At 34.8% G+C, this 120,253-nt stretch overlaps 1 protein-coding gene across 1 annotated transcript; it reads right to left on the reverse strand.

The window, feature by feature from the left end:
* Positions 1-40,761: 40,761 nt before the first annotated feature.
* Positions 40,762-119,525, reverse strand: pit (probable ATP-dependent RNA helicase pitchoune). Its single transcript, XM_076501630.1, has 14 exons — positions 119,165-119,525; positions 113,783-113,866; positions 107,961-108,071; positions 95,214-95,306; positions 94,501-94,575; positions 91,052-91,205; positions 89,992-90,292; positions 87,807-87,921; positions 84,643-84,782; positions 84,190-84,351; positions 83,251-83,403; positions 73,741-73,911; positions 47,640-47,817; positions 40,762-41,036 (listed from the first exon to the last, which is right to left on the reverse strand). The coding sequence occupies exons 1-14, from the start codon at positions 119,367-119,369 to the stop codon at positions 40,888-40,890; spliced, it is 2,091 nt and encodes a 696-aa protein (XP_076357745.1). The 5' UTR covers positions 119,370-119,525; the 3' UTR covers positions 40,762-40,887.
* Between the last annotated feature and the right edge of the window lie 728 nt (positions 119,526-120,253).

The following is a 120,253-nucleotide window of genomic DNA, read 5'->3' on the forward strand; positions in this document are numbered from 1 at the left end:
GACTTAACCTTAATAAATGTGTGGTACTTCCACCCGAGAAAGTGGCGTAGCTACAGGTGGGGGGTGGGTCTGGGCGCAACACGGCTCGCCCACTCAGCACCCACACCCACTCAGTAAGAGTCTAAATACGTAATAGTAGAGCCATGTAATTTTTCTCCAAGGTTTTTAACACTTCCTGCCTGTCCAGCGTAAGTTGCCTAACATGGTCAGACGGTTAGGGTGCTCGATTCGTAACCTGATGGTCGCGAGTTCGAATCCCTGTTACACCAAACATGCTCGCCTTTTCAGTCGTGGAAGCGTTATAACGTTACAGTCAATTCCACTATTTGTTGGTAAAAGAGTAATCCAAGAGTGGGCGGCAGATGGTGATAACTAACTGCTTTCCCTCTATTCTTGCGCTATTAAATGAGAGACGGCTAATGCAGAAATCCTAGTGTAGCCTTGCGCAAACAAACCATCTAACTCCAGGCTCACCTAAAACTTCGTACCCGGCTATGCCATTGGTTCGGTCCAAAGTTAGCTCGAACCAATGGCGTGTGTATGTTTATGTGTTTTTCTTTTCGCAAAGTCACATAGGGCTATTAGCTGTGTCCACTAAGGGGAATCGAACTCATGTTACTTTGCTATAAGATAGACACACACACGCCATTGGTTCGAGCTAACTTTGCCCTTAAAAAAATGTGGTATTATTATTCCAGCTTCATTTTATACTACGTAATATGCAGTTTCTTAAGATGGAGTTAGGTCGATCGTGGCCCAGTGGTCAGCGTGCCGGACTGCGGAGCCTCGTTTACTTACCATATAGAAAAGGTCGTGAACAAGATTTTGACCCTGTGTGTGCGATGTTCTTCTACCGGTTAATTTTCACTAACTGGTGAAAGAAAAACTGACAGTGGAAGGTGTTGACTACTTTCCTGCCCTGTATGGCCAGGTGGGTTTAAGGCTTGCGACTCGTAATCTGAGGGTCGCGGGTTCGCATTCCCGTCGCACCAAACATGCTCGCCTTTTCAGTCGTGGGGGCGTTATAAAGTGACGGTCAATCCCACTATTCGTTGGTAAAAGAGAAGCCCAAGATTTGGCAGTGGGTGGTGATGACTAGCTGCCTTCCCTCTAGTCTTACACTGCAAAATTAGGGACGGGTAGCGCAGATAGCCCTCAAGTAGCTTTGCGCGAAATCCAAAAAAACAAACTTGACTACACTCCTTCCATAAGTTCAAAAGTATGAGAGGTTAGCGCAGATAGCCTTCGAGTATCTTTGCGCGAGAAACCGAAACAAGCAAATAAGTGTTATTCTTCATAACAATATCGTATGTGGCATTTTTCACTTTTATGTATTTAATTTTGAATTTATAACTTATGTTTCTTTATTTGTAGTTATCTCAGTGTTTTTAAGAGCTTGCGAGTTTCATATGTGCTTAATTTGAAACTTTGAGCTATTGTCAGTTGTGTATATATATATATATATGTCAAAGATTTCTTTTCATGTTCATCAGAGATGAAATTTTAAAAAAAGAATCTTTAATGTAACTTTGGGCCTAACGCATTCTTTGATTGGCCATACCTTCTGCTATGCACTACAGTTTCGTCTGTTTAAGGCTTGGGTCATCAAACCAAAGAAATAGGCAGGCTTCTTATGATGGTGTAGTATATATAATATCTAAAAAGAAAACATTGCTATTGCCTCAGCCTGTTTACGGTCTAACAACATGTATATAAATTTTCATCGGTTCTGTCTACATTGCAAACAAAATATGAGAATGTTTATTTTAGGAAATTTAACTAAAATCCTGCGAAATAGCGTAAAACTTTTATTTATAGAAACTACTATCCTTAAATGTTGTTTATACAAGTCTGATTTCATCTTATTTTGTGTGTAACAGTTACCGTCTTTAAAATATCATTGAAGAGACAACAAAGGACATATGTGAGAAGTATTCACACGTGACCAAAACCACTTTGAAAACGTGATTTCTTCATACGTACACATTGTTCATCTAACTGCGCATTACGCAGATTGCGCCATTGTTATTCACACGCGTATATGACGTATTTAAACATTAAATGTTTAAGTACAAATTTTCCAAACATGGTTTTGTTATGCGAAGTGACTTTATGTAGCTTCAAACACAATACATTAAACGATTCTAATAATAAGATGGCGCTTATACTTGAAGCATGGTTTTTGGTGGATGCATAATTCGACACTTACGCCTGTTATATTTAGTGTTATTGTCTAAACCACTGGCTCGTGCTGGGAGAAGAAAAAGGATCAACTCATCACCTATAAGGTGTTTTTGATCTGTATATATCGAGATATAATGTGCTATTAGATGCGATACTGATCAATCAAAGCCACACCCTTTCGTGTGAAAAGTCCAGTATTTAAACTGTAAAGGTAATTAAAATAAAACATCTTTATTAAATACTGCAGATAAAAGTAAAAATTTCCTGAATAGTCGCACAAATAAATCAGAGATGTAAGTTATTTTACTAAACTTATACGCATAATGGGAGAAATATATTTCTTATAATCTATTCAGTCAGTTATTTATTTTGTTTTCAGCAGAGGTTTATCTTTAAAATACTGCCAACCAACTAAGGTGGGTTGCTAAATATTATCAATCCAAATCCTATCTCTCCGGCTTCCCGCTAGTACAGCGGTAAGTCTACGAACTTACAACGCTAAAATCAGGGGTTCAATTCCCCTCGGTGGGCTCAGCAGATAGCCCGATGTGGCTTTGCTATAAGAAAAACACACATACACCTATCTCTCTTGGTCATAATGCACATGCGTTTGCTCTAAACGAAACTTAAATATTCAGGACTACAAAAGAGTAATATAGACCTACAACTATTTTAATGACATGAGATATCTTTCCTTGTATTTCTTCACGTAGATAGGTCAAGTTGACAAACTAGTTCGTTTTCGTCCTGTTGTATTTAATATAAAAAACAACAAAATATAATTAAAGATGAGAAGAACAGAAAATGGCACATACTGGTGTCAGATGGGAAGTAATGTAACAGCACAGCGATATTAATGTATCTCTATTATAAAAAACAACAAATTATAGGCTATGGTGTTCGTTTGCTTGTTTTTGAATTTCGCGCAAGGCTACCTGTCCCTAATTTAGCAGTGTAAGACTAGAGGGAAGGCAGCTAGTTATCACCACCCACTGCCAACTGTTGAGCTACTCTTTCACTAACGAATAGTGGGAGTGACTGCAATGTTATAACACCACCCCTCCAGCTGAAAGGGTGAACACGTTTGGTGTGACGGGGATTCGAACCCGCAACTCTCAGAGTAGGAGTCGAGCGCCATAACCACCCGGCCAGGCAATAGTAAATATCTAAACACCAAATATTCAATTTTTCAGTTGGTATAGTAGATAATGCTAACAAAAATTAAGTTTTATGTAATTTTTTTCTTCCCTGAATAATTTATTATGACGACTGATCGTGTGTCTTTAACCAACTAAAATTAACAAGATGAGGAATTAATACTTTTGAATGTTAAACACTTTTATTATTAATCATTTATAAAAAAAAAAAAAGTTTAGTTACAGAGTAAATGTAATAATTGTTTGATTAATTAATAGTTGGATTCTGAACATTTCATACAAGTTAGTGCACGTTCAGACTTCTAAAATATTTTAAATTGCTAACCACCTACCTCTCCTTGTTTGGTGATTTACAACTAAGAATGACGCAACGCTACCTGGACAGCGCAGCAGTACCTGGACTGTTCACGCATTGACAAATGTTATGCGACAGGTCTCCACAACTGGAGGAAGGGGTCCTGTGCTTTGGCCAGTGCTAAACTAAACACCTCTAGCGTATAAATGAATAAATAAGAAATCAATTCCGCCTGCTTGTATTTCTAGTTTGAATCACCACAAATAAAAGTAAGCTTATCTAATATCCCTTTTTCGGAAACGAGAATTTTTTTTGTTTCTTTTAAATTTCACGCAAAGCTACACGAGGGCTATCTGCGCTGGAGAGAAACGAGATTAATTCACCGAAAGGAGAGATTTCCAACACGCATATTTCATTCAGATTATGCATTTTGTTTGATCTTTATAAAAAGAGGCCCGGCATGGCCAAGCGTGTTAAGGCGTGCGACTCGTAATCTGAGGGTCGCGGGTTCGCATCCCTGTCGCGCCAAACATGCTCGCCCTTTCAGCCGTGGGGGCGTTATAATGTGAAGGTCAATCCCACTATTCGTTGGTAAAAGAGTAGCCCTAGAGTTGGCGGTGAGTGGTGAAGACTAGCTGCCTTCCCTCTAGTCTTACACTGCTGAATTAGGGACGGCTAGCACAGATAGCCCTCAAGTAGCTTTGTGCGTAATTTCAAAACAAACCAAACTTTATAAAAAGTCTAGAAATATTATAAGACACAAGAGAAATATTAAATTCTTTTTTGAGAAGATCATACAGTATTACTTGAATTATCGATGAGGTTCGTACTGTATTTTTGAAAACCATAAATAATTATTTGTGCACCAAACTGTTTGTAGATCCATGCCATGTATTGTTTGTCACAAGGTCACAGATATAAACTATCACTATTATAATTAATCCCACCAATTACTACCGGGATCCCCTATAATGACGTAACTTCAAACGTAGTATTCGCTTTTATAAGTATTATTAATTAGTAGTAACTGTAAATAAAAAGTTTGGTGTAAACCATGTTATAATTATCCCTTGAAGTTAGCTTTTGTGCAGCACTCTGGAGTTTCTTGGAAAAGGTTACATACAGGGTGAAACAGAATTACCATTTGAGTTTGTTTGAAACCAAGCACAAACCAACACAATGGGCAACCTGTGTTTTGCCTACCACCAGTAGTGAAATTCGGATTCTAGTGCTGTAAGTCCGTAGACATACTATTCTGCCACTGATATTTACAACTCTATAGTAATAGATTAACAATACATATTGCAGTTGGAACTTCATTGTATTTAGAACATTCCAATAAAAATTAAGTATTTTGTTTGTTTTGGAATTTCGCACAAAGCTACTCGAGGGCTATCTGTGCTAGCCGTCCCTAATTTAGCAGTGTAAGACTAGAGGGAAGGCAGCTAGTCATCACCACCCACCGCCAACTCTAGGGCTACTCTTTTACCAACGAATAGTGGGATTGACCGTCACATTATAACGCACCCACGGCTGGGAGGGCGAGCATGTTAGGCGCGACTCGGGCGCGAACCCGCGACCCTCAGATTACGAAGCGCACGCCTTAACGCGCTAGGCCATGCTGGGCCCAAAAATTAAGTAAATAATAAAATTTCAAAAAGGAAGTAAATATCAGAATGGCTAACATCAATCTTTCAAACACGTTTATTTCTTTTTTCGAAAAGTTTTATTTTATTTTACCCTTGTAAAGAAATAACTATTTAAAGTATTCACAATTTTACTGTGTTATCTTTTTGTATTGGCTACATAAAAACGATCCTCTTTAACCAGTTTTGATGTCACAAACTACCTTAACGCTGCGAACGTTTTCGTAAACTAACGGAACCTAGTGTAAGAAAGTGGATTGACTGATTGATTTGAACTGAGCACAAAGCTATACAATGGACTATCAGTGCTCTGCCCACCACGGATATTGAAACCCGGTTTTTAGCGGTATGAGTCCACAGACATACCGCTGTGCCACTGAGAGGCATTATAATGTACATGTAATATTTACAGAGGTATTTTTTTATTATATTTTTGATGTGTGTTTTCTTATAGCAAAGCCACACCAGGCTATCTGGTGTGTCCACCGAGGGGAATCGAATCCATGATTTTAGCGTTATAAATCCGTAGATTTACCGCTGTCCCAGTGAGGTGTAATAAATAAGTGTTCCATACATTATAATACTTCAGGACACAGAGAGAACAAACTGGTAATACTTCTGAACTTTGAACTTAGCCGATTATTTTAGCATGTCTGAGAGCTTGATTAATAATCCTACATGTTTATATATGACGTTCCACCTTAAGATCCGGTGTTTCAACGTGGTAATTCTTATGCATGCTATAACGTCAAACATTTCCAACACATGTTCAAAAATGTTAGCTGCACTTTAACAGTTCCTGAGATTACCTAACGCTGGTGAATGTCAGAGTTGGTGACCCTTCTTTTCAGGTGTTTGTACTAAAACGAAGGTATTATTTATGAAATCGTGACGAGAGTTACTGTTTCAAGTTAAGGAATTGTTAAAACTTTTTATAGATGAATATTACCCAATTATTGGAAAACATTTACAAAACTTCGCGAGAATGCTAAGGAGTGATTGGTAGACAGAAGCTTGTAATATATTAGAAACTATCGTGTTAGTTTTATTTCTCCGAAATTTAAAACTACAAGTACATTATGTCACACTTTTCTCAACATTTAAAACACACTTTATAAATTTGAGACCACTTACTAAACTTAACCAGTTTCTTCAGAATAAAGCACACATGCTCGGTATAGCCACGTGGCTAAGGCACTTGACTCCTAAGCCAAGGGGCGCGGGTTTGAATCCCCGTCACACCAAACATGCTCGCTCTTTCAGCTGTGGAGGCGTTATAATGTGACACTCAATCTCACTATTCGTTGGTAAAGGAGTAGGCCATGAGTTGGCGGTGGGTGGTGATAACTAGCTGTCTTCCCTCTAGTCTTACACTACTAAATTAGGAATAGTTAGCACAGATAGCCCTCGTGTAGCTTTGCGCGAAATTTAAAACAAACGAAACCAATAAAATAGACAAAGGTCAACAAATTATCTTGCTCAAAGTTTTCCCTTGTATTCTTAAACCTTAAGTATAATATAAAAACTACTTACTGAACGTATTGAGGCCCCTTAAAATAAAATACACAAGGTCTAATAAATTATCTTGTTCAATGTTTTCCCCGTATTCTCAGATTTCAAGTACAATATCACAACTACTTACTGAACTTATTCAGGTCCTATAGAATAAAAACACATCTAAGAAATTCTCACATCATCTTTGCACGTTGGTCACATTTAGGTGCAATATATAAGATGCTATTATTCATAAAACCTCTATGACTAAGAAAGACTTTTCAATGACACTGAATACGTTGCATATTACCCATGTAACGTTGACACACGTGTGGTTAATTTATCTTCACATCAGGTTAATGATTGTTGTACTGTTTGAATGAATTTAAAGAAATATTCAAAATAAATAACCTCTGGTATTATGACTAGACATTCTCCTGTGTTTAAAATACAATAAAATGTATTCCTTTAGATTGCAGAAAAGCATATTATTCTTCAAAATTTTCTAAACGCAGGTGGTAAGATGGGGTCATCTTTAATTATTTCTGTAATTATACTTCGGCATTGGACACCTAAAGATATCTAAGTTTTACCTGTAGGTAGGCAACACTGTTATGTATAAATATATGGTCATTTCCTTTCATTTAAGGTTTAAGCGTGATAATATAGCATTATTTTAACTTACAGCTTCTCTTTAAAATTGTATGAACTTCATTTAATATTCTGCAGTGACGTCTAATTAATCGTCTACTCTAAAAATGTTTTTTGAACGAAGTTTACAGTTTGCTGCCAGCAATATATACTGTTCGTGAAGACGGATCCCATGCATACCTTATGCGTATTTTATTCGCAAGTTTGAATACGTTGTATTAAAACGATTTTTGAAAACGCACATCAGGAAGTCATGTGACAAAAATAAACGATATAAAGTCGCGGAATGTATCAGAACCACATTTTGACACCGTTTGGCGTTAGATAGGAAATGTGATGTCACCAAAATTGGTCGTTCCAAGACAAGCATATAACAGCCCTTTCCGACTCCAAATACTCATACACGCAGATTACAAAGATGCATTGAGATCAGGGATTTAGAACTCCTAATATGGGACTACCCCTTGTAATACATGGCAGTAAATACAAAGATATATGGATTAACTTGGGACACCAAGACTATCCAAAAATAGACCCGCTACAAGTCAGACCACAGTTATGGTAGGCAAAGTACAGCAGAATTTATCGAACACGAAGATAACTGACAAAGCCCATCCATGTGTTCCAGTTAACAGTACTCAACATAATCGAGAAAGATCTTCGTTTGAAAAAGCAACACATTCGTTCAACTTTCGCAAACCTTAGCAACTGAAGAATGAAATGGATATTTATGTTGTTGCAGCATCTATGGATTTCTGTGCAATCGGACTGTTGATAAGGGCATTTGGAAACCATCTTCCTTGTACCCGGGTATATTATGTAAAGTATGTAAAGAGCACTTATATGCTTTTGACACGACATCCTTATGACGAGGCCTTTTGCGATGAAAGCTGTGTTGCAGGCTGTTGCAAAGCTGCACGACCGTTATGACACAGCATGACTGTGCGTGGTTAGATGGATTGTACAAAAACGTGTTGAAGATCCAAAATCGTTTTAATACAAATAAATAGATATTTCAGTCACAAGAATAAAAACTTTTACGTTTTTAAACATTCTTAAGGAACTAAAGTACAAGCTATAGTTAAGAATACTTTATCATTTATCTTTAAATATTTGCGTGAAAAAGATCCCATTATACTTTTTTAGTCTAAAACAAGACAATAAAAAACGGTTTAATTTTTGACCTGGATAAAGTTTTAAAGAGATCAATGTCATATTTGATCATTTGGAATACTTATTTTCAGATAATTTGAAATTTTAAGTAATTCACGTGGAGTTGATCTATGTTGAAACTCGATAACTGAGACAACTAGTCATTATAAACTCTGAAACATTTTAGAAATGCTGAAACATTATCTTGCCAGGCAACTCCTTCTATAAGTTTTGAGCCTGCAATGATTAAAAGATCAGTGTTAGAAACTTTGTTGTTAAGCTATCTGTACTGTTCTCATTGCTGGTATGAAACCCGGGTTTTAGTGTTTTAAGTCCTGAAGCCTACTGGCGAGAAATTATACAATCTAAAAGTGTTTTATGAATGTTTCTTTCACCACGTGTATAATAGAATATTGCTTTGAAAAATTGCGAAGGGTTGGTAACTTTGGTTTGTTTTGAATTTCGCGCAAAGCTACACGAAGGCTATCTGCGTTCCTAATTTAGCAGTGTAAGACTAGAGGAACGGTAGCTAGTCATCACCAACTCTTGGGCTTCTCTTCTACCAACGAATATGGGATTGACCGTTACATTATAACGCCCCCCACGGCTGAAAGAGCGAACATGTTTGGTGTAACGAGGATTCGAACCTGCGACCCTCCGATTACAGGTCGAGTGCCTTAACCACCTGGCCATGCGGTTGGTAACTATAAAAGAGTATACAAAATAATATTAATAGCATAATTAGTAAAAGTTAACTTACTCGATTATTGGATTATACCCAGTCCTAGGTTATTTCATGCGATTGTGATAAAAACTGTTATGTGCGTGGACTTAATACTCCAAGCACATACACTGCTGGCCAAAATCTTAACACTCCTACGAAAAGTGGGGCCTAATAGGCCCCAGAGCAACTTGAAAGGTTATTAATATTAGGCTAATAAATTTGTATTTAAATGAAATTGCCATTTCATTTGATTTCATTTCATTAAATAAAAATATTTAATATTTCATTAAATAAAATGGCAATTTCATTTAAATACAAAATTATTAGCCCTATATATTAATAACCTTTCAAGTTGCTCTGGGGCCTATTAGGCCCCACTTTTCGTAGGAGTGTTAAGGCCAATGTACATAAAGAAAAAATATGCATTTTGCGTTGTTAGACTCAACCACTTATTTGAGTAGTGCTTCGAAAGATGAAAATAAGAAAAGGGAAAATAAAAATTAAAACTTTTTTAGCATTTAATAGGGAAATTGTGAACACTATGAAATTAGCCTAAATACTAGTTGGTCAAAAATTTAAGACCATACTGAAACGAACGTTAATCGGTAAACACGTAACGAAATTTAGTCATTTGTGTTCAAGCATTAGCGTTGTCAACATCTCCCACTGACATCTCTTGCGTTACATTGGATAAAAACATGGCAAAGGCTAAAAAAGTTGACAGAGTTTGAAAGTGGCAGAATTGTCGAGCTGTAAAAGCAAGGTCTCTATCAACGTGCCATCGCTGGTGAGATTGGCCGTAGTAAAACTGGTGTTGCAAATTTCTTAAAAGACCCTGAGGGATACGGAACGAGAATTACAAGTGGTCGGCCCAAGAAAATTTACCCGGCGTTGAGCAGGAGGATTCGACGGATTGTCCGGCAATAAACCAGCCGATCGTCGAACCAGATTAAGGCCCTTATGAACACAAAATGCAGCTCAAGAACAATAAGACAGCATATACGAGAGAAAAGCTTTAAAAACCATAAACGTCTTCAAAGGCCACGCCTCCTTCCACACAACGAAACAGCTCGGTTAAACTTTGTTGAGAAGCACCAAACATGGGACGTAGAAAAGTGGAAGAAGGTTTTCTTCTCTGATGAGAAAAAATTTAACCTGGATGGTCCAGATGGCTTCCAACGTTACTGGCACGATAAGGATATCCCACCGGAGACATTTTCTACACGACACAGTGGAGGAGGTTTCATCATGATCTGGGGTGCTTTCTTCTTCCATGGAACAATGGAGCTTCAGGTTATACAAGGGCGTCAAACAACAGCTAGCTTAATTGGCATGTTGAAGAGAGCATCCTTATTGACTGAAGGCCCTCCTTGTGTGGAAATGACTGGATCTTTCAGCAAAACAACGCAGCAATCCACAATGTCCGCGGGACAAAGGACTTTTTTCATGGCAAATAGCGTGATTCTTTTGGATCATCCAGCGTGTTCGCCTGAACGGAACCACACTGAAAATGTTTGGGGGTGGATGGCAAGGAAAGTCTATAGAAATGGACGTCAATTCCAAGCAGTGCATGATCTTCGTGAAGCCATCTTCACAACTTGAAATAACATTCCAGCCAGCCTTCTGCAAACGCTTATATCGACCATGCCAAAGCGAATGTTTGAAGTTATTCGCAATGACGGCCGTGCAACTCACTACTGAGACCTCTTGTTGGGCATTTCCTACCGTGTTTAGGACTTCTTTTTGGTATGGTCTTAAACGTTTGACCAGCTAGTATTTAGGCTAATTTCATAGTGCTCACATTTTCCCTATTAAATGCTAAAAAGAGTTTTTATTTTTTATTTTCCCTTTTCTTATTTTCATCTTTCGAAGCTCTACTCAAATAAGTGGTTGAGTCTAACAACGCAAAATGTATATTTTGTCTCTATGTACATTGGCCTTAAGATTTTGGCCAGCAGTGTACTTTCACAATACAAATGTTTGTGTGTGTGGAATATAGGAGTAACCTGTAAACGTGTTTGTAAACCTCCTCTCATTCTGGGAACCACCCTTCTCTCTTCCCACATTCCCGCCATATCTGGCAGGGGACCAGTCCGCCTGTGCATGAACATTCTTTTCTTCATCATGGCCACCCCACACCACACATGAGGGCGCTTGCACTCAGTCTGGATGCCGGAACTTCACACGCCCTAGCAGAGCCTTACGGTCCTACTGTCGAACACCCGAAAATTTATCTAAATCTATCATCACGTCTGATTTGCGATTTTAGGCACTTCTATCTCGTAACAAACAACTGTTAAACATCACTAAATTATATTGTAATGATCTTTTTTTTCTGCCGGTTTACTTAGAATTCCATCGAAACCAATCCCCGTCCTACCTGCCAGATCAGTGGTAAAGATATCTTTGATCGTAAAAAGAAAGACAGACTAGCGTTCAGAAACGAATGACTGAATGGGTTTTTTTCTATTTCTAATCTACACTGGAATCAGGAGGAATAAGCTAAACATTTGGCATGCTTACTTTAACGTAAATATCACTTGTACTATACATATAAATCCCATATTAGGGCACTTTATAACTACACTATACACGTAATATACGAAACCTATATCTCTATATATCTCACTTTTTACAGTAATTTGTTCTGTAATTTTATTGCGATACTCTAATATGATACTTATGTCGTGTTACATCTTTTGCACGTCAACCATTGTACTAATAAACTGAATGTATATCTTCAACTAAATTAAAGTAAACACGTAAACACGTGAAGCAAGTACATTTAAAAATGAATCAGTTTAGTATGATGTATAGTAGTAGTAATAATGATAAATTTTATTTTCTGTGCTAATATAAGTACACATTCAATAAGAAATGAATGCATAGTTAAACATAGTTTAAAGTTAGGAAATCATGCATCTATACTATAATATAAAATAATTAATCGATTACTGTATTCCTCCAGTTAAAATTTTAAAATTGAGAAATGTTGAATAAATATCATTTTAATATGAAAAAACGGTCAGCCAATTACACTGTAACATTCAAAATTTTAAACCAGTAATATTGAGACACGAAACCAGTAAGTCAACTGCGAGTGTTTTTATTGGTCTAGAATTGCACGTATGTTAGAAACGTAAATGTATATTGTATATTTTTGTCTGTGATAGCAGAAGATAGTAGGTTTAAAAGGTACTTGCCTTGTGCAAAGGCATCTACTCAAAATTGAAACACGTTTCATTTGACGTCACACATGACGTAAGATACCGGTAAATTGGCTTGCAAAGTTTTTAAATGAACTAAGGATGTGGCTGTAAAAGAAATGAGTCGATGAAAGTCCATTTATGGTTTATAGATGTTCAAAACGTCCACTTATTAAACTAACATACACACACGTATATATGAAGAGAGAGAATGAGTAGCGGTAAATTAAAAGATATCGAATTAGTACAAATGTCTTAGTACAAACGTCTATTAGTTCAAATGCCTAGCACAGATAAACAATGTACTGTAATTACAATAAGTTGTATCATGTTTTGTAATTTTTTCCTCAAAATCTTAGAGTATGCTAGACATAAGTATCATTTTAAAACATGAATTGTTCACACTCGAGCTTATTGCTAATGTATTATCCAAACATTTTTATGTATATGAATCAGCAACGGCAGGATTTCTCAAGCATATAAGCTGCTTTCTTAGAAAAGGTATAGACCTAACCAGCTTCCTATGCATATATTTATACATACACATATACATATATACAATGGGAGTCATTTACGAGTTTTAAATTAAATCTTTGAAGCTACCCATGTGAAACCAAAGCCCCACCTTCCATGGGTGTTACCGACTTAAGCGCTTATATAATTTCCTTTACAGTTTACTTTGTGGGCAAACAAACCCACAATGTATGAATAACTACAGACAAGAAAGAACTCGAGGGCAGTGTTGTTGCTTCAAGGCGGTTCGAAAAGAAAAAAAAAAACACACACCAAGTGAAGGCAACTGCTAATCACAAGATAACTATAAAAATTAAACAGTTTATTTAAGGTTAAAAGTGACTGCATTTTCATACTTATTTAGAGTTATTTTGAAACATAAGGACTATCTTACTCCTTTCTCAACACAAATTAAGAATACACATGCGCAAAAGATAGGTATTGAATCTGTTCTGTCTAAACTTTTTTTCTTTTTAGAACGATTTATCATATCGACTTTTGTACTGGTTTTGTTATTTTCCAATATACATATTTTCTGGTAGGCACCTAATATTTCAGTAGGTTATTCCAATCAGAAAGCCACCGTAGACGATACATGTGTTAAACGACTAGACCAGGCCAAACCACCCCTCGTTAAGAGCTGCTAGTCAGGTTTTTTTTTGTTTTTTATTATTTTGATAATATTAATGAACACGCAGTTGATATATGCCATATTCGCTAACTCCCTATATGGTTCTCTTACGTTTGTTTTAACCGCAGACTTGGTGAAAGACCTAGACTGGAAAAGTTATAAATAAATTTCATCGTTTTGATGATTATTTTTACAAGTAATATTTTTGTATATTTTTCTCGTTTATTTAAACAGCATAAAAATAATTGTTTATGTGTTTATAGACAGATAATATAAATATGAACTGCATAAAATACAACGAAATCATGTGCGCATTATTATTAGATAAACACAATTTTTAGTTTCTTTTGTGCGTAGTAGAGTACAAAACAAAAGACACAAGACACTGTTGCTGTTTAAATGTCGAAGAAAGGCGAAGTCTTTGAAACCAATAGGCCTAACATAACATTTGTTATGAAAATAACATAACTATATACTTTGTTAAACACGCTTGAATTTATCCATTTCGGACTTCGAAAGTTTCGGACATATGCATAAGAAATTCACTGAAAGTAAATAAATAAATACACATATGTACACACTGTGTAGTTCCCGGGTGACTTAGCGGCAAGTATGAAGTCTTTCAAACAAATACACTCAGCCATGCAAGATATTCTGGTGTATCTGCGGTTTGCGTCCTTTTACCGCCACTAATTTTAAAGCACTGCGCTATGCACTCAGGGGTGCATTGTAATAGTATGTTGAAATCCCACTGGTTTCACAATTATCATTGTTAAATACCTCGCAAAGATACTCAAGGGTCATTTGCCTCAAACTCTTCTAATTTTAAAATGAAATTGTAAAGCGAGGAAGTTATTAAAAACCACCCACTCTCAACTCGTGGGCTCCTCTGATCGGATAGTTGGACCTGACCGTCACTCTAATAACGCACCCACAGCCTCAAAGTGCAGAGCGCGATATATTTATTTTTTCAGTAAGGGAGTACGAATAACGTAGCCTCGAATCCACAATTCGGTACGTTAACCATTGAATTGGTGGCGGATGGTGTTGTCTAGCTGCTCTTTCTGTAAAACCGGGACAGCTAGTACGGATAGTCCTCGAGTAGCCTTGCGGGAAATTACAGAATACAACTCAAAACTTCACGTTAATTTTAACCTAGGCCCAAATTTAGCTCTGTTTTAAAAGGGCCCGGCATGGCCGAGCGCATTAAGGCATGCGCTCGTAATCTGAGGGTCGCGGGTTCGCATCCGAGTCGCGCTAAACATGCTCGCCCTCCCAGCCGTGGGGGCGTTATAATGTGACGGTCAATCCCACTTTTCGTTGGTAAAAGAGTAGCCCAAAAGTTGGCGGTGGATGGTGATGACTAGCTGCCTTCCCTCTAGTCTTACACTGCAAAATTAGGGACGGCTAGCACAGATAGTCCTCGAGTAGCTTTGTGCGAAAATTCAAAACAAACAAACAAACAAACAAAACTGTTTTAAAAGGGCTTTGTATGTAAAAGTAGGATTATGTGTCTGTATATATATATGTATATACGACTGCTAAGTAGAACTGTATGGTGAACAAGGATTAATAGTACGATCATAAATGAGTGAAGTCAGTGAAAATACACGAGTTAATATTGCCTCATAAACTGGACATGGCACGAAAAGGGGAACGGTAATTAAAGCTACAAATAATGGACAAAATGTAACATACTTTGAGTAAGATAACAGCGCAATAAAGGTTTATTACCTAAGATTCAGTAATTGTATAAACAAAACAACAATTCCTGAGAGGAGAGAAGAGATAACGACGACCCTGACCTTCCCTAATGCAGTTTAATTTTTAAAAGAACCTTCATAAAATCGAAAAATATAAGCGAATAAAAATTCTAGCTGTCAATTCTTGGATGCAAAATTTAATAATTTTATAAATTATTTAATCTCTGGTAATGAAAGGTTTGTGTGTGTGTTTTTTATAGCAAAGTCTCATCGGGCCATCTGCTGTGCTCACCGAGGGGAATTGAACCCTGATTTTAGCGTTATAAGTCCGTAGACTTACAGCTGTCCCAGAGGGGGACCTTCAGGTAAAGAACTATTAAAATTATGAGGAACTTATACGGTCATGTAAAAACTTCGTACGAGTAAAAACCTTAGATTAATGTCAAAGTTCAATGTTATTTAATTATTTGGTTTATTTGTTTTATAGTTGAGCACAAAGCTACACTATGGGCTTTTGGTGCTCTGCCCCTAACGGGTATCGAAACTCGGTTTCTAGCATTGTAAGTCCGTAGACATAACGCTGTGCCATTGTGATGGGGGGGTGAGGTTGAAACCAGCACGTAAACCATTAAAATATGATATTATTTTAAATTCTATTGTGTTAAATTGGAAAGGAAAACCCTGGTATCACGTTTGTTAAATGGCGAAATATAGTGTCACAAGCCAAATATTATATTTCAGTTAAAAATTGAAATAACAATAGAGTAAAAACTAAATAGAAAATTAAAAAAGGAAAACAAATCGTAAACAATAATACAGATTAATCATTTTAAATATATATTACCTCCTTTTTTAATAGTAGTTATTCATTTTCTGTTGATCACCAGATGGATTCCTTCTTGAAATATTAAATTTACTGTAACATAGTGGGATGATAGTTATATAGTTATCCCAGTAAGTCAGCTATATGTCGACAGATTTGATTTGTTATAATTCCAGGTTAGATTTCCTACGGTGGACAGAGAATATAAGACCATTGTGTAGCTTTTCGATACAAATATAATAGGACATTGATGTCAAAGTAATAAAGAAATAAAAAAAAAACATACATATAATGAGGAGAACAGATTAACAAGACAACAAGGTGTAAGAAAACAAAAAAAGGTGCTGAAGGTGTGGAGAAACGTCCTTTTAAATTATCCTTATTTCCTGCTAACCACCCACTTTTACTAAGGACAAATATTCCTCAAACTTACCTCCTTAGAACAAATTCGAATTAAAATTAAAAGTAATCTTGTAGGTTTAAACCCGACTAGGGCTTGGACTTCCAACACCACATTCTAGTACACTGACGAATTCCCTTCCACCTGTGTTGACTTTACTCTTAAGCTATTTAAAAAGAAGATAAAGGATTGTTGTAACGATTTCTGTTGTTGGGCAGGATATTTAGGAAGTTTCGGTAGAATAGCAGAATGCAATATTCAATCCACTTCAAGGTAACAAAGTATTTAATTTCTTTGTCTACCAGTCCTGACAGTTAATAAGTTCCAAAGACTTACGTAATTAACAACAGGCATAACTTTACAAACAAACATCTAAACAGAAATTATATTTACCTCCTAATTTCTTGTCTCTTGTACTTCGTCGCAAACACAAACCCAAAACTTACGACACTGAACTAATTAATTGATTAAATAATTAAGTGGCAGGTAGCAAGCAACAGCCATACAGACTAAATCATGCACTGTTTACTTGTTAACTATAGCCTAACTTGTGGAGAAAATTTCAAAGAAAGGCTATGTGTTTATCAAGAAACTTGAAATCTTTCCCTGGTCAAACAACACAAAACTTGCAGCACTCAAGTAACTAAGTGATATCAATAAGCACACTCACTAAATTATTGTTAAATTGCATTGTTTACTCGTTACCCCTCGCCTAATTCTCTTTATGTCTGGTTGGAACTCTTTCTAAAACTTTGGAGAACATTCCAGTGACGGGCCGCCTGTTCATAGAGATATTTTAAATCTCCCTCTGGTCAAGAAACACGACAAAAATCTGAACTGAAATATGGCCTTAAAAATTCACCCATACAAATATTTTGTGTAAGGAGTTATCTGTGTCCAGCTTCTTACGAAAAAAAGAATAGCACAGTTTCAACTAGAAGAAACATGCAGCTTGATGAGAATTTTCATTACCAATAGGTATACTTTATCGCACTGGTTGAGTAACAATAACAAGCAGTCAAGTCCACATAAGAACAGAAGATTCGAGTATTTGATGGACGAGACTAGTATCCAAATGTTTTTGTGTGGCAAGAAAGAAGGCAGGGAACAGTCAAATTCACATGCAAAAAATTGTATATTGACAACTGCTTGCAACTGAAAAATAAAAATAATGAAAAACTAAATTAATCTAAAATGATCTAACTAGACAATTTAAGAACTCAATTAATTGCAATCTACTGTACAAACGCAAAGAGATGAACACTAATAAATAACATACTGACTGGCAGCAAATAAGGAAGACTAGAGGCAAACTATAAAACTGAATTTCCTTCATTAGAACCTCTCTGAAGAATGTAGTCCCAGTTTTGAAGAAACCAGTTTCTCTAAGGTTTAACCAGTCAACAATCAGAAACCTGGAACGTGGATTATCACATATGGTAAGTGCACATTTGAGGTTTAGCCATTCAATAATCAGGAACCAGGAAATTAGACTATCACATAAGATAGGTGCACATCTAAGGTTTAGCTAGTCAACAATAATGAATGTGATACATGGATTATCACATATGATAGGTGCACATCTGAGGTTTAGCCGGTCAACAGTAAGGAAATCCAGAACGTGTATTATCACATGTTATAGCTGTAATGGTAGCTTCACACTCAAGTAATAGTAACCACTGTATACAACTGCTCTATGCAGCAGACAAAATAATTGCGATTGGAGGCTGCTTTAAACTCTGCTTCTCAGCAAGAAATAGAGGAATAGAAACTTCAGAAATTTAGCACATCCCTAAATCTACTAAATATATATTATAAGTGGAACAATATATGATAAGTTTAGGTGTATATGTTTTAAAATATCAGAATCATGCAGAAACCTTATGTAAGTGTGTCTATATGCCGAAATAACACAAGATGTCCGTAGATTTATCTTAGAATTTATGCGCAAAGCTACACAAAATATGTCGTGCACAACAGTACTTAAATGTAAACTGATAGAGGTCGTTCTAGTCATCAGCACATATCCTTGCGTTACTCGTGCTTGACTGAATAGTAGAATTTGGTCTTCACTCTTATAAACTAAAGAGCAGAGCGCTTTTTTTACGGCAGTGAGCCTCGAACCATGAACCTTCAGGTTCACAGGCCGAGCACGTTAACTTCTAGGTTATGTACGAGTCCGAAAGGTCTGAAAATGAAAGTTTAATGTTCATCCACTAGCAAAGAAGTGAAACATTTGAGTTAAATATCGAAATAAGCGCAAAATATTTCTAGTAAGGAACGCATTAATAAATTATTTCACTTGTTTCATATAGAATCCTTTTGATAACATGCTTTGGGAAGTAATTATCATATACAAAAGATGTTAGTATTTAGCATAATTTGATAAACTTAGATCTCCCACCAAGGATGGTACAGCGGTAAGTGAGAAGGCTTATAACACTAAAAAAACGATTTTCAATACCCATGGAGGGCACAGCACAGATAGTCATATATGAGCTTTGTGCTTAACTACAGAAAAATAAATAAATTCAGACTACTGAGAAATGAATACTTTTATCCCAACTGGTTTAAGTTTATTTCACCGTGAGATGGTAAATTGAGACCTGAAAAATTATTAGCTTTTCTTCGTTTATTGTTATACTTAAGTGGTGAAGTAACTTTAAAACTTTGAAATATGTATGTAGTGAACAAAATTAAATTGAGATTCTGAAAATTTTCTCACTTCACGTGCAGTAAATATATATGATCTGGATAAAGAGTATGAATACTTCTTTTAGATCGATAGCATCATCTGTTTATTTTTGGTTTTTGTTCCAGATTTTACAATTACGTAAAATTGGATTCATGAAAATGTAGATAGAGATGTATCAAGTTTGCACCCATTGAAATATCATTTTTTTTTTTCAAATTAAAGATTTCAAAAGCTCTAGAAGGTTGTGTATAGTGAGTAAAATATATTTCATGGCAATACTTACTAAAGTACTTTAATTAAAATCTTTGAATTACTAACCCTGATGAATATATTACGTCACTGGTCTTAGTATATAAAAATTAACTCAAAGGTGTGTATTGTCACGTTAGTACCAAAGAATCAAACGTTTGAATTACTAACCCTAATGAATATATTACTTCACTGGTCTAGTATATAAAAATTAACTTAAAAGTATTATATTGTTATGTTAGTACCAAAGAATCCAATGTTTGAATTACTAACCCTAATGAATATATTACTTCACTGGTCTTAGTACATAAAAATTAACTCAAAAGTATTATATTGTTATGTTAGTACCAAGGAATCAAGTGTTTGAATTACTAACCCTAATGAATATTTTTTCTTCACTGGTCTAGCATATAAAAATTAACTCAAAAGTGTGTATTGTCACGTTAGTACCAAAGAATAATTTGATTTTCATGTAATTCAAGTTGTTCATATACTTATATATACTTATATGTATATACTTATATACACCCTTGTGCAAATTAATTGAAACAAATGGTCATTTTACAATATTTTCAGCATGGCAGCTGGTGTAGGCTCGCTGGACCCGCTGATTTCGTTTAATAGTCATTTTTTTTTTCACACAGACGGCGTAACTAGCTGTGTTTTGCAGTACGGTCGATCTATTTTTGGGATATATGACGAAATTTTGAGGAATATTACGTCATTCAAAATTGCGTTAGAAGGGCAAGGAGACCAGTCAAAAAACAACTTTTTACAACTCAATGAAGAAAAAAAGGTATCAATGGGGTCTGAAATACAAGAACTGGATGTAAGAACAATGGAGAAAGGTGTTATTCAGTGATGAGACTCATTTCTTCGTACAGGGTCAAAGAAGTCTGCATGTTCGCAGATCTCCAGGTGAGAAATTTTGAGAATCTCACATCAATTAGTTCGTAAAACATCCCTTGAAGAAGATGTTTCGGGGCTTTTTCAGCTACTATGGCGTCGGAGGCTTACATATCGTAGAAGATATGACGCGAGGACCACAGTACATCGAAGTTTTGCAGAGAAGAGTCGTTCCAGAATTGAAACAGAGATTTTCAGATGGATCTGACATTTTTCAGCAAGATCTGGCTCCGTGCCACACATCGAAACTTGTGAAAAAATTTTGTGACTACAACGAGAATAAAGGTGCTGGACTGGCCTGGAAATTCTGCGGACTTAAATCCTATTGAAAATCTTTGGACGATTTGTAAAGAAAGACGTATGTCTGTATGTATGTTTTTTTTAGACCAAAGCCACATCAGGCTATCTGCTGAGCCCACCAAGGGGAATCGAACCCCTGAGTTAAGCGTTGTAAATCCGGAGACATACCGCTGTACTAGCGGGGGGCGTAAAGAAAGACTTCGGGGAAAATAATGTATTACGAAAGATAAGCTAATTGAGGCCATAATGGAGGTGTGGTACCGCGATCCAAAAATTAGTAAAGATTGCAGTCAACTCGTGGACTCGATGCCAAAGCGGATTAATGATCTTCTGAAAAATAAAGGCGATCATATCATGTATTAATTTGTGAGTAATTTTAGATTCTCAGAAACAGAACACAAAAAACTGAAAAAAAATCGTAATTTTCTGTCTTGTTTCAATTAATTTGCACAAGGATGTATATTATTACCCACAAAATATTTTGATCCACGATTTTCTTCAGTAAAAATGGTATATGTTGTTATGTAGAATTTGTAATAAACGGTAATTAAAGGAGAGATTTCAGAACATTGCGTAAAGCTACCCAGAGGCTGTTCTGTCAATAATCATAAGTCAGTAAATTCACAGTTTGGGCACGTTAGCTACTAGACCAAACCTGGCCCTCGTTCGCAGAGTTTCGAAATTATATAGATATATGTGATACGTCGGATTATATAGTAATATTATTTATTGCAAGCTGAGAAAAGGAAATCTGCGAAGGATAAGCAGACACAATAATCATGTTGAGATGAAATAAAGTGAAAGAAAACATAAATAATATTTAAGAAGAGAAAGAGATAATAGGAATAACTTAGATAAATTAAAAAGATGGAGCCCCCCGCTAGTACAGCGGTATGTCTCCGGATTTACAACGCTACAATCAGCGGTTCGATTCCCCTTGGTGGGCTGAGCAGATAGCCCTTTGTGGCTTTGCTAAAAAGAAATCACAAACAGAGAAAGATGGAGAAACAAGTTGGTGAAAAAAGTTGAAATAAAACAAGAAATTTGCGTTTAAATCCAAGAATAAACTGACGCCAAGTGAAACGTCTTATGTACATTCACCCTTGATTTTAAACTATAAATAATTTCCTTCCGTTTTTTATTTCGCCCACTCTGGGCCTCATCCTTCTTAAATAATTATTTCATTTTTTTATCACAGATTCAATTTCCCACGTGCAATTTTGTAATATTTTTAAAACAATACAATAGGCTGAAACATTTTCCACGTTTTAAACTTGACCATTTCGATTTCAAAGTCAAGTTGTGTAAAATAGCATTTCGATAATATATTCTTCTTTGTTTCGTGAGTTATGATCCATAAGGCTTTTCGTTCAGTACCAAAACTCATTATTTGAACTAGATGATTACAAACAAAAGATTCTCGGAAATACTATTAATATTATAATACTTTAAAAGTTACGGTTGAAACGCTGAGAACTTGCGAAACATAAAAAATCAATAGGCCTAAAATTCGTGAAAATACAACAACAAACAAAAAACAAGTAAACTTCAGACGATATTTTCATATTCATCTTATTTTTATTGTGAAAAACAAAATGTAATTGCCAAAACGAAAATACTGTGGCCGGGAAAAGGCTATTTGCCAGATTAAGCGTTCAGGAATCTGCTTTCAGGGTACAAAGAATTGTTCAGCTTCTTCATTATCAGAATTGACCACCAGATGTCATTACTCTGATAATGGAATTCTTACACTATTATTGATCTCATCAAGACTAGCAATCTGCTGATATGATCCCACCTTGGTGATCTCACCACTGAGCAGTGGCCAGATGGCCAAGTTATAGAACACAAACCATAATGTGTAAAAGCAGCTTAAGTCCAATAAAGCTCTTTCCAAGACGAACATGACACCTCAGAACTAGGCCAGTCCCTGAACCTATGTGAAAGAGACATAGCCGTGCATACCAGAAACCCTGAGACTAATGAAACAATAAAGATGAAAAAAAAAAAAAACAGGAAAAGAAGAGAGATAAGTTCTGCTCTTTAGGTGACAAACATAATTCTGATCATGGTATCAAAATTTTCCCATGTAAGTTATCTGTGGTATTACTGGTCAGCAAAAGGACACACAGTTGCAGTAATCAAGCGAGTGGAGGATTTATGTAACAGGTAAGATGCAGAGAGAGAAATAAACAGACCATAATTTGAAGAGTACTGTAGCATGAAAAGCTGTTGAAAATAAAGTACATTGTAAAAGGTTAAAAACGGACTTATGAGTTTTGACGTTACTTTAACAACACAATACTGCTATTAATACTGGAATGTACACTGCGATGTTTTGATTTATTGGTGGACTGAACATGAATCAGAATAATCACATTAAAATAAAATACTTCAATAACCGACCAGATCTCAAAATAACATAAACATTTTCATTATTTTAGTTGCTCACTATTAACATCAACGAACAAACTTTGTACATCACAAGAAGGAATTTACGAAAGGCTGTGATCTCAGGATAATGCTATGTTATGACATCATTCTGCCCGTGTAAGAGTGGATAAGGCTTGGCTTGTAGCAACATTATTTACAGCTGTGAAAGCTGCTTTTATAAGACCCCAGGATAAGTTAAGTGTTACATTATTGTAAGTTCCATTTATTTTTATTTTTACTGTTGCTACATTTTGTGTGCCTGTAACGTAGAGCGTTTTAACTCTAACTCGTTCTCTGTCTTCTAGTGACAATTTTAACCAGTTAAAATCAGTAGACAACTTGACTCTAGGCCCTGACTGAATCTTCCTCTACGAACGAACGTTCAAGCTGATAAATGTGTACGAACAAAATACTAGTGCAGCTACAATGTAGAAACATTTTTTGTAACTCTCTGTAAAGAACAATTAATTAGTTTTGGCCAAACAACCATCCACAGAATAATTCTCAATTCTACTTTTTTATTTATTTATTTTTTTTACTTTCTGAACAGTAACTTATATCATTCTTTATCAAAGAAAGTAAAAATAGCAATCAGTGAGGGATGAGACATATAAAGAATTCCACACTGTCGATGAGGCATAGAATCTGAAGACGTTGATTGTAGTTTATTTAATATTTCAAACATATTATAATGAAAGCCGAAATAGTTATCAGAAATGGATATACACCTAAGCATACCTGTGCACACATAAGTTGCGACTTATTAACATAACAATCAAATTTAACATCTAAAGGAAAGGCTGCCTAACATAATCTTGGATGATATTTCAAGATAATTTTGGACAACTAGACTAAAAACAAAAAGGATTACACATTAAAGAAACAAACACAGATGCGTGAAATTCGGATACAAACTGCAGCGTGGGAAATCTAGAATGTACCCCAGTAAGACAGGTATCTGAAAGGATAAGGCCTATAGAACGGGAAAATATTTTTTTTTCTCTTAATTAATTATAAAAACAAGAAAAGAGGATTAAAAACAAAACAGGACACAATAAATAATTCATTACCCTCTAAAGCCAGTGAACAGTCCAGCCTACATAGCAATCGTATTATTCATACACCAGTAATACTAATACGTGTAAATCATTAACTACTACTATTTTAAAGCCAGTGAACAGTCCAGCCTACATAATAATCGTATTATTCACACACCAGTAATAGTAATACGTGTAAATCATTAACTACTACTATTTTAAATGGAATTTGCTCTCCAAATTCCCAAAACTCTTGCCTCTATGTAATCAATATAAAGTCCCAGAAGTGTTCAATTTCAACAGAAGCTCCACTGTTATTCTCACTTTGTAACTAATGTCTCTACTAGTCACAAAGTAAGAAGAATTAAAGATAAAAAGTTTGTTTCTTTAATTTCAGCACAAAGTCACTTAATAGGCTACTTAATAGGATTTTAGCGTTTTAAGTCCTTAAACTTACTGCTGACCTACTGAGGATAATATAAGAAATAATGCTGGACTGATTGTTTACAGGCTATGTAATATCATGGATACTAGTTCCAAGACTGAAACTTAATATCCGTATATCTATATTTCGATTGTTTTCAAGCCTATAGATCGCTTGAGGACGATTATTAGTTATTATTTTTAAGCCACTAATTACTGTTTGACTACAGGTAAATTATGGTAAGCGCTAAATGTGTTGGAGGAAGGCAAGATTCAAACTTTTATCTTCTTTTATTAGTAGCTTGTACGTTTTTCAGGCGGCCCGCCATAGTCAAGTGGTTAAGGTACTCAACTCGTAATCGCAGGATGGCGTGTTCGAATCCGGGTCACACCCAACAAGCTCGCCCTTACAGCCGTGAGAGCTTAAAAATATTACGATCAATCGCACTATTCGTAGCCCAAGAGTTGGCGGTGGGTGGTGTCTTACAGTGCTAAATTACGGACGACTAGCGCACATAGCCCTTCTGAAGCTTTGATCGAAATTCATAAACAATCCAACCATAGCAGTCAGTCACAGACACATAGTCACATTTACAAATTACCCTATAAATAAATATCTGAATATTTTTCATTTGTACATTGGTGTTCTGGGTTTTCGTTGCTCTCTGAGATTAACTTATTTTCTATATAACGTCTCCTAAGACTGCACTTTTGTGGCAACTTTTGACCAGCTGTTGGATATCAGTGTACCTCAATACCATACTTTCTCTTTAAGTTATTTTTGTGTGATTTAACTTTATCACTTGGCAACTCTGGGCACCAAGCTTAAAAACAAATATATAAAACAAAACAACAGTCATCTCACATCAGGTTATACGTAAATATTTACTTAACTCTTGAAAGATAGTATCTAGATATTGGCGTTAAATTTCTGTTGGAACATTGATTTAAAATTATAAAACGTATTTGAATAACTCAAAAGGTGCGAATACCCCTCTATTCATTTATGATTCAAATGTGAAAGACATATATATAAAGATATCTATATCATATATAAAAAAAAAAGATAAAAGTTAAAGTCGATCAATAGTAGAATTTGTTATTGAACAAATGAAGTAACATAGATTTCAAAAGTAATTTTTTTTTAAAGACATGTCCGAATTCTATTTTCTTTTTAGAAAAAAATATTTTTTGGTATCATAATTTCAAATTTTGTCATGTAATGGCTTCGTTATCCAACTGATTCTTCACAAATTAGTGTTAATGAAAATTTAACTTGGCTCTATCGTACACTCTCTCTTTGAAGAACAAATCGCTGCATATTACACATTCTAGCATACATAAATGTAAAAGATTACGTACAAAATTCCAGGAGTTTGCGTAAGTTATGGTTCTCCTTCTCTCTCAGGTTACTTAAAATGGCAAAGGAGGAAATACCAGAAAATGTTTCAAGCGATTTTTTTTTTAAATTTCGCACAAAGCTACTCGAGGGTTATCTGCGCTAGCTGTCCCTAATTTAGCAGTGTAAGACCAGAGGGAAGGCAGCTAGTCATCATCACCCACCGCCAACTCTTGGGCAACTCTTTAACCAACGAATAGTGGGATTGACACATTATAATGCCCCACGACTGAAAGAGCGAGCATGTTTAGTATGACGGAGATTCGAAACTCGCGACCCTCAGATTGCGAGTTGAGGTTTAGAGCAAAATGTTTTACAGGTAGCAAAAGTTTGTGGTAGCAACATATTTTTGTACGGGGATGATCATAAAATATTATGTGCAGTAATCGATGAAATGTCGTATAGGCTACTATAACTCGTGTAAACCATTAGCAACTTAATGCAACACTTATAGGTTTACGGCCATTTATCAGTGAGTATGGGTGCGTATCCGGTCCGACCTGGCCAGGTGGTTAAAGGCGCTTGATTCGTAATCTGAGGGTCAAGAGTTCGAATCCCCGTCACACAAACATTTTCGTTTTTTTTAGCTGTGGGGACGTTATAATGTGACGGTCAATCTCACTCTTCGTTGGTAAATGAGTAGCCCAAGAGTTGGCGGTGGGCAGTGATGACTAGCTGCCTTTCCTCTAGTCTTACACTGCTAAATTAGGGACGACTAGCGCAGATAGTAGTCGTGTAGCTTTGCGCGAAATTCAAAAACAAACCATGTGTATCCGTTTGTCTATTTACTTCTGTGACATCGCGAATAATAAAAGCAGCCCCTACAACACAATATTTAAGATACTATCAATAGCAAGTATATGAATCACTGTTTTACTCAAACAAACGTTCGTCAATCGTAATACCGCTAGAGGAATTTCCCTCAAACATCTGTCACGTCATTTTAAAAACTGAAGGTCTTATATAAAGACATTTGTCAGATTAACGTACAATGAGTTTTAATAGAGAAACCTCCTCCCCCCAGTGGCACAGCGGTATGTCTGCGGACTAATACTCATAGAAACAGGTTTTCGATACTCTTGGTGGGCAGAGCATAGACAGCCCATTGTGTAGCTTTGTTCTTAGCTCCAATCAATTTAATAGAGAATGAAGAAACCTCCTGAAGTCTTTGTGAGAATACAGTGAAATTTATTGAACTTACTGATCAGTATAACAAATGGCGCAAGCGTTTTATTTAAATCTAACATTAACAGAAAACCATTGGAATTGAAATACTTTCAACGATATATTTATTGAGAATCAGCAATTGCATTGTGAAACAACAGTGTCACAGTGACAAGTATACGCTCAGAGAAATATGGCTAAGGTGCAGCGCAGGAATGATAGAATTTGTCCTAGCAGAAGGTGTTTGTGTAGGATGAGACTTGCATATTGATAGTAATAGGGCGTCTTTCTGAGTTGTCTTTATATGTGAAATTATGACAGACATGGCCTTTCAAACTTAAAATGACAATAACCTTCTGAGATCTGCTGGAGGAAGGTAATCGTTCCTAGTACAAATAGAATAAAATGATAATAAAAATGACCTTCTGAGGTCTGTAGGGGCAAGTAATCGTTCCTAGTACAAACATAATCAAATAACCACTAACCTTCTGAGGTCAGTTGTAGGAAGGCAGTTTTTCCTAGCAAAACAAAATAAAATGACCATCAACCTTCAGAGGTCAGCTGTGGGAAGGCAGTCTTTCCTAGTAAAACAAAGTAAAATGACCATCAACCTTCAGAGGTCAGCTGTAGAAAGTTAGTCGTTTTTGAAAAGAAAAAATAAAATGACCATAAAGTTGAAATTTGTAGAAAGTTATTTTGAAAATAAAGTAAAATAGAAATGACAATAAAGTTGAAAAGAAATAATTTTGATTGATAAATACAACTTAGTAAGAGAGATAATTTGAGTGAGATTTTTTGTTCACCACTAATAGTTTCGTTTTGAGTTTACTTACTGGTTAATTATTATTTTATTGGAAGTTACAGGTTTTGGCAAACTGACCATATAGTGTGTTTGTTTATAGTTAAGCATAAAGCTAAACAATGGTCTGTCTGTGCTCTGCCCACCACGGGTATCGAAAACCCTGTTTTAGCGGTGTTCCACTAGGAGGCTACATAATGTGTGCTTGATTGGTTTGCTTTTAATTTCAAGCAAAGCTTCTCGAGGGCTATTTGCACCAGCCGTACCTAATTTAGCAGTGTAAGACTAGAGAGAAGGCAGCTAGTCATCATCACCCACCGCCAACTCTTTTACCAATGAACAGTGGGATTGACCCTAACATTATAACGACCACACGGCTGAAAGGGCGAACATGTTTGGTGTGATAGGGATTGGAACTCGCGACCATCAAATTACGAGTCGAGTGCCTTAACCACCTGGCCATACCGGGCAGGTGTATTTGAAACAAAATAAATAACTAAACATTTAGTACACTGTGCAGTTGCGTAGCAGCAAAACGTGCCACCCCCGCGTAAAGAGTAAATGGATCCCCTATATTTAATCTCCTTGTTGGCAATTCTTAAGCTTGCAGGCCCTTTGGGCCCCTCCTTTTGGCTCGAATCCCTGCAACTGTGGGGGCATACTTACACTATAGTATTTTGCATTTTGTATTAGCAAGCTTACGACTGCTAAGCTACAACTATCTTCGGGCACAAGTGAGTGAATTTTTGCTTCACAGTACTTAATAATCTTGTAATAGGAACGTTGTTCCTTGAAAACTGCTATGAAATATCCTCTAGATATAAATCTTCTGGTGGCAGAATTGAACTGTGGCATGGCCGAGAGTTCACCGTGAATCTACATTGGTGCGTTGGCGGTGGCGCCACCACTCATATTTGCTTCGATGTGTCACGCAAATCTTTCGAAAAAGTGCGAATACCCCTCTATTTATTTATGATTCAAATGTGAAAGACATATATATATAAGATATCTATATCATATATAAAAAGAAAAAATATAAAAGTTAAAGTCGATCAATAGTAGAATTTGTTATTGAACAAATAAAGTAACATAGATTTCAAAAGTAAAGTTTTTTTTTTAAAGACATGTCCGAATTCTATTTTCTTTTTAGAAAAAAATATTTTTTGGTATCATAATTTCAAATTTTGTCGTGTCGGGGCTTCGTTATCCAACTGATTCTTCACGAATTAGTGTTAATGAAAATTTAACTTGGCTGTGTCGTACACTCTCTCTTTGAAGAACAAATCGCTGCATATTACACATTCTAGCATACATAAATGTAAAAAATTACGTACAAAATTCCAGGAGTTTGCGTAAGTTATGGTTCTCCTTCTCTCTCTCTCAGGTTACTTAAAATGGCAAAGGAGGAAATATCAGAAAATGTTTCGAACTAGTTGTTGTTGTTTTTTTTAATTTCGCGCAAAGCTACTTGAGGGTTATCTGCGCTAGCCATCCTTAATTTAGCAGTGCAAGACCAGAGGGAAGGCAGCTTGTCATCACCACCCACCGCCAACTTTTGGGCAACTCTTTAACCAACGAATAGTGGGATTGACACATTATAACGCCCCATGACTGAAAGAGCAAGCATGTTTGGTGCGACGGAGATTCGAACCCGCGACCCTCAGTTTACGAGTCGAACGCCTTAATTCACCTGGCCATGCCGGGCCTTAAATCACTATGGAGAGCCACACCCCGGGACAGCGGTAAATCTTCGGTTTTACAACGCTAAAATGAGGGGTTCGATTCCCCTCGGTGAACACAGCAGATAGCTCGATGTGGCTTTGCTATAAAAAAATTATACGCACCCTTTGGAAAACGGAAGGCAATCAGTCCTCAACGCCTGCTGCCTGAATTATCAAATTTTAATCAAATGAGGTGATGTTGATGTTACTCTAAAAATGTACCCACAGTTGATAGTGAGACGCGTCTCGAACTCCAGGCCCTCAATCTGATAATAACTAATAACTTTATCACTCTTGGGACGTTTGTTCTTTGTTTGTTGTTTTTAGCTTGATGTATTAGTTTTGCCTTGTCCGATTTCATCAACCATGCTTCGTCTGGCAACTGATAAGTTTAGAAGGTTGCGAAATAAACAGAGCGATGGTCATTGTTGGTGAAAATAGTCAACAGTATTTCTGTGAAAAGAAAATGCTGAAAGTTAAAACAAGCAAAATTAAATTTATACCCCCCTACACGAATTATTTGTAATATAAGTGTTTGTTGATAAACTTTGATTCGAGCAACACGCTTTTACTAATTTGTTATACTCTACTGGCGCCCCCTAGTTTATGTTTAATATAAATATGCTTATTTAATGATAAGAGAGGACTGTGAACACTCACTAGCCATAAAAAGGAGTTCATCGTCTCTTCATATTTGTTTTCTTCTTCTCGAGTTACCATTATTAACTTATACAATTTTAGGAATTTATGTAATCACTGGCGTTTTACGTCAACTGTGACGTCAAATGAGAGTTCTTTCAACTTTGAATAGATGGCTAGTTCAAAACAAGTGCTTGAAAAAACGTCGGACATAAGACATCAGTAATACATATCTACACTTCTGCCACAGATAAAGAATATCTTGTCGATAATCTGTATTTAATTATTAATAACTTCATAACATCCGAGAGACTAAGCCCTTTTTTTTAAAGTTTTATATTTATATACCTGTCAATGTCCTCTGGTGAATTAGAAGTAAGTTCGGACTCTAAACAATAAAATCGGAGGTCGATTCTCTGCGGTGGCCAGAGCGTAGATAGCCAACTGGATAGCTTTGGGATGAAACATCCCAGGAGTCTGTCAGAGCACCCCTTTTCGTCACTTCAAAATTGCCTATCCATTTGTTCCTTTACTTCTATATATTACCTTTGCACGAGCTTATATTGGTTATTTAGAAAATGTTCATGTTCTGTTAGGTTTCTAGACCAATTACTTAACTGTCTCACAAAAGAAACCTTTATAATAACATTAGTTATTTATACTCTCTAGCTGCAGTCTCTTGTTGAAAGATATTGAAAGACCTCGTCCGCGCATGGTCAAAGATCTCTAGGATACAGGTATAAAATGTTGTTATGAACCAGTGACCGGCGGGAAGGAGCCTGGCACGGCCAGGTGGTTAGGGCGCTCTGCCCGTAATTTGAGGGTCTCTGGTTCGAATCCCCGTCGCACCAAACATGCTCGCTATTTCAGCTGTTGGGGTGTTATAATGTGACGATCAATCTTACAATTTGTTGGTAAATGAGTAGCCCAAGAGTTAGCAGTAGGTGGTAACGACTAGTTGCCTTCCCTCTAGTCTTACACTGCTAAATTAGGGACGGCTAGCGCAGATAGCTTTGCACGAAATTAAAAAACAAACAAACCGGCCAAAAACAACCAATCAACAGTAGCTGCCTCCGCGAAAACTTTGTCCAGCTTCTAAAATCGAATAATATAATTGATTATCGCTTTTAAAATACACTTGCAGCTTATTAAAGTGCGGAGCGTGTTCAACGATATCCAAGCCTCAAATCTTTGATTTCCCCACGCAGCCCAAGACATTAGTCACACCTAGTTGAAATAGTAGTTGCAGTTTATCACATTTTTTATCGAGTGGATTTTACAAATTTAGCAGGAAGACATACAGCAGGATACTAGTTATTTTTGTTCTATACGCATTAAAGATGGCTTCCAGTCGTTTTGGGTGCAGCCACTGTATCGACATTGTAGAATCCTAGAAGCAAAAACAGTTAGCGAGTTGAAAAATCTTCAGATTAAGCGCCAGAAGTTTACGTTTCAGTATTTTCCTATTATCGAGGAATATTTTGGTATATATTTTAGAATTTCTTGACATGTTTACATCTGTTACTGCTTTTAACGAGTGATGGGTTTTATTAGTTCAGGCTTACTTAGTCAGAACATTAAATATATTTATAAACAATATAAATAAACGCTGGTTTGTTTGTATTTGAATTTCGCGCATAGCTATACGAGGGCTCTCTGTGCTAGCCGTCCCTAATTTAACAGTGTAAGATTAGAGGAAAGACAGCTAGTCATCACCACCCACCGCCAACTCTTGGGCTACTCTTTTACCAGCGAATAGTGGGATTGACCGACACATTATAACACTCTACATGGCTGAAATGGCGAGCATGCATGGTGTGACGAAGATTCGAATCCGCGACTCTCGGATTACAAGTCGAGTGCTTTAACCACCTGGCCAGGCCGGGCCTATAAACGTTGGAAGATTCTCATTAAACATTGTTTTGTTTGTCGTTTTTTTAATTTCGCACAAAGCCACACAATGGCTTGCAGTTTAAGACCAGAGAGAATGCAGCCTGTCATCACCACCAACCGCCAACTCTTTTATCAACGAATAATGGAATTGACCGTTACATTATAACGCGCCCACAGCTGAAAGGATAAGCATGTTTGGTACGAAAGATAATTGAACCCGCGACCCTCAGATTACGAGTCGAGCACCCTAACCATCTGGCTATGCCTGGCCTGTCAATAAACATAATCCGGATATTTAGTTTTTCTAAATTTGTCGTATTTTTGCCTAAACTTTACTGTTTAATACAGTAATTATTTTACGATAAATACATCACAATTCAAATACATATACTGTTCAGGAGAGAGAGAGAACAATATGTCATCCTTTAGTCAGATGAGGATTTCTGGATCTGAAGTACGTGCGTATTTTGTTTGTTTTATAGCCTCTCATCTGATATAAGGATCTAAAAGTTAAAAAAAATCACCGTTTCTCGAGTGACTACATGTTTAAGATGGAATTCTATTTGAGTTCGAAATGAAATAATCTGTATATAGGTTGCTATTAAGAACTGAACTAAGAATTCTACTGTTAACAAATGGAAGAAATATATAATATATTACAACCTCATGGAATCGGTGCCAATTTCTGTAGAAAGTCATTTTATTTCGTGAACTATCTTCTTATTTTTATCAGTTAATTTTGTATACCATGTGTTTAAAGCCCTAACAAATTAGATTAAAAGTTCGTTTCTCTTTGAATCAGTAGTTTGTTTTTTTCAAGTAAAATTTATTGTGTTTATTTATTATTGTATCATTAAAAGTATCAATTGTTTTTAATTTGAAACTCGACTATCCACGACTGCGCAGAAAAAAAAAAAAAAAGTCCGGAGGTGGCACTTCCAAGACACTTCGTGATGCGCACAGGTGCACGAGACAAGTTCGACCGCACACTGGTTTCACAGGCGAGTTGTATGTGCAGCACGTCTTGTAGGGCCTCACCGTACGTCTCAATGACTTGTGAATCTTCTCCTCGAAATTCCTACAGTCATGCCGCAAGCCATTAACATTCCGGGCACCGACCGCCGTCAAACTTTCTCTACCTTGGACTGCTATGTCAAGCGCTGAATCACAGATATAGACTAAACTCTTAACAAATCGGACCAGCGAGAAGAAAAAAATAAATAAAAACGAAACCAAAACCGTTAAAAATTAGGTGTTTTTTTTTCTTATAGCAAAGCCACAAAGAGCTATCTGCTCAGCCCACCGAGGGGAATCGAACCCCTGATTTTAGCGTTGTAAATCCGGAGACATACCGCTGCACTAGCGGGGGGCTAAAAATTAGGACAAGAACATTTCAGCGTTTTATTTTCGAGTTTGTTAAGTGGTTAAAGTTAAAATCTCGACCCATTAGGTTAATCCTTTCAGAAAACTAAAAAATCAGCTATCAGTACAATATTTTATTAAATACATACTATATATGAGAGAAGAAAAAGACATCACAACAGAAACCTTGCACCGAGACATGTTATGAATCTTTAAAACATAATCACTACAATTTCCAGAGAGGAGCAGGTAGAGTTGCCTCCCGGAAATGCAAGCGTTTGCAGTTGATTATTTGCTGTTTCTTTGCTATCCAAGACTTGGATTCCATTGTTATATGATAGTCATAATTTATATATTCTCTAGTGAGACCAGTTTAAGGTCATAGTCGTATGTTTCTCATCAGTTCTTCCGCAAACTTTTAATAACCATATAATATTATTTCACTGTCATAACTGCTTCTTACACCTATTTTTAGAGATTTTATTCGCTGGGTGTTGATCCCTTTCAGACGCACCTTCCCTTTATTCTGCAGCTAACTGTAGTGGATTCTGAAAACGACCAACACTTACGTTTAACCAAAGTCAGATGGTCAGGGCGCTCGACTCATCATCTGAGGGTCGCGGGTTCGAATCCCCGTCACACCAAACATGCCCTTTCAGGCGTAAAGGAGTTATAATATTGCAGTCAATCCCACTATTTGTTGGTAAAATAGAGCACAAGAGTTGGCGGTGGGTGGTGATGACTACCTGCACTCCCTCTATCTTACACTGCTAAATTAGAGACGGCTAGTCCAGATAGCCCTCGTATAGCTTTGCGCGAAATTAAAAAAACAACAACAAAGAAGATGTATCTCATACAAGTTTGTAGTAGTCTCGTGCACGCTGCTATATATAATTATTACTTCCCTCCGTAAAAATATAACCACACTAAAAGCTGCATTTTAACTGAGAAAATTAGTTCCATAGCAACATGGTTACACACCGAGGGTTAACATTTCTAAATGATAAACTTTTTATTAAGTAAACTTCACAGTGGATTTGAGGATTATAAGAGAACGTTTATTCACAATACACAGAAGTATATCAATAATATTTTTTTGGATATTTATTACTAATAATAATAAGCTATTTTTTCTCTTTCCACCTGATCACGTAATATATTCTAACGATCATAAATTTTCATGTATGCTTCGAATTATTACTGGCTGGACTAGGCGTTATTCAAAAGTCGGAATCCTAAATGCTTTGCAATCAATAAAGTCCCAAATCAAACATATTTTAAAAGTAATAGTAATATCTATCTTTACTTCTTCTTATTGAATGAACTGTGACCCCAACTTTTATTTTCTATATGTTGAAACCATGCAATTTACATTTTAACAGTTAAATCAGAAAATGTTGCGAGGAATAAACAACTGCTGTTCTTACCTCCTGTGGTATAACGCTAAGTTTGTTTATGTGTGTGTGTGATATAACGAGTATTTGTTCTTTCTCAATAAAAATAAAAGGTTCTTTTTGTGTACAACATGTTTGTATTTTATATGTGTCAAGTGTATTTGATCTTTTGTTGATAAAATTCTATGACAAAATACTCGAATAAATACCATGTAACTTTTTAGTATAAAATGTTTTCGGTCTTTTGTAGTATTACGATTTTTTTACTTACATCCTACATTTTTAGTGTAACATGTATTTATTACGTTTACAAAAACGTGGTAATTATATTAAAAAATCGTTGTATGAAGGATACCTATTTTCGCTTAGCATATAACGTCTTATTTCATTCATAGTATTAAACAGTTTTCGTGGAACAAAGTGTTTTGCGTTAGCAGTCCCAATGAGAGTTTGTTTGTTTTTTCGAATTTCGCGTAAAAACACACGAGGGCTATCTGCACTAGCCGTCCTTAATTTAGCAGTGTAAAACTGGAGGGAAGGCAGCTAGTCATCACCATCTACCAGCAACTCTTGGGCTAATCTTTTACCAACGAATAGTGGGATTGACACATTATAACGCCCCACGACTGAAAGGGCGGTCATGTTTGGTGTGACGGTGATTAGAATCTGTGACCCTCATATTACGAGTCGAGCGCCCGAGGTACTTGGTCATCCCTAATATAGAAGTGATAGATAAGAAGAAAGGCAGGTAGTCAACATCACCCACCGCCAACTCTTGGGCGTTCCCCTTTACCAACGAAAAGCGAGATTCAGCGATATATTATAAGACCTCAATAGCTGAAACGGTGACTGAATTCGACTCCATGATCCACATAATAACACTATTGTTATCCTGTGCTATAAAAATGTATTTTGTCGTGATATATATCGAGTCTTTCCTTATACATGGCATAAAGTTCATGTTTTTTCGTACACTAATTTTTTTTTTTCTTTTTGCGAAATGCGTTTTGATATTAAGTATACATTTTATTATACACGTGTATATCCTTAAAGTTAGCTACGAATAAGGTTATCCGCCAACTCTTGGAATAATCGGAATATATTCAAATATTATCTAAGTTATAAATGGAAAGGAACTTATTGAGTTCATATTTATTATGTTAAAACATAATATCTTAGCATCACACTTAACTTTTTAATCGGTACTGGAAGAATCGCAACCCCTATCCAAAAACCACAAGTTTCTGATAGCTGTGGTCTAACTACAGAAAATAAACTAAATATTTTATCTGCAATTTTATCTCCCCTTTTTATTTCCACACCCTCCCACTTCTCAGAAAATGCCTTCGAGGAGTTTCTCATGTTGTAAGTACATTGTATTGACAGAGAAGGTTGCGAGTTCTATTATCGCGTAGATTGTCAGATGGGTGCGTTCCTTGAGAGTTCTCTCATTTTCAAGCTTTCGGCGGAACATTTATGGTGTTTCGGGGGTTGGTAGGTACTTCCAACACAAAGATAAATACCAACAACAACAACAAGGCTCATCCCTATCATCAGCACTCGACAACCACGACATGGAACTCTTCGAAGGTAACGCCCTCAAAATAGCCGATCTATGATCAAGAATTAGGCTTAGATATTGATAGGTTCTAAATGTGGCCACACACTACATACGAATATCAGAATTCACGAACCACTTGAACAGACAACATCCTGGCGACGTAATTCACAATGAATATATAAGAAAACAAATTTTCATTCCTATATATATGATGGCGACCAAAACATAGCTCGTATAGTATAGGTACTTTCAGGTGAACCACATATATAACGAGTATATACTGAGATTCCCTCAACAGTGTAGCCTAACAAGTTTTCTGAATGAACCAGATGTGTAATAACGACGATTCCAAGGTTGTGTTTGTTTGTTTTTGAATTTTGCGCAAAGATAAAGAAAGGCAACCTGCGCTAGCCGCCCCTAATTTAGCAGTGTACGACTAGAGGGAAAGCAGCTAGCTAATCATCACCACCCATCGACAACTCTTTTACCAACGAATAGTGGGACTGTTCGTCACATTATAACGCCCCCACGACTGAAAGGGCGAGCATGTTCGGTGTCGGGATTCGAGCGCACGACTCGCAGATTGCGAGTCGAACACCCTAATAACCAAGCCATGCTGGGCCTCAAAATGTACAGAGGATATGTCAACAGTACAAAGTCAAAATAATCTATCTGGAACAGTCCATCATACCAAATAAGAATACAATAATACTAAAATAATGGTATATGAAACATCTGATAACACAGTCAAACTAGTAAGGAAGTCGGCAAAAAACGGATATCCATCTTAAAACATTGAAATAAGTTAGTCCTAGTGGTGGAGACCGCAGTCGAATCTCAACCGTCACAGAAATACTCCTCCTCAAAACATTGCTAAAGACAACTGCACATTAACGACCGAAAAGTAAGATGTTTAATAAAAATCAATAACTACTCAATAATTAGACTTACGTGATCATCTAGATTACAAACAATAACAGTGATTAATATCCGATCGTTACAAACTTATCGTAATAACTTGATTGTTATACATGGCATAAAATAAGTGTTTCTTCTATCATATACATAGCACGCCTCTTATAGGGTATTTACTTCCTCATGGTATAAAGTGCTTTGCGTGATATCTTATGTATATGTCATTCTAAACGTGAAAATGATTACTTTTTCTGAAATCTAATTTGTTTGTCGATATCAATTGTATTTATGCTCCCGAGTATTGGACAACTGGTAACAACAACAACAAAAAGTTAATAACTACACTTTTCTTATAGGTTACTAGCCCTGACAACAAAGAATAACATCGTACAAGCATAAACGTAAACGAAATCCAGATTACATAAGATCTAATATTCATAACTTGGCATTTTAATGTTTACAACAGACAGTGAAAAACTGGATATCTCGATGACCAAATTAGGATGATTCAGTCTCTTTAAAGTGAGGAAAACTGTGCATGGCCCACATTCTCTGTCGTCATATGCGCACGCCCTTCTGCGCGTGGTGGCGCGCGATTTTTAGTGAATTTAACATCATCCAAACGAAAGCACTGCATACTTTTTTTATTATTATTATTATCAGTAGGTGAAAGTAATTACCATTTAGTACTTAAATTTAACGTCCCCTCCCTTTTAAAGTGGATTCAAAATCCAAAAATTTAAACCGAGATAGACGTCATGGGTTCTTTGTAGCCATACTAAACAATCGTAATTTTTATTTGGAAATTCTTAAAAAAATAGAAACTTCCTGGTTTACACTGTCAGTAATTATGAACTGTGCAAAATACTGGAGACAAAAATTATAATTCAACAAGGACTGTTGAGAGCGATTACAAAAACGTAGAGCTGATAGTATCTTATGCCACTACACTTGTGTATACAACTATAAATTTCTTGTTTGGCGTTACGTAGGTAGTGTGATACCACCGAAGGCTGATCGTCTTTGGGAAAATTATGTAACAACTTTTTTAACGCAAAATTTTCATACACTCAGATCATGAATATGTATTCAAATTGGAAATTCAGAATTTCCAAGATTGAGATATACTCCGCTTGTAATGGAATTAGAAAGCAAAGGAATATGAATCAACTTTGGGTACCATGACTATTCAAGTCGCAAGCAAAGTGCAGCATCTTGTAGCAGGTGAAAATAGACGAACACAAAGGTCAGTGGCAAAAACCGTCCACGTTCCCCAGGCAGGAGTGCGCAACATAATCATGGATAATCAGGTTGAAAAAGCGACACAAGTTGCACTTGCAACATATTTGTTCAACCGTCACTTACTCGAAGAAGCTACAAAATTAAACCTGTATTCAGGTTGTTTCAGAGGAACTATAGAAACAGCAGACAGTGTAGGTTTGATAACTTTAATGGACTGCAACTACCTATTGTAAAAGAAGTCCGGCTTTTATACTGAAGAAAGTCTCAGTACAGAAGCCAAAACGTTATATCCTTTTCTTTCATTAGGTAGTTGAAGTCCATAAAAGTTCTCAAACCTGCGGTACTCATTCTATTACATACGAAATAAAGCGATCAAGTCGCCCATGGACATATGTATGTGATTAGATTGTTAAAATGGGCACTGAAAAAACCATCGTCCTCGTTCATTAAATGGATTGTGGAAAGCATGCAGAGAAGAAGAGAGTGATTTAGACATAACAGTTCGATGACAGAGCCTTTTATGATGGAAACTATTTTGCTGGAATATTGTCAAGATGTTTAATGGTCAGATAGGGCATAAACGAACGTGACGATATGGACTATAATAACGTGATGAGGCTTCAAAATAATTTTGATGTAATGTACTCAGTATATGTATATAGCTTGACAGAATTTAAATATAGTTATTCCGGAAACTGTTTAAGGCGCTTGCTACCTGTACAACAGACTTTTGTCACAAACCAGGCTTGAAATGTTTGTTATTAAGCACAAAGCTACACAAAAAACTGTGTTCTGCCCACCACGGGTATCGAAACCAGGTTTCTGTAAGTCCGAAGACATACTACTGTGCCACAGGAGGGCCAGGTCGAAATGTAATTGATGTTTTTTTAACCCGAATGGCCTAAATTTTCAGGCCAAAAACATCACGGTTCAAACATAATTAGAATTGTTCATCAGTCAGCAGCACCAACCGCCTACTTTTAATGGAACAACAGGTGGCCTGCTAGTTTTATAAAGCACCCATAACTGAGCTTTCCAAGCCTATCTTGGGTTCGAACCTTGGAACTTTTGATCCGAAGTCTATCACGAAAATCATATTCAAAATAAATTATTACAGCCATAACATGAAAACAAAACAAAAACAGGGATACATGCTATCAGTTCGAACAATTTGAGAATTTTTAGGTTAACCTAAGGTCGAAACGTTTTTGTCTACTTTATTTTAATAAAAGTTTTTAATATCCATACCATCCGTCTTGAGATACATTTTTACTTCAAGTGAATTTCTCATCATAATGTATCCGTTAAAAAACAACAACAAATGTACCCAGTAATGAGAACAATATGAATTGCAACAATGAAGTACTTCCACACACTTAAAGACTAGCGTGTTATGTAATGGACCGTTAAAATAAGAAGTGACGTCATATGATTATGAAACTTTTAACACATCTTTCAGGTGTGGTAACTAGTCTACATCATTCGACAGGCTTAGAAAACAGGTAAATTTGTTTGTTTACATTTTTTGCTCAAAGTTACAGAAGGTTATTTCTTTTGCGCATAGTCATCGTCTCTAGTTTCGAAATGATAGATTAGACAGAAAGCAGATAGGAATAGTTTGTTTGTTTTTTGAATTTCGTGCAAAGCCACAAGAGGGCTATCTGCACTAGCCGTCCCTAATTTAGTAGTGTAAGACTAAAGGGAAGGCAGCTAATCATCACCACCAACCGCCAACTCTTGGGCTATTCTTTTATCAACGAATAGTGGGATTGACCGTCACATTATAACGCCCCCATGGCTGAAAGGGCGAGCATGTTTGGTGAGACGGGGATTACGAGTCGAGTGCCTTAATCACCTGGCCATGCTGGGCCATACTACGCATTAGTGTCCTTCATCTTTAAACTGCATTTACCGTGGGGTATAAAGGAGGATTATTACTTCATGTAATTTCTATTTTATAAATTTTCTTGTCAGTTTCGGTGGTGTGATAACAAACTTCACTTCTGATTTCCATGTAAATTACTTTTAACTTAAAAAGACTACAAATACATTCAAAATGACTACAGCAATTTATTTTAAAGAAAACAGGATGGAACGTAAATAACAAATTTATTAACGTTGTTCCAGCTGATCTTGAAAATGGATACATTCCCTCAACACTTGCTCATGGGGTGCGTCACCTTGTGAATTGTCTCTTGTCTTTCTTAATAGGAACGGGTTTGTAAAAAATGGTCTTTTCTGCTTTCCTGTTCATGTTCTGGTAATTTCCATATCCTCCCCCTCTTCCTCGTTTGCGGGGCCGTGAGTTTTTAACGTTGCCAATTTCTGAGAACGAGAGTTATGGCCAATAACCCATGTAAATTTCACAGACATGCTAAAAATAAACAAAGCTCGACTGAAATGCAAGTCTATAACAACAAGTTAAAACAATTAACTATCTTAAACAATAGAAATGGCACAGCTGTAAATAAGTAATGGCACTGGAGAAGTAAAAAGGCACAATTTTACTTTAATATTGAGTCTTGCTCGTTTTTGTTAAGTACAAAATTCACACAATGGGTTTTATGTGTGCTGATCGTATCGCGGGTATCGAAATTCGATTTTCAGCGTCAAAATCCATATGATCAATGAGCCACCGAGACTCAATAATGAGAATGTTACAAACGTAAGAACAACAAACAACCATGAGCTACGCTATATGATAATGAGAATGTTACAAGCGTAAGAACAACAAACAACCATGAGCTATGTTATATGATAATGAGAATGTTACAAACGTAAGAACAATAAACAACCATGAGCTACGTTATATGATAATGAGAATGTTACAAGCGTAAGAACAACAAACAACCATGAGCTACGTTATATGATAATGAGAATGTTACAAACGTAAGAACAACAAACAACCATGAGCTACGTTATATGATAATGAGAATGTTACAAACGTAAGAACAACAAACAACCATGAGCTACGCTATATGATAATGAGAATGTTACAAACGTAAGAACAACAACCAACCATGAGCTACGTTATATGATAATGAGAATGTTACAAACGTAAGAACAACAACCAACCATGAGCTACGTTATATGATAATGAGAATGTTACAAACGTAAGAACAACAACCAACCATGAGCTACGTTATATGATAATGAGAATGTTACAAACGTAAGAACAACCATGAGCTACGTTATATGATAATGAGAATGTTACAAACGTAAGAACAACAAACAACCATGAGCTACGTTATATGATAATGAGAATGTTACAAACGTAAGAACAACAACCAACCATGAGCTACGTTATATGATAATGAGAATGTTACAAGCGTAAGAACAACAAATAACCATGAGCTACGTTATATGATAATGAGAATGTTACAAACGTAAGATCAACAAACAACCATGAGCTACGTTATATGATAATGAGAATGTTACAAACGTAAGATCAACAAACAACCATGAGCTACGTTATATGATAAAGAGAATGTTACAAACGTAAGAACAACAAACAACCATGAGCTACGCTATATGCACAATATCAGTTGAAAAGTCGTAATACGAATTTATCGGTGTCAATGCAAGATCCTTGGTTTTAACAATGAAACATACGACGCACAAACTACGCTGTCCCTGAAAAAATGTGAAAGCTACAAGTGTAGGTGTAACAATGTTGTGATTGCTACTGGAATCACGGATTAAAACTACGAGTCGAACAAAAAAATGGACAAATTGCGACTTCAGTAATGGGAAAGCCATGAATAACGGCTAATTTCTAACTTAAAATTATATCTACTTCCAACAGATACACTTAGTTCTTGTAGTTAGATATAAGATGGAAAAAACAAGATATGCAGAAAAAAACAAAACAAACTAACTCTGATGTTGCAACGTTTGGGGCTTCATCGTGTTTAACAATTCTAATTCTTGTTTTCCATAATTCGTATTTTTCTTGACAAATTTTCCTCACAGTTAAGCCTTGTCCAACAACAACTTATGAGACTTGTATACAAGTCAAAGCATTAAAGATGGATTATAACCAAGGTAATAAAAATATTTATTGGACCTGTTAAGATGTATTTGTTTATTTACCGAATTTCGCACAAATTCATTCGAGAATTATCTGCGAAAGCAGGCCCTTGTTTTAAAGTAAAAGATTAAAGAGAAGGTAACTAGCCGACATCGAACAGCGCCAACTGTTAGTTAGTAATTAAAATAATACAACTTATTTATGCAGAAAGCGGCCTGGCATGGCCAAGCGCGTAAGGCGTGCGACTCGTAATCCGAGGGTCGCGGGTTCGCGCCCGCGTCGCGCTAAACATGCTCGCCCTCCCAGCCGTACGGGTGTATAATGTGACGGTCAATCCCACTATTCGTTGGTAAAAGAGTAGCCCAAGAGTTGGCGGTGGGTGGTGATGACTAGCTGCCTTCCCTCTAGTCTTATACTGCTAAATTATGGACGGCTAGCACAGATAGCCCTCGAGTAGCTTTGTGCAAAATTCCAAAACAAACAAACAATTATGCAGAAAGAACTTCCAATGCTACAAAGTTCGATATATTAGAACTGTGATTTTAGGTAAGCCTGTGATGTTTTTCTTTTCTCCAATCAATTAATATAAATAAACAGCCTTTTTTTTTTAATAAACCCCACCCATGGCTGAAAGAGTGAGCATGTAAAGCGACGGGTTTCGATCCCGTGACCTTCACACAGCAAATCGACGCTCTAACTTCTAGGCCGTGTCAAGTCAAATAAGAATTAAAGCGATAAAAACCATTTTACTGTTCAATACACTTCACAGAGTGACTTAATTGCCTACAAAATGCCGAAAGAAACCATCGGGACTTTCAAGATCCATTACATTTAATTATAAAAACACAAAACCTATTGTACCTTTTAACACGTAGTGCAATTCTGTCTGGTTCCTGTTCGTCTATAACGAATTCGAACGATTTGAAGCTGAACTTCTTGTTTGAACACTTTTACACTGTAGAAACACAAGTGAAGAGTTATACTAGCCATTTTCACTGTCACATAGTTTGTATTATATTTTGGATGAGTGAGTCATGTGCATTTATTTGATTATTTTGAACATAATACCCACTCAAAACATCTATATCGTCAAATAAATGTACCTATATTGAATCTGTCATCTGTTCGCTATTACTAAAATACCAATCACCTAATATAATAAAACACCTCTACGTTCAAAAGGGTGTAACATGCATTCGTTTGCTTTGAATTTCGCGTAAAACTATACGAGTGCTATCTGCTCTAGCAGTCCTTAATTTAGCAGTGAAATACTAGACGGAAAGATATTCATCATCACCCACCGCCAACTCTTTTACTAACCTATAGTAGGACTGGCCGTCACATTATAAAACTCCTACTGCTGAAAGGGCGAGTATGTTTCATGGGAAGGGGATTGGAACAGGCAATCCGCAGATTGCATGTCGAATGCCCTTAACCACACACACACGTTTCAATAACAAATTGCTTAAAAATATAAACAGTTTGAAAATAGGACGTGTAGAAATTGTGTATACTGATTTTATTATTTTCTTTTTTTTACGATTATATATCTGATCTAAAGATTGCTTCTGATAAACTAGTATTTCTTCGCCTATTCCCTATTCGAAAAATAATTATACACCTTTATTTTCTCATAAACATGAGTTGTGTACATAAAGTCATCAAACACAAGTTAAATTCTGTTGATGTTTCGAAAAAAAAAAGTGCCTATTTTACCCGAGCGACCATTTCAAAGAACTTGGCACACAGCGGAGGAGGAAAACATAGTTCCAGAAGTTTCGACACCCTTGTACCACTGAGAACTAGTATAAAACAAGTGGTAAAAGTAGCTAGCCTTGGTAGGAATGTAGATATCCAGGATTCTATATTCTTGTCATGTGGTACATATGACCAATGAAGCTTGTAAGGTCATGACAAATTCGAGGTCGCAGATTACAGCGCCCTCTCTCAGTACAATTAGCATACTAGGTGCGGAATTACAATCACGGCTCGTTTCCTCAACTGGTTTCCTAATGAAGTGGATGCTGTCAGTAATGTGCTATCTGTTAATATACCACAACAACATTGTCTAGTACATCGGAAACAGCTACCATTCTGAAATCTTCTTGATTAATTGGATACAAAAAATCATTACTCGTATATTTCTTGTACACCAATCCGAGCAAATCGCTATGCCTACATTTTCCAAATATGTGATTATATTCAATCAACACTAATTTTATACATTCGTATAAAACCTTCACTATAAATGTGAAAAATATGACAACTCGTGTTTCTCTTGATTTTCACACGACCTAACCACATATTTCTTGGTGTACACGACTTACCCAAAACATACACCATGAGTACAAACAACCTGAGGCTTCCACAACTGGCAAGTAAATTTGGTGTTTGGTATATTTACATATTTAAACAAACTTAATACTCAGCTGTACATTTTTTTTCATCCTGTTTATACAACTTACTTTACAATAAACAGAAATTTGTTGTCGCTCGGTCATGATTTTCACTTCTTCCAGATGCCAGCTTCCCAGTTATTTCACTTTTCACCATCGTCTGTGCCTAATTGGATAACTGAGTCATCCGAGAATCAAAGAACTGCATCAGGTAATGATACTTTTGACCCGCTAATTATTTTGAGGAAATATAATCGTATGCAAGAATAAGCGTCAGGGATAACAATTTCAGCTCGTGGGATACGAGCAATAAGACCCCTCCCTTCACCACCTCTAGTTTCGATTTTTCGAAATCGACCAAAGAATTTCATTAACACTTTTATCGACAAGCATGACTGACCACGAACCATGTGGTCGCTGAAGTCGCGAATGCAGAACTGGTTCTTAGAATCATAAGTGTAATTAACCGTAGGATGTTATCATATTTCACAAAATGATGAAATTCCTCGGCCATTACTATCTGGGTAAAATGATGTTTACTTAAGTTATGGTGTATTTCAAATGTACGTCAAATTCACACGTGCATTTCTGCACTGAGATACACGTAAAGGACCGAGGACCTATACACTTCTATCTTACAACTACTTTAACCTGGCCCATTGACTCAACAGCACCACGTCACCATAGCAACGACCCAATGGGCTCAGGTCGATGTACTGGAACAAGGAAGCACGGATGATGAACGGGGGATAGACGAACTTTTAAAGACTGGAAAACACTCAGAAGTTGTGAGGATGAAATAAAATATATCACTTGACGACACCTTCACTTGATGATGTGAACTCCATATTTAGAAAGCGGTTAATTTTAAACTGCACGTTTTGGAAAGAATTAATAACCAAAACTTGGGTTTTAAGACGTTCTTGTATTTACAACTTAGATACAGGTACATCGTTTTGTTCTCTGAGAAAGGAGTCGGTTCGTTAAAACATCTCAGGTATACACCCAATCTTACGACGTCCATCCAGTTCGCTAGATGATATTATTTTAGGCTGACAGCAGGTGCCGGGAAGACGGACGGTTGAGAAATTGACATTTTACTTAGTTGAAACGCCGAGGGAAGTACAAAACACGCAATGATATCTCAAAGACAGAACATTCACTTCCCTTCTGACATACCAACGTACTACAGATACCATAACACCAAACCGTGTGGGCAATGTGTGCTTAACTGATACCCGTTATTAAAAACAACAAATAAAAACGCATGGGATTCGGTGTCTGTTTGTGGCACTTTGGATGTACTAAACAACGTTTCTTCTTCATGACCTCTTCCTTTAGGTTCAACGATCTTTGGTCAATCACAAACCAACTAAATAAACAAATAGCCAAAATGTCACTGTTCAGTTCAAGTTGCTTTTATATCTATGTGTAATGTAGCACTAAGCTTATTTAATAAAACTATAACATTTGTAGGGATACAGGGTGATGTGTAATGTAGCACTGAGCTTATTTAATAAGATTAACATTTGTAGAAATACAGGGTGATGTGTAATGTAGCACAGATTATTCATAACGAATAAATAGGTTTTAACACTTCATTACTGAACAAGAAAGAAGTGTATATGTGATACATATATACCGAGATAAAAACAGTGATTATACAATAACAATTCTTATTGTGAAAAAACAAACAAAACAGACACTAACGTTAAGTATCCTTTTATCACGCAATTTTTCAGTAAAAGATTAAACAAAACGTAATATTTTGCGCAATGGAAACATTTCGAGTTCTAATTGATAATAAACGACATGGAAGGTAGTCTGAACCACTCACCAAAATGGCAAACTACGGTTTTTGTGATCAAACGAAGTATGCAAATACGTCTAAGAACTGTTTGCGGCTTATAATCATGTATAATAATATTTACAGGATATGACGTAAAAAGTTGACTTAGTAACAAGTACTGAAACTTTTAATCAAGTGACGTCATCGTGTTCCGCATTCCCCGATTCCGGTTTCTTACACCCCCATGTTTACCATGAGATTTAGCTAAAATCACAATTTGAAATCTTCGGAACTCATGGGAGAAACACGGACCACACAAAAGTTAGCCCACGTTTTAAACCCATTAAACTGTAGACAGGAATAAGATATATATATATAATTACATAGTATAATATTTGCATAAAACAAACCAGATAACAATACCTTCAGAGTAACAAGTGTGCCTTTTTTTAAGGTCTAAATTAAAAGTAAAATAGGAAAAAAAAAGAATCTTACACTACTTAATCAAATAACAGCTAGATTACTAATATAGAGTACTAATGTCTTTTATACGGTTGATAATAAAAATTGTTAAACAACAATAAAAACAAAAGACATTCTGAAACGAGTTAAACTACCTCTACCGGTAAAATAATACTAGTATGTATAGAAATCATAATAAGAGGTATTGAAACTAATAGCAGAAATCCTCAGAACAGTAAAACAAAGGATACTAAGTTCAACGCTAGGAGGCACTGCAAAACCGAAAGACTTTGCGACTGATATCAGATCCAGTGTGTTCACGTCATAGATCTGCTTCAAATGGTGAGAGTCGTAAGCTCTGACGTATGCCTTATAAGCTTCCTTTGCAGACATGTGGAGGAAGTAGTTTTTCGAAATCAGTTTCTCCAGCTATAAAGAAAAAACACTAAGTTTTAAAAATAAAATTTCATCTTTAATAGGAAAGTATCACATCTCTAAATCCGCACAAAAACACACATTCATATAAGAAAAAACACAGGTAAATCTAAGTGTCACGAGTAATTAAATTATAGTACGTAAACCACAGTTATTCGCTGTATTAAATTTTCTGAAGAAACGAACACTACGCCCACAAAATACAAAAGTTGTCTAATTATTTTTTATCATAGGTATTAAGCATATTGGGTTAAAATATTTCGCCAGCTCTTGGCCCTTGAATCATAACTTTTATCACTCCTCGTTCAGTTCAGTTGAAGAGTTCTGAAACTAAACGAAAAATTTCCTGAACAATGCTGTAAGAGAGAGAAATACAGGGTGTTCGGAAGGGGTTGCAAACGGGTGGGGTCCTTGACTAACAGGTAGATAATATCTAACTTATATAAAAGCCAATGTGTGTCATGTCACACTTGATTTCTCATAAGAACCAAAATACATTTATCCAGATAGAATAGTTCGGTTACTGCCTGCCAATTATGATTTTAGTGATGGTAGCCGTGAAACCTTATAAGTGTAGTGAGTGTTGATATAAAAAGCCTGAAGTAAAGACATCGTGTGGGGCCACCTAGCCTAGAGCCAAGTGCATACAATTTTTCATGAAAACAAATATAACGATTTAATTTTACATTTAAATTGTTTCTGAATTAAGATATTTTCTGTTAAATTATCAACGTCTTTAGTAAAAAAACTAATCAACGGAGACTCTAAACTAAGAAATCAACAAATAGTTTTCTTGTATATACCTTCCATTTTATACTTTCAGTGCACAGACTATCAACAATATCAGGTTATACTTATGATGGTAAGCAACATGACATAATTGCCATTATTGGAATATGGTGTTACCAAAATGCACTGATTTTCACCAATAATTATTATGCCAATACACCATGAATGACCTTAATTTTGATTGGCTCACAAAAGAATTTACAGATGTTTGGTTGCTTTGACTGCACTTTTCTTCCTCTTTGTTGTCAAGCTTGATTTAGTTAAATTTAATTCAGTTATCTATGAAGTGTGAAATTAGGATATACACTATGGGGTGGTAGTTTCACAATCCTTTTTAACAGACTATAGTAATAATATAATTTACAGTTGCTACACAAGTCAAATACATAAAAGCAGGCGATGCTACAAGTTGACCTCAAAGACTCTTCCACAGAGTTGTACTAAACAACCTGGAATATTTTGTATGTATGTGTATATGACTCTACCCTCTACTTAACACTGTTTCTGATACCAGCCCACATTAAAATAAATGCTGATGAAAATTTACTTTGCAACCCTACAATTCTTACATTGTATCCAACACCAGTGTGTGCAACAAACTTCATCATCACAGCACTTTTCATATCTATTTGTTTGATTGGAAACAATTTTGAGGTACCAATACCACATTGCATGTTACACAGCTCCAATGTACCATTGCTATCAAATTAATAACATAACAGTGACAACACTTGGACTTTTCATTATCCCATTAGAGACATTTCCAATGAAACAGTTGTAAAAATATGTCAGAATAACTATAATATTAAATCATAGTTGGAACAGTCTTAAAGTCAAGAATCATAACAAGCATAGCAATTCTACATTATAAATACATTAAAAACTAGTACACATACTGCTATAGAACATTCAACAATGACAGTGTTATATCCAAAACACCAGATTACCTGCTGCACACTGCTAGTCTATCATTATCCAATAAACTACACTACTATAAACAAAACACTAATAGAAATAGCTATACTCTATCCTACGAAATACATTATCACAACCCATATCTTGTTGTCGTATAGGGACATATTACTGAACACAGGTAAGTCTCATTCACTATATATTTCACCAGTTAAAAGATGACCATAACTACAAAACAACTAAACCACAATAACACAGCACATCTATCACCTCCCTACAAAGACACATCACCAAATACAGAAAAGTCTTACTTACTTACTATATATTCTACAAGTCAAAAGATGACCATAACTACAAAACAACTAAAACACAATAACACAGCACATCTATCACCTCCCTACAAAGACACATCACCAAATACAGAAAAGTCTAACTTACTTACTATATATTCCATAAGTCAAAAGGTGACCATGACCACAAAACAACTCAAATAGAATAAAATTTCCATTTATAGTTCAAGATTATGACTTTCCTCAGTCACACACTATGTTACACTGCACATCAAAAGAATGCATTTCAGGTTTTAGTTACACCAAACTGATTACTAGACTGTTTATTAGAGTTAACAGACAGTTGTTAACTGTTGATTTGCAAGCCATCTAAACAGTTTAACAGGTCTTGGGAGTGTTCCCACCAAATCTTGTTAAAAATATTAGCCAATTATTTAAGCAAGAAGGTGACATTAGGATATCCTATTATACACTTACTGGCATAAAATTTCAATTGTTACCTAGAAATGATGGGGGTACTTATCTTTTCATCAGCCAGTTATTTAAAATGCTCTATATGTTAGAATGGCTTAGTTAAGTTATATTTATCTGTTACAGGGTCTATCACTGGGTCAACTTTTATATTCATTATAGAATATTTTACAGATTGGCTTTATTTTTATTTCCATACTACTTTCTGGATAAAGTAAAATAAGATTATAATAGTGCAGCATTATTATCCAACATACTACTATTTTTTTCTGGTTCTATGAACTTCATAAGGTTATTCAGCGATGCATGGCATATTCTTACAATTAACTTTTATTCATATGGACAATTTTAGTAAGTGATTAATGACCACTAGAGTTGATAACTGTCATCATGCTATGATTATGTTCATAGGGGAGAAGCCAGCATGTAAAACATAATAGGCACAAGTACAACACAGCTCTAATTCCATTACCAGTAGTATCAGTAACCAATAAAAATAATCTAGCCTTGGCTAAGCTAACACAATCACATTTTCCACATCTACATTCCACAGTAATTAGTCCAATTAAAGAGTGAATCTACTTTACTTAAAGAAGAGAACAACTCTCTATCTGTAAAATAGTTTATATAGCATGGATAATACGAGAACTAAACCAAACTAATTTAGATTTCTCTTTATGGGGTGGTGGAGTTACTGTTCTTGGCTGGATCATTTTACACACTGTCTCTACAATCTACATGTCTGAGAAATATTTCTGTGCACAATAATACACCTTTCCCCAATTTTAGTTTTAAACTTGCTTTCCTCATTCCCTGAAATACTGTCTTTGGGTTTACAACAAATACTTTTTGTCATTGACATGCATCAGTTACTGTTCAAAGTAAGTTCCAAAAATTTCTTGAATGCGACTGGTAAAATACAAGTAGAAATTACAGCTCATGTGATCCTTCTAAAGGACCCAGACATTCTCTGTACTACAAACTGGAAATGCACCAACACATGTAACTGCATTCAGCCACCTGTAATCCTTTATAAACAGATACTGTTTCTGTGTTGATAAAAATATCTTCTATTCCTTATTAAGTGATGTGGTTTAACTGGTAGACTTTTGAGGAGTTTAGTTGTAAGGATATCCTCACAATCTGCTAAAGCCATACCTGGATAAGCTTTATCATGTAAATAATATAACTCATTTAAATAAGCATGTCAGGCTTTGGGTTGTTTGTGTTTATAAGCCTTGCATTCCCTTATTTGTAGGGTTCTATTTCATAAATGACTGAACCTGTGTTGAAGCTTCTTGTAAAGTCAATCCCACAGATAATCAACTGCAATAAGAAGCAGACCATTCATATCTAACATAAGAAACTATAGTACCAGATCTTGTAACAATGTAGTCCAGACAGTAACTTTCTTAATCTAGTGAACAAAGCTTTTCAAATCCTTTCTAACTGTACTCTTAAACTTAATGGATTGACTAATTTTTTCTTGTTCACCGTCTCACACAATGTGGGTGCAAACTTTATTTAATTATGTTATTTTGGAATTCAGACATTCTAATCTGATATACACACAAATACTTGGATATGATTTCTTATCACATTATTCATTGGAACATACGATTCTGGCTCTTGACGTGTATTTACTGATACCATCTTGGTCTTAAAACTCTTGGGGTCAGTCATACTCTGAACAGAAGTTGCACCCTATGATGATTCCTCTTTTTAGAGAAAAAAGATTAAGAGGTTAGTCAGGAGTTACAATAGCCCTGAGTTCATGCCCCACCTGAGGAGTGGGTGCAGATTAGCAGATAGTTTTCACCAATATAACCTACTAAGATTCTCAGGATGTGGCTTAAAAATCTCAATCCACAGTTCAAATGATGGTATCTAGGTACTATTGAGATAACATAAAGAGATCTTATGAGGCCACAGGATATAAATTTAAACCTGATTGAGCAACCTTCCAGTGGTGACTTCCTTTCCACATTGCTGTATCCAAGAAGGCCTAAGGGTTTTGTAACCAGTGGCAATATTTGTGGTATTAGTTCATCTCTGGGAATTGGTGGGAAGAATGAGAACCCACAATGTGTCTTGGAAGGAGGTCACTTCATATCGAGGCCTGAACTACTACGGGTATTAATCACTTCGTCAACCACCATCTCAACTAGTGTCTTTCTTTTCCAAAATAAGTGACTGACTGTATCCAGGAATAAGAGTGAACTTTGTCTGCTATTGAGTAACACCAAAGATTTATGAGGAAACTATTGTTATTGGTAGTTGATGAATTTACTAAAAGTTATGAAAATATGAGAAACTTTCAGCTCCAAATGTTGCACTGATAAGACCAATAAAAAATGGCAGGGCTGTTCATTATATATGTATTTAAAACTAGCATAAAAAGTTGGTAAAAAAATCATTAAACTGGCGGATTATCAGAATAAAGAACACGCTCACGCACGCTTTTTTTTTCGTCTCTTGAACAAAAAAACCGCGCGCGTGTTGGCGTCTAAAGCGCAACCAATAAGACTCAATAAATCCTGTCACTTTCATTATCTCACATACCAGAATGTTCGAATTGCATGACAAGAGTTTCTGAGAAAACTGTCTCCATGCAGCCGAACAACTAGCATGCAACACGGCTAGTCAGTGGTTGCTTTCACTTCCGGAACCACTCCTTATAACTGGGAACAACTGCCAACTATTGACACCATCAGCTTTAGTTTTTTACGTTTATCGCATATACCTTTCTTGCTACAAATCGCAGATAGTGACATATTTACGTGCAGACGCACACAATATATATTAATAATATCTGATGAGTCACTTCGATCTAGTGCTTCGTTTCATAAATACCTATTTAATTTCCTGTTAGTACTTGCATTCCATTAGTATTTTTGAAATACACATGCAACTGTTAAATGTAATGATACTACATATTACCTTGCATGTTCCACAAACATCAACAGTTTTGTTTGGAAAAATATTCGATATCACACAACACGGACCATAGCGCCACGGGAAACATGGCGAGAGTTAACTAATTTTAATCATTACAGAAAAAAAAAAGAGTTAGTAATCAGTGTCTCTGAATTTAGAAAAATCGCAGTTGTACATGAAATATACATAAAAAAGCACGAATCATTTACGATAAAATAATAAAAATAAGACTATCAGAAAGACAATAAACGTTTTATTCCAAATTGCATGCAAACTCTGAAAGAAAATAAATACTTTAAGAATTTATATGAATACATACCCTACCCGATGCGATTTTGGTTTTTGAATTTCGCGCAAAGCTACACAAGGGCTATTTGCACTAGCCGTCCATACTTTAGCAGTGTAAGACTAGTCACCACCACCCACCGCCAACTCTTGGGTTACTCTTTTACCAATGAATAGTGAGATTGACAGCCACGTTATAACGCTCCCACGGCTGAAAGTGTGAGCATGTTAGGTATGACGGGAATTCGAACCCGCGACACTCAGATTGCGAATTACGCGCCCTAACCACCTGGCCATGCCAGGCTCGTTTGAATATATTGCTATTCTCTCTAGTTACAGACACGAAACATTCGTGCTTATTAGATATGCAAATTATGTTCTTACCTTTTGATCTTGTGTTTTATTTTAGCAAAGCCACATCGGACTACTTGCTGAGCCCACCGAGGGGAATCGAACCCCTTATTTTAGCGTCGTAAATCCGTAGACTTACCGCTGTACTGGCCGGAGGCCTTTTTGATCTTAATACTTTTACATTAAAATAAAACCTCTAAATCAAATCCTGTTATCCCTCTGTAGGCTCATCACGAAAACTTTTAGAAGTTTAATGGCAATAAAAATCAGCGGTAACACGATAATGTACTTCACTTTACTTAGTTTCTAGTGTTCTTTGAGTGCTATTTTTAGTCGTTTTGAAAAGCTGGGTTTCCTTAATTCTAGGCATGGTCTTTAACACAGAAGTTTCGGTTTTATTTCCAACCCTCACGGAATCATTTCTATCTCAATACAACAAACAACTGGAATTTTTCAAAATCATGAAATGATTTCACAAAAATATGAAAAAGTAAGAAACTAAACACTATCAACTAACAGTAAAGTGTAATTTAGCGAAAGAAATTTGTTTGTACGTGTGATAAGTCCTGTTATTCACGAAAGTCTGTTTGAGCAGACACTTAAGGCGGACAAGATTGAACTGGAATGCTATTTTTAAGACACGAGTAATTCCAAATCATTATTAAAGTCGTTAAAAGAATTATTACAAATATATACACACGTTCAAAAATTATCTGTAATTATTTTTATGAAGGCCAAAAAGTGTCATTGTTCCGCCATTTTAGGCGTTTCAGAACTTGACAGTCTTATAATCCGTCTATGTTCAACATAGTTATTCAAGATACAGTCATACAGTCTATTTATGATACCAATAGTTATCTTAGAGCCACGTATATAACAGATTAATTATGACCATACATATTATTCTGGGTCAATTTTTGACAGCTGATAATGTGCTAGCTGGTTAGCACGATCTTACAAATAATTGATTGAAACTCGATGTGAGAAATACTGAAAATAAATATGTTCAAACATACGCTGTAAACCCGAAAAGTTCATAATTGCGAGTGAAAAAAAAATGTTATTGTAGTTACTACATATAATCCATTAAAAATAAATAGGTATGTGCTGAAAGGAAATAAGATATTTAAATAAAATAACAACTTCCTGTTAGAGTAAGGCCACGTATTTAAAGTGTAACTAAAAATAATCCTTGCCATTAGTATATCTAATTAAATAATTTTTTCAACCGTTTCTATTTGATGTTGTTTTTTTTTAATTTTATTTCAAATTTTATTGCACGGACACTTTTCTCACGTGGTAATCGCACGTGCACATGTTTATCCGATGGAAAACAGGAACCATCTTCGCTAATAAGAGGCCAGTGGTCAAAACTTTATGCACGAACTTATTTCACTAAATTATAGAAGAAATGCCCTGTCCAGTAACAGATGAAACTTAAGACACGAACTAATTCTACGTCATATTTTTCACAAACCCATTTTATAGTAACAAGTTCTTGATAAACATGAGCAATGCGGCATGAGCTTATTTTATGTCAAAATGTTAACTACCTTCACCGGCTAGTAACAGTTGATGGTCGAAACATAATAAAAGTTATTTTAATTCAATTTTGCGTGAACAACACTATCTAGTAACAGGTTAGTCGTTAAAATGTGAAGTATGGACCTAAATTTGCAAGTATAACCAGTATCAGATTGCGGTTCCAGCACACATGGTATGAACTAAACATTTCAAGTTCACTGATGGTCGCAGATGAACTAGCAACTGATTACAAACCGACTCTGAACGTCATAAACTATAATTTGTTTTCCTCATCTAGGGCTGTCTTGTTGGCTTCATGGAAGTTTTTATAGCCTTATCTATTTTATTCTATTTATTCAACGACCATTTTACGTAGCTCCTCGCTGAACTATGTAATGAACTTTTTTAATGACGTATTGAATATGTACTCAAACGTGTGTGTAGAGAGAATGGTGCGTGCATTGAACACAAGATGGTTGGTTTTTGGATTAACAGATGTTTTACGCTGGCATGGCAGTTTGTTGTCTACACGTGACAACATACACGTTGTGTGCTTGCTAATTCTTGTTAACAATTGGAAATCAGAGAGGTAATTATAGTTCGCAAATAAAAAAATAAATAGTCTTTATTTGCGCAAATGGTTTTGTTGTACGTTGCAATATTCTAGAAACTAAAGTGTTCACTTTGGAAAAACACAAAAATATCTGTAATTGAGTATAAAGTTAAATGAACTCTGTATGTGTGTCTCCACCGTACAAATCGATCTCCAAAATTTCTGTGGTATAAGCTACACACAACTCAACAGTGGATCTGTGTAGTATATAAAAATACACCAGTTGTTCCCAATCTGTGAGTGTAGTATATAAAAATACACCAGTTGTTCCCAATCTGTTGTACGCTTACCCCTAGGAGTATGTTAGGACTTTTGAAAAAAAAAGTAAAAGAATATAATCATTACGCCTCAAAATTAAAGGGCAGTTTCGGCGAGTTACCAACGTATTCCACAAACAAGTGCTCAAATGTTTGCATATTGCTGACTCGCTGTATAATTACTTCTTTTGATCTACCTTTTAAATTACTTGAACCAAAGGGTAGTTTTTGTGTTTGTTTTAAAAACAAATTACACACACTATTAGTACGTCATGGCTCAAAGATCTAAGTGGAGGTACATGACAAAAGAAACAAACAAGTTGAGAACCATGCATTATACCATACACAGGTAATGCCAAAAACTGAAGGCAGTTTCAGTTTAAAATAATAAATTCATTTATTCAGTAGCGATCCAAGTAAGTGAGACCCCGACTGCTTCTTTCTAGTTGTATCTCTCCAAGCGATAACTTATCACATATCCCCACAGAAAAAATCTAAATGAACTTCACATGGTCAGTTTGGAGTTTTATTTCTAGACAGGTTCCTTCGTTAACCTCTTACACGTACGTTTCAATAAGTGGCACCAACACTATTTACAGACTATTCCCAATACTACAGTTATTGCACACAGAAAGACAACGGTAACTAATGACTGGTTTTTCCCCTTTCCAAAGTTATACAGAAGTTTAAGTACGGAAAGACTACAGTAATTAACGAGTTGTTTTTTTTTATTTTTTTCGCTAAAAATATTTATCAGCACTGATAGATCATTATAAATCATTCCACATGCTTCGTTCAAATTACATATATATACAAATAGCAAGTTATCATCGTTTCCTTGCTTTGGAAGAAACATATTTTCTGATACGATTTCTTTTGTTTTCATCAGAGGTTTGGTTTGGTTTGTTTGTTTTGAATTTCGCGCAAAGCTACACGAGGGCTATCTGCGCTAGCCATCCCTAATTTAGCAGTGTAAGACTAGAGGGAAGACAGCTAGTCATCACCATCCACCGCCAACTCTTGGGCTATTCTTTTACCAACGAATAGTGGGATAGACCGTCACATTATAACGCCACCACGGTTGAAAAGGCGAGCATGTTTGGTGCGACGGTGACTCGAACCCGCGAACCTCAGATTACGAATCGAACACCTTAACTCACCTGGCCAGGCTGGGTCGGTTGGGTTTGGTTTGAATTTCGTGCACAATTACACGAGGGCTATTTTCCCTGGCCGTCCCTAAATTGGCACTAAAGGACTAGAGAGAGGGAAGATAGCTAGCTAGTTACAATAAATAGTGGGACTAACCATCACTTTATAACGTCCCCCGCGGTTGAAACAGCAAGCGCCCTAACCATCTGGTTATGCCAGACTTTCACCAAAAGTAAAATTGAAAATATAATACGTGCTGCAGATCGCAGTTTCACATATTTAAGGCTACAGTTCGCAAACCAAAGAAATATAGTTAGGCATCTTATAATGGTGATATGAATATTTTATGGGTTTTTAAAATATTTCCCAATTCAGAATTTAGTAACCTAAGTTAATATCCGTGTGTGTATAATTTTCCAGCATTTCCCCAATTTGTTCTTCGATATAATTATACAACGGACCAAATGTTTAATTATTACAGATTTATCTTTCTTTCATCAAAGGTAAAGTAAAAAATATAACATATGACGTAGAGGTTTAATGTATTCTTTGATTGGTTGCACTCTCTACGGTGGGTTTCAGTTTCAACTGTTCAAAGCTCAACATCGTTTGGATAGCTTGCTTGCTTTTTTAATTTCGCGAAAAGCTACACAAGGGCTATCTGCGCTAGCAATGTAAAACTAGAGGGAAGGTCATCACCAACCACCGCCAACACTTGGCCTACTCTTTTACCAACGAATAGTGGTATTGATCGTTACTTTATAACGTGAAAGGGCGAGTACATTTGGTGTGACGGGGATTCGAGCTCGCGACTCTCAGATTACGAGTAAAGCGCCTTAACCACCTGACCATGTCGGGCCACTTGGATAACTCTTGAGTAGTTTTGCGAGAAATTATTTCACACACATGTCCACCGATCGTTTTTAACTGAGTTATAGGGGGAAAAAAGTGTGATAAATCGCTCTCCGTGTTAACAGAAATGGATTTTTTTGTGGCCTTTGCTGACCTTGACATTTAACCTCGACCCACTAAAACAAAAAATAACTACTTCTAAGTTAGGTGATATTCCAAATGTATGCCAACATTCGTCCAAATCCATTCAGCCGTTTTCGAGAAATCTTGTTGGCAAACACCCAGAGCGGGGAAATACACGAAACAAATATGCACCAAAACCAAATGTGAAAATAAACAATAACCCCAAAACTACAAACAATACAGAACAACGCAATCCTCACATCTTACAAAGCACCGAGATCCACAAGTTTAGTTTTCCTACACACTTACGCTGATATACAGTCACTTTATGACAGATTACACCCCATATTATGTTATTGTGTATGATAATAACAGTCATCAGTATATATCTCATTTGATATCTACTTTATGTAATCAAAAGTACTATCTCTGGCTTATACACAATATATCATTTAGGATAAGATATAAAAAGTGCATTTAAAAGTATTCTAACAACTTAATCAAGTGAAACGCGTTTGATTTGCTATTGGCACTGTTTGTAGTACTTCTGCAAGTAGTACATTTGTGGACACGGTTTTCAAAAGGGAAAAAAAGGGTAAATGCGAGTATTCTTGTTGGGTATTAACCCTGATTCGTAGACGTACTCTACGTAGCATTTTGTTCCAAAATTAATATATAAATGTACCATCAAGGAGGCAGGAAAAGATCTCCGCTACACCTGACCCTCCCGGGACACAAAGTACACCTAAAATCCGATTAAAAGAGAGAGAGTTCGGCATAGTTTGGTTCAACAAACTAAATAGATGCAATTAGGCCTTTTGCAATGATGATACGTATATATTATCCATACGTCTAAAGCAATTTAGTCTACTATATGGAGAATTCACGATGTCAAAGTAACACGTAGGTTCAATGTGTCTTTATACAAAATGATAAAAACCCTATAACCCGAGCGCTTGACTTCTTCCCACTTTGCTAGGAAGATCCGCTTCTTGAAAGTGCACTGGTTATAGCGTTTTTATACAGCGAGGTCAAAATATTTCAAAACTCCATAAATACTCATATTTTCTATTCACACTAAAATTCCATAGCACTTTTTCTATCGCATGTAATTGTATGCTCTGATCTTTCTAGGGAAGTGATAGGTCCAAGCACTCGTCAAGGACCTCCATCTTTTCTTTTAACAGATTGCAAATATAATCTGTTTTCTTTCCTTTTATCTGTGTTCTAAATGGTGTTATTTTTCTTTACTCGAATATTAAAAAAAAACTTTCAAAATAACTGAGTATTTGTGAACGAGACTTACTGTCAAGAACCGTTATGCAAGATTTTTACAACCTTAGCAGCAAAATGAAACTCGTACATCTAAAAGCTACTAATTAACATTTCTCTATTCAGTTTCTTAGTAAAGCACTTGGCAACAATAATGACATCTGATCTACAGTTACCGTAGTAACTATAGAGAAAATAAAACTTACCAACAATAATTTGTACTGGTATGAAGAATGGAATTTGATTTACAGTTACTACGGTAACTATATGAAAACATATTTTATGAACAGTCAAGTATTCATTAACACGAATCACTTCTAAAATTACAGGTTTGTTTTACCGTCTTCACGCAAACATACAAGAGGGCTATATAAGCTAATCATCTCTAATTTAGAAGTGAAAAACTAGAGGGAAAACGCTATTCATTACCATCCACCACAAATTCTTGGGCTACTCCTTTAACAATGAATAATGGGTTTAACCGTACATTATTACGTCCCCACAGCTGAAAGGACGAGTATGTTTGGCGGGGCGGGGACTCGAAACCACTACTTTCAGATTACAAGCCAAGTGCCCTGACCACCTGGGTCATGCCAGGTCGCAAAGCTACAGAGCCTTACCTAAGTTTCAACTGATAACTAGAGGGAAGGCAACTAATCAAAGAATCCACTGCCAACTAACTATTGGGCTAAACAATAGGATTTAATCATCACAGAGTGACTCAAAGTGCGGAGCGTGTTTTGCGACACCGAGAAGCGAGCTGGAACCATCGGATTCGGTCAGAGCAGATAACCACTTAACAATAAATAACTGTTATAAAAGCACGAAAATACAAACCCGAAGTAACTAAGAACAATTACTAAGAACTATTACAATTACATAAACTATTTAAATGTAGCGATCAACAAGTCCTTTATAAGTATTAAAAGCATACTCCGCCAAAAACACTTATAAAAGCACTTTCACATTCACAACAAGTCAATAATTAATTTTACGACTGCTAAAAGATGCACTCTTATGTTTTTATTTTAACGCGGTGTGTGGGTGCTTTCAGGGATTCTTGGCTTTCTGACAAATTTCTTACGAATAGTAAAATGAAGAGTTATTTCACAGTAAAAAGATCCATCTAAAAAAACAGAGTAAAAGAAGCTCGATTCTAAGGAAACCCGATTTTACTGAATTTAAGTCACTAGCTCGTTGTAAGGAGGAAACCACCCGGAAATCCACAAAAATACATAGGGCTAGCCGGCTCTGCCAATCCCAAAAAAGGAACTTTGCCAAGTGTGCTGTCGCTTCAACAGGATCAGATAACCATGGGATTCCAGAACACACTGAAATGGACATCTGAAATGCTTTCCAACGAAGGAAGACTAATATAACTGCTGTTGTATATCGTTTACAACTGGAGACACACAGTTAAACTAGTTAAACTACTCTCACAAAAATATGGAGCCTTAAACAACGTAAACCATTGACAACTAGGGGTAAATGTGTTGAATCGTATAATTTGATGATAAAGCGACTTAGAATTAACACGCTATGTAAATTATGCCAGAAAACTTTGGATAAGTTATATTTATAACACATAATTTTTTCGGGGGAGGGTTAATGTTTCGTACTCCATATTAATGTTCACCGCTTTTATATAACAAATATTTGTGAGGGAAAACGACTACAGATCAAATGTAGATGGTGTGAACGCGAAATAGTAATTACGTCAAACCACGCAATGCCACAATTGGAAATTATCACTGCTCAGTGTGGTAATCCTTGGAAAGTTCTGGACAATTATTACCGATTATTTTATATCATAGTATCTGTTTTATGATCTTGTGAGTATGCAGATACGTCTTTAGTACCTCTGAAAAATAGTTAAGTCACCTTTGTGAAATTTTTCTTCCGAGAAAACTACCACCAAGTCTTCAAATTTCATGTATATAATACATAATTATTTATATATAACTATTTAAAAAAACAAAATATGGTTCTACAATATTTTAAGCAATTAAAATATACTGCTAGTTAAAATCTTATCATTGGAGCAGATAACTCCGAAACTGTATAAAAACTAATGTTTTTTTTCTTTTTCTTTATTTCGCGCCAAGCTACACGAGGGCTATCTGCGCTAGCCGTTCCTAATTTAGCAGTGTAAGACTAGAGGGAAGACAGCTAGTTTGAAATCATCACCCACCGCCAACTTTTTTAACTAACGAATAGTGAAATTGACCATGACATTATAACACCCCAGGACTGAAAGGGCGAGGATGTTTGATGTGACAGGGATTCGAACCTGCGACCCTTAGATTACAAGTCGAGAGCCCTAACAACTTAGAAACTAATGAGCACTCAGGTAAAGTAACTGAAATGTACTGTCACACTTTAGGATTAGTCTGTTGACATTCTTTAAATACCCGTGGTGTGGCGCTCGTGCAATATCCTACTAAATAGCTCTCCAATATATTCATTTGTGCTATATCAGCAGGCTAAGACAATGGCTGCATAAAATGTAATAAATTTACGTATAACCTTTTATATTTTCAGTAACTAGCATGTATGATCGAGGGATAGGAAATATAGTATTTAATAAACAAACAAGAGAATCACGTAAAATTAAACATTTACAAAATTTTGTTCCTACATTATTAGAGACTACACAACGCGACTGGCTCGTTTACTTCAAACAACTCATTAATCCTAACTCGTTTCTTTGAAAATGATTCATATATTTTCAAAGAAAATTACTTTACTGGAGTTAAAAGCAATAAAGTATATAGCATATAATCATTCCAACTGCATGAATACTTAAGCCTCGATAGCCAAATCTGAGAAACCCAATGTGAGAGAAAGAAATGGCAAAAATGCAACATTAATAACAAAATATCAATAAGTCATGCTTTCCAAAACTAAGTTTCACACGCTAGGTTATTTGGCACCGATCTGAAATACACCTACATTCCTGCTTGGTCGTTAAGAGCTGTCAAGCGTCGGACTTCCATGCCAGAAAATATAAAAACCATTACGAAACTATGCTTTGAATGCTGAAACAACTTTATTACACTCAAGTCGACACCACTTCCAAATCCCATAAACGCCTATAAAAATCATTTCAATTCTCAAGTATAGATACAATCTATCTAGGCAGTTAAGCTACATCACTTTTTCCCACCTACAAAACGGAACTACAACAAAACTTAAGCACATGAAAAATGCAACTTTTGTCATATTTATTATAAATTCGCAATATACACCGCGATACATCATATCACATCTCCTCTAAATTATGTTGTGTCACATTAACAGCACTGGATAGTCTATAAACAATAGGGGAGGAAAATCTGGTTTGTTTTTTAATTTAGCGCAAAGCTACACGAGGGCTATCAGCGCTAGCCGTCCCTAATTTAGCGGTACAAGACTAGAAGTTAAAGCAGCAAGTCATCACCACCCACCGCCAACTCTTGAGCTACTCTTTTACCAACGAATAGTGGGTTGACCGTCACATTATGACGCCCCCACGGCTGAAAGGGCGAGCGTGTTTTGTGCGACGGGGATGCGAACCCGCGACCCTCGGATTACGAGTCGAACGCCTTCACACACCTGGCCATGCCGAGCCCATGGGCGGGAGGGAAGGTAGGACTCCATAAACGTTTCGCATTTATATATCTTCATAGTAGAATAGAATCATTGTACAAAAATGTATTAAACGTTTTCTTAAAACAGGCTGTTTGTTGACATTATTAAAAGCCATATATATTATATAAATATTACGGCACTCTTCCTTATCAGAAGGGATATTTGTAAGTACAATATCCTAATCAAAGATCATAAAACATGTCGGTGTATTACCCAATTAAACACAATTATAAGAACACTTGAGTCAAAGTGAAGAATACGTTAACCACACTATATCTGTAATAACCAGTATCAACAAGGCCTTTCGTCCAAATCCACGTGCTCATCAGGCCAGCTGGGATACGACAAGTAACAGCCCTGTTGCTTTAACGGAACGTAAATAATATAGACATGATTTTAACCGTCCGTAACTAATGGGACAAGAATTACACATAGCTACAACGCCTGCGTGTCTGTTCAAATAAAAATATTTATGTACCTTTAAAGTAACGACATTACGATGGGTTTATGTGATATTCGGGCACTTATTTCCAACTGAAAACTCTTTTATCCAACAGTTTCGTGGTATCGACTCGCCCTATCGTGATAGTTAGATGCAGGAAAAGCCCACATCTTTAGAAAGGTGACACCAGGGTAGCAACAGAGTTAAATCATAAATTCCCTCTTCTCATGTCACCTGCTGCACCACAAATAACTACACTTGCTGCAAAAGGAAACGTGATTTTTGTCCCGAAAAGTCGTGGTTTGGGGGGGGGAGAAATAACCGGAACTAAGACAAAAATAGTGTGAGCAAGCCGCCACGATGTCGTTTTATTTTCTATCGTTCTATTCGCATAGACATCTAAAAACTTCAAGAAACGTGACCTAATGTAAATAGACACGTATTTACTTGTAAATAACTTACCTCTTTAAATACTTCAAATTTTTAATTACTACATGTTTTCCAACCTATGTTTTCATTTTATAGAACTTCTAATTTAATTATATCTTGACGACATAGGAGGCTCGTTTGTAGTTAAGTGCAAAGCTACACAATAGGTTATCTGTGTTGTACCCACCATGGATATCGAAATCAGATATTTAGCGTTACAAGACTTAAGACGTACCACTGAGCCATTGGACAGGGAGGATTTGTTTCGAAACGTTGCGCAACGATACACAAAGGTTACCCGCGCTAGTCGTTGTATCTTTGAATGGCTACATTAAATACCAACATCGCAAAATATAGGGCTACTTTAATCGAATAGCGGAATTTAACTGTCGCTCTTATAACGAGCTCACGGATCAAAAGCGAACCATAAACCCTCGGATTTAAAGCTGCCAGAGTAAAACGACATTTCGGCTTTTTTCAAAAGCTTTCTTCGACGAGGTCATTTCGTCCTATAAATAAATCGACGCGAATCCATTAAAACTGAAACTTTACCACGTTTACACTGCCGAAACTACTCGTTGGTTATCCCAGTTTTACTTGAGAACATCACACACTTAAAGCTGAACCTTAACTAGTGTAGTTTAATGTTTTAATTAAAAAAAAAAAGAAGAAAATGAGAAGTGAAAATATATAATTATGTTTCTGAAAGAGAAGAACCTATTTTTTAGATATTGTAATGTGGGTATTACACTGACGCACAATATCAAAGAGCATTCAACTTATTAATTTTACAATGTACAAATATTTTTTTCTCAAAATTCTTTATTATTAGAATATTTGATTAAATGCTCCTTTGTCTGTGACTTTTATATGACTGTTTCCATATTCAAGAACCAAATATGAATCCAAGATACACATTTTCTGATGAATAACAGCTATATATAAAGATGGCTACTACAGCCAGCGGAAAATTTTGGTAAACGAATATATCGAAAACTGAAATTCCAAAAGTAATTAAACTAATCAATGAAACTGGTAATACTGATGACAAAAAGAAGATTACTGAAGCTTTCAGTTCACTCAAAATTTAGCAGCTGTCTTGCTGCAGAACTTCAAGGAGCCACTTGTGTTGAAGTTGACTATTTCAGGAAGACACGCAGGTTGTGACAAGGACTAAAGCAAAAACAAAGTTTGTTCTGGAAAAAGCAACAACAGAAGTGACATCTTCAAGTTCAGAAAACAACAACAAAGAAACATACAGAGAAGAGTACTTCCATTTGACAAGTCAAGGTATGAGATTCTTGGAACCAATAAACTCCTGCATTTCTTCATGTGTTGAGAGATTAAAGGAGACTTGTCCGCATATATCTCATTTAAGAATGGTGGAGGCAGCATCCAAATATGAGAATGTTTAATTACAATTGGTGATCTCTAAAGTGTTGATGGAGACTTACGTTCTTCCCGATAAAGGCAGCTTCCTATTCACAATGTCGTTAGTGGAAGACATTTCATTATCCAGCAAGGTAAAGATACAAAACAAACAAGGATAATAAAACAATTTCTTAATAGAAACAATGCAGTTCAACCTCTTGGATCTTTACTGTGGCCTAAGTAGAATCTACATATCAATACCGTTGATCTATTTTTATCCGGAAAAACAACAAAGGTAGCAAAACCAAAGTCAGAATTCTAGACAGTACTTCAAAATGACTGAAATTCATGTCCGATGTGTATCTCCAAGGTATTGTAAAAAAAAATCTTACTCATCTGCTTCAGCCAATGCTTTCAGCTGAGGTTTTTCAGAGCGAATATTAAAGAAATAAATTCTACATTTGCTTTGTGCGCATTAAGACATTATCAACTTCAAAAATACCTGCACAAGAAAATTTTGAATTTAAAAAATGTGGTAATGATTAATAGTTCTCTAATTATATCAAAATTTTATATTAATTAAATTATACAGAATTTTTAGCATTCAAACCGACTCCACATTAAGGTGACAATCCCCTTGCTTATTTATTTATCAGGGAGAAAACCTGAGGTGCTCCCTGCTGTACAGTACATGGTAAAATCGATATCAGTTTCAACATTTAATAACATTTACCCAAGAGGTCAGAGGTTACAGCAGTTGACCGATGACACGCAACAAAATTTTTTTGTGTGTTTTCCAATACCTGGTCATGCACCTGTAGCCAATATATAGTTAAGTTGAAACAGGTGAGAAAATCGTTTCAAAGGAAAATCACATATAGAGTAAAATATCGTGACATGGCGGCGTTTCGATTCACAAAAGCCGCACTCGATCCCCCACCTTTTCCCCCTTCGGTAAACTCTATAACATAAAGATAAACCGCCAGGGGGGCTGTCAAACCGGGTTATGCTGAGAAAATAGATGCTCATCACGCAAGCAGTATTTTCATAAATCTTCTTATTGTTAGAGTTGCACTCGGCGGAAAGCACGATTACTGGGACTTCCGCGGTGCACGTGACCTTCGAGAAGATTTACAGTGATAACGTATGGTAAAACATATTTATGATGCTCCTGCACGAGGGCCTGATAAGACAAGCACGTGAGCATCGAACACTGCATTATTTGTACCGCTTTAAAACAATCGATATCTTGGGCGCACCTACAGATGCAAGACTGCTGTTATAACTGAAATGTTGACCTTTAACCCTGGTAAATTGATTTTAAGTTTTCAAGATACTAAATTACTCATGTGCAGTTTCTTTTAATATTTTTTGTATTCGTGGTCACCTCAAGTTCCGGCACGTATGTGGAAGAGGAAACACGTATTGAACACATACACACAAGTTTCGCATCCACATCAAATACAGTCGTCGTTATGAATCAATGTTTGTTTTAAAGTGTATTTTCTTATAAAAAAAAAGCCACATCGGGCTATCTGTTGAGCCCACCGAGGGGAGTCGATCCCCTGATTTTAGCGTTGTAAATCCGTAGACTTACCGCTGTCCTAGCGGAGGGCATTTGTATTCAAGATATTAGAGTATATCGTGTCAAGATTAGAACGTAGACCTGATGTTCGATACTTTTATTATACTCAAACATTCGTAAGTACCACAATAAATACAGCTGTCAACACGAATACACACTTCTGTCCAAAATCTTACTTTACATCATGTGAACAGTACGATGGAGACATCCTGTTTGATACTTTCGTTATAAATAAATAAATTTACCGATGGGGTTAGTTTTTTCAGTTCACTTATTACTGAAGGTGTAACAAACAACTGAACCATCTCTAAATCAGTAATAAAAACCCGTTTACTCACCTTAGTGAGGCTAAGGTAACAATACACCACATTCGGTTATTACACACTTGACAGAAAAAAACAAACCATTAATACATTAAGTGGATAAACTTAGTTGTAATCTACCTTGAACACGTTTGACATGTAAATATGAAAAGCATAACTACGAATTTCTATTTCTGCATACAAAATATAAGATTAGGTAATTCTACAGTTTTAATAAACGTTGTGACTGTTTATAGTTACATCTCTGTGCACAGAAGCCAACAGGATGAACTCTGATTAGCATCAGCTAATTCTACAATTCTAATAAACGTTGTGACTGTTTATATTTACAGCTCTGTATATACAGAACATCAGATTCACAACACAATACGTAATGTGATACAAGAAGAGCGACATGAGCGACATCTTTCACTACATCATACTCATAATAGCATCATGCTTGCGTATTTCCGGCCATGAGTCTGTCAGCCAACAACATTAAAATGTAGCGTGTGTAATGCAATGTTACACATACTGATGAAAAGGGTAGGCTTGACAGAAAGCTCCTGATAATAAACGACGAGTCAGGGCTTCCATAAATAAACCAATGATTTTTTTTCTATCCAGATTTCTGTCACGAACGTCTACAGCACACTAACACGAGTCAAAATGACTCAGCGTGGTTCAAAATATTAGAGTAAATTAAAGGGACAAAAAACACACACAAAAAATAGTGTAGGTGTTATAACTCATTAGTTGATTTTTGGATCTTACGTCTATCAGTGTGTTACGATCAACTCTTGGCTGATTATTATCTTTAGGAATGAACGATTACGCAAAACGTTATCGGGTTATCATCCAGTGCCAGCGTACATAATTATTTGTGACCATGCTTGAGTTGAGAAAGGAGGCACTGGGACCGATAAAAACTAATTATTAGGTGATCGTATAAGTTATTTCTAATAACAATGACTGATGTAATTTAGATATAACACGAGAGTAGATTATGATGATGATGATAAAAAAATAACGACGAATAGATCGCATTTTGAAGGCTAGAAGATGATCCCTTAGTGACCGATGGCGCCTTCCAATTTATCCATCGCCCCAAATCAGGCCAAAATACCGAGAATGGCCTGAGCCCAAATAATCGGAGAGATGAGGTTACGCTTTTTAAACTAACATCTTTTCTAAGAAAGTGAGTAAATATTTCCAAAAATAGCGTTGACCGACAGCTTTCAAACATCGATTCTATAAACAAAATACCCGGATGAGGTTACGACCGTCTATGATAGAACTCTGATAAAACTTTCTATTTCTTGGCATTACGCACTAGATTTTTACGAATTAGATTTAAAGAGGTGATCACTTGAGGAGAAACGTGACAATACAGTGTAGTAATGTTACATGCTATTAATGTTTACAATGCAATTCAATAAATATACAGCACACTTTAGGCCACTAATGTTAACATCATCACATTAACCCACCATGTTACAACTTAATGATTAAATATTGAAGTAACATGAAACCCAGTTCCGAGTAATTTTTAACGAAAAGTTCATTAGCTTAACTCAGTCTGACGCAAATAAGGTTATTCTACCAGTCCACAACTACCGTTCTCGGTTTAACGAGCTGGTGAAAAAATAAGTTACCAGATGGAAGAACTGATCGCCCGCGGGGCTGAAACCATCCCATTTCAGATCGCTTCTCGTGCACTTTACAATGAGGTTATGCCATGAACCTAATACGAACACTTCTGAAGACACCAAAAAATACCAAGGGAAGACTCGAGGCTTCATTCCTTCCTTACAACTGAATCTGTTACTGGTTAATTTAATTTTATTTTATATAAGCTCTCAAAGTTTGTATAATATTAAACACGCTTGTTTCATTTTCATGGGTATTCAACAAATATTATTTTTAAATTGCAGAGTTGTTGTTAGTTTAACCTGAATCTAAATACGCGTCTTGTACGTGTGTATGCTGGAGAAATATACAAACAATTGCGTATCAAATTACAATATTTGTATTCTAGGTTTGCTGAATACAGTCCTTTTTAGTTGCTTGTGACCTAGGAGTCACTTAATATGGTATGTTTTAAGTTTTGCGTGAAACTAAATGAGGGCTATCTCCATTAGCTGTCCCTAATTTAGCAGTGAGAGGCTATACGGAAGGCATTTGGTATGTTCTGAATTTCGCGCAAAGATACATAAGAGCTATTCGAGTTAGTCGTCCCTAATTTAGCAGTAAAAGACTAAAGGGACGGAAGTTGATATGTTTTGAATTTCACGCAAAGATACCCGAGGGCTATCCGCGACAGCCGTCCATAATTTAATAGTGAAAGATGAAAGGGAAGGCAGTTAGTCTTCACCACCCATCGCCATCTCTTGGGCTACTCTTTTACCAATCAATAGTGGGACAAAACGTCACATTATAATGCCACCACGATTAAAAAGGACAGAATGTTTGGTGAGATGGGGATTCGAACCCGTGATCCTTAGATTGCGAGACAAGCGCCCTAACCACATAGGCATTCCGGGCCCAGTAATTAATATTTTTGAACTAATACGTTGTTAAAATATATCACGTGACACACTGAGTGACAAATGCACGTCTCTCTCAAAAAAACGAAATTCATTTAGACACGCGCTAAATTCACAGAGGAAGGTCTACTGCTAAGGGTTTATTATAAATATGTTTTCACCGCTATCATTTATTGCAGAAAGAATAAAAACAGTAGAAAATCTTAAGGAGAACTGGGCTATTTTCAAGATTCTGATACTTGATTTGAGCTCATATTCTAAACACAAACCTTAAATATTTCAAGCAGTTTAGGTTTTCTCACATTAATTGTCTCGCTACAGATTATGAGGTTTAACCGGATCCGAAATCACAGTCGTCGTATGCAAACCCAACTACAATTGTCTTTTCATACTTACAATATCTACATCCTTAACTCGGATCTCAGAAACCACAAAACCGATAATCACTAATCACAACTGGGTCATATTTTTACACCTGGGCAGTATTTTTATAGCTGGCCAATAAATAAAACTATTGAAATTTCCACAAAACGGAGTAGATTTCAGATTTAACCAATAAATATTACAACAGAATGGGCAAGTTTCAAACATAAAACACTCTTAAAAATAAACTTCAAATAAATGATTTGCTTTTCTTCAGTGAAAGTCTCGTGAGTGTTGGAAGAAAAGAACAAAGCACTTTCATTAATAACTGGTTTACAAAGAAATATTTCAATAATATCTACTCTGTGATGTAATATTGTAATGATAGCTCGCTTTTAAACTAAAATCTCAATAAAATCATTTTCCTACGGATGGTGAACATGCCTGAATGTTTTGTACGAGTACATTATTGCAGAACTGTCTGATAATTCCAGAAAATGCCGCAGGTCCAGTGCACTTGCGCAGGAACTATCAGTTATACCTGCCCGGAGGACGAGTACTTCTGCTAGTAGATATGTTTTAATGGTGTAAACTTTAACAAGTTCAAGTACAACACGTTATTAACATGTTAATCATATGGATAAGTACAGTGAAGTATTAACAGTGCTTATATAAACGAAAATGTATACGGTAAAGACCTGATGGTGCACACGTTAACCAAAATGTTATGCACAATGAAGTAAAGGCTAGTCTCAAAATATCTACCACTCCACTAGATTTCTTTTTCTGTGGGTATGTTAAGGGCTTTATCTATCGCACACCTATAACAAAATCACAGAGCCATAGACAAGAATAACAGATGCAATATCCTCTCTAACTGTGAACATTCTGCAGCGAACGTGGACTGAAAACGAATGTCTGTTAGACGCGCCGAGAGCTACTAATGGTGCACATGTAGAAGTCCTAACCATTACGTTCACTGTCCTTGTTTGAGATAATAATAAAAACCACAGCAGTAAACTAAGCACTTCACTTATTAGTGGTTTTGTTTTTCATTTAGTGCAGAGTTACACGAGGGATATCTGCGTTCACGTATTGGTGAAAACCATAACAATAAATCAAGAGCTTCATAATTAGTCTTCACTCATAAGTGATAACCACAACAATAAATCAAGAGCTCCATAATTAGTCTTCACTTATTAGTGATAACCACAACAATAAATCAAGAGCTTCTTAATTAGTCTTCACTTATTAGTAATACCCACAACAATAAATCAAGAGCTTCATAATTAGTCTTCACTCATAAGTGATAACCACAATAATAAATCAAGAGCTTCATAATTAGTTTTCACTTATTAGTGATAACCATAACAATAAATCACAAACTTTACTATTAATCTTAATTTAGCGGTAATTTCTAACATTTGTGAATATATTTCTTTTCTGTATGTGAACAACATATGATTGATTGAAAATGTATACATCTACAGTGTTTATTGGTAATACAAACATATTAAATTATTTGTACCATTCTCTTCTATAAATAACAACTCTTAACAATTAATACTCTTTTTTATTTAATCACATTGGGACTATCTATAATCTTTATCCAATAATTGTTTAGTAATGCCGCTGTAGCTGGTTATTCTGTCTAACTATCTGTTAGGAAAGGGATACAAATTTGAGAGATGCAATTCTGATATACAAATATTATCCTCCTATTTTTATTAACAATACGACGATCTTGTGATATTATGAACAACCATGAATAATGATAGAACAAAGCAGTTAATAATAATTGACAAAACTCATGATTTTAACGTTGACAAATATTATAATTGTACCCGAAAATTTAACATTCGGATTTAAAACAAGGAACTACATGAATAAAAGCTACAGCTATACATACTTCCGCCAGCCTTATGCTGCACTACAGAGTCAAATAAAGAGCTTCAGTATTATTATTTATACTGATTGTTAATGGCCGATTAAAATCAGCACTATAAAACAATGATGAACTTATTATAAAATAAGCACTAAAAGTTTTTTTGCAAATTCCATTGCAAGTCCCAGTGCCACCTTGAAGTTATAATAGCCCCCAAATGCGCTGGGGATAGCCTTATCTACCAGACAAAACTCAAAAGTTGATGTTTAACTAGCCAGTATTCATACGAAAACAAGCTGCAGGCACTAGGAGTTAACACGTTGTCCGCATCAGCAGTCAATTACATACCCTAAAACAGGCATTCCTGATATAGGCAAATTTCTTAATTAAGGCCAGTTTTTGTTTCATTTGTAATTAAACACAAAGCTACACCATGCTTTCGAAAGTGCAAGTCCGCAGACACGTCGTGTGTCTCAGTAACTCAACGTTTTTTTCGGTTCAAGTACGATTACTATGATGTCATCGTTTCCTCGTGTCCAACCGAACGCGCTGTATGATTCCAATAGAAGTCACTCGAGTTCACTTGAGCATCCTTCTGAGTTTCATTTTTTGTGTGTGTTTATCTGCATTCATAGCGGCGTGCTTTATATATAAAATGTGCATATACTTCAATAATGCCGCAACACGAAGTATACTTTTCATCTTATAAGCAATTAATAGAAATGTTAGATCGACAATGGAAAGCTTTCATATTCGACTTAATAATAGTATTTCTTAAAATGATAATAGTTTTAAGTGTATCATATCAGAAATACCTAATCTGTAGCTCTTAAAAAGAAATTACTAAATGTAATTACACTGCGTATGAACGCGAGAAAATTCAAATTAAAAACATAACACGTGACACTTTATTCCATATCAAAAGTTCATAAACTGCAGAACGCGAGAAAATTCAAATTAAAAACATAACACGTTACACTATATTCAATATCGAAAGTTCATAAACTGCAACTTTTAGGTCGAAAATTTTTTTTCACAATTTTGTTTTTCAGTTAGTAACTAGGGAAGAAGATAAATATTGAACAAGGGATGAAATTCATTCCTCACGAATAAGGAGGATGCTAGAAAAAAATGGGATTCTAAATAAAACCAGACTTGTAACACGTAACTGATTAAAGATAAGACAGTCCTCTTCTTATGGATGAGGTAAATTATTGCTCCATAATATAAAGCTGTAATAAGAATAAGAAACTAACTGAATGTGGGGAAAAAAAAGAAGTAGGCCACAGTATTTTTTAGAGTTATTTGCATCCATTATGTCCACAGTAATAGCATAACTATTTTTATCCATGATAACAGTAACTTGAAACGTTTGAAGCCAACACCAAGAACTTTGACTCTTTTTGGTGATTACTGTAATAATACTAATCATTAGAAGAATAAACTATTTGAAATTCCAAGGTAATATACATTTTTTCTTCCTTATAAACAAGACAGGTAAGTCATAATTTCTTTAGGAATGAACATACGAAACATCACCTGAGGCTGAATGTTGGTGATTTTGTTCCAAGAGAAATCAAATTCTTGAAGCGGAACCTTGGCTTGTTTCAGGTACCTAAGGAATCCCAGCTCTTCAGGGCGTAGGATCAGCAGGGCGTGTCCACGGCCTCCCTCCCCACGGGCTGTTCGCCCCACCCTGTGGATGTACTCCTGTATGAGAGACAAGAATTTAGTTTTGGAGCAATGATTCCGTGATACCAAGCGTATTCAGTGACCTATTGATAATTACAAATATTTCCTGGCTTGCTTATGTTTGTTATCTTACTTTAATCAACTACCGTAAGTTATACCACACACTTACGTAAAAAAAAATATATATATATATAAAAACTGGTTGTGGCTTCTTAAAAATGTAAATTTCAATATACAATATCGTGGCACTCCACGAGGTTTTCGTAATAAAACTAACCCGTCTTAACAAAAAAGTACTACAAATTTCATTTGAAAAGAATTCACAAGAAACTGGTTCGTTACATGGACGTGAGAAAATCACATTAACAATGTTTATGAATTTCAAACATTCAAGTCAAAAACAAATTTCACAAATACTGAAGGCAGAAATGGGTAACCCAAATCAGGTTTGAAAAATGATATACAAACATAGCTGAAGATGCGATAAGGTTTTCATGTTGTGTCATACCCTTATCAACTCATAACTCTAAAGATGGCAGAGAAAACGTTCACGTATTCACTAAAACACACAATAATATATATCAGTTTCTAAACATAAGACAGTGGCACTTAACGCCACATTTCATACAAGCTGAGCACGTGAGACAGAACGAATAAGCAAAACGTAACTTTATTGATAATACACCACATCAGTGATTTCCAGACTGCGTGTGATTCGCAAAATGTTTTAACACGTTCTCGAGAAAAAGTTCGCAATAGCGGAAGCAAAAGTGTTTGTGTGCATCCATCACTGAAATCATTATAACTTTAAGGCTGCACATGACAAACTGGAAGGTGAAGAACTTTTTTTTTTTCCATTTTTAAGCTAAGATAAAGAAGAAGTATAGGCTTAATCATAGCGATACGAGTTACAAAAGTGAAATTTTGGACGAGTCTTCTAGTTTTTATGATGTAATATAAACAATAACGTAATAATAGTACGTATTAAAAATGTAATAAGAAAAACAAACCATATATTTCCATGAACACCATCTTGTGTGTGTGTTTTAAATATAATTCAGACTCAGGTAAGGGAGAAAATCCCTGGAAAATATTTATTTTTAGGAGGGGCTGATGGGATTGGGCAATTCCATGAAAGGGATTTACAGATGTTAAAATTTTGAAACCACTGTAGTATATCATGATAGTCATTTGAAATAAACAGATTTTTTGTATTCTGTCGAGAACTCTAACAAATATGCAGTACTGACATCATTCTCGTATGTAAGATGCATCTCCTGTACAGATGTAGTACATGATATCATGTGGTGTTGGAGAAGGCTGGGATGCATTTCCTGGTGACAATGAAAGCCTAGATCCTACAAAACTCGCAACACGAGTCCAAGAGCGACATCAGTGATACCAGTGACATTATAGGTTGCGAAGTGAAACCGATTATATAAAGAATGGACCTCTGATGTCACGTGCTATGACTGGAATTTGATCGGGTGCAGGCTATTGCCACGATTATGATGGGATGGAACAGAGCAGTACGTAACTTCCTGCGTCTAAGAAGTATATTTCTACCATATGTACAGGACTTTTCTCTGTTTAAAATTGCAAAAGTTAACGATTAAAGTATTCGAATTGGAGAGTGCAGAAGGAAACGTACGCAGCCACAGATAGCCCTTTCTGGTTACATAAATGTTACTCGAAATAGAACGAAATACAGATATATTAACTGTATTATTGAGCCCTCTGTGAACACAAAACTGTACTTTTCCAAATTGGACACACACTTGGTGTTCCTTGTCTTCAAGTATAACTATTTTTACATTACATACGTTTTGCAACTCCGACGTTTCGCTACATCAAGTCCGAAACTAACGTTTCCTTACGACACCTGAGAATATTGACACCGTACTAAACAAACAATTATTTCTTTGTACTTGTATTAAATAATAACCGTGAAGCACATTACCATCAAGTTACTGTGTACTACATGATGTTTTACTATTGTGTACAACGGATAACATTACTATAGCCATATGGAATATATTTTCATTTTATTTGTCTGTTGTGTGTAACATCTAAGTAAACGTTCATGTTTTCTTTGAATAAATTAACAACAATAATTTTTTCATGTTTCTTCTATTCTAATTACTCCTTATTTTAATTCGTTACTTTTTCTAACGGCGCTAATATACATGCATATATGTTGCTTTCTGATCAGAATGTAATGTTTTATGGATATTACGTGAGCCAAGGCGTGGCCTAATGGTTACCCTACTTGGAATCTGAATGGTTCGTGCCTCGTTGACATATATATAAACGTGTTCTTCATAATGAAAATACTGGCAAGACAAGAGTTAGTTGTGGGTGTTATTGCCTTTAACTCTATGTAGTTTTATAATTTCAAACCTTGGGAGGGCTACGCGGAGTAAAGTCCTTTGGATAGTTGGTTTGTTTTTGAATTTCGCGCAAAGCTACACGAGGGCTATCTGCACTAGCCGTCCCTAATTTAGCAGTGTAAGACTGGAGGGAAGGCAGCTAGTCATCACCCACCGCCAATTCTTGGGCTAATCTTTTACCAACGAAAAGCGGGACTGACCGTCAATTATAACGCCCCCACGGCTGAAATAGCGAGCATATTTGGTGTGATGGAGATTCGAACCCGCGACCCTCGGACTACGAGTCGAACGCCTCAACCCACCTGGCCATGCCTGGCCTTGGGTAGTTTTGGCGAGATTTCTCAAATGAACAAAACTTAGAAAATCGAGAGGGTATAAAATTATTAATTTAAAAGTTGTCAGATCCGCGTATTAGAAGCAACAGTTTGCTCACGTACTCTGATTTTAAACAATTTACTATTAAATATTTAGCGTATTTTTTCAAATAGTGTAATTTTTCGGTTTTACGTTTCTAACTCATCGTAACTAACTCTTCTTACGCTATTTTACGCTTCAAACATTATTTTGTAAATAAAAATGTGTAAGTGATTTTAATAGTTATCAAATGTTCGTCACAGATACGAACTATACATAAAAATATCATAATAAATACGACACAAATTATCTGAGAATTTAAACACACCTCGAAAAAAAACTCGTATTTGATCAGGTTGCAAAGTAAAGATTGAATATATTCCAAGGAAGTTGAGCCTACAGTGTTATATACCCTAAAATAACTGTCTCTATGCAGGAGGAGACATACCCACGATACTTGTTTATCTTACCGTGCTAAAGATGGAAACCAAGTTCTAATACACTGATACGTTCTTGATAATGGCCCGGCATGGCCAAGTGGGTTAAGGCGTTCGACTCGTAATCCGAGGGTCGCGGATTCGAATCCTCGTCGCACCAAATATGCTCGCCCTTTCAGCCGTGGGGGCGTTATAATTTTACGGTCAATCCCACTATTCGTTGGTAAAAGAGTAGCCCAAGAGCTGGCGGTGGGTGGTGATGACTAGCTGCCTTCCCTGTGATCTTACACTGCTAAATTAGGGACGGCTAGTGCAGATAGCCTTTGAGTAGCTTTGCGCGAAATTCAAAAAACAAACAAACAAACGTTCTTGATATAAATATTCACGTTGTTATAAGTGGAGATGTGGGGTTGAGTACCAACTTCTGTATGAATAAATTTCATTATCATACAGTGTATGAAAGTTGTTAATAGAAACCTGGTGGCGCTACAGAGACGTCTCTATATCGAAGATACTACTTATAATCTCTATACTGTGGTTTATACTTTGGGGTTATTGGTTTTGTCCTTGGGGATTAGCGCGTGTTCGTAACGAACTAATTATTTATTGCAATGTGTGCGTGCGTGTGTGAGACAGAGACCATTTCAGTGCTTGACGTCTCCTTTATTATAAAATAAATACAAAACATGTACCCAATCCTCAGGTTTTCTTTTTTTAAAAATGATAAGTGGTAACGTTTGAAATAAATAACTGCTTGTCTCGTCTGCAGAAACTCTAGCAAACTTTATATCCCAGCTATCCGGTTTACTCCTGCAATATAAATGTGTATATTACGCATACCGTTCATATGTACCCACGCACATACCAGTATACCTGGATTAATTCCAAGTACAACTCCCTAAAATACCCCCCCCCATTAAAAACATACTATGCTGCTTATTAATAGTATTTTTTGAGCATAGGTTGAATGGTTGCTTTGTTTAGAATGATTTCCTGAAGTTCTACACTTTGTCTTATTAATATTACTAATATGTGCGTGCACATGTGTATATATATAATAGTATAAATGAAACACATGCCATGTATGACTGATTCATTTAACAATATCGTTGTTTGTTTGTTGTCGCGCGAAGGCATTCACTATTCCTTATACACACTATTTCCCGCGGGTAATTGAGCCGCAGATTTTAACATTGTTAAGTCTGTAAATTTACTGTTTATCCACCAGGGGATCATTAGCACCGACAAAGTGCTAGACGTAAATAAACGTGGCGTACGAGTTCATGTTTTATAAAATGTTTCATTCTTTCCCACGCTTTGAATAAAAACTTGAAAAATATAGGAGGAAACGAAACACGCCTTGTTTACTGGGATAAAATTTAAACATCCTGAACAGGAAATTCTACTTTTAGCATTAAAAAACAAAACAAAAAACACACATGAAAATCATGGTAGTTTTAAGTAAAGAAACGAAATATCTAAAGGTGTTTTTCTTTATATAATGTTTGCTGTAAAATAAATAACTCGAATATCGTTTCTGTGATATGACAGTATGCTATAAGACACATTCAAAGATTAAAAATACATCAAAGATATCGATTTTTTGTATTAGTATTGCTGTATAAAGAGATGTTTTATCATTACATAAATCATGCACGTAAGGTTGGCAACTTTATAAACAAACAAACAAGGGGGGTGATAGTTTATTTAGTATGCTACCTGTTTATGGTGGTAGTTAAAATCAACTAAAAACTGTTACTGTTTTAACTGATATTCACAAAGATAAATGAAGCTAAAAATATTACTGTTATCAAAATCACGTTAAAACGCTAAGAGACCTACAATCAGTACAGGTGTTACAATAATCAAATACGTATTTAATTACAACTTACAACCTCTGTAATCGTATGAAAAAATCAATCAATTAAAAATAAAATTAACGACAATGCATTTATATGAATTAGACGTAAAACCTCTTGGTATATTGGTAACAATTTGTTTTGTTTCATGAATTTCGCACTAACTAATTTAGAAGTGACAGAGGGAAGGAAAGAAGTTAACTACTGAGCTACTACTGGTTAACGTATAGTGGGATTGATTGTAACATAATAACACCTCACTGCTGAAAGGGTGTGCATGTTTGGTAATGGGATTTGAACTCGTAATCCGCAGATCGTGCGTGAGTCGAGTTCCTTAACCACCACATCATTAGCAACTGAACAAAGCAAGTTACTGTCATGACAAATTCGAATACATTTTTAATTGGAAATATTATTTATATTTAATTTAAGCCGATAAAAAAATAGCTGGGCACATAGATAACACTAATACTTTATAATATTGTGAACTTTCAAATCCAGCCGTTCAAAGTTGTGTTGATCAAAAACATAAAACAAGCTTCTGGTTTGGTTTGTTTTGAATTTCGCGCATAGATACACGAGAGTTGTATGCGCTAGCCGTCCCTAATTCAGCATTGTAGGACTAGAGGGAAGGCAGCTAGTCATCACCACTCACTGCCAACTCTTGGGCTACTCTTTTATTAAAGAATAGTGAGATTGACCGTAACATTATAATGCTCCCACGGCTGAAAGAGCGAGAATGTTTGGTGTGACAGGGAAAAGGAACTTTCCGAACACAAACATTTAATCTGTCTAAACACTTTTCCATTTACCATGATAAATGACAAACGTTTAACAGAAATTTATCTATCTTCGAAAGATTAGTTTCTTTTCAAATACGACCCATCATGTGCGAGCACCTTCTGTCTTAACAGGGTTTTGTTAAAATATTAATATTAGCTTTTAAACAGATGCTTAAAAACAATGGATTGTGTCGTCTAATGTCAATACTGCATTCCTACCGCACATTAAGAGGTGTGGGATTAAATATTCGTACGTGTTTGTAACAATTCATAATAGCAAAAAAAGAAAATATTTCGCGCTTTTATTTTTTGTACATTTCTCTTCCTTCACAAGAGGTTCCGGAAGTTGTCACAGAGGTACGAAAACAAATACTTTGCTAAACGAACACTACAATCAATTACAAATTACATTTTAAGGAACGTGCTACCATCTAGTAGCAAAATAATGAACAACAAAATTAAATGAATTCTCTTGTTATTTATTGCTCGTTACATTACTTGCAATCTAATACGTTATGAAATATCTGTGGTAAATAAGACATTATAAACTACTTACTGTGTGGGATAATTTTGAATAGAAACTTGAAATGTGCAAGTAACTAAAAAATGGCCAATATGATTTGAGAAGGGCTTCGATGATACGTTTTTAAGATGAATACCATGCTGAGTTCAGTTGTTACACAGAGGAAACTTTTATGTGTAGGAAACAAAGAAATGGGGGGCGGAAAGAGTTAGACGTGAACATTGACTAAAATCATATCACATAGAAAAATTTAGTTCTGGTACAAAATGGCTAAAAAGGTTATGAAAAATATTTATAAACATGTTTTTATGAGTAAAGAAGTTAACATTATTCTTCTACAAGATTCTTACTGACTAAATTTAACTTAAAGTCCAAGGAGTTTCACCACAGAAAGAATATTAACTAGAATTTCAAATTTACTAAGTTTACCTACACAAATATAGCAAGCTTTAAGTAAAATCTCCGAGTACTTTGTACACAAAAACGATATGTGTTAAAATATGTACTGGCACTCAAATACATCTGTGAACAGATGCTATCAGTCTGAGAAGTCTGAAGAATAAACATACATTTGTCCACAGTGTCTGTTTTCTCACAACAATACCATATTGGGGTATGTGCTGCATCCACTGAGGAGAATCAAACTCCTGCTTCTAGCATTGTATATCTGCAGACTTATCGCTGTCCCTTCGTGGGGGACAATGTTCAGAGTACAGTTTGAATACCGTTTGCATAACCTTTAAAATCTCCAAAATGTATATCTACAATTTTGTTTTAGAATCCCTTCACATCATACCTGGTATTTATTCATCTCTACCATGAACTGTTAATTATTCAGCAATGTTGAGTAACATATTTGTTTGTAGTTAAAAGCAAATCTTTACAATGGATTACTCATGCTATTCCCACAAAGGGTATTGAAATTCAATTACTAATGTTAAGTCCTAAGAATTGCAACACTGAGGGGGAGGGTAAAATGATTAGCTAATAATTGACATCAAATACATAATACAGTGTTAAATGGCACTTTGACCACCATTCACTCGCAAAGGGTTGAAGAATTCTTGTTTTATTTTTATTAAGTGTCATTTATTCATAAATGCAAGAGTTCTAGAATAATATATAACATAACTAATTAAGGATACAAGTTAAAATATGGTAAATTAAATTGCCTTTAAAATAACATGCAAGTATGGTAATAGAAAAAATCGTTCTGTTATTTCATAATTAAAACAAGTTTACAGAACGAAAAGGTGTAACCCATGATAAGTTATGTTAACCCTTCTCCAACAGGCTCAGTATAATATACAAGAGTTTGTCTGCACATATTAAATATTTGCACTATAACTTTTGATATAGCATATGTATCTTCACAAGATTTGGTAGGCTTTCAGTAAAGATTACAAGTTTTTGTACAAAAATATAACATTTTTTAAAGAAATATTTTTATTAAAGATTTGTTTGTCAAAATATTAAGTTTGTTTTATTACTAGTCTGAGTACAAAGTCATTTCATATGAGTTAAGAAATGATTCTTCATTTCAAAAATTTGTTTTCAGTAAGACTTTATATTTTATGTTATTTTCTGTGAGGTCTGTCAATTGACCAACCTCGTAACCATCATGAAGAAATTAGGGAATAAATATAAAGTATACTTTTTTCGTGCTAGAATGCTTACATTACATCACAAACATACAAATGTTTATTCTAAGTAGCTTAATTCTCATAATGCTATATATTTATTATTTTTTATTACATTGACTTGTCAGTCATGCCCAGCTAACATTACATAACATGCATTGACACAGTGCATGTGCACATGTTATGTATCCAGTAATATAAAACTGACCTTTAGTCTTCCCTGTGTTTCAATGAACCAGTATTTTGTAATATACAGTCACATTTCAATTATTATACATTATATGTATAAATATATAGATTATTAATATTTAGAAATAAATTATTAAACTTGTTTTTCTTAAAATATAGAACAATAAATCCAAAAGTAAAGCAAACAATTATCTCTTCTTGCTGTTGGGCATAAATTGCTAAACCTTTTAAAATATTGCACATGGAGGATATCAAACAAAATTTTTTTAGGTTTTATATATACAGCTGAATAACCAAAAATTCATAAATGACTATTCTGATACCATTGAATTGCACTATAATTTATTAATCTTAGTAACTAAGATTATAATATACAGTTTTATATATACAGTTGAATAACCAAAAAATCATAAATGACTATTCTGGTACCATAGAATTGCACTATAATTTATTAATCTTAGTAACTAAGATTATAATATACAGTTTTATATATACAGTTGAATAACCAAAAAATCATAAATGACTATTCTGATACAATAGAATTGCACTATAATTTATTAATCTTAGTAACTAAGATTATAATATACAGTTTTATATATACAGTTGAATAACCAAAAAAACATAAATGACTATTCTGATACCACAGAATTACACTAATTTATTAATCTTAGTAACTAAGATGTATTTAGATTTTTAAAAATATGAAAATTCAAGCAGACTAATGACAACAACCTATCTCACTGAAATCTTGAATCAAAATAATTCAAAGATTAAAATGGCCGAGAAAATTTCTCTGGGGAAATTTTAAGCCATTGATTGGTTATACACATGCCATATTTTGAAATAAGTGTACACAACAAACAATTTCCAAAAATTGAAAGATCAGAGATGCTGTGTTTGACTCAGTACATAAGCCATATTCCAGCAAAACAAAAAGAAATAAGGTTCTTATTTTATAAACAAGGGTTAATAACCAATTCTAAATTTCAGTGTTAAAAGTAATTGTGCAAAAAGTTAGTAAGAACGTGAAATAAGTACCTATATTAACGAAGAAAATGTCACTCTTGAAAAATTTTATTTATGAAACTGTTGTTCGCTCCTCTACACAGTGCTTTCTCTACCCATACCAGCCAATTTTTCATATATAACTGTAAATTTAGTTTATACCTAAGGGCATTCTCACCTTTGGATCATCTGGAGGATCATACTGCACTATCCAGTCAACACATGGAATATCAAGACCTCTGGCAGCCACATCAGTACACAACAGAATTCCTGACTCTGCATTGCAAAATTGGAAAAATGTTGTTGTTCGTTTTGTCTGCTTCTGCTTTCCCTACACATAAAGCAAATACCTTGTATCAATATTGAGTAATAAGGTTGAAAAATCATGTTTCAAATTTAAAAAGATAAATGACTCATTAATTCACAAAACCATGAATTAAAACTTGTTACAGACCTCTGATTTAGAAAAAGTAATTTATATCCACAAAATTTACCATTTGTATCAATGTGTTTTGGGTAAGTTGAAGTGCTTAACAGTTTTAACCAATCAACTATAGTTTTATACAACTAAACAGTGATGAAATATTGTGTTTATGATTAAAATACAAGTTTCAAAAATGAACAAGACCGAATATAATATGATTTTAATTCTTTCACTATGTAAAATTTGTTTGATAAAAATTAAATAATCAAATAACTGTATTTGAATTTGTATATATTTATCCATCATGCTTATCAAGTTAGATATAAAAAATCATGTAACACTTACATATCACCTATACAAAATATTGGTTTAAATAAATATCCATCTTAAAAGGTTTTGTTTTAATATATAATGTTTACTATATAGTTGTGAAGATTATTGATTAATAAAAAGAGAAAAGTATAAAATATCCTGCAGTAAGAAATATAACTGGAGAAAAATAATCAAACAATCCATTCATTTTACCAGTCAGAGTTGTATTTTGATACACTACATTAATTCAAATCAGCCAAACTTGTATTTTCATATACATAATTTTCATAATTAAGTCAACTAACCAGAGATTTATATTTTTGTACATTACATAATATTGTATTTAACACTAGATAGAAATACAAAGCCAGAAAAACTTACATGTATACTCATGACTGACAAATCAATGTAGTTCAAAAGTTCATGGTGAAACTTGACCGACATACATGAGCTGAAAAATACCATCACTTTCTTCTTTCTATTCTTCTTCAGGAATGTGAAAAGCAGCAAAAACCTTTTTTCTGATGGACAGACAACATAACCCTACAGGAACAAACAAAAAACTGTGAAATCTAACAAGTATGAAATATTTATTGTAAGTTACCAACTTTATAAAGAAAGTTTTGACACAGTTGCTACTAAACCAAACATAGCTAAACATCAATTACTCAACTTCTTATAAACTCCACTTTCTATGTTCACCCTAATTTTCCAGAATGCAAAGTTGAAATGAGTATAATCATTACTATTGGTTACATACAATCATTACCATCATGTGGAACAGAGTACCTATCAGAACAATTAATCAAAAAACAAACACAAATTTGTAACTACCTGTTCTAAACCTTCAACTGTTGCTTTTTCTTTGATGTCTTCTATACCAATGTACAATGGTTCTTTTTTCAAAGCCAACTTTATCAGATCTTCTGTCTTCTTGGTTAATGTTGCACTGAACAACATTGTCTGTCTTCTCTCTGTATATCAACACAGAAAGAAATGTGTAAAATTTAAGGAAATTACCTGCTTTTAAAGCTGTTACACATTTCTTCAACACTCCGTCAAAAATATTACATGTAAACAGTAAGTGAAGTACAATATCTGACAAATAAATATAATTTAACTGATTTAAAATTTCAATTTCAATTCTCCATTTTTTCTCTCTCTAGGAAACAATAAATTTTAACTTGCATCTAGATTTAGTAGAAATTTAATAAACTGGTTAAACAAGTGTAAAGTTTATCTTATTAATACTTTTAAGCCAGAACTCCTCTGAGCATTAGACATCAAGTCAGTTAAAAATACTCTAAACCTGTGGACCAGAAACAATTCTTGATGTTGTCATAATTGTTAGCTTCTAGGTAAATTAATTTTTTAATAAGCTGAGATTACCATTGAAAATAAGAAAAAATCATTCGAATAAGAATGGAATACTTGGTAAAATGTCACAGCTGATAGTGGAGACACTAATCAATGCTTACTCTTGTGGTATATAAGAGTATTATGTTTTCTGCCTCCTTGCTTTAACATATAATATGTTTCACACTTGTCATCTATGCATATATGTCATTCACATAAGACAGCATCTTTTGATTTTTTATGCAAAAGATAGTTGCAAGGTCATATTCAGTGTGTAAAGGTGGAAAGCTGTCTTTTTCTTCTAGCAGTCACTGACGTCTTGAAGTTGTGACCTCCCTTAAGAATCACTGCGAATGACCAGTTACATGAGTAGCAATAGTCACTCTGGGTAAATCTAATGTGACTCACTGAAGTAAATAACAAGATGTTCATTTAGTCTGTTATGTGACTTCAACTGAACAAGTATGGCAGCAGTTCTTAGTTTGATACAAAATCTTGACTGAGTGCATTTCAAACAATTCTAGAGAGAGAGAAATAACCTTGGAACTAACATTCCAGTAAAGATGACTGTCTATTGTGGCAAATAAAGTACCATTTCATTATGATTGTGTTAATAGTTTATGGTGATTCTAAATTTGTTTTCAGTTTTAATTTCTTACAAACTCAGTCTGTCAGAATATACAAAATTAATTTGATAAATCTCTGGTTACTCTGCAAATCTATGTTCCCACCGTTAGAGTAAATGATTCAGTATTTTCATACCCACCCCTCTCTCTCAGATTATGTCAGAGTATTACAATAATACATTTTCTCAACTTTCTATTTTTTAAAATTAAACTCCTACAATTTCATAATGAAGGGCTTAAATAATAACAGCTCACTTTTATGTCTTAAAAGTAAAATTATATTCCTTTTTAGCTTCAGTTTGATTAATGGTATTGATTAAAATGCTTCATATAAATATATATTTTTTATTTCAATTTTTTATTATTTTGCTTTATAGTTATGAACATTATTTTGAATTTTTACCTCAGTAAATGAAATTAAGAGTAATCTAAACTTTGTAAAACAGGGCTTGAAATTAACTATTACTGATTAGCGTTGCAGTTTAGTCAGTAAAACTTAGAAAGTCTATGACAAAAATTGCTGGTACACACTATTGATGGAAGATTTCCATATTCTACCTGTTGAATATAAATACACCAGTTATACGTGCATTTCAGTCACTTGTATTATAAAACTTGTGGTTCAGAATGTTATTGTAATTTTGATTAACAAGACTACTTCACTTGCTGGCACCATGCGAGTTTTGTAATCCCCCAGTTGAGCTGCATGGTGTAGCCAGGTTAAGTATCAAGAAATGGGAATAGCAAAATCTTAGCTTTACCTCTTCTGACTGGTGGATCTGTAAGCTAAATTTACACTGCACACTATCTTCCCTTTGCAATGTAATTTTGCCAGCACTGTGATTAAAAATATTATGCTCAAGTGATTACTAAATGAAGGTAATAATAGAATGGAAATCACATAAATTTCATGTGATTTTTTTTCTCTCACTTTTCTTTTAATTTCTCCACGATTAACTCAAATGTTAGGCCTCATGCTTCTAGTTGTTTTTCTGATTTTGACTTTCGTACTGTCAATTATACTGTAAATTTTAATACTGTTTTACTGTATGGTGAATATCAGTAGTAAAGAACTGCAGACTTTGTTGGTTCGATCATTAGAGGCACTAAGTTCCACCAAAAATCATTTTTCAAGATTTGAGAAATTTTTTAAAATAATAAAAAACTACTACATGTAATTATGACAAGTTTTGATATTCAAATATATATGAAAAAATGCCACAATATGTATATATACATACACACACACACACACAAATAGAAAATATAACCATAAATTTAAGCCAAAACAAAACACATTTAAATTGAACAAAATATGCTATATTTTTAAATAAAGATTTCAGAGAGCAAGCTACAACATGGGATTATGAAATGTGTCCTAGGTTTTGGAAGTGACTGTAAAAAAAGGACCCACATTGGAGTGGGGATACACCATCTATCAGTCTTAACATCCAATTTGCTAGTCTCACGAGAAGATTAGAAATTAAGAGACTGATGTTTGAATGCTAAAGCCCACAACATCTCACATCTATATCACCCTTCACTGCCTGCAGACAGCTGTGGGAAGGTGACTGCTCTTCCAAGTTAAAATAAGAATAAGATAAAACATAAAAAGATGAAAAAAAAAAAAAAGTAGTACCTTATTATTTTAATTTCATTTTTATATTTTTAAAATTAATTCATGATGTATGGCAACAAAACTGGTGAAGCATTACCTATCAGTCTTAAAGCAATGTGATAATACATCTAAGAAATCATGCTTTGCCAGCTTGGTTGTTATATACCCAAAGACCTGATGTCTCTTAAAGAACCCATGAAAATGGTGTTTTAAGTAAAAGTGTATGTTTTAGCCAAGTAGCTTACAGATAAAGTGTGGTTTAAATGTTACTTTACTGTTCTTAACAAATACGTACTGAGTGACTGACAACTTGTTACAAGTCTCATGTGCCAGTCAACAGTGTACTTAACAAACCTGAAGATGCACATACACCACACTGAAGATAAAAACAAACTTACTCGGTAAGATTTTAATGATTTGTTTCAGTTCTTCTTCAAACCCAATGTCAAGGATTCTGTCTGCTTCATCAATGATAAGACACTGAAGATTTTTATACAAGAATTTGGGTGTGTTCTGTCAAATAAGTAAAACCAAGAATGACAAACACAAAATTAACACTTTAATTATTTGTCATATTTTTTTTAAAAGCAAAGTAACACAATGGGATATTTGTGCTGTGTCCATTGCCTAGATGGAACCCTTAATTTTATTGTCCTAAGTCATACATTTACTGCTGAGCCACCAGAGGGCAACACTTCAATTACTATTTAAAAAAAAAAAAGTACTATGGAACACCTACTATTACAACTGATACAGTGTACAATTTTCAGTTGAAACACATGAAGAATTTTTAAAAATAATAAAATAAAAATAAACAAATGCAATATACAACTACTTTTATAGTTTCATAAGCAAAAGAATCAAATTTACTACAGAAATAGAAAAACAAGTTGGCCTATTATTTCTTAATATAATCATCAGTAGGCAAAAAAGAAAAACTTTTACAACTGTACACAGAAAACACAGACAGATACCTCTACACTTCCAGTTCTATCATACACCTTTGGCAAAACACAATATAATCCAATGCCTGAACAACAAAACTGAAAACATCTACAATAAAACACCCACCACAGCAGAATTCCAAAACATTATAAACTACTTTAAACAAAAAAGCTATATCTCTAATTCTATCACTAATTCCCTAAAAAAAAAGACCATGGCAGAAAGAAAAGAACAACATTACTACTGCTGTTAATCTCTCCATGTGCAAAACTTAAGTAAAAAACTCATAACATAAAGTCTAGAGGTTCAACAAAGTTCTGCTGAAAATCTTACAAAGCAGTGAGATATATCCTGTTAAAACCTAAATAAAACCTTCTAACAAGAAACACAAAAAAAGTATAATCTTTGAAGTTCCATGTTCTTGTAACAAAAACTACACTGGAGAAACAGGAAGATAATTAGGACAAGGATAAAAAAATCATAAAAACAGCACAAGACTAATGAAAACATAGAATTCAACTATTGTGGAACATACTATATTAATTGTACACAAAAAAGACTGGAACAAAACTTTGAATCATGAAGTGGGATGACAAGTTTTGGAAATTAAGAAAAATAATGAAATATTTCTACATCAACACAATAAAAACTTCATTAAACAGAGAATTCAGCCTAGAAATTAGTAACTTATGGCAACCATGGTTGAATCCACATTAAGTAGTTCCACCAATCAGGACCAGAACAAAATAACTAATCAAAACATGCCCACCTCAATCCACCTGCACAAACTGACAGGAAGACAAAAGGCTGAAGACTTTCAAAATGTCATCCCCTAAACTTGAGTTGCATAAGTAGATTGTATAGTCACCAAAATATTTCTACAAGTGTTTCTCTGATAAGCAGTTTATGCCAGTCAACTAAATATGGATACTCTACATAAATTATTTATAAAATAATACTTTCATGCACTTTTATCCTGCAATATTTCCTATGTAATAAATCTGCATATAAAAAAATATGATTTAATAACCACTGTACAGAACCTATATGAATAAAGTGTGTTGCTTATCTCTTGAAGATATTCACTTTTTTTGTTTACTAGCCATGGATCTTATTGGTGTTACTTCTTAGAGATCTTGATTTTATATCCTTCATATTTCTTTAAATTAAATTATAAAATTGTTGAATTATTTTTATTAAATATATTATCATTGAACACAGATGAATAACAGTTCATTACACAACTTATTAAGCAACAAAAATATGTTCAATTGATAAATAGTACCTGTAAACATTCCATTAACCTTCCTACAGGGTTTGGTTGTCTGTAAAGCTCTTTAAAACAGAGAAAGTATGATATTTAGTACCTGTAGACAGCTGAGTATCTCACAAAGAAAATTCAAGTGACCAACCATAGAAGTTTCATCAAACGTAAGCCTATAATACTTGAAAATGTTCAAATAACTTGCAAAGATAATTTCAGTAACCAGCCAAGAATATTCTATCAAATGTTTGTAGATTGTTACAAAGAATGTTCTACCATATATATAACATCTGTAAAGTTTCAGTATCCAAACAGATGTAATATAACTTCAGAGACAGTAACTTATAAACAACGTTCTGAGAGATATACAATACCTGTAAGTGGTCCAGTAACCGACCAGGGGTAGCTATCAGAATGTTGACACCTTTGCTAAGTTTCTGAGCCTCTGACTGCCTGTTAGTGCCTCCCATCACTAAGCCGTATGTGTGATAATGATGTTTAAGTAGTTCCTTCAATACACCAAAACTCTGCATGGACAATTCTCTTGTAGGTGATATAACAATTACCCCTGTTCCATTACGAGGCATGAATTTTAGCTTATAGATCAATTCAATGGCAGGTATTAAAAATGCTAAAGTTTTACCACTACCTGTCTTAGCAGCACCTACAAGGTCTCTAAGAGGGGAAAAAAGCTACACTTCAATCATGACACATTCTACAGTGTGGTTAATCAATATTCATAACATTTATTGTGAATACAATTAACTTTTAACATTATAAACATTATTGGAATCATAAATAATTTATCAAATTGCAAATCAAATTTTGTAAAAAAAATTCTAAAAATAACACTGTTTACTGTACCATCTAACACCACAACTAACCTTTTCTAAAAAAACATTTCTATTTTAATTGTTTTTAAGTAATGTTGAATATGTAGCCCCAGTCATAAATTATTATTTTGTGTAAGCCTATCCAACAAAATTATGACCATATATAAGTGGTCATTACATGAAAATTTTAATTTAAGCATTCTGATAATATTAAAATGAATAAAACTTTACCCAAGCATTATAACATTAAGTTTCATAAGGGTAGATTCAACTGATTAGGTATTACTTCAGAATAGTTTCTAATAATTAAAATATTATATCAGTTTGATATTTAGTGTACATAAAATATTTTATATCTCGAGATACACAAATATTTTTGTAATCAGTAAAAACTATTATTAACTTTATAAATATTATGAGAAAATATTAGCTGTTACAATAGCATCCAAGTTTGTAAAATAAATAAAACACATGGTGGGAAACGTATATAATTTATATTAACCCTTGTCAATAATTAACATATTTAGTTGCAAACTTTCAAACAAACCAATACAAATATAAGAAATGTTCTAAGGTAAAATTATGACATAAAACAAATTACCTTCCTTCTAAAAGATGAGGAATGGCTTTTGCCTGAATCTCTGTCATATTTGTAAAGCCCATATCAGCTATGCCTTTTAGTGTGAGTTCAGACACTTTATTCTCAAGGGAAGCAAAAGATGTATCAGTAAGAATTCCCATACTTGTGCCTGGCACTAAAGAAACAATCAAGATTCATGAAATTAATAATCTAATAAGATGTATGTTACAATCACACTGTAGAAGTTCATATACTTACAAATATTTAAAATAATAATAATGCAAGTTTCAATAGCTTTGTATAAAATACCAAAATAATATGAGGGTAAAAAATGTTTGTTTGTAAAAGAATAAAATAAATGCTGCAACACTAGCTGACCACTAAGTTATTACTGTTAGTCTTCTTGTTACTGGTGGAACATAAAAGGCAAACAAATCTTCTATGGTCTACTTAGATATAACCTACAACCCAGAGCAACGATCACACACAAGAATCACAAAATGGTATCTATGGTTCTGTAATCTCAGTCCGAGACAGAGAATGATGCAAGTTTGTGAACAAGAATATTAATTAACTTCAAATAATTTGCATTAAATTATTACAAAAAATACACATGAATATAATTGAATAACAATATGTTCTATTTCTACCCATATAATGGTAAATTGTATCAGTTTTCAACCACTAATGTACTAATACAAAATGGGCCTCATAACATTGTACTTCATGATTGTCGAGCCCTTTTCAGAATCTATCGTATTTCAGGATTTTAGCAAAACATAGTAGTTCTAACTCAATTTTAAAAAGAGTTTTAACAATAAATATTTTGAAATGTATACTCTGTCATTATGCAACATTTATACATGTAGTTTTTTACAAAGAAATATGAAGACAATAAAATCCATTGTTTTTAGGATGAGACCATTTGGCCTTTGTTTTCTCTCATTTTCAAGGCACCAAGGCCAACAGCTAGAGTACCATGACAAGACAAAAAGTACTGGAGGAAACTAAGGCCACATTACACATTAATATTAACAGAATAGAAATGCGTTTCTTAATTAGTTTAGTTAATATGACATTAATTGTTTTTTCACTGGGGTCTTGGAAAGATGGTTTATCCTTCTAGATTATGTTTATCAGGTAGGTCTAGTGTCAACCTTAACCAATGAGATTTATGAAGTAACATCATCAGCATTAAGATTATATAAAAAAGAGGTATCATGTTTATCTAAACTGTCCTGTGACCTTAATAAAAGTTTTAGTGTTTGCCCCCTCCTGATCACAAATGATATTTGGTCTGAAAACTGTATAAAACTTTTAGGCACCTCTGTCTATTTATTACTTTGTCTAACTTTGATAATGATCAAATCTCTGGAAACAGAAGAAGTTTAAAGGCCAAATTTCTACCAAGAAACTTCAACCCCAATATGTCCAACTGCTTGATAGAAATCGATTTCACAGTTTCCAAACAGCAGACTCTGTAAATCTGGACAGGCAGACAGGTTAAAAGACACACTGATATGACATAAGGTCAGCATTCTATTTCCAAACAACTCTATTACTAGTAATTTGTTACAGTTTCTAATGCAGGCTAGTGCTGCTAAACAGTAAACTATGCCTACACTACATGTTCATAATCTATATATCATGCATAATCACCCATTGCATTACACAACTTGGTACTTGCAATCCAGTAATGTTAATCCCAGCTTGCGTATGTAGTAGGCATAAGCCTTTGGTGATTTTGCATATAAAATGTATATAGCTGAATTGATATATGCTATTTCCTTTCATTTTCTGAACAAGAGGGAATTCTCTTTTAGGCAGGATTAAATTAATATCCAAGTTTTTTTTTTACATTTTTAGCAGGTTTGTTTTTGTGAAATGATGGTGCTATTATCTAAAAGTATGTGCTCGGAAAAAAACTGAACCATTCTATGAGTCACTATGCTGCAACTAAAAATCAGGATGTGATCTACGTGTTTATCAAAGAAACAAAAAGTTCTAATTTCTTGAAGTAAAACATTTCACGTCATTCTTACTCTTAACTCATTCCTTTTTTGGGCATGGTTAGTGGAAGGGGTACTTGAAGTCATGCATTTCACTCCGACCAGTGTGTATGTGTATGCTGACTTTGTTCGTAACACACTGCTATTGCAGTGAACCTTTGCATAAGTTCTGTGGGTTTGTTATTTCAGCATCTTTTTTAATTTCTTGCTTCTACTAAGAGTCTATGGGCATGATATGACTCAACAAACTGCATTAATGTTTTACTGCTGATAAAAGCAAAAACTTCATTTCCCCTACTAGATGAATTTTATGTTATATATTACCTGTAACAAGGTAGTTTCTGTAAGTTGTAAGTCCAGTGTTTGTGATCCCCAATGGGTTTTCCCTTTACTGTGGTACACATTACAAATGTAGATCACGAGGGCAGGATGGCCAAAGGGATACCAGAATGTTGAGATCGTAACTGTAAATTTTAGTGAATTTGTGAGGGTACCAGAGCCATTTTGAAAAATATGGTGTCAATTACCACTGTGGAAATCTTGATTTTCCTATCCTGAAAATGAAAGAAATTTTCAACTTTTTGTTCCTTACAGCTTGGAGGAGTTTAACTTGTAAACAGTGTATTTATAAATTCTTAATATTTTCTTGTCCATTCCAAAGAGTAGATTTACATCTTCTAAAAAGTTATAATCACTGGAAAGTATAATTATTCGTGTCTTGTTCTTACTTGATTTTCTTTTCTGTCAACAGTTTTATCACTACGGCCTTTCACTGCTACCTTTTCATAATGTTAAAGGATGTAGTCTAAACAATTACCAATGAAGCTCAGCTTTAAAAATAAGAGTCAATGGCTAAAAAATAATGAGCAGAAGATGTTCTAATCTATCTATGTAAATATAGAATAAATAAAGTGGTTTGAACAGTTATCTGTGGTTCCTTAAAATACTGACACAGAACACTAATGGAAAGTTCACAATACCGATGAACTTATTAATGAAAATCTAACAAGCATCGAAGGGTGATTAAATAACACATATTAACATTAGCTGCCTTTATGAATCTTTATTTCCAGCTGAATAATGTATGATGTCACACTGAGCCTGCACCTCTCGGAAACTACTCAGAATGCAGTTAACTCTTACGTTAATAAAAACAACCTTTTAATCCCTGCTGAAATGGAAAAGTTAAAGTTCACTTGTCGCTTGGCAATAACAACAAATACATGTAAATGAGTACAATGCTAAACTAATGCTAATTCGTAAAAACAGTATGCCAAACATAACCATAAAACAAGTGATAGGATTAGCAAGATAAATCTTTATTCATATAAAGGGTAAAACTACCTCTCCCACCCTGTATCACAAATGCATCTAAAATGTTTTGAAGTAAACTATAAAAAGGTTTCTACCTTAATGAAACCCATGTAGTGTATATGGATTAAAGTTTTGACAGAAACTTACAAAGGTTTTCTTCTCTTGAGTCACCCTCCTCACTGATAGTTTTATCACGACATTCAATGTCGCTTGAATCCTTTCCTGAGAAAGATAACACAACCTTTCTAACAAGCAATCAAATAAATACCAAGTTTGTTGAAATATATTTCCAAGGGCTCATTATTAAATATGTAACACATTTTTTGACTTTATTCTGACTTGTCTAGAACTTGACTTTATTCTGACTTGTCTAGAACTTGACTTTATTCTGACTTGTCTAGACCATCTCTTGTTACTAGCTATATAGTTGAGAGTTCATAGGATTATAAAAGAGACAAATTATGAAGAAAGTTAAAATAAAATATCCTAAATAAGTTAAATAAATTGTAGCTTCTGAAAATTTATTCAGAAATAAAATATTTTAAAGCCAAGATAATATATTTATGCAGTAAAAACACATTCCTGGCAAATACATTACAGAACTATATAATTTTAAGATATTTTTACTAGTGTCTTACATATACTTACTCTTTTTAGAAAAATAAAAACTCAAGTACATGTTTTTTGTTTTTATTTCTAATAAACTTCAGTTCTAGATTTATTATGCAATATTACATAAAGATAAAATTAAAAGAAAATTAATTACATGATAAAACACAAGCTGTTTAAAAGTATTAAACATGTATGGATGTGATCAATATTTTCATGTTGAAAGGCAAACAAGAAAGAAAGGTAATTACCATTTTCGGGATCTTCTTCGTTACAACCATCATTTTCAACTTCAACATATGAAGAATTTCCATTATCTTTCTTCTGTTTTTTCTTTCTTTTCTCTGTTTTAAAAACAATAACCAAATTGCAAAATACAAAACTGCATAAACAAAAATAAATTATGCAGCTAAAACAATATCAAATAGTAAGCTAATGAAAAAAATTTGTCAAATTTTCTTAACTCTAGAAGTAAATCTTCCCTTCTCTCAATATATTTGATAATAAAGGTCCTCTGAGACTTTAACAATAATAATGACATACTTAAGAGTGGCAAAGGTTTACACCATATAATAAAGAAACACAGACATTATAAGCTTGAGTTCCTATATAACTAACAGACAATGCAGTACTGAATGTAAATTGTAGTTACTTTTAACAGCATTTTTTCCTACAGTTAGGTATTGCCATGGGTAAAAGTACTCTTGCATTTTGCTGGTATCTATGTTAAACATCAAAAGCTAAGATGATCAACAACTACGGCTAAAGGCTAATACTTCAGGATCTAAAAGCCATAGGAAGGCCCAACTGGTGTCAAAACAAGCATAAATGTGAATTAGAGAATTTTATTATGGAGACAATGTTCTTCAGTAACTTACACAATCATTTATTGTTTTTGTTTGTTTCTTTGTTTTGAATTTCATGCAAAGCTACACAAAGGCTATCTGCACTAGACATCCATAATTAAGAAGTGTCAGACTAGAGGGAAGACAGTTAGTCATCATCACCCATTGCCAACTCTTGGGCTACTCTTTTACTTATGAATAGTGAGATTGGCTGTTACAGTATAATGCTTTCACAACTGAAAGGGTGAGCATGTTTGGTGTGACAAGGATTTGAACCTGCAACTGTCAGATTATGAGTCAAGTGCCCTAACCATCTGGTCATGTAAAAAGTCAATTGTAGCAGCTACATTTTGTCATGTTCTCTTTTGGACATGACCCAAATGTTTTTGTATGCCTTTTATTAGGAACTCTATTTAGGGCAAATTTTCAATCAGTGTTCTTTATGTTGGGAAAAAAATACTTTTATGATATTTCGAGTACAACTAACACCGTACTGATTAAGATAAATTCATTATCTGGACAGTATATTTATTTGTTATGCCTAACACATCAAGTTCTTGTGAATTTTATGGACCTAAAGAATGAAGACATCATAATTTAACAATGAAAGACTGCATCTGTACATGTGAAAACTGTGTTTTTTGTGAGCATCATCTCATTCACCTCTTTTTTTTTTATGTTTACACATCCTTTACATTGCTTGATGTTATTCACACATATTTGCAAACAAACATAAAATTCATACTTTTACTTCATTTTTTACAACACAAGATAAAACTAGACCGATTTTTTTGTGGCATCATTTCCATCTGTGCCAACTGCAAAAAGTTAAGATTCCAAGTATTGCCAGCTTTATATGTGTAAAATGGCTGGTATGGGTAGAGAAAGCTCTACGTAGAGGAACGAACAACGTTTCGACCTTCTTCGGTCACCATCAGGTTCACAAAGAAAGAAAGAGGTGACTGATCAGTAGCTGACCACATGCTTGAAGGCAGTTGTGTAATTGAGTGTAGGAATGTAGAGGGCATGCTTAGATGTTAGTCAGCTATTAGTCAGTTACCTCTTTCTTTCTTTGTGAACCTCACGATGACCAAAGAAGGTTGAAACGTTGTTCGCTCCTCTACATAAGAGCTTTCTCTATCCATACTAGCCATTTTTACACATATATTTTTCTCTACAAGTGAGTTTTCTAGTCATCACGGATTGCCAGCTTTTCACATATTTTTCCAACAGTTGCAGCAAAACATCCTCCTTCAAAGATAAAATTATCAGCATGGTCTGTTAAAAGGTCAAAGAGACATGAAAGAGTCAGATCTGAAAAAGGAAGCTGCAAAACTTCTGAGCCAGGTATACTTACTCTTCACCCATGTGTGGAATGTGTAAGACATCAGGGTGGAAAATGATAGGGGCAAATTCAAGTGGAAAATAATATGATAGGAAGATGATTCTAATGAGGGAAAGATTTTGTAACTCAATCCCACTATGAGAAAGGTGGATAAACAAAAATGCTAGGGAAGAGCTGACTGCATTTGGCAAGTGAACTATATCCAAAACGTCCTTCTGAGGTATCCACATCTGCACAAGGATAGGATGAGGACCATACCATCTTCACCTCAAACAGGGAAATTGAGAACCATTTTAATTCCTGAATATGACACAAAAATTAGCTCTAAACTACTGATCCAGGAATTGACATCAGGAATTGAAAGTATGTCTATTGCATGCAATCAACTTCCCAAACTGTAAAATATGCTGAGACTTTTCAAATAACAATAACATTCTTGCAAGAAGAGACTCCTGAGAATAGCCAATGATAAAACCTGAACAATCCCACATACTATCACTGTGGCCCACAACAAAGATGGGGAAATTGAAGGAAATAACAATCTAAATCCTGCGTGAGGACCTATGTCAATTGGTTCACTCTAAATCCAACACCAGGCCATGGGGTACCTACATCCATATGGTAGTAGGATAAGGGCTCCTATTTGAAGGTGTGAATTGTATTTTCAAAAGCTCAACTCTGTAGTTGTGTAAATGATATAAAGAGATCCAATCAACCAGACAGGTGATGGCTCAACTGTTCTGAAAACCATGCTTCATATATATTAGCAGAACACCACCACCATACTCTTGACTGAATGGTTATAGTCATTTATTTGTGGAATTCATTCAGGATGTTGCCTCCATGATCAACCACTTCAACAGCTTGGAATTGGAAAGTGGTAAGGACAACTATATTCCACTAAAAGAAAGAAGGATGAATATATAATAGTCCAGAAGAATGTCACCACTTGAGATAATGCAATGGATGATCACAAAACCCTATTCTGAAAAGCAGACCATACAGATGTATTTAATTAATGCATGGCAGGTATGGGCAGCTATCCCCTTCTGCTTTACCCATGCAGTCCATGGGTGGTACAGTCTGGAATGGGAATGATTATTAAGCAAAAACATTGGAAGGTTATTCATCTTCAAGCAATTTCACCAGTAAGGATTGCAAAGCCATGGAAGAGAGTGAAATTCAACATGGCTGCATGGTACATATTTCAATTCAAGGATATCTGATCAGGCAACACTTACCATGAAAAGGAATCCAGATATTGAATAATAAAGCAAGGGCCCCTTAAAGGAAAGAAATAAGGAACAGAAACTTACCAAGTTAGAGTCACAATGAAGTATAAAAAATGGTCACAGGTGGTAGACATGAGATGGCATATTAGGTGTTGTCCATATGTCCGAACATAGGAGCTCCCCAATGACTGTTGAAGACAAGATACCAGGGAAAAGGAAAGGATGTAGAATCTGATGAGAAGAGATGTGGAACAAAATCCAGTAGGACAATGATAAACAAGAGTAAGCCAGTTGGATCCAAAACTGAACACAACTGGTTAAGGCAGAAATAGAAAGATCTTGACTCTAGAAAAATTGCCTAGAAATAAAGAAGCAAGAGTGGGTACCATGACAAGATGCCATACAGACAGTAGAACAACAAAGGAGTCAAGTTGAATCAGGACAAGGGTTAAGATGGGAAATGAGAGAAAGGGAATTAGACAAAAGGAAGAGTTATCTCCCATACCCACTAATGTATTAAATAAAAAGGAAAAATCCAGATAAAGAAAAAGAGAGAAAGTGAGAAAAAATTACAAGAAACATCATGGAAAATAAATATGACCTCCAATCCACAAAGGCATAGATGAAAAGGAATTACATTTGAAAGAAAGGAGAAAATGGAGCATAAGGAAGTGATGCAAACAAAGATAAAGTAAGGGAATAAAATATCATATGAATATCCCAGATTGGAAATTATGGTGAGGAAAAACTATGTGGTTTCAGGAAAAAATGAAAGTATGGAACAAGGCTGCCTGATAACTCAAGATTGAGGAGACTGAAAGCCCATGGTTGAAAAACCAGGGAAAACCTCTGCCACTGAAGACAGAGGGATTTGATCTGCAGAAAATCCTTGACATGTAGATTAACTGCAGAATACTTTCCATTTACACAACTAAACTCCCACTGAAGAAAGTATATGGAATAAGCTATAGAAAAGGTATCTGTAGGTATAAACCTAATCTCCTCACCAAGGACTGAATGAAAACAAAGTTTGGAGACTAAAGATGTGGATACCCTGATGAAATACCATTGAATGAAGTGGACAAAGAAGGGCAGGAGACAAATATAAAGACAGTGTAGATAAAAGATGAAGTTGGAGAAGTTGAAGAAACCATGGATGAACTGGCTGTTAAAGAGCATTTAGAAGTGGCTAACAAAAAATGGTAGAGACGAGGGAAATCATCCATGGAAGTAAGAGGATGAGGAGATGAACATACAGGAACCTGTTGGGCCAATGTTGAAGGCATCAACAGCCCTAGCTAAAGATGAGGTACTGAATACTGAGGTAGTGGAAAGTTAAAAAAATGTAGTTATGGGATTTATGTGAGGAGAAACCCATGGAAGACAAAGCCACCAGAAAACAAGAGACCACTCTGATAGATGGAATGTGTCAGGATGAGAAAAATAAGTTGTGATCTAAATGAGAGTACCCGAAACATGACACACAAGTATATGAATACTGTGCAATGAGGGCCAAAAGAACAGATCTAATACACTGAATGAAAGGAAGTGCAAACAGGTACCACCCACAAGAGTAACACCACCAAAAAGTGACAAAAGAAGACAAGGAACATACCATAAAACCCTATCAATAATGGAAGGGAAAACAAGCAACAGTGTCCCACTCCATACTAATCCAAAAGTAAAGAAGCCATGTGAAGAGAGAACGAACTAAAGATGGCAAAAAACTCCAACATGGAGGAAAAAAAGAAGAAGTATTCCTGAACACACCTGAAATGTAAACAGAACACCTAATAAAAGGGAAATGTGAAATATTATAGGTATGAGTGACAATACGGGAAAAAATGACAGAAGAAATCTGTCTGAATTTAAACTAAGGTAAAATTGAAAGCCCTTAGAGGGTAAGGCTTGTAAGTACCCAAAAGCAAAAAAGACAAAAGGAACAGCACAGAAGACATGGAGATAATAATATCTGACAAAATTATCTGAAAATATGTAAAAGAGGTCTAGCAATATGACAATCAAAGTATGGAAGACATTCTATGAGAAGGTCAGGGAGAAATAACAATTTGTTACCAAGAAAATCCAGTAAGAAGGAATGTAACATTTAGAATGTTGGAAAATTGAGTTCAGTTGTTAGATGGGGAAGATGAGTACTTGTGGAAGCAGATGTGACAGACCCCATCTCTCAAGGCTCAACACGTTAATTTAAATTATTGGTATGAAGAATAAATTATAAGCAAAACAAAATTAACAGTTAGAAGTATAAAGTAGAAATTAAACAAAAGTAACTGTAAAAGAATATAAAGAAAAACAAAATGAACTAATTAACATAGCAAAAAATGGGAAGAAAATGGCATAAGAAATGCATCTCTTTGTGATGTTGACTTGAAAAGAAAAACCTGGAACCATATTAACTATAAAGCTGTCCATAAAGCTATAGAAAATAATTAACCATTTTCAGATGGGGTTAAATGGCATGCCATCATGTTTGGTGACAAGCATTCAAACTTTTATTGAACTCGATTTTATGTATTTATATCATTAAGTTTGTTATCAAACTACAGATTAAAAATTCATATTTTTATAATACACATTATTTAATTTCTTAATTTAAAAGTAAATATTAAAGAAAACACCTAAACATTTTTTTGCATTATGTGGTATGTGAATCCAGCATTGGTTCAAATTAGACGTTTTTGATGTCAAAATACAAAGTTTATAATTTTCTATGAATTAGGAACTCAAATTACCAATAATGTTAAGTTAGAAAATAAAATAAAAACATTTTACATTTTCTCTTTGCTGAGCTATTTCCATATTTAATGAATCAAACACTCATCTCTTTCCATTTTTGGAAATGGTCTCTTATATATACACTTATTCACATATATGATGTAAATAACCAATTGAATGCTCACAACGTTCCTCTAGTGGCTTTCTCAGCCATTTTAAAATATAATATCATCCTCTCTTTCTTTGAGACAAAAACTTCATCTTGGCAAGTTGAGTCTTTGACCTGTTTGAAACTTCATATTTTTTAAAGACCCAAATACAGCTTAGTTATAAAGTTTCTGATAAATTATAACAGATTTCTAAGGTACAGATATAGTAATTTACTATTTTTTGACTATGCAATTGTATAAATAAAATTATTTCATTTCACATCCTCCATATGCAAAACTTCTTTACGTTTAGCAAGTTTTGACAAACAGCAACTGAGTACAAAAGTTTTAACTTAAATCGTTTGCTTTACTTCTTTATTTACTGTTCTATGTTTTAAGAAAAATAAATTTAAGAATTTGTTTATAAGTACTTATAATCTATGTACGTATATAATATATAATAGCTGAAATGTGACTGTATATTACAAAATACTAGTCCACTAAAACACAGCCAAGACAGGTTACCTTGTAAGAACTAAGGGTCAGTTTTATATCATTGGATTAGATAACTTGGGTGTACATGCACTGAATCACTGTAACTATTGTTGTGTTAGCCAGACACAACTAAAAGGTTAGTGCAATAAAAGAAATAAATATATAATGTTATACAATTTAAGTTATTTAGTCTAAATATTCATATTTTTGTGTTATAATCTGTAGTATTCTAGAACAAAAAAACAACAATACAATTTGTATTTATTTCCTTTTTTTATGGTGGTTACAAGATTGGACTAATTGTCATTACCTGTACAGAGGTTCATTAGTGAAAATAACAGATAAATTTTGTTTCTTAAGAAATGTTTGATAACTCTGGATATTATAAGGAGTTCACATGAGAAAATTGAAAATTTTCTGTTGCATAACAGTACTTTTAATCTTAAAATGAAAATTACCTTGCATATTGGACAGGCAACATGCAAAAATGAAAAGGCATGAGAAAAACATTACATCACAAACCTTAAGACTTAATATGAAATACGATATTTTGTGTATGAAAACACTGTAATGTTCACTGATAATCTGCCAAATTTCTTACGCATACACTTACTAATTCAAAAGTTATAGCAAGTAAACTATAATATATACAAAATGCTTACAATGACCAAGCCCATACTGGAAAATGTAATGGTAACAAGGAAGAATTATAAACTAAATGAAACAAATGGCAATAAATATAAAGTAGAGATGAAATTAAAGTAACTGTGAAAGGATAATCTATGAAGAAAATCCAAACAAATTAGTCAACATATTAAAATGGAAAGAAAATGGTACATGAAATAGTTCAAATATGATGAAGTAGTGAAAAAAAAATAGAACTGAAGTTCACATTAACTTGTCAGTAAAATGATAAGTAATACAGTAATGAAGTTTAATCAAACAAGATAGTGAACAGAATTAACCAGGAAACAAACTAGAACTACAGTTAAACTGTAAAAAAAAAACAAAAAACGAATTAAGCCTAATCAAAGCATAAAGAACAAAGGAAAATGTAAGAACAAATAGAAAAATGAAACAGAACACTAAATAGGCACAATATTGAAAAAGGTCTGTATGAGCCCCAGTTCAAGGGTTCCACCCAAACCAAGCAAAGAAAATTATTAACAAAATTAAATTGACAGGAAGATATAAAGGTAACAAAGTAACACAGTTAAACTAATAAAGAACATACCACGTTAAGCCTAATTGAATGGTATATAAGAAAAACAATGAAAACTATTCACAAATCACAACATAACTTAGTATTAACTAATCTAAATAAGGATATGTTATGGAAATCAAATAATTACAGACAATAATATTAACAATAAAATAATAAAATGTCTTATCTCTCCAAAGTTGGCAGATTGCATGGCAAATGGTGGATCACAAAGCACAAGGCATAATCTGAGAAAGTCCAGATAGTAGATGATCAAACTCCTTACAAAAGAAGATGGAAACTGTTCATGGAGGAATGTGAACAAAAGACATTATAAACAAGTGAAAGTAACATATAACCTCAGCATTGGGAATGAAGACTACATAATGAAAATGAAGATGCAAACACTTGAAATCTGGTGGTGGTAAAAGGCGATAAAGATTTCCACCTGCAAAAACATGGTTTGCAGGCAAGAACCAGAGAAAGAGGACATCCCTTTCATAGTCCATTTTTCTCAAGGACAAACACTGACGAAAACCCACATTGGTTTGCCGGCACCTGTGGCCAGTGAGGCAGCGCCAGTTAAGACATGACTCCCAAAGTGATAACATTAGCTTTTCTTTTGAAAGCAACTGAAATAAGCTAGGATAAATGAATGCAAATTTACTTCATAAAATCTGGAAGTTACAATAAATGAAGACCACTCCACAAGTATACTAACCACGAACGTGAAACAGTAAAGAATGACAAAAAGAAACAGTCCGAGTGCAAGCACTGCCAAACCAGAAGTGACAGTTTGGTAGTTGTGCACAGAGGGAGACATCAGTTTATTATGCTCCTATTGGTGTAAAGGTGGCACATGATGATTTACATGACAGAGCAGAAGGCTTGTGGCATGTGTAAATAAAATGTTTGCATGGAGGGGGCAGCAATGAACAGGAATAGCTAATCTTGTGAGAAAAAGGAAGTACCACAATGGAAAATACAATGAATTTCAGGATGCCCTATGTCAGCATGCCCAGTGAAGATTCTAACAGGCTGAATTTGAAAAAACATCAACCAGACACAGTAGATGGTATTTTCTCCAAAAGAATTAGCTGGAACCAAGCTGAACAAATTCCTAGGTGTCAATATGGATTGCAATTCCTCAGGTTTTTATAGCATATAGGGAGATAATCAAATATTCCTACAAGGGACATTGTAGAAACAAAGTAATTGTGGATCATACACTTCTTTGAAAGCACATACGTAATGTTCAGCAGAAAGACAGAGAACATTGCAGACACAAAGGTAACAAATAATATTAGAAACATTGTGGATGTCTGAGATCAAGAACTCTATAGAATAAACCTTTATTAGCATTTTTTTCATAAATCCAGATTGTATGTTGAAATGTATTGTTTGTTTGTTTATTAAATAAGTTTGGTTTATTCAATGTTTTTTGATATCTTTATGCCTGAAACAGTGGTTCTTAACCTTGTTAAGTTTCGTACTTGCATTCACTGAAACCTTCATAATTGGAAAAATAAAATATGATTTTTTCAAATTCAAAACATAAGTAAATATTTTATTAGTGCACAAAATGAACCTTGCATCAGTTACACACAATATCACTGTGTTCAAAGAACAAAACCAACAAAACATGAATTTCACACAAAAACATAACTCAATGAATACTTACTGCAAATCAATGTGACTTTTGCTGTTGCCTTTCAGAGACAAGTTCAGAAATACGCAGCTTCACCTTAACAAGTGCCACTCTCATATCATTTTTGCAACAAAGTCTGTTCCTTTTCTTCTTTTTTTTATGTCTGCCATCCTCAAAAAGGATTGCTCGCAAAGGTATGTTGTAACAAATGGTATGAGTATCTGAAGAGCTTTCTTAGCAATAAGAGGGTATGCTACGATTTGGTGACACCAAAATGTTAAGAGCGTTGTTGTTCTGAAAAGTTGCTGTTGAACCTGGCTCTGCTGAAGTTCAATGATTTTGTTGAGGTATTCATCATTTACATCTGCTGTCGCAACACTAAACGTGAGCGGCTGTCTCACCCATACTGGACATGACTCTCTGGTGGGGAAGTATCCGTCGAGAGACTTTGCAAGCTCATCTAAGTGCATGACAATTACTTGCTTCACTTCCCCAGGTACAGAAATGTCTCCGATTTCAGACACATCTTCGATCCTACTTACACAATCGTCCAGCAGGGAAAAGTTTGTGATGTTATCATTCTCTGTTTGTCGTTTCCATAATGGTAGCTTTTTTGAAAAGCCTTCAGGTTATCTTCTGCTTCGATGATGTTGACTCCACTGCCCTGCATTTGTTGATTGAGAGCATTGAAGATATTGGCCATGTACGCCAAAATGAGAATCAACTCAGATTTTTCGAAGCAATCTGCATGACAATGTTGGTGCTCTCACAAAAATAGGGCTAATTCCACACACATGGCAAAAACACGATTCAGTACCTTTCCCCGGGATAACCACTGAACGTTAGAATGGTACAGAAGTACCTCAAATTTAGAGCCCATTACATTACACAGATCTGAAGATGCGGTGCTTCAGGGCACTATTTTGCACAAAGTTCACACATTCCACAACAATTTTTAATACTTCTGCCAGTTTTGAAGGCAAGGTTTTTGTTGCCAATGCATGTCTGTGCAGGACACAGTGCATTACAATGATGTGTGGTGCATCAGCTTTCACCAGCGCACCAAAACCAGAGTTTCGTCCCAGCATGACTGGAGCTCTGTCTGAACAAACTGCAGAAACCATATCCCACAAAGATCGTTGACTCTGAAGAAGTCATCCACAAGTTTCTTCATGTCGGCTGCCTTAGTTGTTGTTGTAAGAGGCTTACAAAATAAAAAATCTTTTATCTCGTCATTTTTCACATAGCGCATGAATACAACAAGCTGGCTTAGAATGGAAATGTCGGTGGTCTTGTCGAGTTGAAGACTGAATTTTGCTGGGCTTGAAATCAGGTCTGCAACTACTTGAGCCAAAATGTCATCGCTCATGTCATCTATTCTGCTGCTGATGGTGTCATTTGAAAGAGGAATTTGGGATAACTTATTTTCAGCAGCTTTTCCCAGCATGATATTCACCATCTTCAACGTAGCTGGTTTTACGAGTGCTTCACCAATGGTGTGTGGTTTGCCCTGCTTTGCGATCAAGTACACAACTTCGTACGATGTTGTGAGGATCGGTTTGTCGATGAGTACAAAGCAGAGAACAGACGAAGTAGTCTTTTCATCGAACCTGGCTCTCTTTACCTTCAATTCAGCAAGTGTTGTGTTCTTGTATTTCCCATCTCCATGCAGCTTTAGGGAGTGATCTCTTAGTTTTGCCAGTGCTAGACTAGAATTGCTCAACTTGGCATTGCAAATCATGCATTGAGGATGCTGACTCCCATCATGTTCCATTATACACGTGAATCCATACTGTACGTATTCGCCCAACCACTTTCTGTTTTTGCTCGACAAAGTTAGTATGAAGGGACTGAAAGTTTAGGAAAAAACAACACAAATGACGCACGATTACTACAGTCACAAGTCGACTGCTAATCGCACAAAGTTCCCTGCAGCACAGATTAGCCAAATGATGTGACGTGATCAGCTGCAGCCAATGATGACCAAGTAGAGCATGACATCATGAATCATATGAGTGGGGTGAACGGAACAGAGACAGACACAGTGTGTGTGTCTTGACCTCTGCCGAACCCCTGGGGTTCGATTGAACCCAGGTAAAGAACCATTGGCCTAAAAAGAAGGAATATACCTGGACTGGCCAATTTTGTTTGTATGTTTGTTTTGAATTTTCAAGCAAAGCTATGTGAAGGCTACCTGAGCTAGCCATCCCCAATTTACCAGTGTAAAACTAGAGGGAAAGCACTATTCATTACCATCCACTAGGCTACTCTTTTACCAATAAATATTGGGATTGATCATCACATCATAACACTCTCACAGGTGAAAGAGCAGTCGCCCTAATCACTTGGCTATGCCAGACCGTCACCAAAAGTAAACTTGAAAATATAATAATCCATGCTGCAGAGATCTAATACATGCTTTGATTGGACACACTCTCTACTGTGGCTTGCAGTTTTGCTTATTCATGGCTACAGTTAGCAAACTAAAGAAATACAGTTAGACCTCTTGTAATGGTGATGTGCATATATTATTTTATGGGTTTTTAAAGTCTCTCCTAAGTTAATTTACATGTGTGAATAATTTTCGGTATTTCTTCCAATTTGTTAGTTCACATCATACAGCGGACCAACAGTTTTATCTTCCTTTCATCAAAGGTAAAATCAAAAATATAACCTGTAATGTAGAGCTTTAACATATTTTTTGGTTGGTTGCACTCTGTACCATGGGTTTCAGTTTCAACTAGCCAACGCTCAACATCGTTTAAATACCTTGTTTGTTTTTCAAATTTCATGAAAAGTTACACAAGGGTTATCTGCACTAACCATTCCTAATTTAGCAGTGTAAAACTAGAGTGAAGGCAGCTTGTCATCACCACCTACTGCCAACTCTTGAGCTACTCTTTTACCAACAAATAGTGAGATTGACCGTCACATTATAATATCCCCACGGCTGAAAGGGTGAGCATATTTGGTGCAACGGGCATTAGAACCTGGCACCTTCAAATTACAAATCAAGTGCCTTAACCACCTGGCCATGCAGGGCTGTGGTTTAAATGTACTTAATATAGAGAAAATAGGTGTACTGAGTGATGGTTATCCAAAACAGATATGAATGCATAGCTTTACTTCTCCAAGAAAGATTAACTGGCCTTTACTTTTATCATTCACAATAAACATAAAAAATTTTCCTTACCATCAATAACTGATATGAATGTGTAATTTACTTATTTAGAATAGACAAGAACATGATATTCCTTAAGTAAAAATTAAATTTAAAAAAAGCATGATAAAACTCCCACATGCTTGAATGTAATCAATATTTTCATAAACAAATAAATGGCAATTACCACTTTCAGAGCCCTCTTCTTTATAACCATCATCTTCAAGTTTGAGGTTTGAATCATTTCTATTGTCCTCTTTATGTTTTTTCTCTAGTTTTGCAATTTTCTTTCTTTTCTCTGTTGGAAAACAATGATACATTATTAACTTATAAAAAAAAAGAGAACTACATAAGCATAAAACTATCAATTAGTAAACTAATGCAAGTAATCTGTCAGATTTTCTTAAACCTGAAAACTTAGGAGTTGTTCTAGAAATCTTTCTTTTTCTAAATATATTTATTGTTTCAACTGTTCCTCTGAGATTTTAATAATTAAAATGACATACTCAAGAGAGACGAAGTTCCCAACACACACAGTAAAAGAGGCAAGTTAGGCTTGAGATCTAAGTAACAAACAGATAATGCAGTAGTAAATGTAAACTGTAGACTTATTTCTCGCAACATATTTTTTTGATACAGTTAGGTAAAACAGTTAAACTTCACAGCCAAATATTAAATGATGTTCACACAGTTTACTGAATTTAAAACTGTAGATTAAAATAATCATATCACTATCGAAAAAAACAAGTAAAAGAAACTTGGGTTTTATTTCTTCTTTTGTACATACTGGATAGACAGAATATTACCTCATTACATCTCATTCCACATGCCCTTAGGCATGCTATGAGTGCACCTTCTGTCTACCTGGGTATAAACAAAAAATTCATTTATTTTGGGATAAATTCAACACTTATACTAATGTTACTTAAGACTATATGCAATATATTTATTACCATTTAAAAATCTTTATTATGTAAATAAATGATATGAATAACAAATTAAGTCATCATACAAAAATGATGTGAGAAGCTTATAATGGATTTAACTCAAAAAAATCTATCTGAATGGGATCAGGTTTTGCAAATGTGTTTTTATGTACTGAGAAGTCTGGAACAATAAACATTTGATTTTGATATTTGGACAAAGAATATTAAAATTTCCTTACTTAAAAATGTTTTGTTTAGAAAAATTAGTCACCTTTCCTCTCAATAACAGGCAGGCAGTAGTTAGCTTGATCCAGCTTCCACTGGGCCACACGGATCTGATAATATTGACCACAGCCAGTCTCTCTCAAAATTATAGGAAAATTATTACTGCCTTATGGATTGTTGTGAACTCTCCATAAAATGTGGAAGAACAGTAAAGGGGAGCAAACTGAGAGATCAATAACAGTAAAGGACTGACTAGGTGCAAGAAAATAAGTATAAGAACCAGTATTGGAAAGAAAAGGATTGTGATCAGAGAGCATACGCTCTATGGAGTGACCCTTCCCATCAATATCAGTACATTTCCACAGGGGATTATGTCCATTAAAGTCCCCCAGGATTAAAAAGGGAGATGGCAACTGTTCAATGAGAGAATCAAGGTCTGATTGATCATATGTCTCTCCAGGTGACAGGTAGAGAGAACAAACAGTGATGGTATGACCCAAGAAAACATGGATGGCTACTGCCTCCAAGGGTGTGTCGAGTGGCAAAGACAGGGTGGGCACGTGTTGATCAACCAACAGTGCCACCCCTCCATGTACTCGACCATCACACAACCTGTCATTTCTGTACAAAGAAAACTGATGAAAGTGACTGTATTGGTAGGTTTCAGAAATGTTTCCTGCAAGGAAACATACAGGATGGTAGGAAACAATCAGTGCTTTGATGTCATCCAAATTAAATGTAAACCTCGACAGTTCCATTGTATCAAGGTGGCCATTTTTATTTATGTGGAGGTGAATTGGGTGGAGAGAGCCCTTCTGTTTTCGACCACTTCTTTTTTCTTTATTTGAGGGAGATCTGCGAGCCTCCATGGATACTGCTCTGGGTTGATTGGGCAAATCTTTGTCGTTCGAAGAGGATTACAGCAACTGAGGACATGAAAGAATGATCATTTTGCATCTTGGAGTGGGAGAAAAAGATGTACCTGAGGAAATGCCCATACCCAGAACCAAAGGAAGTGGATCTTGGGGTTTGCTAAAGTGAATGTTACAGACAGAGATGGGTGTTGACATTGATTCATCAACTTTTTTAACAATGGAGGTCAAAAGACTTTTCATATAGTTTGAAATTAGTCTTTTGGAGGCATAGAAAGATCCGTCTGCATTCCTACCATAGTAGTGCTCATTACAGTGGCAAGGACTCACGACAGGATGTCTTCAAATGACTGAACCGCTGACACTGGAAACATCCAAGAGGGTTTGAAATGTATGGCCATACCTTGTAATTGAGATAAACTGCCTTGATGGTGGCAGGCAGATGCAGTGATGTAAGTGTTAAAATGAGGACACTGGTCGGCATCATAATTCCATCTTTGAGAGTGGAGATACGCCTCACTGCAGAAACTCCTTAGGTGGAAAAACAAGCAAAAATCTGACTCAGGAATGTTCTTCAAACCCCTCTCAATAATAACTCCTCATCACAAATTCAAAGTAGTGTGACGCATAACCTTAATGGGTATATTCTCAATCGCCTTTGAATGTAAGAAGAATTCACTGTGTTGAGATGTAGATGTTTCCACCAATATGTCACCAAAATTAAAGCTTCTTTACTGACTTTGGAGAGCCAGCAAGTTCCTCTAGTCCCTTCTAAATAAAAAAAGAAGACATTTGCCCTAAAGGTTTATCTGAAAGAGAATGTAGTATAAGAAAATGAAGTACAACAGTTGTTACAGATGTTAAAGATTGCTGCTCAAAATCTTCAATACATGGTCCATAGGACTGTTTTTTCACTATTTTATTTAAGTTTTTATTTGGAGGATCCATAATAAAAAAAGAATGTTTCGGCACCCACTGATCCCACCCACCACGGAGTCCTATGAGGGGATATACTACAATGCCAAACAAGGATACTGCAGTAATCCCAGGGTTTTGTGAGAAATATACCCAAACACCAGCATCAGATATAACATCCACAACACTGCTGAGAACGTCCAACACTGGTACTTGGTTGACTCTAGCCCAAGTGGACCAGCCAATTGACCCTAGGAGGGCCACCCCATGGCTGCCTGTCTACAGGAATTCAAGGCCAAAGTGGTGTGTTAGGGTCAGACCCCTTAACCACCAGGATCCTCTCCTCCCTTTCATGGGTCAACATGCACGGCAAACATGTGGGTGGATGTTTAGGTCCCAGAGGAGATAAACTGAAAGAACAAAACCTTCCCTGGAAGGTCCCCTCACCTACACAGTGACAGAAGAGAAAAGAGCATTGGAATCTAATCAATCCATATGTGTCAAAGAAAGAACAGAAGAGACCCTGAGATGCAAATTCAAAAACATGACCAATTAAATGGGATACTGAGTCAGTGTGAAATGTGATCTCTGCAATTTGACCAATGAACCCAAAAATGCTGCTTCATTAAAGAGGAGATGAGTATGGCTGTAGAACAGTTGCTGGGAGGAGCCAAAAGAAATCAGTCATCCACATAATGGTAAAATTACAGTCAAGCTATGCATGTGCTGAGCAAATGTTCTGACTACCTGACAAAAATTTATGAAGCTAGGCTAAAGGAAGAGTGTGGAATTGAAAAACATAACCCTGGTGAAAAAACCAAAGGTAACATCTGGATGCAGGGGAAATGGAAATGTGAAAACAAGCATTTGGGATGTTTACTTTGGTCATCTAAAGACCTAAAGCAAAAGCCCATCTCATGTTGAGAATAGTTTCCATGGTAAAATGAGTTAGGTTGATTAACTAAAGTCCAAAAAACTTATGCCAATCCCATTTTCTTGGGAACTATGAAGAGATGGGAATAAAATTCAGGAAAAGGATGAAAAACCCATTTGATAGTGCCTTTCATCAACAAGTCTAAGAAAACTTTGGACAGACACTGGAAATAAATTAGATCCCTTGAAGGAGGGAATGCAATAGGAATGGAAGACAAAGGACGAATAGGAAAAACAAAGAGATAAGCCCTCTGACAGTACTTAAAGTACCTAAGCTGTAAACCATGCCAACTGTGCTTCTACTACACCTAAGCCTCAAGAATAATCACTGTTGATACTGACAGTGATTGCAGCCTACGAGTAGTATGGATAGGAGAAGAAACATGGGAAGCATGAGAGAGGGAACCAGAAAAAAAAGGAAGCAGAATGACAGGAAACAGATTTGGATACAGGAGAAGACTGCAAAAGATAAGAAACCAGGGAATAAATGAAAGAATGATAGCATGCAATATCTACACAAGTATTCAAAAAGTACAGTACTTCCCAAAAAGATGTTGGTAAAAGAAAGGAGCTAGATGAAGGTATCCAAGATAAGAGACAGGTAAATATGCCTTAGTAAAAAGGCATTCCCACCTAACAGAAAAAAACACCTATGTATGGAAAGATATGAGTGAAGAAAATAGCCACACCAAAGCCAAAAAAGCAAGAGAATGAATATCTGCTGAAAATCCCTCAAGTGAACAGCATACAGCCTCTGAAATAAGGTGGATAGAGAAAAGACTTTGCAAGAAACTAGTAAATGTGAAATAAACATGCAAGAATAGAGATGGCAAAAACAAAGACAAAAAAAAAGATCTCCAAGCCTGAATAGATGATTCCAAACTCTGTATGTCCAGAAATTCAGTCCTGTGAAAGGCCAAAGCATGTGCATTTGTCAAGTGAGGAGGATGAGGCATGCTGGCACCAACACAAAGTAGAGAGAGAAACTGACCAGCATGGACCTGAATATCAGGAAAAAAAGAAAGATAAAGTCATAATGAATAAGAGAGACAGAAGAATCATTTGACACAGGAGAAAGGAACAAAATCTACCAAATACAAGACATCACATCTAGGAACAAAAGAGTAAGGTCTAGAATGATCAATGGCAGTGGAATTAGAAGTTGTAGCAGAAAAAGGCCATCAAAATTGTTGTCCTTGTGAAATGGCTCAACTGGTATGGGAATATCTGTTCCAGGATCAGAAGAAGGATCAAACCATATGGAGGACTGCAACTTTTGATGCAGGATGGCTGACAGTTTCCTGACAAATGGAGACTGATGTCCTAGTTGAAGTTTGTCCAGCTTGACAATCTTGTTGATCAATGCTAGACTAAGAAATATGAACCTGGGAGAACAGTTCATCAAAGTAAACTAGCTGTACTAAGAGGGTGTGTGGTATTCCTACTGGGGAAGGGTCATTGCATATCCATTTACATGCAACAGCACAAAAATATCATGCAAAAACTCACGATTGTAGGTGGGGCTTTTGAAGGCTAGTAGCAAGAGAGAACTGTGCATAGAGAAAGCAGCACTGAATCAGAGAAAACTATAAAGTTATTTTCTCGTGTGATAACTTTTGTGTTCTAAAATGTATATTTGAAATAAACATTAATAAGTTTTAGACAACTAATATTGTCACAAAAAGGAGTTTTAGTTGTTTTATATACTACTTTACTGAAAATAATATGTTTTCCAATAAAATAGAAACTAGTAGTTACAGTGATGTCATTAGTAACTTATGCAATACTATCAGAGGTTTAAAACTTTGTTTGGTAATGTGTTTCAAACATTCTAGGGTTAAAACATATTCTTCAATATGGCCCTAGTGTTTAAGTCTTTGGATGTAAACCTATATATATTTTATTTTGTTAATCCAAATAATATTAAACTTAATGTATTAGAATTAAAAAAACCAAAAAAAACATGGAAGATGAGAAACAGTGGAGTGACTCTCCAACTTCAATGCTGACTATGGAGTGGGCTGATGACCCTAATTCAAGGTATGCTCTGAAACTGGCTTCAGAGCTTGAGCAAGATTCAAAAGTTTATTGAATGTTCTTAATGAATGTTTTCATCTTCATATGCAAAAAGAACTCACTTTTCTCTGGTTCAGCAGAATCATCATTACTATCCAAAGTTCCATCTTCGGTTTCAACAGCATCCATAACAGATATCTCTTGATCTAATAATTTCATATAAATAGCTATTACTAAGCTTGCATAATAATTAATCCTGAATAATCTGTATGACACTTTTCTAAAATAATACCATACAATTATTTCCAGCAAAAAAACACCACAACCAATTTTTAAAAATTCACAGCTTAAAAGGACTATAAACTTCAATTTTTTGAACTAACATTCTTGAAGCATTTCAATTTAAAACTGATATAAAATGTTAGGAATTAAAGGTAAGTGTCTAGGGTTAGCATACATCATTGTATTATGCATCACATGTGCAAATACACTGCAAGATACTACAACACTTGTATGTAAAACCAAGATATCACACATAATCACAACTATATATCAGAACATAAATAAAATCAAGGTGACAGAATGTTGTATGGCCAATCAAAATCACTGACTCACAAAAAATGGCAAAACAAAGTATCCAACATAGATACAGCTCACAAAATCCATATGCCTAAACAGGAAAATACTAAATTAACACAAATATTTGGGAACAGATACAAGTGAAATAATAACAAAAGAACAAAACGTATGAGGAACAGCCTCAGGGTGTTGAGTAGATTTCTCTGATCATTTTTTTATGTCATAATTTAAAAACTTTTCCATTTCAGTTTTAATTTTTCCACATATATTTTAGGAACATTCTGTAAGAAATATTTATACACGTCAAACTATATTTTTTCATGAATATCTTTATGTTGTTTTAGCCATAGAGATTTTAATCACACAGTAGCTATGTAGTATCTGAATATTTACAAGGTTGATTTTTAGTTTAGCTCTTCAGTATGTATGTTTCTGTGATTGGAAATTAATAAAAGAACTGTAATTGGTTAGACTGAATAAAATATACAAACAGAAGTGTTAACAATAAATATGTAAACTTGGTTACACATAGCAAGTAGGTCAAAGGTCAGCAAAATGTAAAAAATGCAGATTGCTCCCTTCAAGGATACTGACAGCAAGTCCACTGTTAAGAACTGATTTTAAATATTCTTTTATCTTCTTGTTTTAAGAAGCAAATATATGAGCAATATTCCTAATGCTGAACAATCTGTAAGAAATTTTGGAATACCTTGATCCACATAAATATTAATTGCTCAGTGATGTGTAGAAAGACAGATATTAAAAATAAAGTACAAAGACCAGAAAAAGTTTTTCCACAATCTTCAATGAAGTATCAGATATACAAAGCTTTCTCTTTCATTTTATTCCATCTATGGTAGAAAAAAAATCTAGAATCTAATATAAGAGGTTTTAGAATATCATTGACGGAAATATGAATCATTAAGAAAGTCAAAATAGATTGGCCTTAAGCTTACTAAAATGAAATGTTACTTGCCACATACTATACAGACCCAAATAATAATAGACATTTTTATTTTTCTCTGAACTTCTTGTCATGTGACCTTCCAGGTGGTAGGCTAACTAAAGGTAAGGGTGTAAGGAGTGTGCAAACACTTTTTTAAAATTGAATCTTCATTGATAATAAAATAAACACACTGTGATGTTAATTTTATCAACCATTTAGGCAAACTTGTTAGTTACAGATTAGTAAGCTGCCAATTTCCCTTATATTTAATGGAACTGCTTCACTTTTATGGTTTTGATGAGGCTAAAGCCTATACACCCCATTACAATGACTCTTGACAGGTCCCAAAGTGCTATAATTAGACAGCTTAGCCTACACTTGCTTGACTTGCAATGAATACGTAAGTAATATTCACTTGCAGATTTCCCTGCCTAGCAAGCCAAAATTTAATAACCGTACAGTCCCTAATAAGTGATACTGGGTGAAGAAGTACTTGAAAATAAATAACTGTAAATGTACAATTATTCAGAACTCTATACTAGTTATTCTACTTACCAACTGACCCAAGTCATTCTGTAATAACTCAGTATTCTTAACACAGGTAGAAATACTCAAGAGATAAATAACATTAACCAACTTAAATAATTTACTAATTAGATTCCAATGAATATTAATGAAGTAAATATGAAAAAATTAAAAGCACAGGCCTTAATTCCAGAAACAATACTCTTATTACAGGGGTTAAGTCTAACTGGACTCCATTAAGGACAAACATTTACTTATTCCCATATAACTACTCTACAATCCAAATAACTAGTTTTTCTCCTACCCTCATTGATATTATTTTCTTAGCTCATCTTTTATTTGACACCTTATCAAAATGTTTATGTAAATCCAGTTGCATTACCTTTCTGTCATCCACATAAGTAATATCCTCAAAACATTGTAACAGTTTAGAAAATCAAGATTTCCTTTTGTATCCGTGTTGGTCTCTATTTGTGATATAATTTTTCACTAAGTGATTTTGCAAAGTGTCATTTCTAAGATTCTCTAGGATTCATTCCACAATAGATGTGATACTAATTGGCCTCTAATTCCCAGGGCAATTCTTATTAACCACTTTAAATAAAGAAATAACATCTACAATTCTTAAGCACTTGCTTTATGTTTACTGACCTACCTAAAATATAAACAATTTGCTTACCTGACCTTTGATCTCATTTAAAACCCTAGGAAAGTTTTAATATGGTCCTAATACTTTAGTTTTATTCTCTCAGTTTTTCTTATTAACACAAACAGATTAATATCTTTGAGATCAAATTAATTCCAGTATTTTTCATACACTGTTCAGGACTGAAATACTAGAAACAACTTCTCATCTCTTGCTTTACAGTAATAACCTGTTTTCATCAAGTACAATACTTGATATCCAAACAATGGAAAAGGTGTGGACTTGATGTACTTAGATTTTCAAAAAAGCTTTTGATGATGTGACACAAAAAAAGATTAGTTCCAAAAATCATATTGATTGTAGATGTTGGAGAAAGACAAGTTAATTAGATCTTAGGGTGTTTGGACTGAACAAAGCAAGAGATTGTTAGAAATGAAATATAGTTAAACTGAATCCTTATTACTAGGTAGTGCCTTAGAGGTCAATGCCTTTATCTTTATTAATGATACTGATAATGGCATAATATATAAACTAATAAAATTTGTTGATAATCAGTGCTTTAAGTGGGAGGAAAATAGGAAGCAGGATGGTTTGTGAAGTTTTTGAAGCTGAATACTTTACTTCTTGTAAAAATTAGAAACTTTTAAGATAAAACAAAGGAGCTGCATGTTTGCCAAGTTAATTACAGTCTGTGTGGTGAAACTATTAGTTAAACACAGTTAAAAGGGCAATAAAATTAACTATAAACAGATGTATAAAAAAACAGTAAGTTACAGCAGGGAAATTCTGATGGTTACAAAGCTGGTTATATTGACCAAGCCTTTAACTAGAGGGTTTATTTGCTCCATTTGTGTATTACTTTGCCTTATTTCTGCCTTACTTTTACAAGAAATTAAAAAAGAAATACAGATTTTCTCCCAAGTCCCTTGCTGCCATGTGTATTTATTGCATTATCTATTGAATCTTTCCTTTCTATGAAGCTTACAGTATACTATAAGGTAGAAGTATAGTTTTGAGCCCTACTAAAAAGAATTGTGTTGGCAACCTGCTCTGCTTCAAGGATTGTTAATAACATCAAACTCTTAATTTTTCTGTAGTTGTACTGAGGATGTTGAAATATTACAGAATGATTTTGACCAATCGCTATTTTGGACAAATATTTAGCAGCTGATTTTTCATTACACCAATTTCAAGGTTATTCATTTAGGTTATCATAATTTGGTTCACACAGATTTAGTATAGATAGGAACTCACTCAGTTGTATGAATAAAGTAATGGTTTTTAACATAATGGGTAGATAAATCACTCATGGAATCAAAGCAGTGCTCTGTTGCTAGAGCTAGAGCTAATAGAAGTTTTGGGTGTCAGTGTTGTCAAAACGCCCCTGGGATCAGGGATTTTCCCTGGTAAAATATGCATTTAGATGCAACTACTACTTGCAAAGCAATTAATAGACTTATATTATTGGGAAATTCACCATTAATATAAATCCTGCAGGTTATTTCTTATATAAGTATTGGAGTTGTTTTTTTTCATATATTTTTAATTCATTCTCATTTGGTATACAGCTGAGATACTGGTCAATACATTTACCTCTCTTCCAGTGTTATTCTTGACTGTGGAATGAATTTTAGGCAAATTTCTTGTGTAGGTTGTGCAAGATTTTCTGATACAGAAATTAAAAGAAATGTTTAAAGGTGACTTTACAGGGTTTGGGTGGATGTATTATGTGTAATAGAGTTGAGCAGTTGAACATCATAGCAAAGAAAAATGAGTTGGTAATGTCAGATAATAGCTTTTCTTCTAGTCAGCAGATTAAACTTAAAAACACTGGCAAACACCCTCAGTAACTTTGTCATGACAATGACATATTTGGGGAAAATCAAAGCCAAAATCCTCAAATTTACCCCCCCTTCTCAATCACCAAAGCTGACCAAACCTGAAGTGAAAACTTGGCAAAACATAGATAGTCCATAATGTAGTTTTGTACTTACTAAACAAACATAACAGCAATATTTCAATTACGTAGATAGTTAAAATAATGTAAAATTGTAAGAATTGGGAATTAATTTTGCACCAGTTGATTATTTTCATGACAATCAATTTAATCATAGTATTAATTAATTTGTTAGTTTAACATCAACTAAACAATGTAATTACTACTCACTAATAATATATTAAATCACCTAGCTCTAACATGTGATATAAATTATACTGTTTTCAGAGAACTTTGGTGGACACAAGTACCTTTAACTTTGTTGAAATAGAAAATCTAAACACAACAGTAGCTGTATAAAAGAAAGAAAAAGATACTAAAACCTCTTACTTAAAATCATAGTATTGTCCTTTCCTTGTACTTTTATTGCTACATTAGAGTACACAAAAACAGTTCAAATATATATTCACTTCTGTTTACATGAACAACTGAACAAACATAAATTATAAAGTTAAAACATTCGAATTCAATGGTCACAGGTGTTCAAAAGTTATGAAAGGGGTTAAATGCATAATTTAATCACATTAATATTGATATTATGAATATGTAACTTACTGATCACAACTAGTCTTTGAAATGATATGAGGTACAGAATTAATATTTGAAATTCTTATTGGGAAGCGATATAAAAACATATTAAAATGAAAGATTTATGACAGTCTATCAATCATATTTGAAAAAGGATATAATCGCAAGCCGAGTTGTTACTCTACTTAGATCAGAAATTTAACTGATTCATCCTAATTACAGGCGCTTTCTAATAAAAATTTCATGCATATAGTAAGTAATATAATTTTATAACACTTAAATACCTTTGTCTGAAACATCCTCAACCACATTCCGTTCATTAATGCTACAGTTAATTTCATTTTCCTCATTTCCAACACTATCAGTAACACTCTCAGAGTTACTTTTGCAGTTTTGAGTTCTCTCTAGCTGTTTCCGTTTTCTAAACTTTTGTTTATGTTTCTCCCTCTTCTTCAACTTTCTTAAAAGAGCTTGATCATTAATTGCCATTTTGAAAAATACTGATAAACACTATTTTATGTTTATGCAAGCAATTTAAATAATTTTAACTAAGCCTAAATGTTTTCTACTTTTAACAAAATCTTCGTTAACTAACGTGGTTCTACTAAACTGCCCTCTAAAGGCCAAAAATTATGTCAGTTTGAACTGGACTAAAGAATACAATTTTATTTGCTACAAGTTTTGACATATATTTATAATTCTTCAATGTATTTTAACTTTAAATAATATTATACTAAACTATTTTTGTTTAAATTTTAATATCTATATTTATTTTTAGCTGAGACACTTGTGAAAATATAAAGTTAATATATATTCTGAAGTAAATCTCAACTTGTTGATTTTTTTTTTTTTCGAGCAAAGCCACATTAGGTTAACCACTGTGCCCATTGCAGGGAATCGATCGCCGGATTTTAACATTGTTAGTCCATAGATGTATCGCTATCCAACCAAGGGACTTTAAATTGTCTTTGGTACCAGCAAATGATTTTAGAGGTGACCACTACCATAAACTTTTTTATAGTGTAATACAAAGATCAGATATATTTCGTATTATAGTATAGTTTGTATAGTATATATTAAGTGATTAAAAATATTTAAAAATCATAGTTAATGGATGTCACAAATGATTGAACTCGCAAACTTGGTTTTCAAATATGCTGAAGTCTGATTTGCAGTTTTATAAGAATTTGTCTTTATTTATATCAATAACCATTACAAATAATAAGAACACAAAAATATTTCTAAAAAGTTCTATAATTTTTTTTATTTATGCTTGTTAGACGTTCATCTTAAATATACAAATCTGTTTGGAGGAGAGAAAAAGATAATTTGTTAAATCCGAAATATTTTACATTCCAGATAAACATTTAATC

Source organism: Tachypleus tridentatus, chromosome 5, assembly GCF_004210375.1.
Source record: "Tachypleus tridentatus isolate NWPU-2018 chromosome 5, ASM421037v1, whole genome shotgun sequence".
NCBI lineage: Eukaryota > Metazoa > Arthropoda > Merostomata > Xiphosura > Limulidae > Tachypleus > Tachypleus tridentatus.

Excerpts from the sequence above, each read along its gene's own strand:
- pit (XM_076501630.1), bottom strand. The coding sequence starts at position 119,369 with ATGGCAATTAATGATCAAGCTCTTTTAAGAAAGTTGAAGAAGAGGGAG. Across the intron at positions 94,576-95,213 it reads CGAAGAAGATCCCGAAAATG|GAAAGGATTCAAGCGACATT; the intron begins GTAATTACCTTT and ends TATCTTTCTCAG. Across the intron at positions 84,352-84,642 it reads CAGTTGAAGGTTTAGAACAG|GGTTATGTTGTCTGTCCATC; the intron begins GTAGTTACAAAT and ends TTGTTCCTGTAG.